Source organism: Engystomops pustulosus, chromosome 5 (assembly GCF_040894005.1).
Source record: "Engystomops pustulosus chromosome 5, aEngPut4.maternal, whole genome shotgun sequence".
NCBI lineage: Eukaryota > Metazoa > Chordata > Amphibia > Anura > Leptodactylidae > Engystomops > Engystomops pustulosus.
In genome coordinates, this window is record NC_092415.1 from 53,619,267 (window position 1) to 53,738,112 (window position 118,846).

A 118,846-nucleotide genomic window follows, 5' to 3' on the forward strand; every position below is an offset into this window, starting at 1 on the left:
AACAGGGAGGAACACAGGTAACACGGCAACACAGAACTCAGGAACGGGAACACACAGGAATACACTGGAACGCAGGAATACGCAGGAACACAGCAATACTCGCTAGGAAGCTTTCTCTAAGGCTAAGAGGCACAAAGATCCGGCAGGGAATGATGGGAAACAAAGGGTTATATACAAAACAGGAAATGACCAATACTAATCACCTGTGCGCTGGCCCTTTAAATCTTGAGGCAGTGCCGCGCGCGCGCCCTAGGGAGCGGGGCCGCGCGCGAGACCCAGTCCGGACGGGAGCGGGAGCCAGGAGAGGTGAGTGCACCGGAGCAGCAGTGGGGCAGCGGAGGGAGGCACGGGTGCACCCGCGATCCGCGGTATGGATCGCGGGGGTGCCCGCAACGGAGGCACGGGTGCACCCGCGATCCGTGGTATGGATCGCGGGGGTGCCCGTGACAGTACCCCCCCCCTTCGGCCTCCCCCTCTTCTTTTTGGTCCCAAGAAACCTCTGGAGGAGAGTCCGATCAAAAATATTCTCTTCAGGCTCCCAGGATCTCTCCTCAGGCCCGAACCCCTTCCAATCTACAAGGAAGAACCGCTTACCCCTTACGAACTTCATGTCCAGAACCTCCTTGACTTCATATACATCTGGAGAATCAGCCTCAGGAGCCGGAGGAGGGGATTGCTGGGAGAAGCGGTTCAAGACGACTGGCTTCAGGAGGGATACATGAAAGGAGTTCGGGATGCGCATAGATGGAGGAAGGCGGAGCTTGTATGCCACTTGATTAATGCGCTTGATTACCTCAAAGGGGCCAAGGAACCGGGGCCCAAGTTTATAGCTGGTGTGGCAGGGTAGCTGCCACTACAGTAGATTTTGGGTATAGAATGAGTATGTTGCTGGATGGATGTGGGAAAGCTGGGTGTTTTTGCCACTAATGAGGATTCATTTGCATCCAGCTGGAAGTCCTGCATAACTACCTGGTGCAGACTTCCCACAATGGCTCCACCCTGGGGAAGAGACAGGCTACGTCAAAGGCCTGTGGAGCTGTGGCAGTGGACTGTTACTGTGAGTTTTTGGGTGCCTGGCAGTAGGCCAGCACCTGGTGAGGTAGGGAACCTCAATGTATAGTTAGTGCCGGAGAGGCATAGGCTTTATTTTTGCTGTTTTGTTTATTTTGTTTTTACTGCCGAATAAAACTGGCTGCGGTCAGTTATACCCAAGTCGCACAGTGTGGACAGTGAAGTTACTTGTGTGCTGGTGAATTGTGCCCGTCTACCCCAGGAGACGACGATCCCGGACCTAATCCCTTACATATGGTGGCGGTATGCTGTGGCATGGAAATCAGCACACACAGCGAGATTTAAAGGGCCAGTAGCCCTCATGTGAGATACTGTTGTTCCTGCTGCTGGAGGCGCTGTGGTCACGGGAAGATTTGTCTTGGTGTGAGAGATATACAGAGACTGCTTGTTTGCTGTGGGAGTAATCACCATGGGTCCGATGGATGAGTTCCAGAGACGCTGCCGGCAGATGATGTGGGAGGACCTTGGAATGCCAGAAGCCATTCGGGTTATGGAGACCCCAACTGCCAAGCCGAGCGGATCCCAGCCAATGGTTCGAGATGTCTGTGATCGGTCTGCAGTTCCTGAGGAGAGGTTGCTATGTGCCGTTGCCGGGGGCAACCGACGGGAGCAGCCTTGCAGATGTCTACGGATGAACCGGTGTGTGGCGGAATGTCCTGCGGCCAAGTGGCCACGTGTTGCAGCGTGTATGCAGCAGCGCAAAGATGTGGTTGCTAGGGGCAACCAACGGCGACAGCATGCGGCTGTGCCATGTGAGGTCAGTGCACCTCATTGTCCTCTAGTCAGGAGACCAGAGAAGTTGCCAGTCAAGACCTGTGAGATGATAGTGGGTGGAATCCCGCTGATGGTGGAACTGGACTGTTCTCAGGATGTCTCCAGAGTTAATCCGGACATCTTATTGTTCCTGAAGTACCAGCCAGGGAAGGGTAAGACTGTCTGGATTGACTTTGAAAGTGATATTGCGATTGTGACACATAAGCTGGAGATTTGTGCAGATCTGGAGGTGGAGTTCATCCTGGGGAAAAACCTCCCTTTTTTCTGGGACTTGTGGGAAAGTATTCCAAGTAGTGGGAATAGCTGCTTTTCCTGGGAGACCCCTCTGACATCGGGTACAGTCCCAATCTCTCCAAAGGACGATCTGGAGACGTCTCAGCGACCTGAGGTGATGGTGGGTGGAGTCTCAACAGGTTGCAGTCTGAACTGTGACCAAGGGGTCTTGATCCCACAGAAGGAGACTCTGCCACTGAGACTGATAAAGTCTGATGGTCTATGTGATGATGATAATATTTGTGATGCCTTAATTTCTGAAGTTAAACCAGAAAAGTGTAATGTTGTGCATAATCTGCCTCTAACCTGTGATTATAGTGTTAACTGTGATTATATGACACTACCTGTAACATGTGACAATTCTGCAATGCCGATAACATCTGATAGCGTTACAATGTCTGTTCAGAATTATGCAGAGTGTGAACTAGGTGCAGCCCTAGATACTGAGAGAGTTGGCTCAGAGGTGCCCCTAGAGGTTGTGAGTTGTAATGACACAGGTAGCGATCCTGAGATGTGTAATGTAGCTAATGGCAGTCCAGATAGGGATACCGCCATAGCAAGGGCAGGTGAAGATAATGAGATCCTGATTGTTAGTGGTTTCCCTTCAGCCCAGAGTTACACAAACAGTGAGTGTGAACAGAGCCCTAGAGAAGCAGCTACTCGCTCAGAACCTGCAGGAGGTGGGGATAGCCTGTGTCAGTCACCTGTGGAGGAGTCTCACATTAGTGTTCAGGAAATGTTAGGGGGAGACCAGACATCTGATACACCTGAGGCTTCTGAGGAGATTGATGTACTGAGTTCGTGTGTGAACAAGGCCAGAAGAAGCATCAATAAACTGAAGCGTCATGTGAATACTGGTTTGCGGAATAACTGGTATAAATGCTACAATTGTCACGTGTCTTATAGAAGAAAAGATGACCTAAAGAGACATATATTACAGAAACATGAGTTGAAGATTGATATCTCGTACTGTCCTTTCTGTGATACAGTGTTTGCAAAGAAAAGTGAATGGGAGGTTCACATGTGTACGTGTTCGGGGAACAAAAGAAAGTGCCAAAATGGTGATGCCGACCTCCAGGTGTGTTCTGTCGTGATGTGGCACCAGAAGTGTCCTAGGAAGGAGACCAGGCGTAAACCAGACCCCTGTACACCTGCTGATGAACCGCAGAATACGCATGATGGCGTGCTGACTGAAATTGTGTGTGAACAGGGTGGAAGCGCCACTCTTAATCATACACCTACGGATGAGGGGACCCCAGATCCCCAGAAGGTGGTGGAACATGTGATGCACCAGCCCTTTGGTAGTTCTGCCTGCAGTGTGGTGAGTGCAGTCTACAACTCTGTGAGGGAAGGTCGCCCATGCATCCGCAGTGATAGTGATGTTGCTGAGAAGGAGGAGAAGCCCTTGACTGACGTTACGGTGACTGGATCAAGGCCTCTCATAGGCATTCTGGAGCCACCGGTTGCCACAAGTAATGACTTTGCTCGCAAAGGTTTGGGGAAACAGGAGTCCAACCTGGCTTTTCTTCAGCAGCCAACTGGAAAAGCCGTATTGAAGACAAATACAGTGACTGGTGCCCGAGACACTGTTACAGGTGCGACGTCCGATATATTGGGCTGGGAAGCTGGTGCAGTACAAGGCGGTGTGGGTGTGACTAAGTCTGTAGTCTCAACCGTGATGGCCACCCAAGTGGGATCGCTTATAACCAGTAGTCTGAATACAGTCTTGGGAAAATCCGAAGAATGGGTTAATGGTTACCCCCCGAAGACAGGTGAAGAGCTGTCTCAGCCTGCTGAACCTGTGGAGAAGGTTGAAGTGGCGCCAAGTCTACAACAAAGGGACCAGCCGAGTTGCTGTGTACGTGTGGAAGCTCTGTCATCTCGTCTCTGTCATAGTGCATGCCAGCATTCTCTGGGCAAGTGGAGGAATACCCAGATGGGCCCTACAGAGACTCCAGCACAGCTGCACCCAACGGTAGATCTGCCTGATCATCTGAAGAGCGAAAGTGAAGATGGTCTGGATGGTGAGAAGTGCCTTGAAGATATACCGGGTGATGACTGCAGTGGATGTGAGGAGACGGTGTCTGATATAATGTCAACAGAGCCCTCGAAATTCCTACACAGGAAAGACTCGGTGATGACTGAGGTGTTGGCCAGCAAGGCGTATGACGGACTGACCGAGGAAGAGGTCAGCCAGGAACCTAGTGCAAGCCATGAAGAGCTTAAGGCTGCCATTGTGGAAAGTCCATGCCAGGACTTGGGTCCGAAGTCCGAAGTGTTAGCTGGAGGTGATGAGGATGATGCTGATGTTGAGATGAGTTTCACCTACACCGAGAACGGAGGTTGTGACCTCAGAGGTAGCAAGCGCACAGCTTTGCAGACATGTGACCAGAAGCTCACCAATGTGAATCGTGCCCTGGTTCTGAACGGTAATGCCCCCTTCAATGACAAAGAAGGTGCCGAAGCTGAAGACTGGAAAACGGGCAAACCCGTGCGTGTCGTGTGCCATGCTAAGGGGAAAAAGCGCAGTGCATATGCCTCAGTGGATGGTAACTGGTGTGACGGCATCCACAAGGTGTATCAGACACTTCAAGACAGAAGTGGTGAGATGGAAACATGGGCTGTCTTGTCCTCTAAAATGACACCAAGGAGAAAGAATCCAGTAGGTGCACCGCCCATGAAGAAAAAGAAAAGTCTTAGGCATAGTCATGCATGGCCAAAATCCCCTAATGTGACATTTGTGGCAGGAGTGACTCCAAATGTAACTGTACCACAATGGAGGAACTTTGACCCTGGAGGGGGGTTGATCTATGTGAAAAAGTCCTACGGCCTTTATCAGGGGGGGAGGATATGTGGCAGGGTAGCTGCCACTACAGTAGATTTTGGGTATAGAATGAGTATGTTGCTGGATGGATGTGGGAAAGCTGGGTGTTTTTGCCACTAATGAGGATTCATTTGCATCCAGCTGGAAGTCCTGCATAACTACCTGGTGCAGACTTCCCACAATGGCTCCACCCTGGGGAAGAGACAGGCTACGTCAAAGGCCTGTGGAGCTGTGGCAGTGGACTGTTACTGTGAGTTTTTGGGTGCCTGGCAGTAGGCCAGCACCTGGTGAGGTAGGGAACCTCAATGTATAGTTAGTGCCGGAGAGGCATAGGCTTTATTTTTGCTGTTTTGTTTATTTTGTTTTTACTGCCGAATAAAACTGGCTGCGGTCAGTTATACCCAAGTCGCACAGTGTGGACAGTGAAGTTACTTGTGTGCTGGTGAATTGTGCCCGTCTACCCCAGGAGACGACGATCCCGGACCTAATCCCTTACACTGGGTATCTTAAGCCGGACGTATCTGGAGGATAGCCATACTTTGTCACCAGGAGAGAAGACAGGAGGAGCTCGACGTCTTTTATCAGCCTGGGTCTTGGTACGGTCTGAAGCTCGTAGAAGGGACTGGCGGGTCTGGTCCCAAACAGCCTTGAGATCCTGCACCAGATCCTCCACCGCAGGGACAACAGAGGGAGTAGACAGCGGGAGAGGTGGGCGAGGAATACGTCCATAGACCACAAAGAACGGAGCCGAACCAGTAGATCCCGAGTCCAGAGAATTGTAAGAGAACTCAGCCCAAGGTAGAAGGTCAGTCCAATTGTCTTGACGGGCTGAGACGAAGTGGCGCAAGTAGCAGCCCAAAGTCTGGTTCACCCTCTCTACTTGACCATTCGACTGAGGGTGGTAAGCAGAAGAAAAGTCAAGGATGACCTGCAGTTGGTTACATAAAGAACGCCAGAATTTAGAGACAAACTGGACTCCTCGATCGGACACAATGTGAAGCGGAAGGCCATGCAGACGGAAGATATGTTTGAAGAACAAACTGGCAAGCTGTGGAGAAGACGGAAGACCTGGAAGGGGAACAAAATGGGACATTTTGGAAAACCGGTCCGTCACCACCCAGATGACAGTATTGCCCGAGGAGACAGGCAAATCAGTAACAAAGTCCATTGCCACGTGAGACCACGGGCGACTGGGTATCGGCAACGGGAGTAACAGTCCAGCCGGTTTGAGACGAGAGGCTTTATTGCGGGCACAGGAGGAGCAGGATCCCACAAACTCCCGAACATCTTTGACCAGGTCTGGCCACCAGTAATAGCGGGAGATGAGGGCCAAGGAGCGCTGCACCCCAGGGTGCCCAGCCAGACGAGAAGAATGTCCCCAAGACAGAATCCTCTTCCTGAGAGCAGGTCTAACATACGTCTTGCCAGGAGGCAGCTGCCGAAGGTCCACCGGAGCTGCAACAACAAGCTGATCAGGAGAAATTATGTGCCGAGGAACTGGTTCATCTCCAACAACATCTGACGAACGGGACAGAGCATCAGCCTTGATATTCTTGTCTGCCGGACGAAAATGAATCAGCAAGTCAAAGCGGGAGAAGAACAAAGACCACCGGGCTTGCCTGGGATTCAGGCGCTGGGCTGTCTGGAGGTACAGAAGATTCTTGTGGTCAGTGTACACACAAACAGGATGGAGAGCTCCCTCCAGAAGATATCGCCATTCTTCAAGAGCAAGTTTGATGGCTAATAGTTCTCTGTCTGCAATGGAATAATTTCTCTCAGCAGGAGAAAAAGTCTTGGAAAAGAAACCGCAAGTCAAAGTTCGGCCCTTGGGCCCTTTCTGAGTGAGCACCGCTCCAGCTCCTATGGAGGACGCGTCCACCTCCAGAAGAAAGGGTTTATCCGTATCTGGCCTAGAGAGTACGGGAGCCGAGGAGAAAGCAGACTTTAACTTGGAGAAGGCCATTTCAGCAGCTGGAGACCAGGCACGTGGATTGGCACCCTTCTTGGTGAGTGCCACGATGGGGGACACCAGAGTGGAGAAATGGGGAATAAACTGACGGTAATAGTTCGCAAACCCCAGGAACCTCTGTATGGCTCGGAGACCCTCTGGACGTGGCCACTGAAGAACTGCAGACAGCTTCGCGGGGTCCATCTGAAGGCCTCTGTTGGAAATTATGTAACCAAGGAAGGGAAGGCAGTGCTGGTGAAACAGGCATTTTTCTAACTTGGCATAGAGGTGATTGGCACGAAGTCGACCTAGAACTTGTCGTACGTGTGCCTGGTGGGACTCAAGGTCTGGAGAGTACACCAAGATGTCATCGAGGTAGACCACGACACAAGTATAAAGAAGGTCCCGAAAAATGTCGTTCACAAACTCCTGAAAAACAGCAGGGGCATTACACAGTCCAAAGGGCATCACTAGGTACTCAAAGTGCCCGTCACGGGTGTTAAACGCCGTCTTCCACTCATCACCTTTGCGGATCCGGATGAGATTGTAAGCACCACGGAGGTCCAGCTTGGAGAACACCTTGGAACCACGTAGGCGATCAAAGAGTTCTGTAATCAACGGCAGAGGGTAACGGTTTTTTACCGTGATCTTATTCAGCCCACGATAGTCTATACAGGGACGTAGGGAGCCGTCCTTCTTGGTAACGAAGAAAAACCCTGCGCCAGCCGGAGAGGAGGACTTGCGTATAAAACCCCTCTGCAGATTCTCCTTGATGTAGTCGGACATGGCTAGAGACTCAGGTACTGAAAGAGGGTAGACACGACCTCTGGGAGGAGTGGCGCCAGGAAGAAGATCCACAGGGCAATCATAGGGACGATGTGGTGGTAGAATCTCCGCCTGCTTCTTGGAGAAAACGTCCGAAAAGTCCCGATAACAAGCTGGCAGACCCTCCAGAGACTTGGGAGCCAGAGTCGAAGTCCTCACAGGTAGCGGACGGGGAACCTGCATACAACGTGAAGCACAGTTCGGACCCCAACGGAGGATATGCCCGGAGGACCAGTCCAGTACAGGGGCATGAAGCTGCAACCAGGGGAGACCCAGCAGTAGAGCAGATGTGCTTTGGGGCAGCACAAAAAACGAAAGTCTCTCTTGATGTAGGGCACCAACTTGCAGAAGCAGGGGCTCCGTGCGAAACCAGATGGGTACGGAGAGAATCTGACCATTGACCGAGGCAATAGACAATGGCTTCTCAAGACGAACCACCGGGAAGTGATGCCGAGAGACCAAGGCTGCATCCACGAAGTTCGCCGTAGAGCCCGAGTCCAGGAAGGCAGTAACCTGGATCTGGGTACCGGTGCCAATGCTGAGGAGCACGGGAAGAGTCAGACGTGGAGAAGCTGTATTTACACCTAGGGACGCTTCTCCCAAGAAGCCTAGGTGCTGGCGTTTCCCGGACGTTGAGGACGGACAGGACAGGAACCGATGAAATGCTCAGGGCTGGCACAGTACAGACATAGGTTCTCCTGTCGGCGTCTTGAACGCTCTCGTAGAGTGAGCCGGGTTCGGTCAACCTGCATGGGTTCCTCAGCAGAAGATTCAGGCGGACCCTGGAGCGGCTTTTGGAAGACTGGCGCCAGGCGAGGAATGCGTCCAACACGGCCTTGGGGATACTCGGAGCGTAGTTCCTCAGCTCGCTCCTTAAACCGAACATCAATTCGAGTGGCCAAGGTGATGAGGTCACTCAGAGTAGATGGAAGATCCCGAGCTGCCAGTGCGTCCTTGACCTGCGCAGAGAGCCCTTTCTTAAATGTAGCGATGAGGGCTGCATCGTTCCACGCAAGTTCAGAAGCCAGGGTGCGGAATTGAACTGCGTACTCTCCCACCGATGAGTTGCCCTGACGCAAGTTCAACAATGCAGACTCCGCAGAGGAGGCTCGTGCTGGTTCCTCAAAGACAGACCGGAACTCTGACAGAAATGCAGTGAGGTTAGACACAACCGGGTCATCTCTGTCCCAAAGCGGAGTAGCCCAGGCCAGGGCTTTCCCGGAAAGAAGGCTGAGGACAAATGCCACCTTGGACCGCTCTGTGGCAAATTGCGACGGCATCAGTTCTATGTGCAAGGAGCACTGGGTTATGAAGCCCCTGCACATCTTGGGATCTCCATCATACTTGCCGGGCAAAGAGAGGCGTAGCCTGGGTTCAGCAGCAGGAAGATAAGCCGGAGCAGCAGGGGTCGCAGCGGCCGCTTCAGGAGACTGTTGCTGATGTTGGGTAGCAAGTAGTTGTTGGAGCATGGCGGTGACTTGCTCTAGCTGATTCCGCTGTGCTGCAATCTGCCGGGACTGGTGGATCACGATGGTGGCGAGATCAGGCTGACTGGGAGAAGGAGCCTCGGCGGGATCCATGGCCGGATCTTACTGTTAGGATCAGTGGATCCTCTGGACCACCGCGGGAGATGTAACTAGCCAACACCCGGAACCGGAGCCTAGCGGCACCTGGTTTTCACCAGAGCCCGCCGCAAAGCGGGTTGGACTTGCTGCGGCAGGATACCACTAGGTCGTTCCCAGGTGTGACTAGCCCACGGTGGCAGCCGAGGTCGAGGTACCTTAACGGATGACAAACTCGTAGTCGGGTCCAGGCACAGGGTCAGGGCAGGCGGCAGAGATGCAACGTCAGGTTCAAGTCCGGGGTCAGCAACAGGAGGTCCAGGCAGGAGGGAACGGGAACACAGGCAGACAGCAACAGGGAGGAACACAGGTAACACGGCAACACAGAACTCAGGAACGGGAACACACAGGAATACACTGGAACGCAGGAATACGCAGGAACACAGCAATACTCGCTAGGAAGCTTTCTCTAAGGCTAAGAGGCACAAAGATCCGGCAGGGAATGATGGGAAACAAAGGGTTATATACAAAACAGGAAATGACCAATACTAATCACCTGTGCGCTGGCCCTTTAAATCTTGAGGCAGTGCCGCGCGCGCGCCCTAGGGAGCGGGGCCGCGCGCGAGACCCAGTCCGGACGGGAGCGGGAGCCAGGAGAGGTGAGTGCACCGGAGCAGCAGTGGGGCAGCGGAGGGAGGCACGGGTGCACCCGCGATCCGCGGTATGGATCGCGGGGGTGCCCGCAACGGAGGCACGGGTGCACCCGCGATCCGTGGTATGGATCGCGGGGGTGCCCGTGACAAGCAGTTTGCTATAAATAAATACAATAGATACTATGTTAGTAATTTTATATGGCATTTCTGTAACAGGTAGATGGACTTTTTATATTATTATTAAAAGGCGGTCATGATGGAGCACTAAGAATTTTGTGTGTGGATACATAGCACAAAAAAATAGAAAAATATCATCAGCTGTCATCAATTTTAGAAAGATACTTGAAAAATTGAATGTCAGTGTATGGAGTCAAGCTTAGGCAGCCCACATACATTGTTGGCTGAATTTTAAAGGAGTTGTACTACTATCCACAAGATAATCCACACAATAATTATTGAATTTCCAACTTTTTGGTCATCCTCGTAACACAAGTCCAGGGCTACTATCTATGCAGAAAATGGGGGTCCCGTTATCATTAATGGTTGTAGCAGAAGGTCAATCATACAGTGTGTCTTGTCACTGCATTCAATATTATGGGAGTTTTGAGATGTCTATATGAGATTGCTGAGCCCTGTTCTTGGCAATTTCTAAAACTCCTATACTGTTTATTAATTGTTAGGTGTCAGCTTGGTCTCAAAATGTGAACAACATGATGAAGTGGACTGTATGAATGCTTTCTCAAGTTTCTTACCATGAAAAGTAAAGTTGTTGCTGTATTCGATTCTAAATTGATGTTATATTTATTTTAATCTTTGCATAAGATTATAGTACAAGTAAATATAAATAATTTATAATCATTCCTCCTTCCTTTCTGATCTGTTTTTCAATCTCTCAATCTATCAAAGATGATGACCTACTGTCTGACCCTAGTCAATAGCCTCTCATATAGCCAAATCAGTTCCCTACACTGTACTGAGGAGACCCAATCAGGTCGAAACAGAGCTGTCTACAGTTAGGAGTCTGTTCCTTATGGAATAGATATACTGGTTTGGCTTAATCCCACATCATATTTTTAGACTTCTTGTAAGTCATACTTGATGTTAAGGGGGCTGCCTTTCAAGGTAGCAAAAGGAGGTATTGTTTTCCATTTAACACCTTGGAAAACTTATTTGCATTCTTCCCAGAATTCCCTAGTGGAGCATCTATGGCTTTAAGTCTCCACACGCCTTTAAGGTGGCCTTAATTGGCATTGTCTCCTTAAGGAGAACACCTACTTTCTGACCCTCTATCAAAGATGGACAGAGGTTCACACAGTCTACATAAAAGGTTTATGGTGGGAATGGGGCGTAACTATAGGGAAAGAAGACATATGGGGCCCACAGTGTCAGGGGGCCATTGTATCAGTGGTATTGGGCATGAATATGCTCTATGTTTGGTGTGTCTATATACTGTATGTCTGTATATGGTATTGTATGTATGTGTATATTTTCGGGATGTTTGTGTATGTGATGTGTGTATGTTGCATGGGTGTATATGGTACTGGATGTATTTGTGTATATGCTGCATGTATGTTTATACTGTGTGTATATGCTGATTGTGTATGTTATATAAATGGTTTGTGTACATATATATGAGTGTGTAAATGTTTGTGATTGTAACTGACATGTGGGAGTATACAAATATGTATTTTTTTTGGGGGGGGGGCTCTATTCAGAAGTCAGCTATGGGGCCTTACCTCTTTTAGTTATGTCACTGGGTTCATCACAGCAGCTCGGTGTTCATCCATCAGCACAGAGAAGACTAGAAATACAAAAAGCATACAGGAAATCTGCTTGAAAATAAAGATTAAATGTAACATAAATAATACAGGAAACCGTATTATTTCACATAGCGCACACTCTCTGCAGAAAAAACGTGCACTTTAACTTTTATTCCTTCTAGTATTTGTGAAGAGTTATTTGACAAAATTTGTGACTTGTGCAGCTTGTACAAAATCTCCATTAGTCCTGAATCTATGAGTATTACATGTTTTTGATTCCGCTGGATTTTCTGAGTCATCTTAGTTTATTTTTATCTCTACATAAAAATTCTGCAAACACGTTTCTACCATTATAGTGACTACACGTTTGCCCATTGTCATTGTAATGATTCCGAGTTGTCACTTCAGTATCTGTGTATTTGTAGGTCATGGAATAATCAGAATTTGCACAATGTGTACAAATTACAAATGTTCCTTTTTTCTGTAAATCAGAACATTGTTATATTTATTGGACTACTCAGTGTTCATTAGTTGGCAAAAGATATTCAGGTGCCCAGAAAATATGGATTGCAGCAAAATTGTGCATGCAGTCATGTCTTAGGCACATGTAAATGAAGACAGGTGGGAATGTGTGTAATTTTGGTCCGAGAAAAACAATCAGCATAACGCTGGCATTTCTGTGATGAGGTGATGGTCTTACATGCAGACAGATGCTCTGTTCCAGGATGTAGCTGTGTTCTGTACTCTCTTCTCCTTGGCATTACATCAGGAGGAATGGGGCAATGCACATGTGTATCTCCTTTCATGGTGGGGGTTTCTGTGAATTGGAAATAAGTTTAGAAATAATTTTGCCTATGGCTAAACATTTATTGCTTTTGCCATTTGTTGGAATTCATTAATCTCTATTTGTTTGTTAGTCTTAATAAAAACAAAAAAAATGAATCACTGAATACTTTTTATTTTAGTTGCTTGACGGATTACAATCGGAAACCTTTGAAAATGTAAGACAAAAGACACCCCACAATTTGTATTGGTAGGGGTTTTATGGTGAAAATTTTTAAAGGGGTTTTCCCACAAAGACAAGTTAGGCCCTATCCACAATCTCCGTCAGCTCCATACAGATTAATGGAGTAGAACAGTCATGCGCGGCCGTCTGCTCCATTAGTCTGAGGAGCGGCAAGGGGTCGGTCGGATCCCTCATTTTTGCGATCTGTGGGAGTCTCAGCACTGAGACCTCACTGATCAGCAAGTTAGGCCCTATCCCGTGGTTAGGGCCTAACTTGTCTTAGTGGGAAAACCCCTTTAAGCTTTTGCAGTGGGCAACGTTCTCTTATGGTAAGAACCTAAGTTAGGTGAAAATCTGAGATGCATGCAGACTCCATGTTATGGGGCCACATCAACATGTTTTGGGTTTTAATTTACAAACACTTTGGTGCTTGTCACAGAGAAAATGTGATTCTAAGGTCATATTCACAATGGCAGCTGTTCCTTAGTCCAGCATAGATACTCTGTGGCCCATGCAAGATGATGAATCCTGGTGTGTCCAGGCACCATTGAAGGTTGTCTAGCACACAGCTCACACTGATGTAAATGGTTTTGAAAGTTCTGACATGACACTTGGGTGCCTCTCACCTCCCTTACATGTGCCTGGAGTTGTATGGTATTCAGCAATCAGTTCCATAGGGCATTGTTCACAATGAAGCAGCGTGGGATGCGGCTAAAGGAAATCCACTTCTATTCCTTTTTGTGAATCTTAGGTGCCTTGCACATGACTGTGTGGTCACCCTGGCCGGATCCCAGGAGGAGCACACGGCTAGGTGGAGAAGGTTGACTGTGGAGCTATAATTAGAAAATGAAACACATACAAGACCACTGATAATCTCGATCAGGGCTCCACATAAGATCTCACCTTCTGGGGTCAAAATGATCACAGAGCAGAGGGCAAAAATCCCACAACCACATGGAGGGACCTAGTGAATGACCTGCAGAAAAACAGTGACCAACATAATGAAGGCTACCGTCAGTAACACACAACGCTGCAAGGGACTCAGATCCTGTAGTGCCAGACGTGTCCCCCTGCTTAGGTGGTTTACATATCTTGGCCCGACTGAAGTTTGCTAGAGAGCATATGGATGTTCCAGAAGAGAATTGGGAGAATGTCATACGGTCAGATGAAACCAAAGTAGAATTGTTTGGTAGAAACAGAAATTGTGTTTAGAGAAGAATGAACACCGAGTTGCATCCAAGGAACACCAGACCTACTGTGAAGCATGGGGGGGTAACATCATGACGAGGGGCTTTTTCTCTGCAATGGGACAAGGACGACTGACCCGTGTACATGAAAGAATGAATGGGGCCATATATGGTGATATTTTGAGGGCAAACCTCCTTCCATCAGCAAGGGCATTGAAACATGGCTGGGTCTTTCAGAATGACCGTGATCCCAAGCACACTGTCAGGGCAATAAAGAAGTGGCTTCATAAGCAATTCAAGGTCCTGGAGTGGCCTAGCGAGTCTCCAGATCTCTACCCAATAAAAAAAAACCTTTGGAGGGTGTTGAAAGTCTGTGCTGCCCAGCGACATGTCTCAAAACATCACTTCTGTAGAGAAGATCTACATGGAGGAATAGGCCAAGACAACAGCAACAGTGTGTGCCGACCTTGTGAAGACTTACAGAAAACATTTGTCCTCTGTAAAAGCCAACAAAAGGTATATGACAAAGTGTTAAGCTCAACATTTGATATTGACCAAATACTTCTTTTCCACCATAATTTGCAAATAAATTCTTTAAAAATCAGACAATGTGATTTTCTAGGTTTGTTTTGACATTTTGTCTCTAGTAATTGTGCTCTACCTATGATGTCAATTACAAGCCTCTCTTTTTAAGTGGGAGAACTTGCACAATTGGTGGCTGACTACATACTTTTTTCCCCACTGTATCTTAAAGCAGTTGCCTTCTATTATAAGACCATGCAGGAATTCAGTAAACTAGACTGTAAGTCAGACTGCTTGGCTAGTGACTGGATTGTATATACTGCTGCATTCAGTTGAAACCAGAACTTTCACACTACTTATTTGTATAAAGAAATCACCTAAGATGTCAGGAAAAAAATTGTGGACTTGAACAAGTCTGGTTCATCCTTGGATGCAATTTCCAGAAGGTGCCTTGGTGCCTTGTTCATCAGTACAAAAAAATTATACACAAGTTTAAACAAGACAGGAGGTGCAAAGTGCAACTAGTCAGTCTTATATTACACCAGATTCATCATCCGGCATCAGACTCAGTGATTAATCTAGTGCAGCAGAAAACCGTCTAGTCCAACTCTGCTCTCTCTTATTTTGAGACAATTTTAATACAATCATACATTTATCCATTTACAGGACTAGATGTATGTATGTGTGGAAATTAGATGTATGGATCAAAATTTTCCACCAGATGGCAGTGTCTATAGAAAATATATACTGCATAAGTAGCGGCAAAAATTCCTCTGAAAGTACAAGCAGTGATATGGATAGTGATAAGGTCTTATGGTTAGAGAAATAAGTATCATCTGTTAAGATGATCAATGGCAAAAAGGCAATGTTTGCATTTCTATAAAATATTAATAACGGATTCATGTGTCTAATATATATTTATGCACATGTTTATACATCTATGCTATTCTATTCAAGTGGAAAGAACTGAGCTACAATGTCAAACTCAACCACTATACTAGGTATGACACTGTGCCTAGTAGACTGAGAATAAGCAGCAGCACTCATCTGTTCTGCCGATCACCAGACTCCTCATGACTTCTCCTTAGCAAAGGCGATCAATTAAAAGACATCTACCATCAGGATGAAGGATTGTAAACCAAGCACACTGACATACTGGTGTGTGTCCCGTCTGTCAGGATATACAAATACATACAAAATATCCATACAAATGAATATTTTTAAAGCCTTGTTTTTGTGAACCAAGAACATCATAAGAAGCTAAAAGGAGATCCTGCCAGACAGGACACACACCAGTATGTCAGTGGTCTTGGTTTACAATCCTTCATCCTGATGGTAGATGTCTTTTAAAGTGTTACTGGAATACTACTTCAAATCTACCATAAAAATCATAGATCCAGCATAGTCACTGTGATAATTTTCTTATATTTGTTATCCATGGCCTCCTTCTATTCTTAAATCAAAGCCTGCAGTGTTTGCAGAGCCCCTCAGTGCTGCAGCTTCACTGGCTGTTACAATGAGCAGATCAGGGGTGTGGGTTAGACAGGTTCTGCTCATTTGCCCTGCCCTTAACCCCATGTCTTAATATGCCCACAAAGTGTAATAAGCCCCTTACTTGTTCCCACACTATATAATGCCCCCTAATAATATAATACCATGTCCACTTTTGTGGCGCACACACTACTGCTGTCTTCCTGTGGTCCTCACACTGTATACAGCCCCTTTTTTTTGGCCCCTTTTTGCACGACCCTCATCACTTATTGCCTCCTTTTCTATTGCCCCCACCTAAAATACTATCTGTTAAATTTCTGTATCCCCAGACTGTGAGTTACTGGTTCTGTCTGTATAATCAGGAGATTTACACTGCATTCTGATAACTAAGAACCTGGTTCTATAACGTGTGTGTCTGTAGGGGGCGCCCTGTGTTCGTGCCCCTCTCTGTGCACACAGCACAGCAGTCAGGCTGCAGTACATGCATGTGGCGGCCGCCAGGGGGCAGGCTCGGGCCGTCGCTCCGCTCCTCGGCAGTGGCTGTCAGGAAGTGTTCCCCTCGCAGAGGGATTTGGGCAGGAGTAGGCGTCTCCCGGAGCCGCACACCCTGTAGATTAGTCAGAGCGGGGATGGTGTATTCCAGTGCCCGCAGGAGCACCGCAGCAACTGCAGCCAGGACGGCCGGGAACCGGAGGAGACATGAGCCGGAGCAGCTGAGGACAGGGCGCTGCTAGACCCCTGCACGGGGAAGAACATGGAGCCGGCCGCCCCCTCGCTCAAGGATGTGAAGTGGAGCTCGGCCTCGTTTCCCCTGGACCTGCTGGTGAGCTCGTACCGGCTGCCGCAGCTCGTCCGGCTGGAGAGCGGTGAGTGCAGGGCCGCTGTGTGTGCACGGAGCCGGGCAGACATGTGCCGCACAGCCGGCTATTTATAGTACTATCCGGAGGGCACGGCAGGGGGCGCTGCGGGACACCTGGGCACACACTATGTCATCCAGTGCCCCACCATACAGCTGTGCCATGGGCTCTGACAACGGGCTGTGCCCCACCATACAGCTGTGCCCCCACCATACAGCTGTGCCATGGGCTCTGACACTGGGCTGTGCCCCCACCATATAGCTGTGCCCCACCATATAGCTGTGCCCCACCATACAGCTGTGCCATGGGCTCTGACAACGGGCTGTGCCCCACCATACAGCTGTGCCCCCAACCATACAGCTGTGCCCCACCATACAGCTGTGCCATGGGCTCTGACAACGGGCTGTGCACCACCATACAGCTGTGCCCCCACCATACAGCTGTGCCATGGGCTCTGACACCGGGCTGTGCCCCCACCATACAGCTGTGCCATGGGCTCTGACACCGGGCTGTGCCCCCACCATACAGCTGTGCCATGGGCTCTGACACTGGGCTATGTAGGTTTACATAAAAGGCTCTCGTTGAGGCTGGCATATAATGTGGCATATAACGTTGAGGCTGGCATATAACGTTGAGGCTGGCATATAATGTGGCATATAACGTATGGTACTGGTTGATTTTAAAGGTATAATCTAGACTTTCATATGAGGGCATGATATTTTGTGTGTATAAGATCTTAATACAGTATGACATGGAATAGTCGAGTGTTTGCTTTGTACAATCCGGTGGCCGTTAAAGGTAGAGTTGGGTGATTAATATTATTATAAAAGCTGGTACCTGATGGGCTCCCCCTGTATGTGCAGTACTGGGGCTGCTCAGTAGTATAGTAGCCCCGTCTCATTACTACACCTTCATTTTATTTTTTGGTTTCTTAGTGACACGCTGTTTCATGTGAATCGAATCTGCTTGGCAATGTGGGTGCATGTTCTGTACCCATGACATTCATGAGCGGGTCCTGAAACTTTGAGGCAAGTCCTAATGACAATCCTAACTCTGTGACCTTATCCTTTATTTGGCACAATAGATGCCGTTCTCCCATGTAGTCCTCTTGCTGTGGCGGTGGCAAAAGGACTACAAGGAAGTAATAAGGTGCCAGCCAGGTGGTGCCGGTCTTAACCCGTCGCCCACAAGCTACGATTTACCTGACCTAACCTAGAACCACTAAACCGAATGGACATTCAGGTTCCTACTGCTGAAAATCTACAGCGTTCATTGACTGCAGAATTATGCAAAAACGGACTGAATTCCTAAAATAATTGCCTATAATATACTGCTTCATAGTTTGGCTGGTATGCTAAAGGTAGAAAATCCACATGGCAGGTCAATTTTTGGCACTGTTTTTTGGTACCACCCACAATTCTATGTCATTTAATCCAACATGAACATAACCTTTTAAAGGAACCTGTCACCACATGTGATCAGATATATGCATGGGGTATAGTTTCCTAATGTTACGAGGCTAAAGGACCTCAGATGATGTCACCCTGGTCACATGACATTACTTGCTCCCTTTAAAGTGTTCTCTGGCTTCTTAGTGATTTTTACCATGTTGTAATATGTGATTCCCCCTTTCAAAACAAACAGAACAATGTCCAAATTGTGGCTCTCACCTTTTTCATTCCAGAGTTACATAATTTTTGTGTTTTGAAGCTACTTGTCAGAAATAGTGCAATGGGCGGAGACTAAGCTTCTCCTATCTTTGCCCTAAGGCCTTTTACACACACACATATGGTGGCATGATCCCACGGGCTGCACACAGTAGAGTGGACAGGAGTCTCTGCATTATCTATCTATCTACACAAATGAAGAAAATAGGCTGCACACCAACATATAAAAAAGTGGGTACTTTATTCACCCAAGTGCTACGTTTCGAATCCTCTTCAGAATCCTTTCACAAGCCTTGCAAAAGTATTCTGAAACGTAGCACTTGGGTGAACTTGGAATGGTCCCTCTGCCAGTTGAACGTCCGCATTGCAACTGTTAATGCATAAATATGTTAGGAATTGCCGCGTCCCAAAACAGTGGTGAATGAAAAATGAATGAAGTCGCCACTTTTTTTTGATATTTTGCCTCATATATAATGTTGAATAAAAAGTTATCTAAAGGTCATATAGCAATGAAAACGTCATCTCGTCCCGCAAAAAATGACACCTTACACAGCTCCGTACACCAAAGTATAAAAAAGTTATTAGTGTCAGAATTTGGCAAAAATTAAGATTTTTGTTTTGTACAATAGGTTTTAACTTTTAAAATCTTAAAACATAATAAAACCTACCGTATATACTCAAGCATAAGCCGACCCAAGTATAAGCGGAGACCCCTAATTTTACCACCAAAAACTGGGAAAACCTATTGACTCGAATATAAGCCGAGGGCTTAGTAAACAGCCAGCCAGCCCCATGTGGTAAGCAGCCAGCCAGCCCCCCTGTAGCATGCAGCCAGCCAGCCCCCCTGTAGCATGCAGCCAGCCAGCCCCCCTGTAGCATGCAGCCAGCCAGCCCCCCTGTAGCATGCAGCCAGCCAGCCCCCCTGTAGCATGCAGCCAGCCAGCCCCCCTGTAGCATGCAGCCAGCCAGCCCCCCTGTAGCATGCAGCCAGCCAGCCAGCCCCCCTGCAGCATGCAGCCAGCCAGCCAGCCCCCCTGTAGCATGCAGCCAGCCAGCCAGCCCCCCTGTAGCATGCAGCCAGCCAGCCAGCCCCCCTGTAGCATGCAGCCAGCCAGCCAGCCCCCCTGTAGCATGCAGCCAGCCAGCCAGCCCCCCTGTAGCATGCAGCCAGCCAGCCAGCCCCCCTGTAGCATGCAGCCAGCCAGCCCCCCTGTAGCATGCAGCCAGCCAGCCAGCCCCCCTGCAGCATGCAGCAAGCCAGCCAGCCCCCCTGTAGCATGCAGCCAGCCAGCCAGCCCCCCTGTAGCATGCAGCCAGCCAGCCAGCCCCCCTGTAGCATGCAGCCAGCCAGCCAGCCCCCCTGTAGCATGCAGCCAGCCAGCCAGCCCCCCTGTAGCATGCAGCCAGCCAGCCAGCCCCCCTGTAGCATGCAGCCAGCCAGCCAGCCCCCCTGTAGCATGCAGCCAGCCAGCCAGCCCCCCTGTAGCATGCAGCCAGCCAGCCAGCCCCCCTGTAGCATGCAGCCAGCCAGCCAGCCCCCCTGTAGCATGCAGCCAGCCAGCCAGCCCCCCTGTAGCATGCAGCCAGCCAGCCAGCCCCCCTGCAGCATGCAGCCAGCCAGCCAGCCCCCCTGTAGCATGCAGCCAGCCAGCCAGCCCCCCTGTAGCATGCAGCCAGCCAGCCAGCCCCCCTGTAGCATGCAGCCAGCCAGCCAGCCCCCCTGTAGCATGCAGCCAGCCAGCCAGCCCCCCTGTAGCATGCAGCCAGCCAGCCAGCCCCCCTGTAGCATGCAGCCAGCCAGCCAGCCCCCCTGTAGCATGCAGCCAGCCAGCCAGCCCCCCTGTAGCATGCAGCCAGCCAGCCAGCCCCCCTGTAGCATGCAGCCAGCCAGCCAGCCCCCCTGTAGCATGCAGCCAGCCAGCCCCCCTGTAGCATGCAGCCAGCCAGCCAGCCCCCCTGTAGCATGCAGCCAGCCAGCCAGCCCCCCTGTAGCATGCAGCCAGCCAGCCAGCCCCCCTGTAGCATGCAGCCAGCCAGCCAGCCCCCCTGTAGCATGCAGCCAGCCAGCCAGCCCCCCTGTAGCATGCAGCCAGCCAGCCAGCCCCCCTGTAGCATGCAGCCAGCCAGCCAGCCCCCCTGTAGCATGCAGCCAGCCAGCCAGCCCCCCTGTAGCATACAGCCAGCCAGCCAGCCCCCCTGTAGCATGCAGCCAGCCAGCCAGCCCCCCTGTAGCATGCAGCCAGCCAGCCAGCCCCCCTGTAGCATGCAGCCAGCCAGCCAGCCCCCCTGTATTATGCACACATAAGTATATACGGTATATAAATTTGGTATCGCTATGATTGTACAGAACCAAAGAATACATTTGAGGTATAATTTGCAGTGCACTGTTTGCCCGCCTTCACATGAACGTGTGCCCACCTGGCTACATACGTTCGCTGTGATGTAGAAGGAGCGACCCTTTCCTATACCAATGCACTGTGCAGTAACACATGGAAAAATAGGACCTGCCCTATGCTTTTCCCGTGTACAGAGTGGTAAGGTGCCGCACATGTGCTGCACTGTACCGCTCCGGGATCTCATTGCCGGCCTGTGACGACTGTATATACGTCCCCTTACGGTCGTGTGAATGCAGCCATAAAGCTATAAACGCAAAGCCCGCATGAAAATGGCACAAATGTGTTTTTTCTCCAATTTCACAACTTTTTTGGAATTTTTTTTTCCAGCTTTCCAGTGCATGGCATGGAATATTAAATACTTTCACCAGGAAAGACAATTTGTTGCATAGAAAACAAGCCCTTGCACAGCTCTGTACATGGGAAAATAAAAAGGTTATGGATATTTGAGGGTGGAGAACAAAAAATGGAAGCCAAATAACGAAAAAGTCAAGCGGCCTTATGTGGTAAAGGTTCTATGGGGATCCTGTGGTGTGGCCCCTTCATTGTGAAGATCTTTATACTTAAAGCTGCATTTGCCCAAAAATAAAAACGTAATCCAAAAATACAAAGGTAGTCGTCTCAGTAAGCCAAAAATGGTCTTGTCATTATTACTCAGATCCTGACATTTTATTGTCTTCCAGTTTAGTTGGAGAACGGCTTATATTCCATTACTACTGTACCAAAATATTAGACCACAACATAAAAATATCCGCTATAAATAATGCAGCGTGCTCTAGTAGAGAGGATATAAAAAGTCCAGCAATAATAAATAGAAATGACCCAATGACTCTACATCACCTGAGGATCTGTAACTATGATCGCCACACACCATATGACGCACCCTTCAGAAACTGGTGCACCTGGTTACGCCTCTTGTCCGATGGGAGTATTCTTTATGGCGTTTATTAACCAACGTGTCTATGCCAAATAAATAAAGTAATCCCCATGGAAAATTGGTGCATGTACAGGGACCTGATGTACTCTTGGTCAGGTTCACACAGTGCAGATTTTTGTGTGATAAAAGCATTTCCTTAATCTAGGAAGCTAAAACTGCTACAGTTAAAGCACAATTTTTTTTAGACAAATCCTGTGAGTCTTATCTCTTCTCTCTGTGCCGACTTTCTATGTGAATCCGTAGAGTGTTTACTCAAGATACAGGATGGTTTCACAGATACAGTACAGTTACTGCTCACTCTGGAGAGATGGGAGGCTCGTGTGATGCTCTCTGTGTGTAGCTAGCAGAAGAGTTTCACTTAAACACCCGGCTGTCTTGGCAACCGATCGTCGAGCCCCGATGATGTAACGGGGAGCAACAGTCGAATCCAAGATGGTGGCGCCCATGAGCTGACATTTAAATGCTCCCTCCTCCTTTGCAGATGGTGCCAACACTGATCGCGGGTGACAGATGTTTGCTTCATTATGCAGCAAACACATGGTGAGTATGAAAGGGCTCAGCCAGTGAGCCCACTTCGTACTCCCTTTCCCACAACAGGACTTTAAGGGGTTAAGTTGCAGGTCAGTAGAAGTAGCAGGAGCTACAACCTCACAAAATTCTGTGGTGTGTAGAACATAAAGCCTTATTAATGTAACAGTGTAAAAGATGGCAAATACCAAAATTTAACGTGTATATATATCTATCTTTCAACAATCGATCTATCTTTCTGTCCTGTATCCACTGACAGCTGAGAGATAAAGGTACCTGATAAAGTGTCTAATGACTTAACTGTTTAGACTATCCGGTGACTGTCTGTAATCCCCTATCTCTGTCATCTCAATGTATGGAAAGAGTTAATCTTTAACCTGCTTATCTGTCTGAAGTGGACAGACCTCAGAAGGCTTTCCAATACACAGCTCACTATAGGAGAAAGAGCAGAAAAAAAGACACAGATAAGCTGCTCTACATAATGAAGTATATTACAAAGTTTACTATTATGAACTGTTGTTTTCTGAAATAAGAAAATATATTGCTATAAATATTTAGTTATTCTTTATAGGGGTTTTCCAGGACAACATAATTCCAGCCCATTCATTTTGGATAGATTATCAGTATTAGAACAGTGGTGGTCAGACACCAAGTGATCCTTCAGCGATCAGTAGCCCTCATGCAAGCCCCGCTTCCTCTCCACCGGCCAGTCAGTCACATGTTCTGGCTGCAGCTCAGTCCCATTAACCGAATTGGACTGTTCAGCAGTACCAAGCACAGCCATTACACAATGCACTGTGCTGAGGGTGGTGAGCAGTGTATCTGGAGTGGACCTTTCCTAATGATATATCACCAGTATTTCCGTCCTGTAATCCAACGTGCACTTCCTTATCCTCAGACGGGGTCAGCATTATGCCGCATTTTCTGGCAATATGTGAAGCGCTATTTGATCAGACTTCATGTGAAGCAGAAATTGGTCATGAGACAAAGCTAATTTAATTGTGACGGACAAAGGCCGGTATTTTCTCTGCCTCGAGTTGAGGAATACTTGTATTTACCCTTCATCATGAGCCGCGTTTCTCCTTGTCCTTACTATAGGCTGTAGTACTGTACAATGGAGTGACCTACAAGAATCTGTGCAAAGCAGGCAAAGCAGTTCAAGAACTTCCCATAGTCACCGATGTCACTTACAATTCAATGACATATTCAATGTTCATACTATTATCACTGATTCTCAGTAACTTGGCGCTTCCCATGTATAAATCCACATGCTCTGCAGTGTAGTTTCCAATCGGAGCTTCCCTTACAGATGTGAGCACAAGTTTTGGTACAAACTTGGGTATTTGGTGTGTTTATGCCAACCCGACGCCAAATGTTTTATGGACAAACTGGAACGCCAAGATTGTTTATAGTTTCAGAATAATGATCTGTACAAGTTTGCAGCATTTACTGTTCCTTGTAAACATAGGTGACTATAACTTAAAGGGGTTGTCCACTTTTAGCAAATGGTTGATATTGTTTGTTTGTGTAATGTTATTAAAAGTTCTACAATTTTCCAATATACTTTCTGTATCAGTTCCCTTTTAAGGATCTCTGCTTGCTGTCATTCTGGTATGTTAAACAATTGCAATATCTTCTTTATGCAGAATAATTGTAAAGGGGATCAGTTGTGTAGTTTGCAGGAAAATGGATACGGTGTGTAACTCTGACTATTGATTCCTGTGCATGCGGAAAAAGCCGTGCCAGGAAATCTGTATTATTGTATGTGGGTTTCCTGTGCTCAGTTCTGATCCCTTTTAAGGAATCGATGTAGGGTCCTAATCTCCTCTCATGTGGGATGTGTTACATGATCACTGTGAGCAGCGCTTCATATGAGTAGAATTAATATAATACATGAATTGTAAATGATGATCATTGATCCCGGCGATTGTAAAGGGCCTTTCTTCCATTTGTTATCTACTTATTTTACATTCTGGTCACGGGGATGGTGAGGAGGAGCTCTCAGCTCTCCGGTCAGGTCTATTTTAGGTATTTCTTTAATTCTTTATGTAACAGTTCTGGAGTATAATATACTATGTCTATTAGTTCCTGTTATACACGCTAGAGACTTACAACTGGCTGTCACCCTCCAGCGGTATAATCCTCTAACCTCTGACATTGTCCAATCAGCATTGAGAGCAAAGTAGGTAAAAACAAAGCGACCAAAAATCCTACTTTCAATATATTTCTAGTAACAGTTATTTGTGAACTTGAACTTTTTTCTGTAAACATTGTTACTTCATAACACAAATAGTTTCTTTAATGATAAATAATACTAAACTGAGCAAAGGTACGTTCACACAAACGTAATGGTGACCGATATCTGGGCGCACCATCTGCACCTGGTCACTGTGGGGTTAGTACATGTTGCCTCACCGTGACCGTCCACGGCAAAATATAGGACATGTCTTATGTTTTGCCTTGTTATAGCACCTGCCCTGTGCTGAGCCATGGAGAGGGGCGACCAGCTCTCATCCATCCTCCTTTCCTTGTTTTTTTCACTGATCCGTTATCTGTGGAAAAAATTATGAAACGTGGCATATTTTCACTGATGCAGATCAAGGAAGGCAATAGAAGTCTATGGATGCACATAGACCTGATAACAGGCCCATTTTTCCAATGATGAGGCTGAGAAACCAGGTTTTTTTTTGTTTTTTTTTTTGTTTTGTGGACGCGCAGGCAAAATGGAGGCAAAGTGGATGTACAATGGAAGCGCAGCACCAATGCCAATGTGAAACTACCCCAATAGATGAAACAAGAGCAAATAAAGGTTGGTAAGCTCAAGTCAAACGCTTTCAAGTCATTTTATGCTCCCAGGCAGGACAACCTTTTGTTGTTGTCGTCCTGTATTATTGAAAGGAATGGCACATGGGCTATTAACAGTTTCATTCAATTTGTGTCAATAGGACCCTTGTTGGCATGTTCAGTGGGGTATGTTCTTGTGATTGCCTGGGGGTCCCAGTAGTTTGGCTCCCACTGATCAGACTATCACCTATCCTCTGTATAGGAGATGACAATCAATTTGTACTAATTTAACTAAACTGTTCCATGTAGTGGTATAGATGAGGTTCATGAGTAAAGCTGAGAATGCTTTCTAGTCTTAGTGCCTGGCTGCCAATGAGTGTCTTCTGCTTCCACTTTAAATAAAGTTTAATCTGTGATCTGAATCCCATTATAGAGTTCCAGTACTTAAAGGGAACCAGCCAGGCACATCTTGCCACCCAAACTGAATACCCTACCTCATTTGATATTGAAATGTATCAATGGATCTTGTGAATTATATAATGAACCCCCCACTTATTGCAATCCTGTGAAATGAGGCAGGCGGGTATTACTGATCTGAGTCAGGCTGTAACCCCGTCCTCTGGTAAACTTGCCCCCTGTAGCCTCCTGCTAAGCTACAGCACAGAAATAGTTGTGAATGATATGTGCAGGGGGCATGTTTACCAGAGGAAGGGGGTGGTACAGCCTGACTCTGATCAGTAACACCCGGCTGACTCAAGTCACAGGATAACAATGCAGAGTGGGTGTGTGGGGGGGTCATTTTATAATTCATAGAATCCACCAACTCATTTCAAAATCACGCAGAACAACTCGCTACAGTAGAGGAGGTAGGACCTTCCATTTGGGGGCATAGATGTGCCTGACAGGTTAAAATTACCTGAGGAGCGTAAGTTTCCGGGTCGGTCATTGGCCTCCCAGACTCCATTCTGTAGTCATGTAGGATGATTTCTCTGTAGTCTACAGATACCTGCGAGCTGTTTAATAAATACATCTTTTCATTGTGAACATGACGCATTCCCCCATAGTAACATTTCCACATTTTAATGACATTGTTCAAGAGCTAATATTATAATCTTCTTTTACTGCTTATTTATTTCCTAGTTCTCGTCCCCCACAGTCTCGTTCATGGCAGTATAATTGGGTGAAAGGGTGATCCGAGTAAGAAACATTGAAAATGACTCGCCTCCTGTTAGATGTGGCAAATGTGACCCTGGCAATTGTTACAAGTTATTGGCATACCATTGTTTCATTGTCTTAAAGTCAGAACATGCAGGTCAAGATGCCATCAGATGGATACATGGCCTGATACACGCTCTACTGCAGCTAGTGACATGTATCCAGCTCTAAATGTCTGTCTCTCACTTTTGATTTTTGCTCTGCTTGGACATGGTCTGACAATAAACAACGTGAATAAAGTAAACTTTAACTCGATCCTTGACAGCGGGCAGTGCAGGTCCCAAGTCTACACCAAAGTCTTTTCACATAGAATTTATTGATGAGCCTTTATTAACCTTCAATTGTTCAAAATATTTTAATGCTTTTTTTTTTGTTTTTTAATTCATTATCGCCCTTCCCGTGCTCTTCGATCTGCCAGTGACAATAGATTAATCTCTACCTTAATTCGAACCTCCCATGCACGTCTCCAGGACTTCTCCCGAGTTGCACCAATTCTCTGGAATGCCCTTCCCCAGACTCTGAGACTAATACCCACCCTCCAAAGCTTCAAACGTGCTCTTAAAACCCATCTCTTTAGGCAAGCCTATCACACTCGCTAACTGCTTTAAATGTCAACTCTCCCTTTACTAATCCATCCTATGTCCTATCTCCCATCTGTTATCTGGCAAACAACTGATATATACCAAGCTCCAGGCTGCTCTGCAGTCTTTTTCACCTAGGACCCTGTAAATAAGATGGCGGCTGATGGCTGGTTCAAGCAGCAACATCGTTGTTTAGTAAATTATTTATTAAATTATTTTATATTGTTCCCTTATAAAGAATGGCTGGACCATTATACAACCTCTTGTGTCACCCCCTCATCCTCATAGACTGCAAGCTCTTGTGAGCAGGGCCCTCACTCCTATTGTTCCATATGACTGTTTGTTCTTTGTAATGTAATATAGTTGTATATGTCCTATATGATTTGTAAAGCGCTACGGAATTTGATGGCGCTATATAAATAAAGATTATTATTATTATATTATTATTATTCATGCTGTTCACCATGTAGTATAAATAATGAATTGTTGTTCGTAAATGGTTAGGGCGCATTTACACAAATGTATGTCCGCCGGGCCATAGCCAGGTGGAAATATTTCCAGCGCCACGGAGAGGAAGAAGGTGGACCCCTCCTCACAGAGATGCATGGCGCCTTAACTCGGGTAAAGTTCGGACATGTCTTATCTATTCCCCGTGTATGGAGCAGTGCGGTGCCGCTCCGTGCGCCCATTGCCGGCCTATAGGTGACATATATACGTCCCCCAGCGGTCATGTGAATGTACTCTTAATGCTTGAAGAAAAGTTTTCATGTCACCATATTTCAAGAATAAAAGTAATAATTGAATGTTCCTGCCTACGCTGCTGTTTTGTTTCATAGTTTATACAAAAAAAAATACACTTGTTTCGCATGGGATGAGTTGTAGTATTTATTGGTTTCATTTTGTTTGAGATTTTTTCACAAAAACCTGTGAATTATTTTTTTTTGGACACTGTGACCAAACATTGTGATATACATATATCAGCCAGGTTTTGATGTCTTGATTCCCAATATGGTTCTTTCCTATAAGAACAAATATAATGTAAAAATGCATTATAATGGAGCAAGGCACCACACTGTGTAACTTCATACAGGCCCAGCGGGCACCTCAGCCAATTCTCCTCTCCCAATTTGAGGCTAAGTGTTTACTGTCTGCCCCACTTACGGTAAAAATGTGCTAGTATATGTTTTATTGGTCTCGCTTTAAGAATGTGGGCACTGAGCCTCTTTGCGGTGGTGGTGCGTGGTGTTCTGCATACTCCTGTGTTGTTCCCTTGGCAACTCACAATTTAACGTTAAAAATTACCTGGGGAGGGGCAGACATACAATGTAAAGGACATAATCACTTTTCCAGCAATGTAGTTAGAATAATTTAAAGTACAAAAGAACAGTAACCTCAAAATGCGTTTAAAAGGTAGTTTTCTTTCTAATCACGCTCTTCGTCCAAAAATTGCACATTGCAAATGCTTTCCTCTTGTTGCTCCTACGTTTTTGTTTTTTTTGTGGGCAATTACATTTCATTGAGTAACTTTTTTTCTACAGTAACTTTTTATGAGCGTCCTGGCTTGATATCACTTAGCTGTAATTGTGCGGTCATATTCACCAGGCTCTATGTCACATGGCATACAGTGCAGCCGGTAGCAGTTTAACAATGCCAGACACGGTTAGCACAAATTGAATTGATATAATACAATACAATGGGATCACATGAAACTGGTGAAAAAAAATCCATTACCATTGTCGTCCATGTAAAATGTTCTGCTGACGCATTTCAAGCACATACGTGCATACACATGTATTCCAGGGGTGAAATTACTACACAGACGGAATCTGGCAACACTACAACTTCTTTAGAAAAGCATAACAGGAGTAAAGAGATTTTTACTTTTAGGGCTCCGTGTTTAGAAGACTACTATGTATAAGTATATGTTATGTGTCTGCCCATAGGCAATACTTCCCATATTAGTTACTATCTAACATTTAACCATATCTCAACCTTGTGTTGGTGTCATTTTAAGGTGTCCTTTTGTTTTATTATTACAAATCGAACGTGATTCTCTCTCATTTTCAAGAAAATTTTAGAATCAATTATTTTAGGGACCATTTCATTTCTATAGGGGTTTTGAAAGTTCTGTTCATAGAAACCCCCACATATCACCCCGTTCTATTAACTTCACCTCTCAAACTATTCCAAACAGCAGGTAGGAAGCTTATTAACTCTTTATGTATATTACAGAACTAATTTCTAATTAATACATTCGTTTCGCTGCAAAATTTACCCACCTTAACTGAATTTAAGAAGAAAATGCATCTACAAATCTATTGTGTGTTTTTTTTTTTTTTTGTTTTTTTGTTTTTTTTTTTCAAATTTAAGGACACCCCATATGTGGATGTAACCCACTGTGGGGGGACACATGGAGAAGCGTGGAAGGGAAGGAGCCATTGAGCTTTTGTAGAGCAGGATAGTTTTCAGATGCCATGACGTATTTGTAAAGCCCCTGGGGCCATGTTCACACGTGGCATTTTGGTTGCATTTTGAAACAGAATCCAAAGGCTCCACGTGCGATCGCACGTTGAGATAAGATCACATTTACTTTGTGTTTAGTTAACGTGTTGGAAACACAATGTTCCCAAAATATGTGATCACGAGTGGAGCCTATGGATTGTGTTTTCAAACGTAACCAAAATTCCACGTGTGAACATACGTCAAACCCCAGAGAATATGTATACTTATCTTGTAGTATAGGGGGCATTTTAACCCAATAATATCATATAAACTAGTGATAACTAGTTCATACTAATGTGCTGCAATAACCATGTGTTGTAGTGCATTAGAAGTATCAGCCTATGCATCTGCATGACAGGCAGCTACTCGGTCCAGCCAGGAGATTTAGGTCCCAGGCTACCAGCAGTGAAGACAGCAGCCCACTATCGCATTGAAGGGTGCCGGGATGATTAGAGGGAGGGAGCCCCCTCCCTCTGCAGATAGGTAGATCCCGCAGTAACATTATTGACCGTGGGATCTAAACTGCTTAACAGCCGGATCGGAAATAATACGATCAAGACTGTTGGAGCAGGGTCTCGGCTGACATAAGACAGCCGGGGCACTGCTCTCCTCCCCCCCCCCCCATCTCAGACATTGGGTTAGGCTGAGGGAGAAACCCATCAGCCTAGCCTAAGGATCCTTTGTGTCCGGAGAAATCTGTATGGGTGGATAATAAGGGGTTAAGAAGTATATGTAAATCAGCTTTGGGTCCTGTATCCACTGACAGTTTACAAATAATTTATTATACACTGACTCATCAGGCCCCTGCATATGATGAAAACCCTTCCCCTCCGCCGCATCATATATGTTAGAAGGTATGCCAGTTGAGTCAGCCTTCGGATATAGTTCAGGTCTGAATGGGTGCTGGCTATAGCTAGGCCCACTCTGCCACTGGGTACGCCCCTTTACATACGCCTCTGGGTGGGCATACCCTGAGAAACCTGAATCTTTATGTAAAATATTCTCTAGGTATGGAAAGAGTTAATAATTGGCCTCCTTATCTCTCTGAAGTGGAGGGACCTCAGAAGGTTTTGAGATAGACAGCTCCCTACAGGAGAAGCAGAATAAAAGGCCCAAAGAAGCAGTTTTAAAGGTTTAGTTATACTTTAATAGATTATGTCCTAGTCTTGATTGTTTTTCACTGAGGACTTTGCTCTTTAAAGAGTTTTAAACAGAAACTCTCATCTGTACAACATATTTAACTTGAATGTTAAAATTAGATATTTGGATTTTTGAGGATAAAACTGTATGTAGACCTTTTTATTTTGTAAAGTTTTGGAACATATTGACATATTGAACAAATCTGCCTTTTGGCTTTTTAAAATATTTAACTGGTGCCCGGATTCCCCCAGGTTTATTGCTTTACATCATTTTTCACGTGAAAAAAATATCTGATACCTTGTGTTGGCCCAAGTCATAATAAAACCTAAAGAATAGATTTGTCCCAAGATTAGAAATGCTCTACACCCACATAAGTATAGGAACAAAAATAAGAGGTCAAGCATGTAACTCTGCAAAACTCTTTCCTTACGATGGACAACTAGGGAATTAAATAGCCTTTCTATTTCTTAATCTCTTTCACTGGTTTCTGAATACAGGAGGTCCCCTACTTAAGAACACTACGACCCCTAGTTACGAACGGACCACTGAATATTGGTAATTTATTGTACCTTAGTCCCAGGCTACAATAAACAGCTATAACACTTATCATAGGTGTCTGTAATGAAGCTTTAGTGTTAATCCTGGTTCTTATGACAACCCAACATTTTTAAAATCCAATTGTCACAGAGACCAAAAAAGTTCTGGCTGGGATTACAATGATAAAATATACAGTTCCAACTTACATACAAATTCAACTTAAGAACAAACCTACAGACCCTATCTTGTATGTAACCCGGGGACTGCCTGTACCTAGACTAGTCTGCATTTGGGGCTTTTGGCCTTCAAATACTGTGTTACAATTTTACCTGCCTGGTTTGCAGATTTTTTTTTTTTTTTTTTTTTTTTTTAGGTTCTACCACATTGAAATATTTTCTTGTTAAAACAATTGCAGAGAAGGTTCACGGTGATTTTAAAAAAAACCTGTTTTATCTGTTGCATTATTAGTAAAAAGTTGCTGCCAAATTCCATTTTATTCCCAAATTACATGGGAGACAAGTGGCAGATGCTAGTATTGTGATGTTTTGTGACGATGCCAGACTAATGGGAAAAACCTATAATTACTATTTTTTTTTTTTTTTTTGCAAAAAGAATCCAGCAAACTGCTGAGAGAGCTTCTGTTTCTTAGGATAGGATCACATTTTCTTCATACACTCACCATATATGCCAGGAAAGCTCCCACCGTATACACTGAACGTATCCATATATTGGCAGAAGGAGGCATTGTTTTTGCCTCCATATGCACAGTATTCAATATACTTCTGGTAAATGAGATTCAACATATACTGTAGGCCAAAATGTATCAAAAGTAGTGCAGTCTGTGCTTTGTACAGTTCCTCTCACTAATGTGCAGAATGCGCCAGATTATTAACTATTGGCACATGATTTTCATTAATCTGACGCGCCCTGCACTGCTCGCAAAGTGTGCACGACCTTTTTTTTGGTGCAGAACTTTTTATTCACATTTTTGTTTAGTTATGTAGTATTTTTTATACATTTTTTTTTCATCCAACTACTTGTCGAAGTTCAACGAACAGATATAAAAAAAAAAAAAAAGTTTTTTTCTAGGGGAAACTTGGAATCTGTTACTAGACGAGTCGTGTTACCACTCTTTTGACATCTTTCTAATATCTACCACATTTCCATGACGAGGTAGTGAACACTTTGTGCCTACAGCTCATTACTGCTTCTCGCTTTGAAGGTTGTGGGCAAAGTCATCGTATTGATTGTAGTTGTAAAGAAGCTCAGAGGAACTGGAGACTTAATTGATGACTTGTCCGTGAAATAGGCTCGTTCTTTTCTGCATAGTTTGCGAAATGTAGGGAAGAGCAATCATTAGTGCGACTAATACTCGGCGTTGATGCCACTCATAGACGTTTCCATATTAACAGGTCTTTGTTTTATTCCTGTGAAACCGTCTTCAAAAGACAACTCTGTATTCGGTTTTGTAAAAGGGGTTCCCCATGTTCTAGAAGACCAGGCAGTAGTCACAGAGAAGGTTATTTATCATTATGCCGGCTCCTTGGGACAGTTCAGGGGTAGCTCATATTTTCACACATCTGAGCTCTGGTTCCCATGGACAACTAGAACAGTTTTACATCAGACACTTCTGATAAATCTCCTCCATGTCTATTTGAAGCTCCGCTACCCATCAGATTCATCAAAGTGGCTTTGGCCTTTCAATAAATCTTCTTATGCTCTACTTGCAGTCTGGAATTTTTTTTTTATTCACTTTTTAAGGCATTTCTAAAAAATTCCCATTATAATGTGTATGCTAATTAGACAGTTGGTGCTCTTAGGTCTTATCCTTCGGAGGGAGCACTGCTATTCCGGTTTGGACCACTGCTATTCCTGTTTGGACCACTACCCTTTCAAGAATCTCCTTCTTAAGAGAATCATGTGGAAACATTGAGCAAAGTGATTTAGGCAGGATTAGGATTAGTGCTCCGGGTGCTGAGCACACACCACAAGTACACGGTCCCCTACTTAAGAACACCTGACTTACATACGACCCCTAGTTACAAACGGACCTCTGGATGTTAGTAATTTACTGTTCTTTAGTCCTAGGCTACAATACACAGCTGTAACAGGTATCACAGGTGCCTGTAATGAAGCTTTATTGTTAATCCTGGTTCTTATGACAACCCAACATTTTTAAAATCTAATTGTCACAGAGACCAGAAAAATTTGGCTACGGGTTATAATGATAAAGTATACAGTTCCGACTTACATACAAATTCATCTTAAGAACAAACCTACAGACCCTATCTTGTATGTAACCCGGGAACTGCCTGTATAGTAACTGCCTACCGATTAAGCCGGAAATATCTTGGAAACGGAATAATGATAAAAATAATAAACGTGTTGCAAATCACAATGTTTTTCTTTACAGTATAGTGACAGCAGATTTGGGCTCTTTTGGAAATGGTAGAAGCCCTTTAGATTGCATATATGGGAAGCTGTGTCTGGTACCCTGAGAAGATGTCTATAGAATTACTGCTATGTGCTTGTGTGCCCTCAGCCATTGGGTCCATAAGGATTGTTCCCACTTCTGTTTATCGTGGACGTGTTTTCATCATCCATTTACTTTGAGTGTAAGGACCTTGGGTCTGTGAAAACCCATGGAGACATTCTCTAAAATAGTCTGTTTGTGGATTAGTGACTTCATTATTTCTGTAGAAATATTTTTTCGTAAAAAATCTTCCTTGTTTGTGACCCTTCCACATTCCAGTAAATTAGATGTATTAATTCAGTAGTATAAAACTAATTGTATCCTGTTATTTATGTGTGTGATTATTTTTTTTCTTTAATGCACACAAACTGGTATAGAAAAAATGCATCAGTAAACTTAGGCGAGTATGCCTGCCATCCTAAATAAATGTAGTACTAAGGGAATGTTAATACATGAGCAGGATTATCCTTCTAACCCTATTGTTGGGTTCATATATGATTCATTAAGTGCTGCGTCTGTTAATATAAAATCTCTTCCTGTAATGTCATGTGTTGTATTTAATGATAAAGCTTTTATTGGTTGGCAATGGATTTGTCCTTGTGTATATGCTGCTGTATAACTCTAGCCGTGTCCGTACAACCATCCTGGATGTCATTGTATTGTGCCCTAGGAGATGCAGATGCACAATCGCGATGGCCATAGATACTGTTGTTTCTATCATAGTGATCACCTACACATGCTTACTATACCTCTTTTCTTTCTGTTTAAGGATTTTATAATTGGATATCCTTTACTGTCTTGAGATCTGCACAGTCCCTCAAGCTGTGAGGTCTGTCTACAAACCAATGTCTCATGTTATAATATATGTCTTTACTATCCTGGTATAGTTACACTGGACAGTGCCAGGACACCAGCGTAGAGACAAGGTTATGTACTGTGGTTTTTCAAGGACATGTTCAATGGATATTGTTATTGTTTTTCTGTCTACAGAAGCACTAGGAGTAGTATGTCTCAGTTTCAAGATTGTAACAATAGCCATGTGTTTTTGGTTAATACTTGATTTACCATAGATTTCACTAATGGATTTACTATTGATGTCTAACGTTAGTTCCAGGCGCAGTGATCTTATGGCCGTTAGAAGGTGGATTCTCACGCGTGTGTAATTTGTAAATAATTTCTCTATTTTATTCATATTTTTAGGGGAAAACATTGAAGGCCTGCGGGAGAACGACTATCTCCTGATTCACTCATGTCGGCAGTGGACAACCATCACGGCCCACAGTTTGGAAGAGGGACATTATGTCATCGGTCCAAAGATTGAAATACCCGTGCACTATGGAGGTATGTTACAAAAATATTACTACTTCTGTTATAACTATAGCTCACAGACAAACCCCCCCCCCCCCCGGTCATCCCGGTGCAGCGGTGTTGTCCACATGGGTAAACCATCTTTACTTGATCATTTCCTTCTTTGATAGTTACTTCTTCTGGTATTCTTATGTAATTTATACTCATACACACTATTGTGCTTTTCCCATTTATACCCTTGCATTTCTTATAGCCATAGTAGCCAATTATACTATGATATTTTCATGATATAAGTGATTTCACCACCTGCTGCCTGGTATACAACCCTCTTTGTGTCCCATCTAAGACAAATTTTAAAAAACCAATGTATTATTTTTTATTAATAAAGTATTTTTCTGACTACATTAATTTTTGTTTGTATTAATAAACAATGTTTATTGGTGTTTTTTCAACCCTTCCACGAAGGGATGTACAATTAGTTTGAATGGTGGAATAATGGAATAGTGCAGAAAGTGGTTGACATCTTTATTATCACAGATATATTGGTAAGTTTTATATATTTACAGATGTTGCACGGGTTGGATCCAGGCCGGACACACCGGGGCCTCCATGTGGTAACATGTCAGGGACATCCATAGTTGCAGATCATTTCCTTTTTTCCATCTATTTGTCTCCTTGCAGACGCCGTCCATATGTGCCATTTTAGGAATCTCTAATAAAGCATAACTTTTAACCCCTGCAGTTCTGTTGCCAAATATTTATCCAGCTAAACCAGACATATTTGTTTTATTGTGTCATGAAATACACAACAATCGTAACACATATTCATCTGTGTTTCTATTAGGAATATGCATTAGATATTAGGAACAGTGAAACTATGCATCATTTATAGTCAACCTGGGCATCTTGTCTATAGCCGGAGAGTACACATGACTGCCAAAATGTGTCTGTACAGATGTCATGAGGTCTAGAGTTCCATTTATCATGTTTACTTACAAAATCTTAGTGAAAGCAGAATCTTCTAGTGAGAAAAGGGAACACTACTAATATTTTTATGTTCTATATGCAGTGATGGAATCACTGCGCTCATAGTGTTTGGTAAATTTGTACAAATGCTATTATTTTCAGTGCGGCCGAAATTTAATACATGCTACTCTTCTTCCCATTGTGGTACGATCACATTTCACTATGACTTTGTCTGCACAGTCGATGATGACCTTTGTTTTTGGTGCGTTCTCATTGCAGCTTTTTATGTAATGTACAGTAATGACATGTGAAATGCTTGGACATTTGGTGCCTCCAGCAGTAGGACAATAATATTGAGGTTTCTCTGCTTCATTATTATCCGTATACGAGTTCTCTGTTTTTAAACTAAAGCAAATGTTACTATTCTGACGACAAGACTTGTTATAACATAGATGTGTAAGACCCTTTATGTGCTGGAAAAATGGGACGCTACAGTTTTGTGAATAGCCAATTGTACATTTTTGTAATGATGTGTAAGTCATATCTTTAATAGATCGAAATGGGACAATCCCATTGCACGGAGTGGAGGGGCAAGAGACATGTTCCACAACGTTTATAGTATCTACAGCTCCCACAATTTGTTATATATGCCACAGCCCCTGGACTAATGCACCCTGCTAATTTATATACACACCCATATACATAAAATAAATAAAATCCAGCCTCTATATACAGATTCTCCCATAGATAGTATATAGAGCTATGCCAACCCCAGTACCATTCAGCCCCCAGTATACTTAGCCTCTCAACAGTACACACAGCCTGCCCCCTACCCTAGGTACATATGGCCTGTAGAGCTGTTTTTAAGCTTCCACACATCATATTGAGAATTGTCCTTGTGATCATTAGGTCTTGAACTTCAGATGCGGGTGTTTGAGGGCAAAATATTATGTCGTCGTCTTTCACTTGGATATCAATAGTCAGGGTTGGATTGAATTATTGGCATCTATTGTACCGTCAAAAGCTTCCTAGCTCCCAGATAATGGCTGTATTGTTAGTGTCCGGCAGTAACTTCCAGATTTCCTTACTCACTTGGTCATGGTTGGTTATTAATACTGTAGTTAATGATCATTGTTGTTTTAACCCCTTAGCCTTTATAGTGTTTCTCAAACTTTTGTATCTTCCATCTCCCTCTAATATTGTTTAGTGATTTCCTTTAATATTCACGATTATCTACCTTGAAACGCAGCATTACATATTTGACTGAGATGCTCATAGCCTTATGGACCTTGGGATAAGTGATCCATACACTTCGTTACCTCTTCTTTGCCGTCAGATTGTGTTTCCTTATGTGTCATGAGTAAAAAGTTTCTTTTAGAAATGTTTGCTGTGGTGTATAGCGTAGCATTTTATTATACGCTATAAGCCTTATCAGATTGGATTAGATTTTGTTTTCAGATCGTGTATTAAAGCTTTGAGTATTTGCCATAGTGTTCACTAGGACCAGGAAATTACAACTAAGCAATGTGAAAAACCACGAACGGACCTTATTTGCCATCCAGCGCCATATATACTGCATAGCAACTGTGTTTGGTTTTGCAGACTCCAGTCAACCAGGCAGTTGACTTATGGATGTGACATGACCGGTCTGTGAAGTGGTGCTTTATAGAAGTTCCTCAAAAAATATAATAATAATTCCTTTATTTATATAGCACACACAGATTACGTAGCACTACACAGAGATTGCCAAATTGGTCCCTGTCCCCATGGGGCTCACAATCTAATCCACCTACCAGTATGTTTTTAGAGTTTGGGAGGAAACTGGAGGACCCGGAGGAAAACCACGCAAACACAGAGAGAACATACAAACTCTGTGGAGATGTTGACCCTGGGACTTGAACCCAGGTCCCCTGCGCTGCAAGGCAGAAGTGCTACCCACTAAGCCACCGTGCCAAGAAACCCAACTCTAGGAGCCCTTTCATATTGATCACCTATCCAAAAGTCTGAAAACTCACTTCTAGTTTATCAAAAGAATGAATACATGGACCTTGAGGGTATGAACATACAAAGTGATTTTGATGGTAATATCTCAATTTTAACCACAACCCTGTGTGGCTATTGGAAAAGTTTTGGCGACATGCAGCCGCCATTCAGCGTATTTCTATGTGCAAATGAATAATCTCTCAAACCAATTGTATTTCCTTATGTGTACGGAGGAATATCCTCTAGCTGCTCATGAGCCCTTACGTTCTGGTCACATTATGTGTGACTGTCCCCCGCCAGGCAGCGCCGCACCACTATACTCCATAAATTCTCTGTACATTCTGTGACATGCCGCTTGCTTTGTGTAAGAGCTGGAACAGCTGGGACATGATCTGTGGGTTGATCTGAGTGGGTTGTTAAAAACTTGTTAAGACCAGTTTGATTAGTTAATGCCTTTTATAATAGGTGTTCATTACTTGACTGCATCCTGTTATTAGAGGGGACGGCGTTGGGAACGTTTGAGCAATCGTTTATTTTTCCGCTTGTTCTGTGATTTGTTCTGAAACTTGTATAGAATTCAGAGCAAGTGCTGAGATTAAAGAATTATGTTGTATATGTCCCTTTATAAACTCTATTTAAAGATAATAGAAATATGAATTATCTTGAAGTAGTGAAATGATTGATGGAATGTACAGAGAGGATATCTGGGCAAAGCTATGATTTGGGGAAATTTACATTAAGCGGGTATTATTAGTTTTCTCTGTCTCTTTTCAGACAGTTAATGTATTTTTCATGCAATAACCATTCTAGAGCATTCTTCCTTAACCCTTTCATGACTGCCATATGGCTAAGTAGGCCCTGATGTTAATAGACAGCATGGCAGGATACTCTTCAGGGATTTCACTTCCTTTACACTGTGAGTGCTTAGGCCACTGATTGGCTGAATACCTTGGTCTAACATATGCAAAAATGGTGTAACGTCCGGTTCTGAAGAGTATATTGGAAAGTGTGGGTATTTAGCCTGTTAAGCCGTCATCTGACGGATCTGCTCCAGATCCGAAACGCGTCTCCTTATTTTTTACTGTTTTTAAGAGCCAACAGCCATGATGTCGTAAATAGCTCAGACTTATACCTATGAAATAAATACCCATTTTATTTTTAAACCAATGAGCCCCCAAGTGGATTTTATTTCCTATGGTCTTCTGACCAGACTCCCAAGCATCTTCTAGCCCGAGCTGACTTGGTCAATAGCTGGAATTCCACAAGGATGCATCCATATCCGGATCTCATCCTAACGCACATTGTTTGGTTGTCACATTTGACAACCATAAAAAGCTGAGCCTACACCTTAAATATGAAATGTATCCAGTGATTCTATAAAGGATACTGCACTATATTGTTGCGCTTTTGTTTTTTTTGTCTCCCCCTCTCCCCATGTCATAAGTGACATTTTTTACATATGGTGTGTATAATTATTTTTAGTAAAATTTCTGGAACACCTGCTATATACACATTTTTTTTCCCCCCTAATGCTATTGTAATTTCTAAATTATGTATAAAGCGGGACACTATTGGAAATTGCTGCAATTCGACTAACATGTATCCCAAAAAGCACGGCTGTTTCTTAACAAAGGGACCAATGTTTTATTCTATATCAAGCACCTTGAATAGGACCTTTCGTCACCTCCTCCCACTTTAATTCTTTACATATTTTAATAGGTTTTGCTCTGTCTCCACAGTTGGAATTTTTTTCTTCACCTCCACTGTTTTTAGCAATTAGTTTGTTTTAGTTTAGCTTAATCAGGCACACCACTGTCAGATGGGCGGTGCCAGGCAGTCCTCTCTATTCTGAGATCACCCAACTGATAGTAGGGAGCCTAATTTACATTCGGTATTGCTACTATTTGCTCAGGAATTGTGGGGGCTTGAGAAAAAATTCCAAGAGCCCCATAATTGCGGGAGACACAAAATCCGAATTTGGTGCATGTAATGAAAGGTTCTCTTTAAAGGGGTTGTGCCCAGTTTACAAGTTAGCCGTCACGTATTGTTGAATTGTGCGACAGCACTCCCGCTCTACCTTACACTCCGCCCACTACTGAGAACGGGAGCTGCTCTCTGGATTGCTGACTGTCCTGTTTGTAAACTTGGTACAGCCATGCAGTATTAATCTGTGCTATTCACATTGGCTTTTTTGCAGCAAAGCATACATTTGTAAAGGGAGGTTTTCGAGAACTCCAATCGCATACTGAAGAAAGCTTTTCTGTTCTCTCATCTGTTGTGTAATCACTGGACATCCAGAACGAGAGAAGGGAAAACTGCTCAGATTTGAAGATATATTTTACCTCATTGGCACTTATTTTTCTCATCAATAAATTGATAAAAGTAAAACAGACAGAAGACATGCTAAGGTTTTGTAAAGATCTGGGCTGTTCTATCTGCATTGAATATAGACAAAAAGCCAGTATATCCACAAAATCAATTTATAAAGCAAAATTGATGCAGTGTGATAAGTGATGTATTAATAGATTCATATTCTACATTAGAAACAAACTACAACTATATATGAATAGGACATGTACATGTTGGGAGTAATGTACCAGTGACGCAGATGTCCCGTGCAGCCCTGCCTCCTCTTCTGGTGTCTTGTAATTACAAGCCGCTTCTCCCATTTCCTGCTCTTAGATCCCACTGAACAGCAATAAAGGAACCACTAGCATGGGGTAAGAATGACCCCATTGTGTGTCTCGTGGACTGAAGAGCGAGAAAGCAGAGCAGGACATGGACACAATAACCTACACCAGACACACGGCCTGCAATTATGTTATTCTCATCTCTCTAGTTCTTAGCTAACACTTCCAGACACTCAAGTTATAACAAGTCTACAAAACATGGGCGTACGGTGTGTGTGTGTGTGTGTGTGTTTTTATTGTTATATTACTATAGATATAGTAAAATTATGAAACCATAATTTCATGCCTTGAAAACATATGCAAAAATATGTAGCACAAACATACCTTACTCTAGATATTGGAGTCTGAAATTGACATTTTAGTTCCCCGTCTTCCTCTAGCTTGTTGACAGAGATACTAGTATGAATACACACTGATATTGTCAAGGTTTCGTCCTAATGAATTAATTATAAAATTTTCTGCCTGACTAGAACGTTTAAAATAGGATTAATCTTTATTAGAATTAATTTAAAATGATATAAGACTAGTCTTGTTCAATATATACTTTGTTCAGGCGTTGGCCAGCAAGTTGGACTAGTATTATGGTCCTACAGAGGTACAGTGTTTGATAGTGTTTTATTGTTTTACACTGTCCCTGTATGCGAGCCACAGATAGTCTAACATGCAACAAAATTTGTTTGTTGCTTTAGACCAGGCATAACATAGGCGGCACTGATGATCGGCGATAACCTATATGCGGTATTGATTTGCGTCGCACCTAACGCGTTTCTGCATCCCTATTTCGTCTTAGGATGCGTCCTCAGAGGTGCTAACTTGGTGCTATTAAAGGTGCAACCTGATTTTTGTTTACACCCGCAGCATTTCCCCCCACGGCATTGTAGCAGGCCGTCTTGACAGAGATACTAGCACTTAGAGAGGGTTCTAGTTGCCACCCAACATAAATGTATGCAAATGCTCCCCAGGCATATTCTATGCTAATATAAATTTGCATGTGTTCCCAGCTCACTTTCTCGGATATTGTGCTGAAGTTCCTCTTTGCAGAGATGTAAACGAAGCCTAAAACATAGGGCAGGTTTACTAAGCTAGATGCACCCAGCCTGTTACCCTGTTGCTGCTGTTTGGAGTTCTCTATAAAAAAACTGAACTGTGAATTATTTTACAAACATTTTCTTTGCTTCATCCTACTGGCCCATGACGGGGGCTGATGAGGTCTTTCCTAGGACATGGTACTACTGTGGCACAAGCTTTAGGCCACAGCCAAGACAGCCACTCCAATCCTAGCCTGCAAGCTGCCCACCAGCAATACCTACCCAAATCTACATACATGTTCCTGTCGGCACTCAACTAGACGAGGAGTACATTGTTGCAGATTAGAAGAAACCGAGTGGCACTCTCCAGATAATTTTGGAGACTTTATTAGGAGCAGACAGGTAAATAGCAGTGTACTGCAGGCAACAGGCTGTTTTATGCACAAAGTGCTTTCTCTACCATGAGAAATTAAGTGCGAGAAATGTCTTGCTGCCTGCTGCTTCTATGAAATGAACCTTTAACAAAAGAGGAAACCACCATGAAATTAAAGAGGAAAAATATGTAATTTTGTTAACAATTTATTTAAACACAACAGCATAAAAACAAGATGAAAACCACACAAATGGGACAACAGGGCAATAAAGAGAACCTATCAGCAGGGACACCCCCACAAACTACCTACAGTACCTTAAATTTTCCACTGCTGCCTCTATCCATGGGATTGGACCCACCATTCTTCTAAAAAAGACATTTATTGATGTCCTCCTTTCCACTCGTGGAGGTAGAGAGCTGCAGTATACAGTCTATATACCTGAATTACTCACTGATACTACCCCAAACCTGTCATGAATGAGAGAGTCATGTGTCTCTCTGAAGACAGTTCCTAAGCATGAGGCAGCATGAGGTTGATTTCTCTTCATATACTCAGGTCTCTCTTAGCCCCACCTTTCGGAGGGGTTAATGATGTAGAAGAGCTGAGTCACACACAATAACTGTCTGTCTTCCTTTCAAAGTACCAACAAGGGGTTGTGCAGAATCACCTACCTTTCCTACAGGCCCTGCAAAGGAAAGTAGATGTGTATAGTCTGTAGTTGAATATTGGTAGACGGTCCCTAAATAAATATTTTGAGATCTGTTAATCAGAAACAGAAATCCATGGCAGTGCAGTGATCACTGCATGTGCAGAACCCCATTAATATTATTGGACTCACGTCAGGCGAGTCGCATATCAGTATGACACCAGGGATTTATTATTCATTATTGAATTTAAATGAACTACTCATTTTAACTCTGTATTGGAGTCTTCCTCAGGATCCGTAAAATCAATCAATAAATAAAAACTATTTGAATTTTTATTTATTGATTCATTGTTATTTTACAGAACCTGATGAAGACTCAAGTACAGAGTTGAAACGCGTAGTTCATATTCAATAAATATTACTTTAAAGCTTGAAGATGCACAGTCCTGATGTAGTAAAATGCAGGCAGTGCCTTATAAAGTATAACCTACTGGCTCAAAAGCAAGTGCAAAGATTAAAGAAATATGGGCAATACCTACCAGTTGCATTGCCAAGAGTTACATGTGCACACCATTCTCCAGCAGTGCCATATTGGATGGCCCGACTAGTGCAGAAATGTTTTGTTTTTGTCTTTTTTTTTTTTTCTCAATGAAATTAAGTCTAATAAATTGTCTGGTTCGTGCCAACAGCTTCATGGTGCATTATCCTGCCCTCAAGTCTGTTTCCTGAAAAAGAGAGAGGATTAGGAAATATCCCTCACAGAGTTTTGGTTCCCTGTAGCTACTATTATAGAGAGCTTGGGCGCTTACAGCAAATTATTATTATTATTGATATCAGTGGATTAGGATATCCCTTGTTCCTTCAAAGGCTTATTATCCTTTACCTATGAATCGAGTATTTGTGTGGATGCTGCTCGTCTTGTTTCTACCCTGCCCCTCCTCAGGGTGGGCCACAATCTCTTTTTGATGGTTGCATTGTGTAGGCTGGTAAGCTACATGTGTCTGTTATTACTCATCCTGTATCTAGAGATGTTTTCATGCTGACACCAACCTAGATCCGGAGTCTTCACTGTTGGTGCAGACTTCTATAGGTTGGATGAAACCATGTCTACGCATGTGGACTGCTTTGTTTTTTTTTTTTTTTTTTTTTTTTCCCTCCCTCAAAAATATGCGTCCATGCCTCAAACAGTATTCATATCTAGCTTTCACTCATGGGTCGTAATAGTATATGTATCTTGACCAAAGAAATCCGCTACCGCTTGGATTAAATATTCCATCTTCCATTTCTCCGCGCTGATTTTCACTTCTACCTTTTAAACCTGTGTTTCGTGAGTGCACAATGATTATTTGTGACAATATTTTGCTAAAGATAACTGTATGATACTTACTGTATAATTGTATGATCCCTTGAAGGGCCAGGGGTTCGTAAAATGCGTTGGGCCATTATGTGACTGTTTTTATCTTTTTAACATTTGTGAGGATTGCATTATTGGTTATCTTTGAAATTCTGTAAAGACATGTGTAACTATTTTGAATAACCTTGGAATAATCCTAATGCGTGATGTTCACTACTGCACCAAGTCTTTCTATTTGATCTGTGTACAGTAAATTGAGTTGTAAAAAGCACACGGACATACTGGTATGTTCCCCCCTCTGGCAGGATCTTCTCTTCTTTTAGCTTCCTTTTCTTATTTGTAGCAAAAGAAAAGGTTTTAAAAGTATGCAAATGAGCCTGAGGGGCTTCTGATTCCATAGGTTTTTTTATTTTTAAAAACAATAGCATAAGAAGCTTAAAGTAAAGTGGATCTGCCAGAGGGGGCACACGCCAGTATGTCAGTGTGCTTGGTTTACAATCCTTCATCCTGGTGGTAGATTTCTTTAAGGAGTTCTGTATTCATTTGAATTGATGGAATAAAAGTTATTTCAGCCAGATTCGGTTCTATATGTAATTCACCATTATATCTGCATTGCTTTTTTACACATTCTAAAATCAAGTTCATTCTTTGCAGACTGCAAAGACAACAGACTCTAATAACCCAGATCTTTGACTTTTTGGGGGGGGTTGATCTATGAATGGATGATTGTGGCAGAAAACCAGTCAATATGCATTGACAGCAGGACACAATAAGCACAGTATCCTAATGTAGTTGATACGAAACTGAATAAAGTGACGACTTTGAACCCGTGATGTTCAACAATTTAATGTTGTTTTCCAATTGACTCTGAGTCAAAACAAGATTTTTTTTTGTAGGTTTCATCCATGTTCATGAAATTATGTTTTTTTTTTCTTTTAAGAAAAAAGGATACTTATAAGGTGCTTCTGCAGTTCCATAAAAAGCCTTGTGAAGTGCGTCTGGCAAAGTGAAGACGTGCGCTCTGTATATGGGAGTGCTGTGTGGGCTGCGTTTTGTCCCAGTCGTACTGAAAGCTTTTACATGAATGTACTGAATCTTGGTGATTTTCCTGGAATAGTACGATGATGCTTGAAAGAAAAATGCTGTTCCTGGCTGAAGAATTAGTGATGGTTGTGACTACAACTGGTCTGAGTCACTGACAGCCTGCGGCCTATGCTGAGCAGCACAGCTGACAGGTTCATGCCCCCACAACTACCACATTATTCATTATGCTGGAAGTTATAATACAAATCCTTAACTTTTTTATATTATTTGTACCATGATTTCCACCTCCCTATGCTCTAAATTGTACCTAGAAAAAAAAAATGTGTGCTGTATAATTGCATAAGAAAATCCTGTTTCCTAAAGTGTAACTATGCAAGTATACTAAGTATGCATAGTGTGTACATATGTGATCTGACAGCTTCAATCACATGTAGGAGAGAGCACCACAGAGTGAGTAGGGAGAAGCAGCTCCTCCCTTCTGGCAGTCTGTCCAGTTTCTTGTGTAAACTCTATGGTCTCATAGACATACCCCCTATTGCTAACCTGCCTACTGCAGGACATGATAAACTGAGGAGGATAGCAAAGAAGCAGCTGGACATAATTACTGTATTAAAAGGCAAAATTGTACTGCATTCCAAGAGCTATTGATTTGTGAAAGAAAACGATTGAAGTTGCACTTAAACTGAAATATTAGTTTTGTATATTACCCAGTTAGGTGGAGGCTGGAAAAGACCTATGTGACTACAGTTGTACATTTTGTGTAGCCCAAAGATTTCTTAGCAAAGGGATGAGGATACTGCCAAATGATAAACTATGTCACTCTATGCATGCTGTCAGTACCTGGGGACCCTAATGGACTCATTAGCTAAGTAAGCAGTAGAAACTTCAATATGATTTCGGATAATTTTGTAGCATCTAATAGCTTTATACTTTTATACTTGACCAGTATGAACAGTATGTGTAGAGTATGTGTTTATAGCACATCTATTGACAGGTCATTGCATGCAGTTCCAGATTAAAGTTACATGGAATTGGTAGGAGACCCAACATATAGATGGCAAAAAAAAGAACCTACGTGGCCAAAATGCAAAACAAGGTTTTATAAAATGGGAACCATAGCCAAAATGAATGATTATGCAAAGTGTCCATCATCATAGTACATGTGCCCCATGCTATAACCGTACAACTTTTGTGTATCTGCTTTATTATTTTACTGCTATGTTTTGTTGCATTATTGCCAAAATCAAGTAGTTGGGCAGAAATGCTTGTTAACGGGGGATTGATAGTGAAAGGGTTAAAGGGATCCCAAAGGGATTTGTCACTGAGAAAACCCTGGACACCAGCTGGCCCCCTTGTTGTGTAATATTGTGTGTGACATGCTTCTGTCCACACTGCCTGGAAACCCGGAGAAGAGCACGCCGGGGATGAGCACCGCAGGTAAGTACTACGTTTTTTTTTTATTTTTTTTTAGGGGGGGCTCTGCTGCTGGACATTTCTGTAAAGAGTAGTAGTAGATTTTTGTGGTAAAATACAGAGTAAACCTCAGCTTTTACTGGGGTCGGATTATATTGGAGTATATGCGGTAATTCCATGCCCTTCAGTGCTCTCCACATGTCTTACTGAATGTGACTATGATCTTCATTTTGTTCCCTTTGTCTATACCTATTTAAATGATTGGAAAACATTACCAACATTCACCAACCACATAAAAACTATTTGTTTCCGATTCTTCTGCCATCTGGTAATTGTTTTGTCTGAGAGATGTGATTATATGTCGGATGAAAAGACAGACTGTAATTGTATCTTATTAGCGAACAATGTTACAACTTCCATATTTCCCATTACCTAGCGGCTACTTTAATATCTTTTGGCTCCAGGGGCATAACTACATGGGGAACCGTTGCTATGGGGCCTGTATTATCAATGGCCCCGGCAACTGGGGTATTCGGCGTGTGTATATATATGTCTCGTGTGTGTGTGTGTATATATATTGTATGCATGTGTATATGCTGTATGTCTGTATATACTATTGTATCTATGTGCGTATTTGCTATATGTGATGTGTATATGCTGCATGTGTCTATATGGTACTGTATGTATGTGTGTATATTCTGTATGTATATGTGCTGTGTATATACTGTATGTATGTTTATGCTGTATGTATATGGTATGTATATTTTGTATGTGTGAGTATACAAATATGTATATCTATTTTTAAGGGGCACATTCAGAAGTCTCCTGTAGGGTCCTGCCTCTCCTAGTTACGTAGTTGATTTGGCTCCTCTCTAACAACAAAAAAGGGCATCAACTGGAAGCGGTTAAATGTAGTGGTTGCATTGCCTGCCCGTATCTGCAAGTAGGAAAACAATTCCACAGCAGTGTCGCAGTAAAGACTTACCAGAATTGTGAACATGTGGATGGAGTATGTATGTAAGACAAAGTGAAAACTCTTAGGGGCATTGGCAAATATCAGGAAGACATGGAGAATGTAAGGAACACACCAGGAGCTGGACATCAGGGAGACCTGTCATGCCTTAGCTTCATGGGGATAGGACTGAAACTCCTGATATGTGGAGGAGAAGGAGAATCAAATGTATCTTTTGGTTCGACAAAAGACTAAGTTGGACTTGGTTGAACGAAGGGGCTAAATGACGAGTCCAACTTCCGTAACTTTTTTTTTAATGTTTTAGCATCACTAAATGTCAAACATCACTGTCCACTTGTTGGCAAAGGAAAGCAATTCTGTATCATGCCAGCTATTTCCATAGCAATGCTGCGTTGTAGGTAGTGACGTCCTTGATGACAACACTATCCATAAATAATTTAATAAGTATCCCTAATAGGATACCGCTGTATGTATTCTGTACCTTCACTGAGAAGCTGTCGTGTATGAGGTTAAATGGCATGATGGTAGGGTAAGTAATGGCGGGAGTCAAGTGGGCGGTCCAGGGCCAGAACTAGGGCTTACTCGGGGCAGGTTCCTATAGAGCCCTACTATCTGACACAATTCTTTTAGCTAAAAATTGTTTCCCTCAGATCCCAATAAAATCAGAGTTGTAAACTTGCCTCGTATCAAGGGATCTATAGAGCGAGGTGTGGCTTGATGTTATGTGACCAGGGTGACATCACAGGCTCTTTAGCCTCTTCACTTAGCAAACTGTACCCCATGTCCTGTCCTCTCCATGCAGACTGCTGTGATATGATATGCTGTGATTTCATGAGATATATGCTTGGTGTACAGTTTGCTAATGTTAGGAGGCTAAAAGACCTGCGATGATGTCACCCTGGTCACATGACATTTCTGCTACATTCAAAGAATGTAGAATATGGGAATTTGAGGGGAACAATTTTTAGCTTAAAGATGGGTGTCAGTTACTATGGTTCTATGGGAACCTGCCACTAGCTGTATTTGTGAAAAATGGGGATGACAGGTTCCCTTTATTTCCTGGTGTCTAACTCCCGGTATATAGAACATTGAACCACTCGGCAACCATCTTGACCAGCCACTAAGTATACTTCTCAGCAGATGGGCAAGACGGTACATTACCATCGCAAGGAGGTGGGAATTGGTCAACAGTATTGTGGTCTGATACAGTGTGGCTAGATTCCATGTTGCTGCAGGCCATTGGTATTTTAATACATTCCTATTGTCTCAGTCTCTTGTTAAGTTTTATTAGTATCATTAAGGCTTTGGATATCTTAGTTATGAAACTTTGCAAAGCAGTGGTTGAACTCCACCAGTATGTTACAGATCAACCAGGGCTTAAAACCAGCCTGAATTATGTCCTTGGTGTCCCTGGCCAACCATGTCTATTATTTTGACAGTCCTAAACAAAAAAATCTCCTTTTTGTATAAGTTCGGTCCCTGTATATTTCATTGTACATAGACTTTGTGGTGGGACCTTATTTGGGACCGGCATCTGTGTCTTTTAGTCCTTATTTGCTAGCAATGTGGTGGAAAAGGTTCGAACATAACTAAAATGTAAATCTTAACCTGAATGTTCCCCTGCATGGCACATTGTGTGTCTATAATGCTTTGTGATTCACAATTCATTTGTATGAGATATTAGGTTTATTACTTTGCCCTTTCCATACTCCTACAAGTCTAGCTCCTGCACTGCAATAAGAAATCCACAGATTACTCAGCACAGTTATTTACAGCACGGTACCCTGCCGGTTGTGCTGGTGTGGTGTTATTTCCATTGCCTGTCTACTATCTTATCTCTGAAAACATAGGTTCTGTTATGTCTATATCAGTGGCTTGTCTGGAGAGATGGATGCAGCCCGAGGAGTAATGGCATTCACAGCAACCTGAATCTAGATCAAATGAGTCACAAGAGGGAATAGGCCTTGTTTATCCATTCATTCTAATCATGTGGAAGATATTTACAGGGCGGCCTATCAACCTTCAGCCAGTTGGGAAATCTTTTATGCTCCCGTTATTCTTTTATGTAAGCTTGCCTCAAATGAGCCTAAATTAAACTAACGCCATAAATTGCTGATCTACGTAGCTTAAATGAGTTTCTGTAACGTGGTCAATCATGAGATTCTCTCAGCTTTTTATAGCCCTTTCTTCTGTAATTGATTTTGTCTATTGAACTGGTATCGGAAGATTTATCTATCAATGGTTGGCCTTCAGATTGCTATATTAGGGTACAGTTTCTTTCGTAGGGAGAGTTGCACGATGCATCGAAATCTATGTATGCATCGCAATCTCTACACTTATACGATACTTTCAAAGCCAGAACGATCCAATACCGGGTTTCTGTTACTTACTGAATGACTTCCACAGACTCCACAGACACCTTGTATCCTGTGCAGAGCAGACATCGGGCAGGAAATCCTGTGGGACCATATCATCAGGCTCATATCACCATCTGTCCATATATGGTGTACACATCTCCCAGGGCTTCAGACACAATGAGGCTCATTTACTAAGGGCCACGCAGACCGCACTTTCTTCGGACATCCCGACGATTTCCATTTTGCACGACTGGGACAGAGATTTAAACTGATTTTTCTTGCGCAGGCGATCGGATTTTGGCGCAATTGCGTTGGCTTTCATGCAACACAAATGGGGGGGGGGGGGCGGCCAGTCGGATGATCCGACAGATTCGGACAAGCCGCCGAATTTAACTTTCAAAATTGTGTCGCAAGCCAAGCATTTACATACAATTTTATATTATCATTACTAGGACAATGGAAATGCAAATGCAATCAGGCTGCGCCCTGCCCCCAGATGTTTGCATTGCATTTCTAAACATAATGTAAACGCCCCATGTGACCGCACCCTAAACATTCAGATGATACTTTCAGGAAAAGGAAAAAGTATTGTATCGGTATCAAGTACGAAGTCTTGGAAACCCTGCTTTATCCTTTTAGACATTCCTTTTACCATCACTTGAGAAAGTTAAGATTGGACTCCAGAAAATTTGCTCCTCTGCATTAGTAATAGGCAAAGTGATGCTGGAGTCTTATCAAGTGTCTTCTAAGAGCCTGACTAGTAGAAAGGTGTTCTGGCCTATTCTATCAAAATTGTAATACTGGTGGAAATACAGATGTATCTCGCTGGTTCTAGGAGAGTCTACCAGTCTCATTCATACATTAATTGAGATCAATCACTCAGGTTTTAGAAAACCTTCAGTAACGCAATTCGATCTTGCCATTCTGCATTATCTCGGTTGCTTGTGCAGCACAAAATCATGTTGTGTGCGTAACAATTGCCTTCAAAATGTTCTATATGGAAGGAATATATTATTGGGGCTTTCTATGAATCCAACACTATGTCAGATACACATGGACTTCCCAAACACCAGTGCCATGTTGATACATAAAGCTTTTTTGTTCTTCATTTCCTATGCCAATTGTTCATTGTATACATAAATATTCTTATACTCCTACACCCACTCCGACTGAAGAAAAATGCTCCGATTGAATGTATAAAATTCTCTTAAGTCATTAGTATCCTACAGAATAGTGCTTATTGTACCACAGAGGCACCTAGATATCTTGTGTGAAGCTGAAGGTTTAGATAAGTTAAAAAATTTCATGTTTGTGATGACTTCCAGTTGTTTTAGACTTAAACACTGAACAACCACCTTCCATATCTCGATAAACTTGTGGAGGGACCCATAGTCACAGCATTGGCCCCATGTGATCATAACCTTTTTAAAGGACATCTACCACCAGGATTGAGTATTGTAAACCAAGCACACTGATGAACTAGTGTATGCGCCCTCTGACAGGATCTGCTCTTATTTTAGCTTCTTTTGCCCTTGTTTTACATAAAAAGGCTTTAAAAATTTTGCAGATTTGCCGGTGGACCTCTGGTTAATGGAGCCAGGAGCCTCTTAGACTAATTTGCATAATTTTGTAAGCCTTTTTATGTAAAAACAAAGATTAGATCTTACCAGAGGGGACACACCTGCATGTAAGTGTGCTTGGTTTACAATACTTCATCCTGGTGGTTCATGTGTCTGTGTTCTTGTAAGAAAAGTCAATTTATTTTATCTTAAGGATGTTTAGTCTATTCAAGCACTTTTGTCTTCCATAGAAATGTAAATGTACCGCATCTGCCCAGAGCTCTCAGCTGTTTCTTATTTTACAAGTGCTTCTTCCTCTTTTCTGTGGTAGAAGATGAGTGCTAATATGTTTAGGGATCACAAGCCCATTGTACGTGGTCCCTGTGCGGAGTGCACACAGTGAAGTATATTCTTTTCCTTTTTTAGAACATAAATGAATTGATGCCTGGATACTTGAAAGTTTTTGCAATTGTATGAGTCATTAGTGTTTGTGTATTACAAATAGGCAATGGTGACGTTGCCAGGGAAAGTTGGGAAAGAGCTGCTATTATGATCCGTGTGTGCGCAATATGTCAGGTTGTGTATTTCTATCTGCTTCTCTGTATAAAAAAAGCCATAATCATGTTATACCTATGTCATACTGTATCCAATTTTTAATGGAAAACCTATTGATAAGCATACTTGCTTGTCTGTCTATATGGCAAACAGGACTTGACCCAGGACCGAGTCACTGGTGTACATAAAATGTGTACAGTTCTAAACTTGAGGTCACTTGAACCCAAACGTTTGCTTCTCCAAGTCTGCAAAAAGTGATTTGCACTCCGTTTTTTTGGGGTCTGTGTAATGTAATCCACATCTGTGCCGGATTGCTGGCAGGTCGTGTCGCTAGCTTGTCTCAATTTCATGAAGCATCACATGATTGCATTACCAAGACTTCAATAGGAAAAACACAGGCAGGTAAAGGTCCTGGTCCGGGTTTGGTGGCTCGGACCTACGGCTTGCACATGACTATATATGGACATCAGGTCCATATTCCTGAGTCCATGTGCTGTAGAAGGTGAACTAAAATGACATTAGTGTACATGAGAGTTGACCCGTTTATTTGAGAAAGTTCCCGGGTAGGTAAGCCGCTGCTGCTTCAGCCTGACCTCTTACTAACTGGCCTATAGTATGTATGGTTGCCTGTGTACTTTCCCAAATATTCACATTGATACTTCTTAGTTGGGGTGCCCACAGTTCAAAACCTAGGTGTTTTGCCATCGGATGTTATCATACGTTAACACTAAACATGGCATGATTCAGTGGGAAAAAAATGGGCCAGAAGAATCCAGGGCATCAATGAGATCAACTAGTGCAGATGATGCTATTCAATCTTGGGAAAAAAAAAAGAGTTTGGAAGAATTTTGGGAGAGGTTCTAACAACTGAATTGTCTTTTTGATGTTAAAGGGAACCTGTCATCAGGGACCTCATTTTCACTAAAGACAGTTTGTAAAAGCCCATGACACCTGCAGTGAAAAAATGCCTCTCTGCCTTTTCTAAGCATTTGCATTACAATATAATTGTGTGTTATAACTTACTCTTGCATCCTGACAAAATCCTGGGGTAGTCACAGTGGCTGGACTTTGATTTGCATGCATTTTAAAAAAAACAACATGTGACCTGTTTGAGCTCCATGTTTGTGCTCCTGTACAGCTTGTCCATCCCTAATGATTTCAGGTTGACCAGGCTGTGATCTCTGAGAAGAAGCAGGAAGTGGAGCTATACAGGATCACAAAGGTGGGGGCCAAGCTCTGAGGAGTGAGTAACAGACAAGTCACATGTTGTTTTTTGAAATGCATCCAAACCAAAGTCCAGCCCCTGTGACTACCCCAGGATTTTGAAATGCATACACCCCATACATACCACCCCAAATGTGGCATCATCAGTGGTTCCAGTTGTTGTAGATGTTCCACTTAGTTGTATCGTGGACATATTTAGCAATTTGGAATTTGGATCTTTTTTTTTTTACCTTATTCTTTTTTTTTTTTTTTTTTTGAGCTGCTAATTCCAAAAACACCTTCCATTTCTTTGTAGTAGCTCTAGTTCATGTGAAATTGAGCTTTTCCTTCATGTTCCTTCTATAAGTATAGAAGAACAGATATGTGGACGATGAGCTACACATATGAGGGCTGATTACTGAGGGAGCTTCTAGCGTGAGTGTCGAATAACGCCTCATCACAGATAATCACAGAAACGAGGTTGGTGGAAAATCTATAGTCTACAGCCACAAAGAATTAATTACATTAATTTCCCAACTATCCCAAAATTTCCTTGCATATGGGGTATAGAATGTGTAAATTGTGTGTGTATATAAAATACATATATACTGTTTGTGTGTGTACAGACGGAATGCATTTATAAGGTACTGTATGTAAGTATGTTTGTGATGTGCATTTGCTGCATGGCTTTATATGGTACTTAATGAACATTTAAAGAACACAATATAACTCCAAATAAATTAAACTTCTGTGAAGTTAAACTGCCCACTTAGGAAGCAACACTCATTGACAATAGTTTTCACATGCTGTTGTGCAAATTTAACAGACAACAGTAGGAAATTATTGGCAATTAGCAAGACAAACTCAATAAAGGAGAAGTTCTGCAGGTGGGGACCACAGACCACTTCTCAGTACCAATGCTTTCTGGCTGATGTTTTGGTCAATTTTGAATGTTGGCGGTGCTTTCACACTCATGGTAGCATCAGACGGACTCCACAAGTGGCTCAGGTAGTGCAGCTCATCCAGGATGGCACATCAATGCGAGCTGTGGTAAGAAAGTCTGCTGTGTCTGTCAGTGTAGTGTCCAGAGGATGAAGGTGCTAAAAGGAGACAGGCCAGTATACCAGGAGTCGTTAAGGGGGCTGTAGGAGGGCAACAACCCAGCAGCAGGACGCTACCTCCGCCTTTGTGAAAGGAGGAACAGTAGGAGCACTGCTAAGTGCTGCCAATGACTTCCAGACGGCCATAAATGTGCAGGTGTCTGCACAAACGGCTAGAAACCGACTCCATGAGGATAGTATGGAGCCCACAGATGGGGGTTGTGCTCACAGCCCAACACTTTGCAGGACGCTTGGCATCTGCCAAAGAACACCAGGATGGCATTGGCGCCCTGTGCTTTTGATAAATTGCATGTGTGTATATATGAGTGTATAAATGCGAGTGATAGTAACTCACAAGTGTGAGTTTACAAATATTTAGATATTTTTTTTAAGTGGGCCTCGCTCACAAGTTTGCTATGGGGCCCTTACCCTCCTGGTTACCCCACTGGTGGCTATCAAATGTATGACTTTAAATATATCACATTCTCTATTTTATTGTTTAAAAATGAATGGAAGTAACATTGTAGCATACTACATGTCCCCAGCTTTACAGTTTGAGGAGATTACACAAGGCCTAACAAATATTTGTTACTCTTGTTAGGCCTCTTGTGTATAAATGTGTGCACAACGTGAGCGCAGACAACAAACTCGTGGTCCGTGTGATCTTGTGTGAGCACCACTCACTTGCCGATGACGGTAGATAAGACTGCCTGAGCCACGAGCTCGGACTTGTCAGATAGCTTGTGTATAGGAGCCAATAAAAATACAATCCCCCAAACATTGTATGTATGAGGCATTAGTAAGTGAATATAGAGTGATGTTCTTTTGCTCAAGAAGTGATTCACTCTCCATCTGCCATGCTTTTTTATATGTTAATTTCAAATACAGTAAGTGTCTATTATTTTTGTAAATTTTTGCTTAGAATGAATAAACTATTTTATTCCAGGTTGTAAAAAGGTTGTATATTCATTTTGGCATTATTCAGTGATCAGAACCCAGCTAAATCGCTTGTGGATTGTTAGAACAACCCTATTAAAAATCTGGTCTGGTCAGGCGCACTCACTGATCTCTGTCAGCTCCATAGAGATTAATAGAGCAGAACGGTCATGTGTGGCCGCCAGATCCATTACTGTGATGGAGCAACAAGGGTCCAACTCCGGTATGTGGGACCCCATCAGACCCCTCGTTTCTGGGGGGGTCTCATCACTGATCCTGTGGATAGGGCCAAACTTATGTTCGTGGGAAAACCTCTTTAATTAAATGCATTGAATTGCATAAATGGTCTTTGAGTTTAGGTTCTGTACATGAGATGAAGTCACCAGGAACAGCTTTGCTCCCAAAGCAGAAAGCGGCCAACACCTTGTTTCCATCTGGACCTGCCTGCTTTTGTTGAGTAGACTTTGAGGCTGCGTTCACACCTGGCGTTTACATTGCATTTGAAAACGCAATACATCAGCTGAGGAGAGAAGATTTGCCTAATTACATTGTTGTTACCATTTGCAAAATACAATGTTAACACAATGGCCCATATTTATCAAAAAAATGTGCAAACAGCACTAGGTTAAGGTCAGCACGGTGGCATTACAGCCTCGTAGTTCTGGGGACCTGGGTTCAAGGCCCAGGGTCAACATCTGCAAAGAGCTTGTATGTTTTCTCCGTGTTTGCGTGGGTTTCCTCTGGGTCCTCCGGTTTTCTCCCACAATCCAAAACATACTGTTAGGTTGATTAGATTGTGAGCCCCAGGGGGACAGGGACGATTTGGCAAGCTCCGTGCAGCGCTATATAAATAAAGGGGTTATTATTATTATAGGTATAATTTGCCAATACATTGTGCAGAGGGCGCCAGATTCTGGGGCATGTTCTTCGTGAATCTGGTGCCCTCTGCACTGCTCCAACAGAGCGCACCAACTTTCTTTTAGTTCACCTTTAACATGGGGCGTGCAACAAAATTCTGTGAGACTCTGCATGATAAATCTGGCGCACGGTCAGACTATGCACCCGTACACCCATTTCCGTGCAAGGAAGAACTAGATTTATGTAAATAAGTGTTCAAGTCTCAATTTCCTACAAGATCCTGCATATATTTTCAATGTTTTCTTCCTCCGTGAAGCTAAGAGAGAGATGTCAGTAAGGGTTTATTGGGAGACGTACGTATTGATTTAGGCGCCTTGTGTTGACCTGAAATAATTTCCGCTCTGTTCTTGCTCTAGTTTATCCCTCATCCATAGCAGCACTGACTCGGAGCTGCTCTTCTTTTGGCCAGGTTCCAGTAGGCCTGTTGAGAATCTCTCTCTAAACTAATCCTTTACATGTAACCAGTCTAAAGGGTGAGCTCATCACACCATTTAGATAGCTATTAGCCTAGGCTACATCATTAAAGGGTTTTTATGGCCAATTTTTTTTTAATAGCTCTTGAATATCTTATCTATGAGGGGTTTATATCCGGCCCCCACACCAAAATGCTGCCAGTTCATCACTCCATAGCAGACAGAACTGGGAGCCTGTATACCCCTGTAATGAGGTCTAGGCTGATGAGTGCATGATGCATACTCCACTAAGGAGTCTAGTGGCCCGTCTTCCCTTTATGACTTTAATGGGAGATATGACTGCCACTCGTTACCTAGAACCACTAAACAGACTGCAATTAGCAGACGCTTAGATTAATTATGTTCTGTTGAACCCTTTCTGCTCTATAACTTCCTGCCTGCACATAGGATACAGTATAATCTGCTCAGTTCTGCCGGCTCTATTATATGATGCTTGCCAATGACGTGCTCAGCTCTTCCTGCTCTATAGCATTCCACCTTCAGATAGGACATAATGTACAATGTTCTCAGCTCTTCCTGCTCTATTACATGCTACTTGCTGCCAGGGCACTATGACACTATAATTCTAATTCTACTGTTGTATGCAAATTTACTAACAGTGATAAAGTATATGTGTATATATGTCCCAGTATGTACTGAATACATATACAGTGGTCACTAGGTCTGTGTATACATTGGCACATAGAGGAAACCACCCCTTACTTTTCGTTCTTATGCTACATATATAATTAAAACCTTGTAGTGAGTAAAAAGCACCACTAGCAGCAAAATGCGTGGGCAGTAGCCTGGTCCGCTCCTTTCCTGGTATACATTCTGTGACCTTGACTCCGCTCCATGATAAACAGGCAGAGGTACATGTGTAGGATGCTGGAATCTCGTTTTCCACTTGAATAAATCCAGTTACACAAACAGGAATTCCTCTGGAATGTGCGATTTACAGCATTTACATCAATGAGCTGCTTGCATTAGTTATGTGTCCTGTTACATAGTGCGCTTTTTGTAATACACTTCATGTGTTTCGGTTCGGGTGTCTGGTGGATTGTAGCGGGTGTTGGCTATTGCTCTTGCCTCATGTCTTGCACTGCTCCATGCCAGTGATTTCTCTAGTCAGGGTGGGTCGCTTTTAGACCTTCAACCATTGAAATGAACCCCTACGGTGCATTTTGTAGAGGTCAAAATCTTTATAGCAGGCTTCCCTTTGCTATAGATATTAGCCCGCTCATTCTTTAAATAAAAAACTTTTATTTTTATGTAAATTAGGCTGAAAGGCTCTGGCATCATGCCCCCCGAAGCACCTGGTGCCTTCTCTCCCCCTCCTCCTGCTCAGTAAGTAGCAGATGGCAGAAGGAGGGGACGTTAGGCCAGATGCTTCCCGGAGCCCTTCAGCCTAATTTACATAAAAATAAGTGTTTTTGTTTTGTTTTTTGTTTTTTTAAATAATGAGCAGTGTAATATCCATTACAAAGGAAATCCTGCTATAATGATTAACTGGTTAACTATTGGTGGTACTTGTTAGTGGTTCATTTCGGTGGTAGATTTTCTTCAAGGAAGGAAAGCTTTTTGTGAACCAAAAGTATTCACCATAAATTATCAAAATTTGATGATCCAATGAATAAGAGCTGATCTGTAGTAACCTATTTTGACCACTATACAAAGAAAAGAGCTGTCTGCTTCCTGTTCCATGCACTGTTTATCAGAAGCTGATAACAGCTGATACATTTGGATATTGGACTCCTAACTGATATTGATGACTTTCCCTGGTTTGTTTTGATATTTTTTTTGTGTGTTCTTGTGACCCACAGCAACCAGTGATTTAAATTCAGATTTTTTTAAAATGTACACTTAAAAAAAATTAAAAACAATTGTAATATTGTAAAATGCAAATGAAAAAGACAATTCTCTTGTTTGACTCTAAAACTAACGGAAGCACGGCTTTTTTTTTTCTTTAAAGGGAAGCTGTTGTGGGTGATTTGGGACACTAAACAAACCCACAGATGCTTAGGTACTGCTGGACACAAATCATCCTGTTTTTTTTAGCCCTCCAGGCCCACAATTAAAACCAACTCAAAATTATATACTTACAGTAACTCAGTCCGAAGCTCTCGGTGCCTGTGCAGTGATTTAATGAAGCCAGTGTAGCGCACGTTCCATAGATACTGCACCAGCATAATGTAGCCGTCCTATACATTCTTTAGCGTTCATTGAATCTCGCACAGCACCAAAAGCACTCGGAATGAGTCTGATGCGCTCTACACTGTATATAAGTACCTGTAGAATCTCCCTGAAAGATTCTCTCTAAATGATGGTCAACAACTGAGATCAAAAGATCTCATTATAATAATAGGATCTGCCGTTCCAGTGTCTCTTTGCTGTATAGAAATCCAAGCGTACAAGACGTTTTTCTGTGACTTTTTTTTTTAATGCAAATATCACTTGGAACAGAGCTCCTGACCAATGTGCAGTTGGCTTAATACATCGCGGTCCTGCACTGGGGGCCGGCGGGCATGTGCCACCTGTGCCTGTTAATTTACAAGGGAAGAATGTAAATAAGATTTCGAAGGTGTTAAATGGAAAACAATACCTCCTTTTGCTACCTTGAAAGGCAGCCCCCTTAACATCAAGTATGACCTTATTAATTTACCAGGCAGACTCCTAAGGGCACAGAATAGTCAACTCTCTGAATGCTGAGGCAATTCACTAGAGAGACAATCAAATTAATAACTACAAAAGATTACAAATTTTTCCTCCCCATTTTCTCATTAAAGTAAGAATTATAATAAGACTTGTGTTCGATATGTGTTCATATTTATGAATAAACCAAGTTCTCCTTTTTTGGCAAACCAGAGAATCTGGTGGAGGAATGCATTGCAGCCTAAGCCTACACACATGAATGAATGAAATATATGGTATTTAATCCCACACACTGAGACATGGAACCGCTAAGAAGCTCGGAATTGAAAGCTTACTCTGAATGACCTAGAATTTTGGATTAGTAAATCAATGTTTGGGTTTACAGCATGGGGTTTAATGAAATCAATGGGAATTATGGATTTTTTTTTTCATTTTCTCTTGTGCCAGTTGTAAAACAACTGTGCAGAGCAGAATATCATGAGATTCCACATCTAAACATTTAATATATTTTTTCGGATTATAGGACGCAGATTTGGTTATTATCCAAAACAAAACTTATTCTCTGCTTACTTTCTCTTACTTCCTACATAATTTTTTCACATACGCGTGCTGCAGTATGACTAGTAGTTTGGCTCATTGTTTGCAGTTAACCTTTACTTTTTACTGCTCCTTTAACTTCTATTTGTTATTTTAGTAAAATGGATTTAATGTCTGCTTTTCAGATACAGTTGTGTGCTTGGTTACTCACTAGTAACATCCAATTAAAGGAGGTGATAAAAGCTTTTACCCCACAAAACTACCAGTCATCTCTAGTAGGGTAGAAAGTATTCTTTCTAGAATTCCCTTTTTTTTTTTTTTTTTTTTGTGAAATCTCAACCGTTTACCTATTTTAGCGGGCGAGCTAGAAATGCTAAAGGGGGGTGCATTAGGCAGTGAAGCCCAATCCCAGAGGTTAATGCCCCTCCCAAAGCACTTCTGCCTAATTTCAATGAATATAAAATATTAGTTTTATAATGAAATAATGGTCAAATCAGCATTATTTAGGTATATCTGCAATATAGATACAAAGCAGTGGTGGAGCTTTGTAGAGGTCAAATTACATGATGATTTTTATTTTAAGACCTGGATATGAATTGGGTTGTGCAGAACAAACACCAGAGTAGGTACCATATGGATTGGAGCCGACTATGTTCACATCTGTGTTGACCCATTTTATTGTTCTTCTCCGTTACAGAAAGTCTTGAATTCTTTACATGATGCGCACCAACCGAGTTCTAAAGATTCTATTGACTATATAAGTGAATCCATTGGACTTCTGTTGGGGTGGCCTTTAGTTCACCTGAGCAAAAAAAATTTCTGGGATTTGCTAACGGAACCCATGACACAGATGTGAACATTGTCTTATTGTGATATTTTGTTGAGATGATTTGAAATTTTTTAATTTGTCTCAAATGTTTACTGAAAATTCAGCGGTTAATTCAGAAGTGATTATCTGACAACACACTATGGATCTAAGTTACAACAATAGTGCAAAAATATGTACACAAGCAGACCTCAAAAATTCCAATCTTACTAAACCCCCTGCCTCTAGTGTCTATTGTGCTGTAGTATAGTCGTCTATGCTAATCAATGCAATGTATAGTGAAGGGAAAAAGTGTAATGATCTTATAGTGTCCTTAATAGGACAATAAACCCTTCAATTTACAAAATTTTACACATACAAGTCATAAAAAGCAACTGGGAGCCTTGGAATCAGTTTGATTGTACAGAACAGGTAAGTACTACTCGAGCTACTAGACGGCCAGTCAGTGACTGGGTCTGTGATGGAGGTTGTCAGCAGAGATGGGAACATGACCTTAACAGTAACTCTGGGTCTAAAAACTTTGTCTTTCGAGGTTGGAGTATATGGCGTTTACACATTGTAGCAGGCAGCATGCCATGTACTTGTAAGTTTGTCAGAATGATACTTCTGAAGGCGAGGAGAGAGTTTGGAGACAGAGCTGACAGATGTGCAAGTGAATGGCACATTAATTCCTTTATTTATATACAGCACACAGATTACGCAGCGCTGCACAGAGTTTGCCAGATGGGTCCCTGTCCCCATGGGGCTCACAATCTAATCAACCTTTCAGTATGTTTTGGAGTGCTGGAGGAAACCGGAGGAAACCCACGAAAACAGGGAGAGAACCTACAAACTCTTTGCAGATGTTGACCCTGGGACTTGATCCAAGGTCCCCAGTGCTGCAAGGCTGTAGTGCTAATCACTAAGCCCCCTGTGCTGCCTTTGTTATATACATAATTGATGCAGAAACCAAAAAGTTTTCATAAATACAAATTCTAAAAATGCTAGATCATGTGCATATAATGTGCAATATATAAAATAATTGTGATAGCATTATTCACAGCCCCCTCTCAGTTGTACCAAAAGTCTCTTTTCTAGGACTCCCCCTCTTCTCGATCCATACCTTTTGCTTAAGACTCAGCACCTCTGACCTAGCTCATAAGTCCCACGACTTTCAATACCATTTCTACGCTCATGACACCCAGATTTATAGCTCATGTATTTTCAGAAAAATTTTATTTTTGACTATATTTTTATTTTAATGGCCCCCTTAAGGGTGAAATTTCCCAGCATGGCCTCCTTTAAAAATAACAACCTTACATACTTGTCCTCTTTTTTCCTCACCGCTCTGTGCGTGCACATACTATGACAGCGGGTGGTGATGCTGCTGCGTCATAATGTGTGTGCTGGCAGAAGGCATTGATGTGCCTCTGAATGCTCTGCAGGGAGGAGCCATGAGATGCGCCGGAGGATAGGTAAGAAGATATGTAATTTTTTTAATTTTTATATATTCGAGTATAAGCCGAGTGGGACTATTTCAGCACAAAAATTGGTACATATGGTATTTGCTGCCCTTAGTTAAAAATCTTTAGCGTGCTGCAGTTAACTGATGGTCTGTATTGAAATGTGTTTGATTAAAGGGAACCTGTCACCAATAAAATGCAGCGTGATCTGAAGGCATTGGAGGCAATCACATCGGTGATCGGCTGCCTTCTCTATATCAGTGCGCATAGCTGATCAGACCACTTCCCTGACCCTGAGGTATAAATGCAGAAATGACAGGTTATACTGAATCCTCCCCTACAAGCCTATGTATCAGTCATAAGTAGTGAAAAGAATTTAATCAGTAGGATACATGGAACACAAAATTGTGCTATTAAAAAACTTCATATCATGTTGCAAAAAACAAGATTGACAGAAAAAAATTATAGCTTGTAGAAGGCATTAACATAAAAAAAAACCTGAAATTGACTTGTTATTAAGGTGGAAAAGAGTTGCAGACGTAAGGGGTTAATTCTTTTGAACACTAAATTTTTATTACTGATCTGATGCTCCATGTATGAAGAATTTTGTACTAATAGTTTGGCCGATTTGCCTCTTTTGACTATTCTAATAGACGCCTGCTCTCTTGTGTGTGGCTGCTGATACCATTCCTTCTGTTCTGGAGCAGGCTGCCAATGGCACACACAGCCGCTCTGTCTTTGGCATTACATTCCCCTACCCTCCCACTGAACTTTACAGCTGAACACCTGGGATTGAATAACATAAGCTGTAAAAGATCTCTTAAAGCAATTGTTGTGTTCCTTCTCTGTATAACCTATTGGCAGGGCTCAAAGGTGAGTGGGTGTAGAAGTGTAGGCGTTCACAAACAGATCACTTGTCAGACTCGAATATGAGCTGTGGAGAAACTATGTATATATGTATATATTAGGCAGACACAGTTTTTACTCGCAGTCCCGCTCAGCTAGGTTTTGTTTCAACATCAAAGATCGAAGTTTTGAAAACGATCCACATTATAAGATGTCTAGTAAATGGTACCTTATATACAATTCTGTCTCTCACATACTTTATGGCTATGAAACCAATAATTGCAGCGTGAAGGGGGCTTGCATACAATCTTCCCTATACGGCTACCTATAAACTTATAATTTCCTAAAGAAACATTAATCCATTATTTATATGAGGTTAAAAGATCCCTAATTTAATCCCATACGCATCTACTACTCCAGGTCCCTTTCCTTAAAGGGAACCTGTCAACAGAAGTGGAACTAATTAACCAATTCGTTGATAAGCAGATTAACACCTTCCAGGTTGTGTTACTTTCTTGTTTTAATGTGGTAACATCCTCCCGAAAATCGGCTTTAGTGTGAGATGTGAATTGGTTGTATAAAGTCACAGAGGTCAAGAGTGCCGTGCTGAAGTCAAGCTCTCTCCGCTTTGCTGTGATTAATCCCACCTCTCTCTCTCCCACCTTTGCTGTGATTAATGGTCCGGCATCAAAGGACATCACTAACCAGGGTTGTCGAAGTCTTTTGCATGGTGTCAATCACAGCAGTGGATGGATTCTTGGAAGCGGAGAGCTTCAGTTTGGTGATCTCCTTCTACATGACTTTATACAACCAATTTACATCTCACTTCAAAGTTGATGTTCTGGATGATACTAACACGATGGATCGTGAAAGATGTGTGCTCTGGAAGGTGTAAAGCTGTCTTGATAAGGTACTGGCTGTGGTGTATTAGGTTGATTTCTGCTAACTGGTCCCATTTAAGGTGCAGTTTGTGTGTCTCTTGGTTTTTAAGGTCACTATCCTTGCCAGTGAAATCTGGCACATAGGCTGGGGAGTAAGGACCCATGGGCAATATTCGGCTTCATATAGGCGGTCAGTGGCCTCCAGATGCCCGTACCCCTGTGCGTAGTTCTTAAAGCACATTCTTATCTCTAGCTGTGCATCTCATGGAGTAGATGTGTGTTCTAGTATGTAGGAGGTGATGTACAGCTGTAATTCTGGGAGGATACAGAACTATGTGGTGCTCTTGATGACTTGCACAGATGTTTGATTGTTTTGTAATGTGCCGTGCTCAGTATAATTCTGCGGTGTTAACGTGAGAGCGCTGACAGACACACCCGGGCCAAGATCACCGGCCAGGTCACTGCTGCTATGTAGGAAATGTCTGGCTAGCAATCATTTGCCATATTACTTAATGATATGAAATCCTGGCCAGCCACTTCTCAGAGCCAAGAATATGTCATCTCCTGAGTATCCATCTCCCACGCATGGAGAGAAAACGGAACAGAGAAGCAGATTTTTAGGATACACCTCCATAGTGGGCCCTTTATGTTCAGGGCTGTATGTTGGTTTTATCTAATAACTATAAAGGCTAATAATGTGTCCATTAGAGGGGATAAAGCCTATAGCCCATGGACCCTTCTATACGCTGGGCACAGAACGTCAGGTGGTCTCTGTACTGAGGTTGTAATGAATGGGCTACACATGTCAGGTCATGGCTGTAGAGGTCATATTCTCCCATTACATTTTGATGTCTGCCAGGAGAGCGTTGCCTGTATTTTCCTCTTTGTGGTGGCACTGGAGGTTCTGGCATCAACTCTACAGGAGACTTCAGATTTTCCTGGCTGCTAAAGCAAAGAACACATTTTTAAACATGACTTCAATGTGTATGGAATATTTTTAAAGTAAGGATGTTTCTTTTACACCCCCTTTTATATTAGGAACTCTTTCATCAATGTGTGTTGATTCAGTGTCATGTACCTGTCATTCAGTGTTTTCATTTTCTTTACTAAGTTCATTTCCCAAAATTGTTCACTTGGCCGCAGAGCAGGGGAGTCGGTAAGCCAAATGTCAGAGTCTGACGATTTTTCCAAGCTCTAAGGCCTCATGCACACAAAGGTTGTATGTTTTCAGGCCGCTAAAAGACCTGTGGTATGTTGTTTGGTGCCCGTGTGTCATCAGCATGTGGGGTCCAGGCACACTAGATCACAATATAAAGACTGCCCAAGCCGCAAACCCTGACAAGAATAGGACCTGCACTCTGATTTGCGGCTATGATCAATCCCATTAGCCCATTCACTGCACTGTGGAAAAGATGGCTATGGGTGCCCTCAAAAATGGCAGAGAGCATGAAGGTCTCATAAAATGTGTTGCATCTTTACTGTATTAAAATATTTTTAGTCCAAAGGTGCAGTCAGTAGATCTCTACTGGACTTCTACTCAAAATTGATACAAACTCCACTGGAAGCACCACTTTTTGGTTATTAGTATGTTGAGACAAAAACTAGACAATTCTGGATCTTTCTTGAATTGCATCTTAAAAGTGTAAGTGTAATTATCTGTAAAGTTATGATTTTACCAAAATAATATATGTGATTACCCCTTAACAGGATTATGGCCTCTTTGTGCTGTTCGTCATTTTCTTTCCAGAGTTACAGCATTTTCTGTTCTGAAAGTGTTTGACAAAAAAATCATTCTCTCCAGAGAGGGGGGCGGAGACTAATGTCTGTCTGTCTATGCCCTCCAGCTGAGGCCAATTAGCTTACCCACAGATCCCATGATGCCTTGTGTTCTCTCTCAAAGTTTTCCACAAGTAATTCCACTGAACACTGCACAATGCACATACAGAATGCATATGGTGACAGCCTGGCAGCTTTCATCAAATGGAGGGAACATGTAATAAGTGGTAGAAATCATAAGTAAAAATGAAGTTACATGAAGTCTATAGACTGCTGTGTGAGCACTAGGGGTTAATAGCTTATCTGCACAGAGCTGATACTGCCAGTGTGTGTGGGGGGGGGGGGGGCAGCATGAGGTGCAGAGAGAGACAGAGAAAGTGCTGTAGAATCACAGACTGGGATGGAGGGACTCCTCGGGAACAGGGGAGGACTTGTACCTCACTATTCTGTGCAGGAAATATCTTTATCCACAGTTCTGAACAAATCCAGCTCTACTACATACACATACACATTATTACCTGTTGATGATACTGTTCACAGGGCTTGTCCGCACACGGACCATTGAGGTAATCTGAGGGGTATAGCAAGGAAACTGCTGGATAACTGCTAGGTAACAAAGATAATAGGCAAAGTTGTTTTACATTTCCAAGAGCTATATATTTAAGGAAAAAAACACCTTTACAGTTACCTCTTAATAGTTGGAGCACTACTGGTGGTTCTTATATAGCAGCAGCTCCCCCCACTAAGTAATAAATGTAAAGTAGAAAACTGTAACTGCCAGAACAAGAAGGAAACCTTCCTAGAATATTCTGTAGGAATCGCAGCATTATCAGTATTGGACATGTTAGACTTTAGGCCGCGGTCCAATGTTTGAAGATGTGATGGTGAAATAGCATAGCGGCCCTGTGCACTATAATGGATGGTTTATAGGACTAGTCTCGTCATATGGGAAAGTCTCCCCTTTTGGGCCCCCTAAGGCTCTTGGGCCCAGTTGTTCCGCCCCTGACTACATGTACTTTGTAGCACTGCTCTTGTTTGTGTCTACCCAGAGCTCTTACTACTAGCTTCCTAAGAAATTAGTTTGATGTTTCTGCCCCATCACAATATAAGTTAGTCCCCCTTTCAGTCTGTTTCCAAAGTAAAGCAAGTGAATGGGTAAAGTCTATTTTGATCAAAGGAATCTGAGTGATTGTCTTTGGATCTTGCCTGGGGATAATGGGGTGTCATTCTTTATGTACCTTTTTTATATTTAGAGTTTTTATCCTCTAATATGTAATTGTATCTTTGGTTTCTATCATGTGTGTGTTAGGAATTGCAAGAGATTCTGATGAACTGATGTTTGATATGTCAGAACAATATATACAGTATATTAACCCCTTTGTATAAGCTTTGAGTATATAAACATTGGTAGATTTTTGGTGTATATTGCTTTGCCGTCTGATGTCATATCATATCATGACAAACCTGCTGACATGATAGAAAGTTGAAATGGTCAAAAAGTGTTAAATATAGCACTCAATGTGAGCCCTTTACACCAACTAATGGCAGAAGACATTCAAATAACTTTATTCTAAAACTAAAGATACTGCTCCTGTTTGGTAACAAATGAAAGCCGATATACAGGCATTCCCATTCTGGTCCAATGATCTCTATGGAGCTGACGGAGCCCTGTAATCGGCACCTCGATCAGCTCCATAGAAATGAATGCAACAGAACGGACATGCGTGACTGTCTGCCCTGCTCATCTCAGGGAGCGACAAGGGGTCCGACGGTGGAGACCCTCACCGATCAGCAAATTAGGCCCTATCCTACAGATAGGGTCTAATTTGTTTTGTGGGAAAACCCCTTTCATTTCAATGGACCCCCATGCACATGAATGTGGTTTTCACAGATCTTCTGCCAAATCGGTCCCTGTCTCGAATGGGGCACAATCTAATCAAACTACTAGTATGTTTTGGAGTGTGGGAGGAAACCCACCCAAACACGGAGAGAACATACAAACTCTTTATAGATGTTGACCCTGTGACCTGAACCCAGGTCCCCAGCACTGCAAGGCTGTAATGCTAACCATTGAGCTACTGACCTCATTGACCAGCCTTCTGTTTTCTGTGGGGATCTTCAGAAATGTATGGCACACATGACACGCGGACTGTTTTTGTGACCATACGGCTCGGAAACTGATCACATATTGGGATTTATGGAGAGCAAAAACAGACCCCAGATTCATTCTTTATGGCCTGAGAGCAGCAGATGTGACTGTGGCGGGAGCCAGAATGTGTACATTGGACAAGCTGTAAAGGATGTATTACAATGCACTCAGCAATGTTTACCTTGCACCGTTCACTTTCCATTGTGTACGTCCATGTCCTCCATGTGTAGGCGAGATGCTGATGGCCATTATCTGTCACTCAGCTGATCTCCATCTAGTTGTGCAGTGATACATTCCCTACTCCTGCATCAGGAGACCTGTCTGTTCTATGAGAACATCTACCTTGTTGACATGTTGGTTAGAAGTAATTTAGAGGCAGGAGATATAACCAGACATTTATACCATTGGGAATAAGTATCAGCAGTCAGGTCTAAATATCTTCCCAGCTGCAGTGTATTGTACGGCTTCTTCCCACGAGTATAATGCTCCAGCACAGATGCCGCAGCCTGAAGCCAGTCTTCATAGTGACCAATAAGTTCAGCGCTGGTCTCTTGCTTCAGCTTAGTGTTCTTGAGAGAGGAGTATACTACCGTTTAGAAAAAGTACAATGGTAAGATGTGTAGGTATGCATGTATTTTATCAAAGTAAAGTTTACTCATAGATCCAGACACCGTGACTGTGCTAACATTGTTATATTTATTATTTATGGCCACTTTACTTCTAAAATCAACTTTTAAATTATGTTAAAGAGTGGGTGTTTCTAGTGCCCCCCCTGTGCTGAAGCTTTAGATGCAGTTACATGGTCTCACCCCCCCCCCCCTTGCCTGGAGAAGTGTTCCTTTCACAGTGTAACAGCATGTGAAGCTGCAGCAGGGAACCATGCTGGTTTATTAGCATAATCTGAAAAGTTGATTATAGAAGGCAGAATGCCATGGATACCAAATATAAGAAGATTAACACAGTCACAACCTGGATCTTTGTGTAAGTGCCCCTGGTTTATCATGATGGATTATGATGGTAATCAAAAAGGTATTAGGACCAGAAATATCCCTTTATGGACACAAAATGATAATGCATGGAGCAGAGTGTTTATTGATAATCAAATTGGCTGGCAAATACAATGGGGGCAGTAAAATGAGAATTTAGCAGGAATCCATTCTATGTGTTTACCAGTCTGTATATTCTGTGTGTGTTCCCCAGTCTGTATATTCTGTATGTGTTCACCAGTCTGTATATTCTGGATGTGTTCCCCAGTCTGTATATTCTGTATGTGTTCACCAGTCTGTATATTCTGCGTGTGCTCACCAGTCTGTATATTCTGGATGTGTTCCCCAGTCTGTATATTCTGGATGTGTTCCCCAGTCTGTATATTCTGTGTGTGTTCCCCAGTCTGTATATTCTGTATGTGTTCCCCAGTCTGTATATTCTGTATGTGTTCCCCAGTCTGTATATTCTGTATGTGCTCACCAGTCTGTATATTCTGGATGTGTTCACCAGTCTGTATATTCTGTATGTGCTCACCAGTCTGTATATTCTATATGTGTTCACCAGTCTGTATATTCTGTATGTGTTCCCCAGTCTGTATATTCTGGATGTGCTCACCAGTCTGTATATTCTGTATGTGTTCCCCAGTCTGTATATTCTGGATGTGTTCCCCAGTCTGTATATTCTAGATGTGTTCACCAGTCTGTATATTCTGGATGTGTTCACTAGTCTGTATATTCTGGATGTGCTCACCAGTCTGTATATTCTGGATGTGCTCACCAGTCTGTATATTCTGGATGTGTTCCCCAGTCTGTATATTCTGGATGTGCTCACCAGTCTGTATATTCTGGATGTGTTCCCCAGTCTGTATATTCTGGATGCGTTCACTAGTCTGTATATTCTGTGTGTGTTCCCCAGTCTGTATATTCTGGATGTGTTCACCAGTCTGTATATTCTGGATGTGTTCACCAGTCTGTATATTCTGGATGTGTTCACCAGTCTGTATATTCTGGATGTGTTCACCAGTCTGTATATTCTGGATGAGTTCACAATTCTGTATATTCTGGATGTGTTCACCAGTCTGTATATTCTAGATGTGTTCCCCAGTCTGTATATTCAGGATGTGTTCCCCAGTCTGTATATTCAGGATGTGTTCACCAGTCTGTATATTCTGTATGTGCTCACCAGTCTGTATATTCTGGATGTGCTCACCAGCCTGTATACTCTGGATGTGCTCACCAGTCTGTATATTCTGGATGTGTTCACTAGTCTGTATATTCTGTGTGTGCTCACCAGCCTGTATACTCTGGATGTGTTCACCAGTCTGTATATTCTGGATGTGTTCACTAGTCTGTATACTCTGGATGTGTTCACTAGTCTGTATACTCTGGATGTGTTCACTAGTCTGTATATTCTGGATGTGCTCACCAGTCTGTATATTCTGTGTGTGTTCCCCAGTCTGTATATTCTGGATGTGCTCACCAGTCTGTATATTCTGTGTGTGTTCACTAGTCTGTATATTCTGGATGTGCTCACCAGTCTGTATATTCTGTGTGTGTTCCCCAGTCTGTATATTCTGGATGTGCTCACCAGTCTGTATATTCTGTGTGTGTTCCCCAGTCTGTATATTCTGTATGTGCTCACCAGTCTGTATATTCTGTATGTGTTCACCAGTCTGTATATTCTGTGTGTGTTCACTAGTCTGTATATTCTGGATGTGCTCACCAGTCTGTATACTCTGGATGTGCTCACCAGTCTGTATACTCTGGATGTGCTCACCAGTCTGTATACTCTGGATGTGCTCACCAGTCTGTATACTCTGGATGTGCTCACTAGTCTGTATATTCTGGATGTGTTCACCAGTCTGTATATTCTGGATGTGTTCACCAGTCTGTATATTCTGGATGTGTTCACTAGTCTGTATACTCTGGATGTGTTCACTAGTCTGTATACTCTGGATGTGTTCACCAGTCTGTATATTCTGGATGTGCTCACTAGTCTGTATATTCTGTGTGTGTTCCCCAGTCTGTATATTCTGGATGTGCTCACCAGCCTGTATACTCTGGATGTGTTCACCAGTCTGTATATTCTGTGTGTGTTCCCCAGTCTGTATATTCTGGATGTGCTCACCAGTCTGTATATTCTGGATGTGTTCACTAGTCTGTATATTCTGTATGTGTTCCCCAGTCTGTATATTCTGGATGTGCTCACCAGTCTGTATATTCTGGATGTGTTCACTAGTCTGTATATTCTGGATGTGTTCCCCAGTCTGTATATTCTGGATGTGTTCCCCAGTCTGTATATTCTGGATGTGTTCCCCAGTCTGTATATTCTGGATGTGCTCACCAGTCTGTATATTCTGGATGTGCTCACCAGTCTGTATATCGTGGATGTGTTCCCCAGTCTGTATATTCTGGATGTGCTCACCAGTCTGTATATTCTGAATGTGCTCACCAGTCTGTATATTCTGGATGTGCTCACCAGTCTGTATATTCTGGATGTGCTCACCAGTCTGTATATTCTGTATGTGTTCACCAGTCTGTATATTCTGTATGTGCTCACCAGTCTGTATATTCTGTATGTGTTCACCAGTCTGTATATTCTGTGTGTGCTCACCAGTCTGTATATTCTGAGTGTGCTCACCAGTCTGTATATTCTGTATGTGTTCACCAGTCTGTATATTCTGTGTGTGCTCACCAGTCTGTATATTCTGTGTGTGCTCACCAGTCTGTATATTCTGAATGTGCTCACCAGTCTGTATATTCTGAATGTGCTCACCAGTCTGTATATTCTGAATGTGCTCACCAGTCTGTATATTCTGTGTGTGCTCACCAGTCTGTATATTCTGAATGTGCTCACCAGTCTGTATATTCTGAATGTGCTCACCAGTCTGTATATTCTGAATGTGCTCACCAGTCTGTATATTCTGTATGTGCTCACCAGTCTGTATATTCTGTATGTGCTCACCAGTCTGTATATTCTGTATGTGTTCACCAGTCTGTATATTCTGTGTGTGTTCACTAGTCTGTATATTCTGGATGTGCTCACCAGTCTGTATACTCTGGATGTGCTCACCAGTCTGTATACTCTGGATGTGTTCACTAGTCTGTATATTCTGGATGTGTTCACTAGTCTGTATATTCTGGATGTGTTCACTAGTCTGTATATTCTGGATGTGTTCACTAGTCTGTATATTCTGGATGTGCTCACCAGTCTGTATATTCTGTGTGTGCTCACCAGTCTGTATATTCTGTGTGTGCTCACTAGTCTGTATATTCTGGATGTGTTCTCTGTACTGGTGTTTCTGCAGTGGACCATTAAAAGTGCATCTGAAGTCATTGCAACAACATCTTTTTATCTGTCAATCCATTGATGTGTATGTAAAAAAAAAAAATTCTATAGATCTAGTCTTTGGCCAAGGTGAATTTTTATGTATCTAGTAATCATAGTAAAATCTTTACATTATTTCTCCTTCTTGCTCTTTGAGTTTTGGCCGTGTAGCAGTCAGCAGAAGCCTGTCCTGGGATTTCCTGTTGTGGGCCATAGATATGAAATGTAATCTCCTTCTGTTGGTTGGATATTTCTGGGCTTTCACTGTCAGGATATGATGGAACTAGCGGAGTGAAATATTGGCAGTGCCACTGGACTGCTCTGCGCCTACTAATAAAATGCCTCCTCCCACGGGAATTGTTTTGAACTCATTTTACTTCCAAATAGCAACAATTCTCCACACTGTGTTACACTAATTATTGCAACACATTCCGGATGTAGAGGAAATCTCATTTTGGGCCCAAGGTCAATTTTTCTTAACTCCTTCTGTGTCTACCTGGACTTGTTCTCCTGGTAGAATAGACAATGGCATCAGCTCGTATTATTAGCACCTTCTAAGTACCCTGTGGATGATATAGTGATAACTTACTCCTGCTAAAAACCTATTTATCTTTTACCTATTACCTTTTAAGAGTGCCTGTCCTATAATGGGGTGCTCAGTCTACAATTTTTACTGAGATACACATCCACAAAAGGCAACTTCATAGAAAGGCAATCCGTTTGTGTTCTAAATGCTGCTTCCAAAATGTGTCAATAATTTAAATAATTATCCATACACATATGATGTTACAAAATTTTCATTGGATCATTGGATGGAAACGCTACTTTAACTGGATAAGTATATTGTGGGTGACCCTATATTACAGTCATACTCACCCTATTTAAAGTTAAAGAGAACCCGCCACTTAAATTAACCCACCCAAAATAAATACTTTATTAAATAATATGATTAAAAAGTATTCCCCTTATCCCTAAATGGTTCCTTTCCATGGCTGCTATGTTAGAAAATCTGATGGTAAACATATTTGCTACTCACTTGATCAGACCAATGACTTGCACTGTCCTGCCTCCTTGTTCCTGATTGTTCATCCTGGACACAAATTCTAACTATGCCACTTGTAAAATGGATTTGAACTATTATTATGTAAATGTAGTATTTTAATATGACGAACCAATTGATCCCTGACAGTTGCTTCTATAGTGGTTGATAAAGGCATACTTCCCTTATGCCTACTGTGTTCATACCAGATTATTCATGCATTTCTGCATTCAACATTGTGCTCTTTTACTATGAACCTTTTTACATAAAATCTGGGATGCTTGGCATAGCTAACGTCAGGTGGTGCAGCAGGCTGTGCCTTGGATTATCATGTTTTCGGTAGTTTCTAAATGTATATATCTGGGGCATGTTTCCCCTAGGAAATTGCATCATTCATCCATCTGTTTAACCTCCTCTGGAGCTGTCATAGGTCACTAATCTGTTATTTCCTATAAACAGCTATTCGGATTATGAAACCTTTTATTTATATGATAACCGTGCTGCTGTTTTGTATACACTGGATGTATTTATGGTCTTTGTGTGATGAAAACTGTTCCATTGCATAATCCTGTAGTCATTTCACACAACACAGTGGAAATTGTGGTCCAACATCAATCTCTTACAACACTTGTCTTTCTCATTTGTCTCCAGGACAGTTCAAATTGCTGGAGCAAGATCGGGATATTAAGGAGCCAGTGCAGTATTTCAACAGTGTGGAGGAGGTGGCCAAAGCCTTTCCTGAGCGGGTCTACGTCATGGAGGAAATAACATTCAACGTCAAGGTAGCAAAGGACAAATATTTAGCACTACTGTAATGATGAAACTGAGACTTTGTTATGTCTTTTAAGAGGATCTTGTGTACTGCACAGTATTTACTAAGGTTATATTATATCTAGTGACTCATCAGCAAGAAAGGCAAAGATTGTTTCTTGAATTGGAAAAAGAAAACAACATTAAAGGGAACCTGTCATCAGAAGCCCTTATTGGCTCCCTCTTGACCCCATAGAGAATAGTGTGCACATTGCCATAGTGTTTTTATAATAAAACTGTGTCTTTTTCCGATAAAAAGAAACGTTAGAGGAAAGTTTACCTTTCACTCCGCAGAGCAGTGTCCCGTGTGAGTGGCAAATTAGATGCGGTCTCCTACCCTCATGTTCACTTTAAGATTTACGGCACAGTACTACTAGATTGTATGCCAGATTGTACTTCCTCAGGAAACTTAAGTCATTCAACATCTGTAACAAAATCCTAAAGATGTTTTACAAATCTACCATCACAAGCATTATATGCTACGCCATTGTCTGCTGGGGAGGGTCAATCAAAAAGGAGTATAATAGGCAGGACAAAATCGCCAGAAGGTGACAAAGCATTGCAGGTGATAGCCTGAGCCCAATCGACAGCATTTGGCAGGTTAGGAGTCGCAGCAAGTTTTATTTCCATTGCAGGAAACACAATACACCCATTGCACCAAGTACTACTCCCAACAACGGAGCGCAAGAAGTGACCGGTATAGGCAGATCATCTCCCGAACAACGAGGTTTCAGATGTCCTTTATACCAAGAGCCATCGATTTTCTCTGATTTTTCTTTTGTGTAATGTTAATGCTTAAGCCATGTACATCACAATTTCCTCAGTGATCAATAAAGCTTTATTGTATTGTACTGTACTATTTTGAGTCTACTAGCTAGGTCATGGAAATTTGAACAAAATAATCATTTTCTATAGTAACCTCTCCTGCATCTTATATACCAAGAAAAAGGGACGTGTTAAAGGTACTGATACTGTACACAATAAATGTGACAATGAAGCATCTTTAATAATATTCACATAGATATAAACCAATTGTGTATGCCAATATCAATTAAAAACAATTAAAAAGCACTATCCAGTGCTATGTCTCAATATAGCAGCAAAGTCATGTAATGTGCAAGGAAAATAAGCACTTGTTGCTATAAGCAACCATATGATCAAATGCGAGAAAAATAACCACAAAGGTTGCTGTCCCCACTACCCTATGTAGTCAAAATGACCAGTGCACGACTAAGAATATATGGTTCGAACAAAATATAATATAGCAATATGAGTAATGCACATGGTAAATATACCATACACATGTAGAGCAAAGACAATGAAAAGATATCACCGAATGTAGGGTAGATGGGGCTGGCTCTCCCACGCGTTCCACCACCGAGCCTGGTGGCTTCCTAAGGGGTAAGTGGCTCTAGACCCAATATGGTCCCATTAAATACAAAAAGGTGCTGCTCGCTGACCTGTGTGGTGCTTGATCGTAATGGTGTTGGCGTCTGAGCGTGGGATCTGCGCATGCGCCCGCCGCGCGGTCACATGACCGGCCCAATCCTCCAGCCTCCAACTTGGGCCAGCCATGCGACGTCACGGCTAAGCACACGCCCAGCCTCCTCACTCGCTGTGTGCGTCAAAGATGAGGCCAGGGAACTGTGACAGGTACGTTTGGTACAGTCAGCAAGCTGGAATTTGGGCCGAATATTGGAAAAATTTGCAAAAGAACATGATAATTATTGATGGGTTAGTTACTTCTAAGGATATGGAAAGTGCCTATAGTGGTCCCAAATATTTCAATCACTGCATGCATGCATGCAACTTAAAAATAAGTTCTTTTAAAGAGGAAGCTCCATAAGTCCAATTTCTCGACAAGTGATGAATAGGTGCTACACATCCTGTGATCTGTTCTGCCGTTTTGCTTAAAGCAGTACATACTGCATACTGTCGTGTCCAATTATTGTGGCGTGAAATTCTGTGAAGAAACATGAGAAAAGCATACGAAATTAGTGACAAGAGTTTGTGACAAAAAATGGTGATAGAAAATGTATTGAAGAAAAAGACAGGTAGGTACATAATCCCTAAAAATTAGAAATTATACAAATAAAATATACCGGGGGTATATTGAATATGAATAGGAAAAAAAAGTGGTCATCGGGAAAAGAAAGGGAAATAATACAACAATAAAGATGAAAAGAAACCAAACTAGAATGTCATAGAAAACTTGCCTATAAAAACCGGTAAACAGTAATTCTTCATTAATGGAGGGAAGCTAAGTCGTGATTCTTTTTGTAGTAATTTGGGTACTATGTCACCCCCTCTCATATTCAGCCCCATCTACCCTACACTCGGTGATATCTTTTCATTGTCTTTGCTCTACATGTGTATGGTATATTTACCATGTGCATTACTCATATTGCTATATTATATTTTGTTCGAACCATATATTCTTAGTCGTGCACTGGTCATTTTGACTACATAGGGTAGTGGGGACAGCAACCTTTGTGCTTATTTTTCTCGCATTTGATCATATGGTTGCTTATAGCAACAAGTGCTTTTTTTCCTTGCACATTACATGACTTTGCTGCTATATTGAGACATAGCACTGGATAGTGCTTTTTAATTGTTTTTAATTGATTTTGGCATACACAATTGGTTTATAACTATGTGAATATTAATAAAGATACTTCATTGTCACCTCTATTGTGTACAGTATCAGTACCTATAACACGTCCCTGTTTCTTGGTATATATGTTATGTTCTTTGACGCGTGGTACCCAATTTGGCCTCTATCTATTCTCTCCTGCATCTTGTTAACTCAGCCCCCTTTAAATTTTTCCCTCTTTTATTGCAGCCAATTGGTAACATCAAAAAAGTTTTTTGGGGTCATTAATGTACACTCTGCTCCCATCTTAACAGAAAAAAAACTGAAATATTGATATTTTTGCTAATTTATCAAGCAAGACAATATCACATGGTCATAAGTATTCAGACCCATCGCTCAGTATTAAGTAGAAGCACTTTTAAGCTAGTACAACCATGAGATTTTTTTGGGAATGATGCAACAAGCTTTTCACACCTCGATTTGGGGATCCTCTGCCATTCATCCTTGCAGATCCTCTCCAGATCCCTCAGGTTGGATTGTGACAATTGGTGGAAGCCATTTTCACCTCTCTCCAGAGATGCTTAATTGGGTTTAGGTCATTGCTCTGGCTGTACCAGTCAAGAATGGTCACAAAGTCACTGCTTTGTTATTTTAGCTGTGTGCTTATGGTCTTTGTCTTGTTGGAAGGTGAAACTTTGGCCCACTCTGAGGACCAGAGCCCTCTGGGAGAGGTTTTCATCCAGGATATCTCTGTACTTGGCCGTATTCATCTTTCCTTCAATTGCAACCAGTCGTCCTGTCCCTGCAGTGTGTTTTCTCCACACACATTACTTAGAATTAACACCTAAAAGGTTAAATGTTATCATAGTCTGGTAGTCCTCCATGTGTTGTTGTTTTTTTTTTTTGCAAACTGTATGTGGGCTTTCATATGTCCTGCTCTGAGGAGAGGCTTCTGTCTGCAGACTCTACTGTAAGGATCTGACTGGTGGAGGCCTACAATGATAGTTGACTTCTGCATCTCTGGAGTATATGGCCTTTATCCTATGTAGTTGCTGTGCTGATCCCACCTCTTCACTTCACCAACCCAATTATAGATTTGTCAAAGCCTGGAGAGAAGTTGGTGGTGTGCATGGAAGGCTTATGGAGGATAAAAGATTCTTTATTAAACTTGCCAGCTGCAGGGGGAGGAGATGGAACATAATAGCAGAGTGTAGACAGAGCAGACATGATGGAGCTGCTTCCTGTAATCACTAAGCAATGCCAGAACTCGCACAGTGCATAGCAACACCCTCCACCCTTCTATGAGCCTTGTAGTCTGCCTGCATGCCCTGTTCCTTCCTCTTACACAGTATGCATTAGTGATGGGAAGTCTGGCTCTTCTTAGTGCACTGCATCTTTGGGCTCTGCTCACTAAGATAAGCCGACTCCTAAACGGCTCCCTATTACATGTATAATAGGAAGCCGCAGTCCACCATTTCACACCACTTTTAACCCGATTCTATCGGAACATGGTGAACTGGTTAGGGGTGGGTTTAAGTGAGCCATTGGCTCACTGCAGGGAGCCGTAGAGCCGGCTCGTTTGCAAACCACACATCACTATGGATCCTTCTTAACTTGATTAGGAGAGGGCTGAGACAGCAGCGAAACAGCTGCAATAGGGTATTGAATGTATAATAGAGAAATGTTGCAGCTATAGAAAAAACTTTACAGTTGTGCTTTAAGCAGTATCTGTATATCAGCTCCCTCCTTATCCTGTATCCAATGACAATCCAATGAGAGATAAAGGAGCCTGATAGAGTCTAATGACAACCCATTATCTAAGAGAGCGTAATCAGCAAGTGAAATATTCTCTAGTTCTGGAAATAGTTAATATTTAGCCTCCTTCCTTTATCTCCATGTTGTGTAGACATATGTGTACATAAACATTGTTCACTACAAGATAGAGAAGCTGCAAAAAAACCATAAGAAGCGGTTTTATTCAAGCAAGTAAATTAAAGGGTTTTTTTTATAATCACTTGCACTATTAACGGATGCAATAAAAAAATATTGCTTCAAAAATGTAGTTTTGCTTTATAGGTTGGTAGTGTTTCGACAAACTTTTGTTAAAGTTAGTTAGAAGACATTTAGTGAGATTTGATGCCTTTGATGATTTCCATCTTGGTCTCCCAAGTTGGACAACAGCTCATAGAGGCATCAGATTACAGCCACCAATAGAAGTCTATGGAGAAAGCGGAAAGGATGCGTGAGAGAGAATAAAAGAAACACGGACAGAAAGTGACACAGGCTGATTCAGAAACTTAGTTACTGTAGTTTGTATCTCATCACAACATTGCTATTTAGCCCTCCTTAGCAATGTGCTGTATTCTGCTACAAGAGTGACGGAGGATAAAGGAACAGAGCGTCCTGTCTCCTGTCACCATCGTACTCTCTATTCACTAGCCTAAACTTTGCTTATAGAAATCACATACGCGCTGGTGTTACTTCTCATGTCCACAGATATGACAGCTTATCAGGGAAGTCATACAAAAATATTTGTACACTTTGGAGCGATTGTCACATAAAGGATTGGAGGTTTTCTTTTGTTCTGAGTTAGAATATCCCAATGCTGATATGTGAGAACGAAGACATCCACATCCTGGACAAACACAACTCCTATCCATGAAGTGTAGCCGTGGTCCAATGTAAAAACATATAAAAATACTAAAGATGTCCTAGGCATCTTAGAGACTCATTTTAATACTTGCAGTTGAGGTTTCTGTTTTCCATTTTTAGAGAGGAAATCTACCATTATAATCCATCATAATTTACTATTACTCATACATCCAGTCACTATGACTGTGGTAATCTTCTTATATTTGTTATCCATATTACTATTTTTTAATTTTTTTTTAATGGTGATTGATGGTATTAAACTACACAGCCTCGGGTCTTACAAAGACCCGACGCTGGCATGATGACAGGTCGTCACTCCCCTGCCAAGATGGCTAGCACTGATCGTGGGTGTTACTGGTGGGTATTTGCTGCAACATGTAGCAAACGCCCACCTTGTATGGAGAGGGCTCAGCCCATGAGCCCTCTCCATACACCCGCAGCCCACTTGTTACGAACAGATATTGTATCTCACACGTCGGTAAGGGGTTAAATGAAGCTTTCAGGAATATTTTAAAGAACTAATATAAAGTTTATTTCTAGTGATTTACATTTGTTGACAGATGAGTGAATAACACAGAGGTATGAGCGTCTATTGTCATGACTTGCTGAATGAATATTTAGAAGCATCATGTTAGCACATAGTGGAGTGTTGCTGGAGATCTGAAAGATTTGGCATTGTTCCTCAGACACATTCATTTACTTTGTTGTTTCTGTGACTTGCCTGCAACGTGGGCACAAATTTGACTGTCAGCTCTAATATAGCAATGCAAATAATGTATACACTCCTAGGTGTGAAATCGTAATTATACTTTGTGTCATGTATGTATGTGTATATGTATGTGTATATATATATTATGGGAAAAAGCTGTTGGGCCAGGCACTGATATATTATATATTACACACACACATCTATCTATCTATTGGCACTGTATAAAATAGTATCACATCCTGGTGGTGCTGCCACTTTACAAATGTAGAATGTCACAAAAATATCCATGTCTCCTGAACTTGGCATGAGGCCTTCACTTCCAACACTTAGAGGTTCACAACAATGTCTCACGCTCTCAAGTTGACTAATTCTCTGTTGAGTTGGGATTCTGGGGTACAGAGTTATTAGCATCTAAACAGAGATTTTAAAAAAAGGTATTAAATGTGATTCGAATCTAGAGTAAGAGCAGGACACGCCATTTGAGGTGCACTAGTCTCCATTACCTGTTCCCCAATGATGTGACCTCAATGAGTCGGCGCAATGACATCCATGAAGATGACATTAGACCTGTGTTGTTCATGTAGAGGCACAATGCCTGGATTATTAATGTTATTCCGTCAGTATGGGCTTCTCACTGTACTGTACATAAAGCATAGGTCAATTTGGTATTGACTAGACACACCTGCCCACTCTGTTCAGGGTGGATCAGTGAACAGCACTAAGGCCCACTGGTCCCTTGTCCAGCGCCGCCTGGTCCTGATGGTGTGGTCAGGTACTCTTGCAGACAGTCATGTAAATGGTTTTGAAATGGTCAGACATGTGCCTGGAGTTGTGTGGTTAACATTTTCACAGCTGCTTACACTTCCACAAATAAAGAAAACCGGATTCAAACCAGCCGAACACACGCGTTTCGGTGCGTTTAAAATCGCACCAAGACCACACCGTGTGACCACATCCTTATAGCTGAGATTCCTGTAGTGCTCCTCCATCCAGTTCTGTAAGCAGAAGAAAACCCAAAGTCCTACTGAAAGAATAACAAAGCACAATACAATGCAAATGAGTTTTGTAAATAATAGAGGTCGGATGCCACCAGTATTGCATCTGACGTCAAGGAGTCTGGTTCCTATGACAACTAAGCATTTTGGTAAACTTTCTTCTTCACAACAAGGTAATCAGAGACCAAAAAAAAAATCCTTAGTAATTCTTCATGAACAGCCGGCACATTAAATAAGTTGCCACAGATACAGCAAACATTTCGTAAGAATAAAAACTATATACAATCACATAGTCCATAGTCGTGACTGTTACATGGAGTCAACATAGAAAAATCAGCAAGTTGTCTATTATGTGCCCAAAGTATGTCACGGCCCTATCGTGACCGTAATCCCACAGATTTAGGTTTATGTTTAGGAATGTAGTTTAATTAATCTAATTAAAAAGTCCAATTACCTTGTGATTACATGAATATACACGTACACTATTTGTAGTACAGAACAGCTTTTATTAGGGCTCCCTACTTTCCAGAGCCATTATTATTCTGCCAGGCCCCAATTTCACATATCCCAGCATCCCCTGCTTGAGGCATGGGTCACAGTCACTGCTTATTCCAGGGGTACCACCGCTAATGCAGTCTAGACCGCTCTATAAAAAACGCCTGATTATCCTTGCACAGTCTTGTATCAGTCATGTAATACAATTTTTTTTTCCCAACAAACCTAGTGCCATCCCTGTCACATGACATACTTTTAATGATTATGATGGCGATTTAGAATTTAGAGGTTTTGATCAAGAATCTGTTTCCGTACGTGCAGCGAATAACCTCGAAATAGTCTTCTCCTGCAGCCCCGGCCACAAAATCAATCATTTCATGCATAATTTGTGCTGAGAAATCTGCCAGTATAGCCATGAAATGTGCCATATTGTATTATATTGCATTGCTGAAGCGTTGAATTGTGGGATTGGAGAGGCAGATAACATGGACTATTTGGACAAAAGGATTGGAACACCTGTCAATAGGCCATGGATCTGGTTGCCCTTTACAGCAAAACAGCTTTTTGGAATTTTGTATTGAAAGTTTAAAAGTTTTAAAAGTATTGAAGTTTGGGAATTTCGTATTAAAGTTTTTGCAGTGTTTCTATGGGAACTTTTATTTAATGGGAATTATGGGAAAAAGCTGTTGGGCCAGGCACTGATATTGGACAAGAGGGCTTGTTTATCCCAAAGCTGTTATAAGAGCATAAAGCAAAAAAAAAGGAAACGTACAGAGAGGACATTGCCTTGTGTAATAATGTGAAGGAACTGGTCCCATTGTAAAATTCTAAATTGGGTGCTCGCCTAAGTAAAACTTGATGCAATGGATATACGGTAACCCCACTGGGGGTGAAAAGATGTCAGATCCCAGTTAAACTCATGCCACGGTATCCCAAAACCGCAAGAATTTTTTGCCGTCAATAGCTCTGAACCATAAAAAAGTGGTTTAAGACCCAAAATGCATTATACTGATTTTGTTGCTTATTGCTATATACATTTTTTAAAGAATACATTTTATTGGAACTTTTTTTTTACTAAACTTGCTATAGTGAGAGTGTATTAGCGCCGTTGTTGCTGTTTTTTTTTTTTTTTTTATGTGGATGGAGTTAAGGTCAGGACCCTGTGTGTGTACATACAGTTGCCCAAACCATCTTTGTATGATAAAGTAATGACCTTAACAATGCATGACAGAATAGTACACCATGGCAGCGTCAGGGGGGGTATAGAGAGGGCTCGGATCACGAGTGTAACCACATAAATCCCATGGGGAAAGCCTCCCACAGCATTTAATTACCATCAGTATAGTTTGGGTTCAATCATAAACATGTTAGTTGTTGCCGCATCCCAAAATGCTTAATCTATCAAAATAAAAGCGATTATTCCCACTGCTGAACCCTGTTATGGAAAATGGTATCCAAATTGCTCTTTTTTGCCATTTTGAAGCACAAAAAATTAAATAAAAAGTGGTCAAAATGTCCTATGTCCTAAAGTCCCCAAGATCGCGGCAATGCAAATCTCACGTCATCCCAGAAAAAAAAAGACACCTTACACAGGTTGTACACCAAAACATTTTTCCAATTTAAAGGTTGCACTTAAAAAAGGAAAGTAAAAATCCATCTCTAGTTTTGTTTCACCTTTGGTGAACTGCTGCCGCTTTTTGCGTTTTTCTACATACTTTACCCACCAGTCAGGGAAATCTTCTTTTGTTGCTGAACGCTGCAGGATTTGCTCCCGATTACTTATGTAGTGAATGAAAGTGTTTCCTCCTCAGTTGGCCAGGAAATTATCAGTGGTGTTGAGATAACACAAATTGTGAATAGTTTCCTCTCAGGAAGTAGTAGCGCAGTATCCAGACCAGTAGATTGTATGGACTGGAGTCATTTACTATTACCCAACCTTTTACTGGGTCTCATATTTGCTGCCCTGTGATGTCACCGTCTCATTGCTGACTTGTCACTCCCCCGTACCCCAGGCCAATCTGTATAATGACATCATCTGGATGGTTGTGATGTCATAGCTTTTATAATAACACAGCATGTGTAGCAGCTCATGAACTGACTGTATATGCTATTATGTTACTATTTGTTCTGTAAAATACACTTGGGTAGCACAAAAAGCTCATACTGAACAGTTTTCGCTGTAGGGTTTGTTTACCGACACATTCTCAGCTTTTATTCTATAAAAATATGTTGAAATATTTTCATAATGAAATTTAGTTGAATCCATGGCTTTGTTTGTTCTGCGTATTTATTTAGCTTAATATTGTAGTTGAGAAGCAGCCTGACATTTTCAGTGCGGAGCCACATTTTCTCTTTTTATTCCATTCTCAGATTATAATAATCCACAGCTTTGCCTTCTTCTTACATGACCAACGGTCCTTACATGATTCACCAGTGAGACTTACCTACCTGTACAGTCTGCTGGTAGATTAAAGTGTTTTGTATGGTCAGTACTGTAAGTTTTTGTGTACAGTAATAATACAGTGATGTTCCTTTTTCTTTTTTTCAGTTTTATAGCAGTCACTATACAAAGCTTTGTTCACGCTAATATCACAATTTCCATAAAGAATGTGCCTCTTTTAAAAGGTCAATTACTTCTATGGCTTTGGGTACATTCAGACGCGCACAGGACCGTGAGGAGAAGGTGTGAGTGCTCTTCACCTCTCCGCCCTCCATAGGCCACCTTGGTGCCATAGAATCCAGCCTTCCTCATGAATGAGGGAGTGGTTAATAATGTAGTAGTGCCGAGTCACACACAACCACTGTCTGTCAGTCTCTCTCTCTCTCTGTCATCGTTTCAGCAAAGGATTGTGTATAACTTTCTCCTGCCCCTGAAGGTGAAAGTAAAGGGAGCTGTATTTGTCTGCAGTTGAATATTGGCAGATGGTCCCCAAGTACTAGTTCCACACCATTATATCAGTGCGCTTGGTTTACAATCCTTCATTCTGATGGTAGATGTCCTTTTAAATGTTTTAATGGTGAGCCATGGTAAAACAATTAAGACCGTATCCTGTTTTCTTCCACTGCTGACACTAGAAGTCTGAATATGCAAAAAAAAATGTTGACATTTGTGTGCAGTCAATTTTTTTTTCCCTGGGGAACCAGGTGTTCTGCCTTATCAATGCAAGCCATCAGTTTTTGTTTTTTTGCAGATGTGATGGTTTACATTGATTAAAAAGTCAAAACTAGAGATTGTTTGTTTGTTTGTTTGTTTGTTTGTTTGTTTGTTTATGATGTCAAAGAAAAATAAAAACGTGCACTCATTGACTAAAATCCAAACTTCTTTTATTTCGGTCAGGCAAGACAATAGAGCATGCCAGGCACACAGTGAAGAGAGCGCCAGGGCATTTGGCGCTAACAGCGCTTCCTCTCATATGTGAACCAGAGAAAGCGCTGTTGGTGCAAAATGACCGGTCACTTGTTCACTGTGTGTCTGGCATGCTCTATTGTCTTGCATGGCCTGATTTAAAGGACTTTGGATTTTAGTTGGTGAGTGCATGTCTCTATTTTTCTTTGCATAAACATTTTGGGACTGTTTTTTGTAACTTTCATAGCTCCGTGTTCACACCTAGCCAACTGACTGGACTGGCTCGCTGGGAGGCAGATCAGAATAGCATCGGCATTACAATTCTTGTACTTTGCTGGAATTTGTAAGTGTGGGTTTCACAGAGACCTTTCCCAATAAATAAATGCACACACAGCCCGGTTACTGACGAGAAAGATTGGTTGACGTGATCCATGCCTCAAGTTAAAAAGAAACCCATTGCAAAAAAGCTGCGGATAAATTCCCAGTCATTTTGCCATATTGTTAATGGACATCTACCACGATTTGTTAGTACGGTAAAATGTAACTACACATATTTGCTTGTAGCTGTCTTCTCCTCGATCCCGGCACGGGTGTTCTTTAATGTTGACACACGGGATCACTGGTAATTATTTGTGCCTCTCAATAATGTTCTGCCAGAAGGAAAAATTAGCTGGAAGTGATAAATCGGGTCTAAATGTTATGATTAGATGAAAATGTTATATAGTTTTATAGGAAACTTCTCAACATGATAAGAGCAGAGATAAAAATGGTAAATTATAAAATATCTTTTTCTATAAAATTAGAAAAATCCTCCTGCTCTATAACATACTGCCCACAGACGCAGACGGTAGCTTCCCACAAAACGCAACAAGTGAGCCCTATGAGGATCTGGCCTCAACAAGATACTTGACAATAAACAAGACTTATTAAAATGTTGTTCTACTTTAAATAACACTTGACAGTCATAATGACTATTAGGTAATCATCTGTTCCTGCAAATATGTTCTTCCGTCTGTTAATTTCTCATCCACCTCCCACAGCCACAAAGATAGATGAAGACTAAAAAACACAGGCAAATAATGACTTTAAGACTCTGCACATTGTAGCTAATTTATTTCATACGTTTCTTCTACCATCTCTAGTCTATCTCTGTGCGGACACTGAATAGAAGAGCCAAGTGTAATATTACTTCACACCGGTCTATAGCCCTGGTAGCGTTGTAGAAAAACCTTAGGTATTTATTGAAGATATAGTTTTTTCCTCCAACGTTGATTCCCTTATAGCAGTGGTGGCGAACCTATGGCACGGGTGCCAGAGGTGGCACTTGGAGCCCACTATGTGGGCACCCAAGCCATTACCCAGCCATTCAGTTCTCATGACTTCCTCCTGCAGTCACAGGCATCCCAAGACGTGCCACGTTCAGTGCTATTCTAAAGTGACTTGAAGTGCAAGAGGAGCAAGGAGGTGTGGAAAGAACCGGATTATCATTGGGGACCCTTCTCCGGGCCTTTGATTCATGCTGTTAAGTGGACCTTAAAGGAAAGCTACAATGATAATCTGAATATCTCCTTCTCTCTACTGTATTGGTGTCCTCAGGACGCCAATACGTTTGAAACCTGTGACAAAGCAGGGAGCAATAAGCCATTTATTTTAAATTGGCATTTTGTGAAAAATTATGTGGCTTTTGGTTGTAATTTGAGCACTCGATCTCTAAAAGGTTCGCCATCACTGCCATATTGTATGGACTAATATAAGAAAAGAGAAATTTTTATTCTCCATGTATCCAGACGTTTTCCTCCTTTCCCACCTTGATTTATAAAACAATTTTATCACACAGATTTCTGCTGGATACACACTGGTCTGCCGAGATTGACTGACTGCATCTCGCCAAAGCATTATCCTTACAGATATTGCATCTCACCCTTGCATCTCATAGAAGGAAATACCGTATATACTCGTGTATAAGCCAAGTTTTTCAGCAAAAAAATGTGCTGAAAAACGTCCCCTTGGCTTATACACGAGTCAATACATGAAAAAATAGGACTTAAAAAATAATAAACGTATATACTCACCCTCTGGTGGCCCCGATGTGCAGCGCTGCTCCCCCGATGTCCGCGCGGGTCCTCTTCTGGCTTCCGCGCATGTCTTCTGTCTTCTCTAAAATCGTGCCTGGCGCCGCCATTGTTCTCTCCCGGGCGGCAGGCGCATAGTATGACGCGCCGCTGCTGACATTATACTAGGCGAGGGAGAGAACAATGGCGGCGCCCAGCACGATGTTAGAGAAGACAGAAGACAGGCGCGCTCACATCGGGGGAGCAGCGCTGCGCATCGGGGCCACTGGGAGGGTGAGTACATAAGCTGTATACTACTGGGGACAGGCTGGGCTGGCTGTATACTGCTGGGGGCAGGCTGGGCTGGCTGTATACTACTGGGGGCAGGCTGTATACTACAGGGGCAGGCTGTATACTATAGGGGGCTGGCTGGCTATATACTGGGGGGGGTCTGTGACCAATGCATTTCCCACCCTAGGCTTATACTCGAGTCAATAGGTTTTCCCAGTTTTTGGTGTTAAAATTAGGGGTCTCGGCTTATACTCGAGTATATACGCGATATATAATAGTACAACAGCTAATAGCGATTCATAGACAGCTGACATTTGGGTAAAAATACTCAATAATGTGGTACACAGGCAATATAATGGCAAGAAATACTGGTTCCCGTCTTGTACACACAACCGTTTATCCTTACAATGTATCTGAATGATTCTCTAGCAATGACTCCTATACATGTTTCGTCCCTTTTTAGTCTATAAAACCTCCTTCTCTTAAACGGACTAAATGCCTCTGTTGACGTGGGTATGAAATAAAAATACATGGACATCTGTATGGACCGGTCATGCATTTGTACACAGTAATTGGGTCATTCCTAAGCCGTCTTTTCTCCATAGTCAATAACTATAGTTTTTGAGATAAAATAATCCCTCTGCTGTTTATCCTGGGCGCGTCAGTCATCTTGTTCTTGTAATTACAACAATCATTACAGGTTTTCTAAGATTAGCAGGGGCAGCTCTTCCCCTGCCTCTACCCCAGATTATAAGAGAAAGACGTATAAAAACAAATAGGGACTCCTGGTATGTGGATTATAGATTGCTATAAGATCCCTCCTGCTTATAAACTGGACAGGGGGCACTGAACACGTCTGCAGCAGAGAAGCTCCCGCCATAGTTGGCATTTACCAATTTGGTATTGGTCAGCATGTTTTTTTAATTTTAGGTAAAATAGTGAAGTAGGTTATCCAATGCAAAGGTAAGCAGTGATAAAGTCCAAAACATACTGGTATGTTGATTAGATCGTGAGCCCCCCTGTGCAATATTTCTTTTTTATTTTTTAATGAGAGACTTTAGGTTCTTCCTATACAGTGGACTATGTGCTGGGAGATCCTTTCATAGAATGACAGTAACTTCTTACATGCCTTGGTGGCCCAGGTCCTCTTAATCCAGTGATGACTAACCTTTGACACGCCGAGACACTTTTTATGGACACGCAGCGAGCTGACACCATCAGGAGGCGGGGAAGTCTCCTCCTGAAAGTGCGGCACAGTAGCCATCTTCAAGGGAGAGAAGATGATGTTGCTGTTGGCACCATGTTCTCAGCAGGAGAGTTGCTTCAACTCCAGATGCTGATGTTTTCTCTTGCTGCTCTGGCTATACTACATGACGGCGTCAGCATCCAAAGGCAGGGAAACACTTCTGCTGAGCGAACAATGCACACGGCATCCATCTTATTTCTGTTAAAGTAGGAAGTTTGTTAGGCAGTGAAGCCAGAACTCCCACTCAAACTAATTTTATTGTAGACCTGAATCCAAACAGCCGGGAACCTACAGAATTTGTCTTCCAGTACAGACATAAGAGTCATGCTCATAGGCCAGGGTATTTATGTATTTGTGATGTAACCTTCTGACACACAGAATATATGGGGGAGATTCATCATAAGTCCCTTAGAGTAGAACTATTCTAGTCGCCCATTACAACCAATCAGAGCTCAGCTTTCTTTTCCCCTCAGCTGTTTATGAAATTAAAGCTGAGCTCTGATTGGTTTCCATGGGCAACTAGAACAGTTTTACCTCAGAAACTTGATGATAAATGTTATGTCTTTATAGAATCATAGTTCTCGTTTCTGTGTGAGTTCTTCTACCGTCACTTTGCGCAGAGCGTTATCTGATTTATGTTTAGCAGTTTATTCCCTGTGGATAGTACAAATTGTCTAACAAATATCATTTGCTTTACTTACAGGTTGCATCAGGAGAGTGCAATGAAGATACCGAAGTGTATAACATCACGCTATGTACTGGAGATGAACTTACGCTAATGGGCCAGGCTGAGATTCTTTATGCAAAAACATCCAAGGAGAAGTCACGTCTGAATACCATATTTAAGAAAATTGGAAAATTGAACTCAATCAGCAAATTGGGGAAAGGCAAAATGCCGTGCTTGATATGCATGAACCATAGAACTAATGAAAGCATCAGCCTTCCGTTTCAGTGTAAAGGGAGGTTTAGCACCCGCAGTCCTCTAGAGCTTCAGATGCAAGACGGGGAACACACGATCCGTAACATTGTAGAGAAGACACGACTGCCTGTAAATGTGACTGTGCCTAGCCCCCCTCCCCGTAACCCCTACGACCTTCACTTTATACGCGAGGGACATCGGTACAAGTTTGTCAATATACAAACCAAGACTGTTGTCGTCTGTTGTGTTCTGCGTGCTGGTAAAATCATTCCCATGCATTTTCCATTACATTTATCTGTCCCAACGTTCAGCATACCTGAAAATATAGCAAAAGGAGAAATGTGGCAGGAGTCGGTCGTCCAACATTGGTATAATATATGCCAAGAGCAGTTTGATATAGAGGAATACTCCCGTGCGGTGAGGGATGTCAAAGTAGACTGGAATGAAGAATGCAAGAGCCCGAAGAAGACTTATTGCTCCGGTCATAGTCACATACCAAACTCCCTCAGTTATGCCCGGGACGAGCTGACCCAATCCTTCCATAGGCTTTCCGTCTGTGTTTATGGAAACAATCTTCATGGAAACAGCGAGGTGAACCTACATGGTTGTCGGGACCTATGTGGGGACTGGGCTGTGTTCCCTCCAGATTCTTCTCAGTACCAAGATTCTGGTGACAGTGGTAGTGACTACCTTTTCCCTGAAACTGGTGAGGAATCAGGAGTTTTACCAGCAAAACCAGAGCTTCCCTATGAGGAGCTGTGGCTGGAACTGGGAAATGAGAAACGCGCAGGACAACCCCTAACCCGTTCACAAAGCGAGAAGAACAAATGTGATCCTTTCCGAGGTTCATTGCATTCCAAGTGTGGCACGTCCTCTCTGTCATCTCCTGGATCTCTGCTGACAAGCAAATGTGCAGATTTATCTTTACCTCCACCTCCAGTGCCTCCCAAATCAGAAGCTGTGAGTATTGGTCTATTTATCAGGTTAAAATTAGGAATCATAATGATTGAATTGCAATTTACCGCAATTTGTTAATTTCGGTCTGCAGTTAAACTTTCTTATCGGTGGCTTTCTTCTTGACATAACGGTTCTAGTACCTCATCGGTACCATGTGACCTCTGGTTCTGTGAATTCTGTATTGTTTGCTGTCTGGACTAGAATTGGGTTTCTCCATACAATTAGATGCTCAATTTGGAGAGACTGACATGTGGTGCACTCAGCAAACATAATGTTGAATTTGAAGGGGCTCCCCAGGATCGATTCTTTTTTCATTGTATTTCAGCTGTTGTAACAAAATACAAAATAAGTGCCTCACATCAGCCTCGGCCTCTTTTTGACATACAGAGGCTGAGTGGTGATGTCCCTTCGACAGCGCATGACCACTACTGGCCGCAGAGGCATGCTGTAGTGGGTGGGTGCTGTCGGCACAATGTCATCATTGACCCTCTGTATACCAACAGAGCGATGGGAGGTGCCACACTGGATCCTTAAAGCATTACTTTTAGGGGAACGTTCTTCAATGCATTTGATCGTCATATGCTTGTTTTTTTGGGTGAATTCGTATAAGGTAATTAAACAGGCTCAAAATATTCATCCTCCATAATATTACACTGTGGAGGTCCAACACTCTGCTTGCCCGCAGATCAGCTATTCTCACCTGACACACAGAATAGGATGAGTAAGCAGAGAGCTCCATTTTCAGTGTGTGGCCGGACCAGGTTACTGCAGATCATCTCCCATTCATTTAAAGCTGTCTGCGTCCGCTACTGAGAATCTCTTATCCGTGAGGGGGCTTGTTCCCCATTTATGAGAAAGATTACATATAGATGAATACTTTTTAGCTTGTGAAATTCCTTTAATAGGATAATCCTAGTTAACAAACATGTGGAAAACTACGGTAAATACAGGGTTCCCCCTACGTAAGGACACACGACTTAGAGACGGGCTGGCTGCTGCTTTACATAAAATAAACACACTTGTCCATAGATTGTAATACCTGACACAGCCTATAAACATGGCTCTATTGTTTTGTAATCTTTTCTTATCTTGGAAATTGTCATACTAAACAGTGCTTCCAACACTGTAATATAACTACAATAAGCTAAAACTAACCATGCCGGCTGTAATGTGCCGTATGTGCAAATAAGACACATTCATAAATGAGACAACATTTGGGAAGGGCTCCCTGGGTGTGTTTTGAGAATATCAATGAGATGTAAATTGGATAATTCTAAATACAAGAAGCCATTCCCATTGTTCTCCCAATCCATGTGTTCCACCATCGCCGCCTTGAGAGTGCCAGTGCCAGGCTCGGAAGAGGCGCCAGAATTACACAAGCCATCTGTGAACTTATACTATACCTCAAAATAAAATGTTAAAATAAAGAAATGAGATTTCTGAATATTAAAATATTCCTGTAATCCTCATCATCAGAGATCGGCAGAAGTATCAGCAAGACTGCTTTTATTTAGAGGAGTAGAGATGGAGACCCACAATACAGAACAATCCAGACAGTACATGATGTGTCATATCCAGAGCTTGTATTGTACTGGATGATGGTTCTCATGTCTCCGGAGATGAGTCTGGGTGGAAACATGAGCTTCAAATTACAGGTAGCACATAGGGATTTATAATAATGTGTTCTCAAGAAACTTCCCACACACGTCAGGAATCCGAGAAGAATAATTGTTAACAGCTACAACCAAAACACTTCCGCCCACAGCGCTATGCATATTCCTCTATATGTCTGGGAATATGCTGGATATGATGCAATTTCTCATCACTTAATTCATTTAGCAGGAACTGTAATACAAAAGCTGCTCAATATAGCAAAAGTCAAAGTGTCAGAGCTGCTGCTTCAGGCACCCTGGAGGTCCCTGGATCCTTGAAGGGCTTTGCCCATAAAAGAAAATTCTCAAGTTTCAATCCCCTAGTGATGTTTACACAATAAAGATAAATTTTAATCCCTTACTTTACAATTTTACTCAGTTTTATCTCCTTTCATTCAGTGATGGTCAGTGTAAAATTTTGGAATGGTGGCAGGGACTCACTAAGCAGACACATTGGGGCAAATTTACTTACCCGGTCCATTCGCGTTCCAGCGGCGGCTTCTCCGCTCTGGATTCGGGTCCGGCCGGGATTTAATAAGGTAGTTCTTCCGCCGTCCACCAGGTGGCGCTGCTGCGCTGAAAGTAAACTCATCGCGCCGGAATGCACCGAGCTGGACCAGGTGAAGGTAAGCGGTCCTTATGCGACACATTTTCGGGTTTTAAATGCGGCGGTTTTTCCGAATACGTCGGGTTTTCGTTCGGCCACGCCCCCCGATTTCCGTCGCGCGCATGCCAGCGCCGATGCGCCACAATCCGATCGCGTGCGCCAAAATCCCGGGGCAATTTAAGTACAAGCGGCGCAAAACGGAAATATTCGGGTAACACGTCGGGAAAACGCGAATCGGGCCCTTAATAAATGATCCCCATTATGATCCCTCTAGTTCAGGGAGCTAAAATGTGGTTAGATTATCAGGGCGCAAGTTTATACACTTTCATTTAGCTTCCCCATTGGGAAGGTTGGTTGGTTTTAAATCTGTGAAATGCTGTATTTTTGTTAATAACAGTGAATTAGAGAATGAGTTATTTTGTTATCCTCTGTACATTTAAGAAACTTGTCTGTGTGGGAATGCCCCTTTTAAATGTCACTGGGAGTATATGTTCTAGAGAAGAAGAACTTGGACACCTTTAGAAAAGTTTAACAGGGCAAGTAGGAGAAGCTTGTAGGATCATCTATATTTACTTACCCATTTGAACCTTCCTTGGAGGCTCCCAGAGGTCCCTTCCTCTTAGGTCTTGTCTCTTCTGGCTTTTTGTAAATGGAGGGGGTGTGCGGTCATTGTTGTCTTCATGTCCTCTCTGTCATAACCACAAATGGTTGGAGGGACATGCCAAGGACAACTGCACTCCCTCCAACCACTGATAAGACTATGGATATGATGGTAATGACTGTACAACCCCCTCTATCTGACAGCAGCCAAAAATTCTCAAGTCTCAGTTCACCCGGTGGCTTCCAGGAAGGTTTAACATGGTAAGTTTATATGGGGGTCACCCACTTGCCTTGTAAACATTTCCTAAAGGTGGCCAACACATTTAAAGGGAAGGATTATAAGAATATGGTATGGTTGTCCTTAATTAATTCTTCTCCACATGGTCTGTCAATGTTGTATGCCTACCACACAATAGTAAAGCAGTATATACTGCTATAACATGTCGGGGCACTATTTCCATTGTCTAAAGGCCTGGTGCAGACGCCCATGCCTAATTTCATAAGGGCAACAGGGTACTGTCAATCATGAGAGAGTGGGGGAACACTGGGTGGTGAAGTTGGCATAGGCTATGGTGCACCTAGATGCTGGTTTGCATTTTAATAAGGCTTCAATACTTTCAGTGTTGCTTACAATGCAGGGCACATCGCCTAAAAGGTCATGTGTGAACTTTATGTGGGATCCCTTTAAAATGAAGGAAATTTTTGAAAAGACTACACAGTATTAACATTGCCATAAAGCCTGTGTGGAGCAGCGGAGGTGACTGGTAGAGCTTCTCTGTGGTTTCCCTTCATCTTTAGTAACACATTTCCATTTCATTACCAAAACATCTCGTACCTGCCAATAGGTCCCCGGTCGTATTAGTGATTATTGGAGTTCTGCCATATAGCACATTATATTTGGTAACATTTCCATAAGAGGATTGTCACACAGTCTGGTTCTAGTATAACTACATGTAATTTAAGAGTCAAAAAGGAAATGGGAGATGAATACTTCACGGTTATCATTTCCATTCACTGTACAGCGCTGTAGACCTGTTGGTGATATATGCAATGAATAAAAGAATAAGATTATAGTATAAAAATATCATATTTGGGTCTTTGTACCTTTCAGATTATTGGCCATTATAGAATATGCAGGTTTGCATGGGAAAGTATTGTGCGGGCCAGGGGGGCCAGATACCCGCACCTCTTACATTCCAGCAGAAGTAGGACAAGTAAATCCGCCTGACAGTTCCCCCACGCAGTCTCTTGTAATGTGGAGAAACCTGTCTGCGCAGAGTGACTACTTGAGGTTTCTGGATCCGCTCCAGACTGTCCTTTATTTCTCAAGCTGCTAAGTGAGACTTGAGTGAAGTGACCTGCGCTGGGATCCTCTGTAATTGGGGTCACACCCTGTGATTAGGAGGCGAATGCTGAAGAGGAACATCAAAGCAGCAAAGTCATTGACAACTTTATGTGTGATGAAACGTGCAGTGTGAATCATCTTGCTGGGGTCAGTTGTCAGATGTAAGGATGGAAGCAGAGGCGTCCTATCTAAGATCCGGGTGTACAGTAGTCATTGTACTCGCAGATGCCATACTGCCTGGGAGCTGTAGGGGGTTTCCGCAGTATAGAGGGATCTGCTCATAGGTTTACAGAGCCGCATCAACACAACACTGCTGAAGCTCAACTGGGAGATTTTCCTAAAGTTGCTGCAATAATCGCAGATATGGCAAATGTATAACTTTACCTTTTTTATGCTCACCCTGCGACCTAATACACAGGAACACAATATGGGGTTGCATGATAGTAATTTTTTTCAGTGGGTATTTCATATCCCCCTGCGTGAGCCGACTGCCCTTCTTTTTTAATTGTCATAGGCAATTTAGCAACATTCACGATTACAAACGGGCTGCAAACAAGGGTTAACGTTTGTGTGCATGTGGCCTAAAACTTAGATTTTGGGATGGCAGCAGGGATCTTCAAAAACGCAGCAGAAGTCATTTAGTCCTTTATAAAATCTGGTTCACCATACAGCATTTTGGGACATAGTGTAAGGTCATGCATGTTACGTGGAATACATATCTCATGTACCGTATATACTCGAGTATAAGCCGACCCGAGTATAAGCCGAGACCCCTAATTTTACCACAAAAAACTGGGAAAGCCTATTGACTCGAGTATAAGCCGAGGGCGGGAAATGCATTGGTCACAAACCCCCCAGTATATAGCCAGCCCCCAGTAGTATACAGCCCAGCCAGCCCCCTGTAGTATACAGCCCAGCCAGCCCCCTGTAGTATACAGCCCAGCCAGCCCCCAGTAGTATACAGCACAGCCTGCCCCCAGTAGTATACAGCACAGCCTGCCCCCAGTAGTATACAGCACAGCCTGCCCCCAGTAGTATAGAGCACAGCCTGCCCCCAGTAGTATACAGCACAGCCTGCCCCCAGTAGTATACAGCACAGCCTGCCCCCAGTAGTATACAGCACAGCCTGCCCCCAGTAGTATAGAGCCCTGCCCCCAGTAGTATACAGCACAGCCGTGCCCCCAGTAGTATACAGCACAGCCGTGCCCCCAGTAGTATACAGCCGTGCCCACAGCAGAATAAAAAAATAAAGTTATATACTCACCGTGCGTCCCGATGTCATCGCGGCTCCTATTCTTGCTTCAGCGTGCTGGGCGCCGTCTTGTTCTTCTCGCGGGCGGCGCCTAGTATGACGCATTGCTGCTGATGTCATACTAGGCGCCGCCCGCGAGAAGAGCATGGCGGCGCCCAGCACGCTGAAGGAAGAAGAACAGCCGGGAAGCCAGAAGAGGAGCCGCGATGACATCGGGGGAGCAGCGCTGCACATCGGGGCCACCGGAGGGTGAGTATATAAGTTTATTATTTTTTTAGTCAATTTTAGTCAGTATTGACTCGTGTATAAGCCGATGGGACGTTTTTCAGCACATTAGTATATACGGTATATATCTTGATGTTGTAATTTGACTACTTTGAAGGAAATCTGCCAACAAAATCAAGCCTGATAAAACAGGGGCACTTACTCATAAATCCAGGCACCATGACTGTAGTAATCTTCTTATATATGTTATCCATGGCCTCCTTCTTCCTAAAATAAACTTTTAAAATCAGGAACCTCCACACACTTTGTTGGATTATGTATGGGAGGGAAGAAGTAAAGCGAGAACAGGTGGCAGGTTGAGACAGTGTAACAGCCTGTGAAGCTGCAACACAGAGGGCCTCTGGCTCATTAGCATAGTTTAAAAAGTTGATTTTAAAAGGAAGGAGGCCATGGATAACAAATATAAGATTGCCACAGCCAGGGTGCCTGGATCTATGAGTAAGTGTCCCTGGTTTTCATGGTAGATTTTCTTTTAAAGTAAGTAAGTTGTCACCTAAGGTGTGTGGCAGTGTTGTGTTGTGCTCTCCTCCCATGTACACACATGTACACGACAACTTTAGACTGAGTTTACACAAAGCAGAGCTGAGAAATCTGCTGTGGATCCAGCCTCTGACTACACACACAACATATCAAATGCAGTGTTTAAAATTATTAGTGCAAACTTCCATTAGCTCCAAAAAAAAAGTGAAATTTGATTGTTTTGCATAATCCTGGACTCGTATGATAAGTTGAGTTTATTTGTACATGATTTGGATTCCATTCCTGTGTAAATGATCAGTCTTGTAGTGTAGCCAAGGATCTAGGGACGATGCAGGAGATTTTATTGCCTATTCTTTGTTACAGATAAAATTTAGTTGGTGTACAGCATGTTGTATTTTCATCCACATAAATAACAGCTCATGGATTTTATGTTTTACCAATTTTACCTCTTTTATAAAAGAATTTCACCATACACCTTCTCCTTATTTTAGGTTAAAGAAGAATGCAGACTCCTGAATGCTCCACCTGTGCCTCCTCGCAGTTCCAAACCATCGTCCCCCACCCCATCTGTTCCTCCGCCAACAGGAAAACTAGCGCGGCAGCAAACCCGCTCTCCCAGTCCTACGCTTTCCTACTATTCCTCAGGGCTGCACAGCATGTAAGTCCTGCCTGTCTCTGTAAACACTGAACTGCTGAGAGCTGCAATATAGAGCAAAACTCAGCAAAACCCAAAGACTGGAGGTGACTTCAGCCGCTCTCTCGTGTCACTAGGCTCGCATTAGATGTAACGTTAGTCACGAAACGTGATAAAGGCTAACAGGGCTATTTGGCGGAAGGCAAATATTGAATTCACTTTATTAGGTCACCAGAATCGAGAAAAAAAAATCCTATAGCATCTGCAAAATGAAATGTATGGAATTGATGTGAGAAGGATGTATAGTCTAATAGAATTACAGGATCCATCGTCCTACGGTATTCAGCTACTGCCTCTGTGTCCCTTATGCTGCAAAACGCTGTATGGAAAGTATCTAAAAGCCTAAATAAGTGGAAAGTCAAAGGGGTTCCACAAATACATGTTCATTCATATATATATATTTATTATGTACATTTTATAATACAGTTTCAATACACAGTAGGTTTTAAAGGGAATCTGTCAACAGTTTTGACCATGGAAAGCTGCAGACAATGCAAGTTAGTAGTCCTGGACATCAAGAAAACAAAGAGGGGAGGGTAAGCGAGTAGGTGTCACATCCAAAATATACTAATCAGATCCAGAGAAGAAAAACAGCGGATGTGTAGAAAATATCAATTTATTAATTGGACATCAGTATAACCATTCCTGTGTGTGTTAGGTGAAGCAGGACTGTGATCAGATATATACATGGGGTAGATGGTGCAAATGTAACAGGACCTTAGATGATGTCACGCAGGTCACATGACACGCTGTGAAGAGGCATGGGACATGAGGAGGAGTAGATGGGAGGGGCCGGCTGAGCAGGACATGCCCCTTCCAATGCCAGGGAGTATAAGATAAAGTTGATTTAGGGGAATTTAAGGGAAACTACTTTTAGCTAAAAGAAGGACGTCAGTTACTAGGGCTCTATGGGAACCTGTCACAAGCTGTATTTGTGAAAATATGGTGACAGGTTCCCTTTAAGTACAACCAAGATTCTTTTGTTTCTCATTTCATTACAGATTATTTAGAACAATTTATGTTGTTTTTAAATCTTAGTAAATTATTCACTATTCTGTGTTGGAGTAAATAAAATATACACTGGCCGCTAATCTTTTATCCATCAGACAGATGAGTGTGGTCAGCAGATGATGGGGATGTGGATCTGTCTTCCAGGTATTCAGAGTAAAAGACATTAAGAGCTCTGTGTTCCCTTCTCATAAGTTATTGCTGCTTTTTTATATGAATGCCACAGTGGAATACACCAGAGAAAACTAAATGATATAGGATTATATATCCAAGTATAGCTGTTCTGTGCTTCATAGTACATTTTATTAGGGGCGAGGGGGGCACAGGCTGCACACATATGCACAAAACACGACTCTGTTAAGAATTTGCAAAACAATGTATCATTTGCATTACAAATATTAGATACTTTACGTTGCTCCATCACATAAAATGTCAATACAAGACATTTTTAAGTTGGAGACTGTAATCTTTAAACATGAGGAGAATGCTCAGGGGGTATAAATACTTTTGCAACACATTATATGTATAACATATTTATCAGGGCACCCACTTATTCCACAGTATTTTAGAGACTATCATGACTGAAGTACTTGTCCATAAAGTGTCTCAATCCACACTGTCTCAGACACAGTTCCTATTGGGCCACCAGCTGTAAAGTTTAACATGATGATATCTGGTAGAACCTACTAGTATTTATGGGCAATACTAAATATTAATAGTATTTGTATTTTTTCATAGTAGTGTTCCAGAAAATGAAGTTGCAAGTTCTTCGGACAATGCCCCGGTTTCATGCTACCCCTGTAACTGGATCAAGAATGAGTCGAGTGATCTTGAGAGCAAATTGCCTTGTGCACTAGCAGCTTCTGAGATCCTTCCTTCTCGGTTATCATGGCCAAACCGTTACTGTGGTGGGGCTGAAGGAATGAACACAAATGACCTGCTAGTGGACCAGTGCCGCAGTTATTACAGCTATCCACGACAAAAGACACCAGCCACACCAAAGAGAAACTTTCCAGCTCCCTTTGACTTTAGTGCGGTTGATCCTTTAACTGGTTGCACACAGGACACACTAAATGAATTTAGTGACCTTGCCACAGGCTGTCCAAAATCTGCCAGCTACTCCATGGAAACCTCAAAAGAGAAAATGGTCCCAGACAACAGCACAAAGCAAAGTATGTCATGTCCTGCATTACCCCCGCGAGCACCCAAAACAAGTGAGGTAAATCCAGCCCTCGAACCCCTCTCTCTTTCAATGAAAATTGATGGAGCAGAAGAAGGCTCGCAGACATGCTCCCCAGATATCACAGAAGATCATTACTTGGCTAAAAAGGGCATGCAGGACATTTTCTCCATTTCATACCCATTCTCATCCCCATTGCATATGCAGCTAGCACCAAGGTCATGTGGAGACGGCTCTCCATGGCAGCCGCCATCTGACCTCTCAGGACTGTCCATTGAAGAAGTATCGAAATCTCTTCGATTCATCGGGTTATCAGAAGACGTTGTCTCCTTCTTTGTCTCGGAAAAGATTGACGGCAACTTACTTGTCCAGCTAACAGAGGAGATACTTTCCGAGGACTTTAAACTGAGCAAACTCCAGGTTAAAAAATTGATGCAATTTATTAATGGTTGGAGACCTAAAATGTAAAACTCAAGGTGTTCCGAAAGGGACCGAACAAACATATGGGAGCCCTCGGCATATGTGCCGATACTTGTACAGTCTGAAATTGTTATTTTGCACTAAGAGAGTAATTGTGGCTGTATATAGTCCTACAAAGAAGACATTCTTACTATGCAGTGAAAGGTACGAGTTGTAGTTGTATCACTTAGTACTGTATGTTAATGCAAACCTTTACGAGAACACTCACAGTGTGCCTTGTGCATCACTGACCACTGAGCAGCTGCTACAAAGTGTTTGGAAACTTTAAAGGGAATTTTACTTTATAAGCTTCATGTTAAAAAAATATATAATATATTACTTACTAGCCAAAGCTTACAAACAGTGTAGTTATGTTATCTCTTCATCAAATAGAATTCACTCAAACCATTCGGAGACACTTGTTCCCCTCCAATTAATCTTATTCAGTTTCCTAGACATAAAAATACAAACCCTATTCTCGGTTAAGGAACCTCCCTCAAGTCTTGTCCGCTGTATGGAAGGTCACATTTTCACTTATGTGCTATGTGATGAGCTATTTCCTGAATGGAGACAAGATCAATAAAACACATGGAACTTGTGTTGCATCTCCACCGTGGATACAGAAGGAACTGATCTCAGTGGAACATATGATGTACTGGAGAATTTTATTATTTCCCTTTTTACCAATGTTTTATTTTTCCTTCTAGATAAAGACAACCATGTTACCCCGGTGTTGGTGATTATGCATATAACATGACCCCCGGTCTGATAGATATAGACGTGGGCTCTAACTGACCAATGTCCATAGGTGTCCTCCCATCCCATTCCTACAGTGATGACCTGTGCGGTTATTTGCAATCTGATGTTTTGCACTTATGTTGCCTAAGAGTGGGCGAGCTTAAGGTTGGCCATATTCTTAAGAGACTGTTTTATTCCAACCTCCAAAGGATGAGCCTCAAATGGTCAAGTAGTTTTTATGATGAAGCTTCTTTTAAATCCTATTATTTTTTAATACGGTGTAAGTCCCTGAACAAAACCACTCCTTGAGATGTAGAAAGCTCATATTGTGGTAGAGCTATGGACATAGATTTATGTATGTTTTGTGTATATAAATATGTATAATATATAAAGTTATTTTCACTCTCTATGTGTGAGACGTCACTTTCTTGGGATTGCCTGGGAAGCCACATAAAATACACTTCAAGGCTTGGAACGCACTGGGTGGCTGCGGCAAAAACCACCATTGTTAGCAAAGACTTCTTTGCATTTGGGGGGCATATCTTTGTATCTTTTGTATTGAAAAATGTAAAACCGAGGCCTAAATCTGCAATAGTAATAGACGTGATCAGCATAATTGCCATCCACCATGTTGAGTTGGGTTAATGGGTTAGTTGCAGTGGATGTCCTGTAACGTCTATGGTCCCTGACACATTATTACACATCCCATCTTTAAAAGTGGGGGTCCAATCAGCTGTAGCTAAAATTGAAAGCTACAATTATCTTACGTTACCATACTGTATATAATTAACCCCTTCATGTTCGAGGATTTTGTTCTGCTCTTCTTTACATGATGATATCTTTAGAACAGCTGCACATATCATAACAATTTCTAATATGTTTGGGGTTTTTTGCGTCACCATTTCCAAGGTTCAGAGCCAGAGGGTGCATATATTTTTGCAAATAGTCTTCTGCAGCTTGGAAATTGAAAGCTGTATCTAAAAATTTTGTACAACAACTCCGCTTCTGCAGCAGATTTGTGTTTCTAGGTGCCACGGTTGAAGAGATATAAGCATTTGAAGTCTGCCACGGTCTTGATGTCTGTTAACATGCTGTGTGCACAGGTTATGCGCAAATATGTCAGTCGTGAAGGGGTTAATATATGGAGTACATGATGGATACATGGAAAGTATCATTCCCAACATAGCTAACACATAAAATAATCCAAGGTAAGGCCTAGGAGTTGTATCTAGTATTATCCACAAGATGGGGGATAACTGATCAGTGGAGGTCACACTGCTGGGAACCCCACAGATCACAAGAATAAGGTCTGCTTCTCACTTATGAATGGAGTGGCAGGTTGTGCACGTGTCCTACTACTTCAATCACTGTCAATGTGAGTATTGGAAATTGTCAAGCTCATGGCACAGCTATCTTTAGCGCTTTAGTAGTGAATGGAGCAGCAGGACGCATGATCCGCCTGTTGCTTCATCAGTTAGGGAGAACAGTACGGTGTTCTCCTATTTACATAAACATATGCCATATGCCCGGCGCGATGGAGAGGAGGAAGGGTTTCCCCATTTCATAGAAATGCATGGTGTACAGGCGGTACACACGGAGAAAGATGGTACATGTCTATAGGGGACGTATGTACAGCCCATACAGTAGTGTGAATGCGGCCTAAAGGACACACGACTTACAGACGACCCCTAGTTACATACCGACCTCTCTGCCCACTGTGACCTCTGGTGAAGCTCTCTGGAAGCTTTACTATAGTCCCAGACTGAACTAACCAGCTATAAGGTGTCTGTAATGACACTTTATTTATAATCCTTGTTCCCATGATGGCACAAAAGTAAAAAAAATCGAATTGTCACAGGGACAAATTTTTTTTTCCGGAGTTAAAATGATAAAATATACCATTTCCAACATGCATCTTGTAAGCATTAGGAAATAAATACTAAATCAGTGGGCTAAACACCTACCAAAACACAAGTACTACACACATGAATACATACACAGCTCTACTATACACATATAAGGAACACACTGGGAACTGCTCTACACACACAGAATCCCTTCTCCTCTTATTCTTATTCTGTCCCAGGGCCGCATGCCCCCATTCTCGGCAGTATGTGGAGATGTAAGAAGCATGTGATCAGTCACATGATGCTGACATCACCACAGGTCCTGTAGGCAAAGGGAGAGAGCAGTGCGGAGCCTCTCCTCTCTGGGAGATCGGGTGCAGCACTATATCAGGGCATCACTCGATCTCCGTTACAGCAGGTCTACTAGATGCAGGCACTTTTTGGCCAAAAAATACGGTATAATTTTATACTTGGATATCTAGATAACATTAGTTATAGAATCAGTGACCCATAAACGAGATTAAGGTTGCTGTCACACAGTGCGTTCTTGGACCATCTTTAAACGGACTGAAAATGTGTGTTTTTTGTATGTTTACCATGCGTTTGGCCGGTTTGAATCTGTTTTTCTTCATGTCTAGAAGTGTAGGCAGCCATGAAACGGATTAAAAGCAGCCAAACACATGGTAAGCTTACAAAACCACATGCGTTTTCAGTCTGTTTAAAAAGGGTCCAAGAACTATCCATGAACGCACCATGTGACAGCACCCTCGTGCACAAAGATATAGTATTGGTCTTGCTTCTCTTAGTTTTCTTGAGTAGTGAGGCTTATTACAGTAATTATAGTAGTGAAATATAAAAGGTATATATTCTTGGAGGAAGTGGTGGGTGGTGATCATGACTACATATTAGAGATGAGGGCTGTCAGAAGTCCCCGGTTGCTTCGTGCCTCATGGGGCATTTCATGTCTTCTTATGAACAATCACTTCCCTGTTCATGGAATAAACGTTTTGATGATTCTTGTTTTATATGTGACTGGAAATAGCATGTGTTGACTCTGGCCACGACTACCTTCCTCTGAAGAAACGTCAGCTCCCGGACAAACTCCCTATTAACTAGCATCTAAGAGGTAACAGCAGGACATCTGCAACGTCTGAGTCCAGCACTTTCCATAGTAAGGCATTCTGGAGTACGGGCACATCCCTGCACATGTATAATGTCCCCGTTACCAGTTCTATTCCAATCCAAAAGCTCCCTCTGCTACATATGAGGCAAGGACTACAAATAGTTGAGTACAATTTAAAAGATTTCACTAGGAACTTCAAAAAAACCCTCTAGACTTTAATTTTCTTTATTCAGTCTGGATTAGAGATCAAGCCACAACTATCCAGAAAAACTACTTTGCAATTTGCAACCAGATCATGCCCCTCATAGAGGTCTATGACACCCGGTCATGGTGTGGTGAGCACACTGGGGCACATTTATATACCCGGCCGCTGGAGTTCACGAAAATGCATTGTCCAACAATAATGCACTGTGTTAAGATTCACTAAGATTGTGTGACAGATATCATGAGTGTGTTGCTTTCCCGCTCAGGTCTGACACCATCTTTTTAGTGGTCATGTGCTTGGGCTTGCGACATAATTTGAATGTTAAATCCCGCGCTCAGTCGAATCAGTTCGTCCTCAAGAGCCATAAGACAGAATAGTATAAGCCGATCTGAATATAAGCCCCTAATTTTACAACAAAAACTGGAAAAACCTATTAACCCAAGTATAAGCCTAGGGGAAAAAATGCATTGGTCACAGCCTCCAGCCAATATTAAGATATTCCCCAGTAAACAACCAGCCCTTCTGCCTCCTACCCCACTATGCTTTTTAAAAAGAAAGAAAGTTAATAACTCACCTACAGCGCTGACCTCAGCCGTCACTGACATCAGAGTGTGTACTGACTGCCGGCACACACAATACTATTGCAGTGGCTGACGTCAGAGCCTGTGACATCGCACGGACCTGCTGCTGACAGGCGGATGGAAGAGAAGACCTGCGAGGGCCGTCGGAAAGGTGAGTTATTAATTTTTTATTATTTTTTTTTTGTGACTCAAGTATAAGCTGTGCTGATAAACTTTGCTTATACTTGAGTATATACGGTAAGCAGTGTGACTGAAGATCCTGCAGTGCAGTCATATTGTTTACAGACATCTTCAGCCTTCTCCGTTACTTAATGTATTATTTACTGCTATAAAGAAGCTCTAAGCACCTTTTATTTCATGGTTGAAATGGTAAAAAAGCACTAAACAGAAGTGGCTAAACCAACATGAGATAAATAGCTTTTGTTTGCTCACCCAGCATTTTGTAGTCATATGCTTTTGTGCCTCCTTAGGTCTCTTGACCAGGCGCGCTGCCAACTATGCCGGCAGATCAGCAAGTAAGAAGCACCTGTAGCAGCACCAATATGTAATATAGTCACATCTCACCGCTTCTCCTGAAACATTCTCTTCAAGTTTCAGCAAATTATAATAATAATTCCTTTATTTATATAGCAGACACAGATTACGCAGCGCTGCACAAAACTTATTGATAAAGTTTGTGTAACGTTTTCCAATATACTTTCTGCCTCAATTCCTCACAGTTTCCCTATATGTAATTATATAGGTGTGTGATAGTGATGTGTCGTTCACGAACAATCCAGCTCACTTAACCCCACCCCTAAATGCTCACCACGCCCCCTTTAACCTGATACAATTGTGTTAAAAGGGGAGTGGCTTGGGGTGATTGACTGGCCTGCGGCTCCCTTTTATATATGTAATAGGGAGCCGTTCCGGAGCCAGAAGAGCCGTAATTCATATCACTACGGTATGATACGAGCCTTAATCTGTGTGACATCACATGACCATGGACAGATTTCTACCCACTGGAAGTAAACAATGAAGCTTCCTTAACCCCTTAATGACCACGCCCTTTTTTTGTTTTTGCATTGCCATTTTTCACTCCCCAACTGCAAAAATCTATAACTTTTTTATTTTTCCATGTCCAGAGCTGTGTGAGATCTTCTTTTCTGCACAACAAATTGCACTAGTGACGGTAGTTAATATTCTGTGCCGTGTACTGGGAAGCGGGGAAAAACTTCCAAATGCAGTAAAATTGGTGAAAAAAATTTTAGCATATAAGCGAGTATAAGCCAACCTGAGTATAAGACAAGGCCCCTAATTTAATCGCCAAAAACTGGGAAAACCTATTGACTCCAGTATAAGCCTCCCAGTATACAGAAAGACCCCAGTAGTAAACAGTCAGCCAGCCCCCTGTAGTATAGAGCAAGCCAGCCCCCTGTTTGCCCAGCACATAAAAAAAAAAAATAAACTTACATACTCACCATCTGGCTCCCGATGCTCGGTGCGGCTCCTATGTTTTCTCTGCGATGGCCCCGTCACCTCGGCTCCAATTGTTTCTTCTGTCTACTGTAACAGCCAGCAGAGCCGCGGCCATGCGCTCTGCCAGCCGGCGCATACTATGACGTCATCACCGGCGACACTGCCGCATCATAGTGTACGCTGGCTGGCAGAACGCATGGCTGTGGCTCTGCGGACTGTTAGAGCAGATGGCAGAAAGAGGAGCCATGGTGACAGAAGCATCGTGGAAAAGACAGAAGAGGAGCCGCGCCGGAAGGCGAGTATGTATTTTTTTCTTGACTCGTGTATAAACCAAGGCAAATTCTTTTGTGCTAAAAAACTCGGCTTATACACGAGTACATACAGTACAAATAAAATTGCTTTTGCCATCTTCTGGCGCTTCATACTTCGGTGTACGGAGCTGTGGGTGGTGTCATTTTATGCAAATTTTTATGGCATTTTCAATGCTTCTATTTTTAGGTCTTTATGGCCTTTTAACCACTTTTTATAGAATTTTCTATATTTTCAAAATGGCAATTTTCGACTATCAGTGCTATTTTCAATTATGGAGTTAAATGCTGTGAAAAAAACATCATATTTTGGGATGCGGTGATACCTAAATTTTACAGTTTTTTTTTTTATATTTACCGTACATACTTGAGTATAAGCCGAACCCTTTCCAGCCAGCCCCCTGTATGCCAAGCATATTTAAAAAAAAAAAAATACTCACCTTCCGGCGATACTCACCCCTGATGCTCGGCGCGGCTCCTCCTCTTTCTCGTAATAGCCGTCAGAGTCGCAACCATGCAATCTGCCGGCCTGCGCACAATATGATGACGGGGTGTCGCCGTTGATGACGTCATTAGCGGCGACACCGCCGCATTGTAGTGTGCGCTGCCTGGCAGATCGCATGGACACTACTCTGCCGACTAGAGAAGAAACAGATAGAGAAGAGAGAAGAGTACCCGCCGGGAGCTGCGCCAAGGATTGGGAGCCGCGCCAAGGATCCAGGCGCCGGAGGGTGAGTATTAAGTTTCTTTTTATTAATTGACTTGAGTTTAAGCCGAGGTGAGGTTTTTCAACACATTTTTTGTGCTGAAAAACTTGGCTTATACACAAGTATATGCGGAATATGACTTCTAGGGAAAGGGGAATTTTTAGGGTTTTTTTTAATATCAAACTTTTTTTTTTACTTTTTTTTTTTTTACTATTTTTTCAGACCCCTAGCCTTGGGTACTTAAACCCTGGGTTGTCTGATTGATTCTACCATTTAATGCCATCCTACAGTATGGCAGTAAATGGGGATTTTCCTCCTCATTCATTACAATGTGTGATTCATTTTGCACCGCCCGCTTACTTTAGACGTCTACTGTTCTCCCTCTAGTCGTGGGAGCAGGACCTGGGTCTCCAGAGATACCTGGAAACTTTAGGGAGATGTTGTTGATTACAGCTTATCCCTTCTCCGTTCCTCACAGCATTGCGCTTAAGAAGCGCAATGCATAGAGGATCAGAGAAGGCACTGTCACCAGCTCTATAGACTTGGCAGTCACCTGATCGCCGGGTCTAAAGGGGTTAATCAAAGCTGCTAGATCAGTTTAGATTTAGTACAGCTCTGATCAGCATCAGCCCTCACAGGGTTTGTTTCCCCCTGTAACTGGGGCTCTTATAGATGCCCCAGTTGCAGGGGAAAACTTGTAAAATTAAAAAAATAAGTGAAAATGGCCACCCAGGGGCCTGTTATGACCTCATGGGGGACATATAAAGTAAAAACATACATACACAAAAAATATGAATAAATATTCTTAAAAATACATTTTCCAATATACCGTAATCACAATTTTTTTTTTTAATCCCCCGCTACACTACATAAACTATCACCATAGCTGCCTTGTTTGCCCGAGACAATAATTATTATATATCAGAACAACCAAAACAAAATAGATAATTCATTAACAATGTTCGGTTTGAGTTATTTAGAAAAATAAAAAATATGTACTATAAATTACAAATGAAAAGATGAAAAAAATCTTTAAACTTTTATTACGTTTTAACTAGCTCTATGTGTCCCAAAAAAATATGCCGCAACAAAGTTATGGCCCTTTAACCGCCACATAAAAAAATTTGCTAAAATTGCCCCGGTCATTAGAACCTTTTCAGGCAGCGTCACTAAGGGGTTAAGTATAACAGCAAGCAGAGATCTAGAAATGAAATGATCTGGGATGAAAAATTTGATATAGCATGGATTTTACAAAAATGTCAAAATTTTCATTACACAAACAATATGAACTGAAGGCGGACAACACCTTTAAGGAAATATAAAAGGGTATAAATACATCAAGGGCCACTTTTATCACGTCTTGTATGCCTGAAAATAATGAAGCACCTCTGCTCCACAGGTACCTGACGATCCGTCTTGTGTGCTCTTTGGTTCCTACACCCAGCACTATTTCTTGCTCCCAGTCTGTATTATTGGACCTCAGGAAGAGGACGGTACATCCTCGAAACACATAGTCCACAACTCTAAGAATAAATAAAAAATAACTCGGCTTGGATGCACCCTTTCTTCTTTGGGGCAGTGCGTCTGCTAAACCTGTATTTTCCTACAGTCATTTCCTCTCATAAGAAATAATAATGACAGGGGCTCCAGTGGAGTTTAAAGGGGTTTTCCCACGAAAGAAAATTTTAACACCTCAATAGTCTTACTTTACAATTTTACAAATGTTTTGCTGCTTTAGCTTCAATGACTTCCTAGGCTGCTCAGTGCAGAATTCCAGGGTGTGGGCTGGGCTGCAGGTGATTGGAGAGGACACATAGGCTGAGCCCTCTCCTTACATGGTGTGTACTGGTTGCATTTGGCAGTGGGTGTTAACCCTTTGATTGTCAGGCAGTCAAAAGACGGCGCTGCACGTGTTTAGATCGTCGGTCCCCATGATGTCATCAAGGACCGATGATCTGTCACTATTGTATCAGAGGCTGTTTGATTTCTAAAGATCTGTTACAATGTGGAAGTATATGGTAAGATCAATCAGACAACCTAGGATTAAACTACCCTAGTGGGTTTTTTTTAAATGGTAAAAAAAAAAAAAAAAGACACTTTACATCTCCTTTCACCGAAGTATGAAAAAGTTATTAGCACCAGAACATGACAAAACAAAGAAAAATATTTTGTACTCAAGGTTTTTAATTGTACTGTATTTTAATTGTATTAAACATATTAAAAAACAATGAATCCTATATAGATTCAGTACAAATAGTACAAAGATGTGCCTTAGCAGCATACACAGTAAGGCTACATGCACACACATGTATGGGGGATGTATATACGGCCGTCGTATATACGGCTGATATACGTCCCCCATACACTTCTATAGGCTCACGGCCCTGTACGGGAGCGGTACGGTGCAGCACACGTGCGGCACCGTACCGCTCCGTAGCCCGGGAAAAGATAGGACATGTCCTATCTTCTCCCGTGATACGGCGCCGTGCGCTGTATCTCCCTATGGAGAGGGGCGGGGGTGAGCAGCGCTCATCCCCTCCTCCTCTCCGCAGCGCCGATGTATGCCCGCCGTACTGCGGTACGGCGGGCATACATCGTGTGAATGTAGCCTAAAAGTCGTAAAAACCAAGCCCACAATAAAATGGTGTAAATGCACCAATTTTGCTGCATTTGTAATATTTTTCCCACTTCCCAGTAAACGGCATGGAACATTGAATACCATCACTACAAAGTGCTATTTCTTACACGGAAAACCCATATACAACTCTTTACATGGAAAAATAAAAGAGTTTTTATCCAAAAGGTGGAGAGTGAAAAATAGAATCGCAAAAACAAAAAAGGGCCTGGTGGTTAAGGGGTTATAAACTAAAATGTGCCTCTTTAAAATGACACATAAACATAATAACCAGGTTTAAAGTGATGCTCCCCTCCAGCTTCTCAGCGTTACTTAAGTCATGCAAAAAGACACTCTTTTCTGCTGATTTTTAAAGGCAATTTTTTATATAAAAGAGCAATGTTGGTTGGTCCCTTTAATAATGTCATATTTAAGAGGTTGTTCTCCTAACCTTTACTACTTTCCTTTATTCCAATCGGTCAACATGAAAATCATGTTCTTCCAAAATGTGTTTTTCTACTTTGAGTGAAATTTTATAATGAAAAGTGTATTTGCTCTGACAATTGTTATTCTTCATCTACTGCAAGATGCTGGGCTATAAATGGCAAGTGTTCCAGAAGCGAATACTGTGTGTTCTAGGAGTATCCGCCACCTACACTGCCAACTGTCTCTGCCTGGAAATGTATGCACAGTATCTTCAAATGTTTGATTTTAAACCTGCATTAGTGCAAAGAAAGCATTAGACTAAAAGAACAAAGGCTCCCGAAGAGAAATCCGCTTACAGGCATCGGGACATAACAAAAGACTATTGTCCTAAGGTAAAAAGAACGAAAATTCCCTGCAGTCCATTCCATTATATCATCTAGATTTCTACAACAATCACAATTTACAGGCGGTTTACTACATTGCATACACCATGTGTTACAAGTTTTAAAGGTGCTGAGCTGCGTCCTTACATTTGCACACTTGGGCTCATTTACTAAGGGTCGCGAATCTCACTTTCGTCGGACCGTACGCCATTTTCGGGGATTGCACGGCACGCACAGGGATTTAATAATGTCTGCGCTGGGATTGTGTGGCACGCGATTTTTGGCGTTTTTTGGCGCTGCTGTTGGAGTGTTGGACTGATTTGGACTAAATCCGGGATTTAACTTTCAAATTGTGTCGCAAGACAACGGGGCAGATTTACTTACCCGGACCATTCGCGATCCAGCGGCACGTTTTCTGCGGTGGATTTGGTTCTTCCGGCGATTCACTAAGGCAGTTCCTCCGACGTCCACCAGGTGGCGCTGCTGCACTGAAGTTCCCTGAGGCCCGCTGGAATGCCCTGAAGTTCACCGGCCTATTCCTGGTGAAGGTAAGGTGAGTCCTGCGACTGTTTTTTTTTTTTTTTTTTAATGCGGCGGTTTTTCCGAATCCGTCAGGTTTTCCCGGGGCAATACAGGGAAAATCGGCGCAAATCGGAAATATTCGGGTAGCACGTCAGGGAAACGCGAATTGGGCCCTTGGTAAATGACCCCCAATGCACCCACATGCACCAGGAAGAAGGTGAACTCCGGCAGACCTGAGGACACATGCAGGATATCAGGCGCACAATCTTAGTGAATCACGGCATAGTGCATGATCGTCAGACAATGCGCTTTTGGTTAACTCCAGCGGCCGTGTAAGTAAATGAGCCCCACTGTATCCAGCTTTTCCACCATCTACGTTCCCATTCACATGTGTCTGGTCTGTCCATTTCTTTCCTCTCTGACATAATACAAAACCACTGAGGAAAACCAATGACAAAACTGTTTCCATAGTTAGAACTTGTAAAATGCTGTTGCACTCAGTTGGTGATAGTGTATTTCAAGAACACGCTTCTTATTATTACCCAGTTATGATCATAAGGCGCGGAAAGAATCTGGTAATATTCAGTCTGAAGTTAGGAAGGAGTGAAGAGCATTTTCTACCTTGAAACATAAGAAAACAACATCAAGAAAAATATGGCACAGAGGACGTCCTGTAGCCTGAAGAATCTCAGACACGTTCTCCAAACATGACCTAGTTAGATTAGAGCAGTTACAGACACTTCTACCACGGCACTCATGTGACTGCTCATCTAAGTGTCTGCTCACCAGGCCCACTGCCCCATAATGAGACCGTGTATATATATATAATAAATGCAGTTCTATCAAAATATATAAAGTTTTTGTTTCTAGCCATGAACACCATAAGAGAAATGATCACTTTTTCGGCCTTTTTCCATCCATAAATATTTAAATAAAAATGATCAAACTGCCACAAAGGTCCCGAATTAATATAAAGTAAAATGCCAGCATGTACCACAAAAAAAATTAAACTTTATATAGGTCTGTACGCCAAAGTATGAATAAGTTTGTGGCCTCAGAATTTGGCAAAATGGTAAATTTTTTTACATCTACATAAATTTGGTATCCCTGTGATAGTACCGGCCCAAAGAATAAAGGGAAGGGGGGTGGGGTGTCAGTTGTTGTGCACAAAAAGAGCAGTAAATGTATTTTTTTGGCAATTTCACAGCACTCACAGCAAATTTTCCAGTTTTCCAGTACATTGCAGGAAATATTTATTGGGGCCACTAAAAAGTACAATGTGTCTTGCAAATAACAGGCCGTCACAGATCTGTAAATGAAAAAATAAAAAAGTTATAGGTTTTTGATTGAGGGGAGTAAAAAAACAGAAATGGAAAAACAAAAAAGGGCTGAGTCCTGAAAGAGTTAATGCGTAATTCCAGTTCAGTATCACTAAATGTTGCTAGAAGTGCACAATTCAGACATGCACCATTCAATACATTTAGCACACATCAGTTCACCTATGTCCCATCACTTTTGGTAAATGTAGGACAATGTATATAAGAACCGTGAAGAACTAGATCCTGCCACCTGGCGGTATTATATGTGATAGAAAATAATATGTTTTCTCCTATGAAAAAGTGTGTAAACTGCTGTTAGATAGCGCCACCATGTGGTTAAAATGTACAGCTCACTCTTCTATGCATCATACAGAAAAAACTAAAGTTTAGTATAAATGCTATATACAAAATAATAATTCTACAAATAAATGTAAGAGCAAGTTCACATCGGAGTAGAATATTTTCAATACTGAACAGAAGCAGCCTTCACTGTATTGAACATAACAAGGGGACACTGTATGTCATTGATGGGGAAGGTTGTATCTGATTTGGGCAGCCCTGTCTACAGCGGTTCTATACATCAGAATTCATTTTAGGAGACACACGATAATACATTAGAATGAATTACTAGGAGGAGTTTTCTCATTTCAACAAAAATTATTGTTTGTGTAATGAAAAGTTATATAATTTACCAATATTCTTTTTGTATCAATTCCTCTTGGATTTCTACATCTCTGCTTGCTGTCCTTCTATAGAAAGCTTCTATGTTTACTTCCAGTGAATAAAGATGGGTCTACGGTTGTGTGATGTCACACAGGTGCAAATGGTTTTTATTCACTGGAAGGAACTGTAAGGGTGCGTTCACACGTCGCAGTTAAAACTGCATGGCAATCAGCTTTGTGGGGGTTTTAGGTGCAGTTCTGTCAATTGAACAGGTGAAAGACATGAACTGAACGAGTGAATGACATTTGTGGAACAGGTTTCCCCTTCAAAATAAAATTCACTCGTTCAGTTCATGTCTTTCATCTGTTAAATTGACAAAACTGCACCTAAAACCACCTCAAAGCTGATTGCGATGCAGTTTTAACTGCGACGTGTGACCGCACCCTCAGGAATTGATACAGAAAGTTTATTGGAAAATTGTATAACTTTTTATTAGACAAACAATATCATTAATTAGCCATAATGGGGCAACCCCTTTAACCCCTTCACGCTCCATGATGTGTATGTACGCCATGGAGCGCTAAAAATATGTCTACACTTCGGAGTCTCTTCATGTACCATGAAGGGAGGCTTAAGTGGGCCAGCACGGAGCGGATGGTATCCTTGTTGCGTACTAAGACTGCCCTTGAAGAGGCAATGACACGGCAACAGATCTTACAAATATTGGATCAGAAATCCCAGTGCGCCAGGGATCACCTGCGGAAGGGATATTTTAAGTACAGCAATAAGTGTGGCAGCTGGCTAGCAAGAGCCTTGCACCCTAAACTGCCCGCAGTATACGTTCTTTCCCTGAATTATCCTTGATGGGGAGTCGTCAACGCCCCATCTGATTGCTCCTGAATTTCTCTTTTTCTACGAGAAGATCTATGACCAGGGTGTACAGGGGAATTGTGAGGACCCGGCTGTACAGGCTTATCTGTGGGAGTATGTTCTCCCTCGAATCTAAGGGGACGAAGCAGGAATTTACATAAGAGGAATTTCTCTGGGTGGTCAAATGGTTGAAGATAGGCAAGAGCCCTGGACCGGATGGATTAACGGCAAGGTTTTTCTAGACGTTTGGGAAGGAATTGAGGGTACCCAGGTCCACTTTGTTCAACCCCATCTCCAGTCTTTGCTGGCCCACATAGTAGTTCTTCGCAAGCCGGTCAGGGACACTACACAGTGCACTAACATCAGGCCCATCTCCCTAATACAATATTGACATTAAAATCTACTCAAAGATGTTGGTAGAGCGCCTATAACCCCTTGTCCCAAATCTGATACACAGGGAGAAGGTTGGTTTTGTCGCTGGAAGAAAGGCCAGGGACAACACCATCAAAACATTCTCACTGATGCATAGAGCCAGGTCGAAACGGATCCCATTTGCCTTCTGCGAGTCGACACGGAGAAGGCGTTCGATAGGGTGTGATGGGGCTTCCTGGAAGCTACGCTACGTAGTATGGGATTAGGTCCTCTTATGATGTCTTAAATCTTGCCATTATACCACAATCATAGGGCCCAGATCAGGGTTAATAGAATCTTATCAAAATTCTTTCCTGTTCAGAATGGAACTCGGCAAGTCAGCCCCTGTCTCCACTGTTGTATATCTTAGTCATGGAGTCCCTGGCTAACTCCATTAGAGCCAACAGCGAAATTATCGGGATTGGCGTGATTGGCATTGGGGGTTCTGTGGACAAGATGTCGGTCTTTACAGATGACTTATTGTTGTATCACCCTGAATCCAGTCTCCTGAAGATACTAAAAGAGCTTGGCAGTCTCAAACTTTAAGGCCAATGTAGCTAAATCAGAGCTGCCTCACCTGAATCTCACGGATCAGGTGGTGGCCTCACTGTCGAGTTCCATGCCGTTCAAGTGGTGCAAGGGTGTACATGGGGGTTCTCATCCCATATGTCCCTTTTGAGGCATTTATTCTTTATTACACTCCGCTGCTGGGCGCTGTGGAAAAGGACATGTCAGGGTTGGCTAACTTGCCTCTTTCATGGATGGGCAGGATGAACGGATATCCTCCCAAAAATTTTGTATGTTTTCCAAACAGTCCCGTGGACAATTCCCGGTTCCTACTTGCGTAAATTGTGTTTTTTGGCAATTCAGTTTGTATGGGGGACATGGAGACCACAGTTATGTTTCTCTACCCTTTCCAGGCCTAAGTCTGAGGGGGGAGTGGTCTTCTGGATTATGCCCTGTACCACTCTGCTATGGCGCTTTCATGGGTTCTTAACTTGCTGCATGGTAAATGGCATAGGCTTTGGCTGGAAATTGAGATATGGAGCAACTCCTCTCCTATTCTAGCAGCCTTGTGTATTCCACCCGGTCCACTCTCAGGGCGACTGCATCTATCTCCCTTATACGCAATCTTGCAAGTGTTTGATCGGGTGATCCGTAGAGGATTGATCTCTTCTCGTACAGGGCCGCTCTCGCATTTGTCCTATAACCCGGACTTCCCACTAGGTATGACAGACCCTCTGTTCCTTACAGTTCTGGATAGTCCAGTAATCTAGGTCCTCCGTGTGGTGTCCTCAGGGAATCTTTAATCTGTCGGGGACATATTGCCGCAAAATATGCCTAGGGAAGGTAGGTTGCTCATTCTGCATCAGATTAATAGTTTTTGCAAGTCCTTGGCACCACAGGGGGATCTTACTAGGGTTGCTGCTGGGGAAATGTGATGGGGTCATTAGACCAGGTTTCAGGAAGCCTGGGAGAGAGAGTGCCAGCAGGTATTTTCGGTGGAGGAGTGGTCAAGATCCTTGGCGTTCACCCATAAAGCTTCAATATCCTGTTTGTTACAGGAGACAATGGTACATAATGCTGACTGTTTTACACAGGTTTTGCCCCTCAGTGCCTGATAGGAGATGTGGGGCTGAGGAGGGGTCAATGCTCCACATTTCGTGTGAGTGTCCAGGAGTTAAGGATTTGTGAAAGGCAGTTCTTGCCCTTCCTGATAGATTGACATCTTCCTCCACCCCACGCAGTCCGGCTATCGCTCTCAGTGTATTCTGGCTCATATAAGAAAGTCAGATTTGGGCTTTTGAGGCCTTTTGTTATGGCAAAGAGGCTTGTCATTCCCAGAGTATGGAAGTCGACTACACCCCCCCCCCCTCTAGGTCAATGTGGTCTGTAGAAATGGCAGGAGGATGGAGGAGATTTGGTGCTGGATGATTATCGGCCTGATGCCGGGTACCAATTCCACCTGTGATGGCTACCATGGGTCTCCTTTAGGGATTCCTCACAGTTTGCTTATTGGATAAGTGGACTGTAATCTGTTGGCATTTGATGAGATGCTCTACCGCCCCTACCCACCTACAGTCATCGTTTTGTCCTATTTTGTTTGAGTGTCCTGTGAGTCAGTATGTGTGTGTTGGATGTATGATGTCTCTATGTGGATTCTAAACTTAGTTTGGTTACGTGTTAGTTTTTCTTTTATGGGTTTGTACAAACTTTAGTGGAGAGCGGGATGCATGCTTACATTTTGCTTTATACGGCGGGTACCGCCCTATTGTGTTTTCCTAATATATTCTATGTGCTCTGAAGTTATGTGTAATCCTTGATTGTTGATGCTTCTGTGTGCATTTATCACTCAATTCGTGTGATTTCAATGTACTATAAGTAAGTACACCTGATGTTAATATTTTGTTACAATAAAGCTTTTTTATTGAACCTAAAAATATGTCTCCATGAGCCCTCTTCATAGAGAGATGAGGTTTGCTGCATATTGCAATAAACACCCACCACTAACACCCACGATCAGTGCTAGAGTGCTAACCCTTTGATTGCCGCCGGTGGCATTTAAAAGACAGCGGCGCATGGGAACCCCTAATTTTGTTTTGATTGTCCATCCCAGTGATGTCATCGGAAAGCGGCAATCTGTTGCCATGACAGCCTAGGGTATTAAAAAGACTTTGCACATTGTAATAGATGACGTGAAAACTCTCCATAGACTACCAAATACTTTTTTTAAAAAAATGTAAAGTTAAAAATTTTTAAAAAGTGAATAAAATCTAAAAGTTCAAATCACCCCCTTTCCCTAGAACCTATATGTAAGTAAACAAGTTAAGTCATAAACATGTGTAAGGGATTAGGTCCGGGATCGTCGTCTCCTGGGGTAGACGGGCACAATTCACCAGCACACAAGTAAATTCACTGTCCACACTGTGCGATTTGGGTATAACTGACCGCAGGCAGTTTTATTCGGCAGTAAAACAAAATAAACAAAACAGCAAAAATAAAGCCTAAGCCTCTCCGGCACTAATTACACATAGAGGTTCCCTACCTCACCAAGTGCTGGCCTACTGCCAGGAACCCCAAAAACTCACAGTATCAGCTCACTGCCACAGCTCCACAGGCCGTTGACGTAACCTGTCTCTTCCCCAGGGTGGAGCCATTGTGGGAAGTCTGTACCAGGTAGTTATGCAGGACTTCCAGCTGGCTGCTAATTAAACTTAATCAGACAGACCCAACTATCCCAGGTTTGCCATCTGCCCAGCTTTTCCTTAGGCAAAATACACCTTTCATGCCCAAAATCTGCTTTAGTGGCAGTTACCCTGCCACAAATGTTAAGTATTGCGGAGTCCCAAAATGTCCAGTCTATCAAAATATAATAACGGTTATTTGCTCATGCATCATGTGATAAGGTCTCTTGTAGGTCTGCTTGATGTCAGGGGAGCTAAAAGAGGCGTGGCTTTCCTTATCCCCTCCAGGAAAACTTAGCATATTTTCCCAGAATTCCCTAGTGGAGCATCCATGGCTATAAGACTCCATACACCTTCATGGTGGCCTTAATTGGCAGTCTCTGTAAGGAGAATTCTTACTTCCTGACCAGAGTTATACTAGACGGTCTTATTATGCACCACATTTATATAAGTGCAAGAGATAAATCTGTTGTTGTATAAGAATATCTAGTGATACTCTGCACCTCCCATTGGTTGGCTTTCTTTACGCCAAAAAATTAGGACACAATTCTGTCCGGTCAGCAGTATCTCTGGTGCACGGACCTTTTTAGCGCAAGCCTGCACCCTTTTTCACAGGTCATGCCCTTTTTGTCGAGCTAGTGGTAGGAGAGCCAGAAAACTGTCTTAAACCCTTTATAAATCTGGTGCAGACAGTTTCTTAGTGAAAACTATGACATAATTCTGCCATAGACAGATTAATAAATCTCCCCCATAGTGTCAGTGAGACCAGTACACTGCCGCCTCAGGGGTGGGTGGCTTGTGTTGGTGGAGCAGGCTCTGAGTCTGAAATGCTGGCTCCCAACCTGTATTTGAGGCAGCGGAGCACAGGAGCTCTGAGTGTGTTTTTTTTCAATCAGCATGGGAGCATCACTGTAACTACAGGGGGAAAGCATTGGCTACTGGGGGGGCAGCACTGACTACTGGGGGGCAGCACTGACTACTGGGGGAAGCAATGTCTACTGGGGCAGCACTGTGACTACTGGGGGCAACACTTGCACTATTGGGGGTAGCTTTGTGACTATGATGATTGGCTATTGGTGAAGACACGGTGGCTAATGACTACATGGAGAAGGCCACATAGACAAACAGGACAGTGAGCCCTAAGCTAAGCCCCCAAAGCTTCACAATTTGACAAAGGTTTTTTCTAGGAATACTCTATTAATATTAACTATGTATTAAATTTAACACCTATAATGCTACAAAACCAGAACATTATGAGTCGGAAGCTCATTTGAGCCATGAGAGAGAGCGAAGCTCAAGATCTACCTGGTAATAGCAGGGAAGTCAAGCTGTCACCTTGGAATGTCCCAGGTTCACCCTCCAGGTACTTCACCAACGATCTTCCAGGTTGGAAGCAAGCCCAACAAGACCGAAAAAATGAGAATGACTCTATTAGGTTCTTACACTTACTCTGTTACAGTTTTGTATAAGTGTCCAACACCTTTAAAGGACATCTATCAGAAGATTTACTGATAGTAGACTGTCCAAACTTATATGCTTGTCCTTTACTAAAGGCACTAGCCCCACGTGTCTCATGTAATGGAACGCCACTTTCTAAAAATATGAAAATGAGTAGAAGGCGCTCCGACTACACCACCATGGCACCTCTTGGCTCCGCTACTCTCTTTATTTTAGCCTGGTCCTGCCTGCCGATCTACAGACACCCGTGATCTACAGACACCCGTGATCTACAGACACCCGTGATCTACAGACACCTGGTGAACTACAGACACCCGGTGATCCACAGACACGCGTTGATGTCATGATGGATAGGCGGGATAAGGCTATAATTAGGAGAGTGGGGGTGACATAGATCGACTCCGGCTCATTTCCATATTTTTATAAACAAGTCCTCCATTACAAAAGAATATGGGGCCAGTGCCTTTGATAAAGGAGAAGATAAGTTCACAGTTTACCATCAGTAAGAGCTGATTAAGTCTTCTAAAAATGGAATTGTCCGCTCAGGCCATAGCAGTCTCAGGAGATTCAG

At 42.5% G+C, this 118,846-nt stretch overlaps 1 protein-coding gene across 2 annotated transcripts; it reads left to right on the forward strand.

The window, feature by feature from the left end:
- The first annotated feature begins 16,403 nt into the window (after positions 1–16,403).
- On the forward strand, positions 16,404–100,602 carry GAREM1 (GRB2 associated regulator of MAPK1 subtype 1). 2 transcript variants are annotated; one of them, XM_072152008.1, is made up of 6 exons: positions 16,404–16,762; positions 34,711–34,851; positions 73,483–73,613; positions 88,723–89,898; positions 96,608–96,774; positions 98,560–100,602. In XM_072152008.1, exons 1-6 carry the CDS (start codon positions 16,651–16,653, stop codon positions 99,464–99,466), a joined length of 2,634 nt encoding a protein of 877 aa, XP_072008109.1. In that variant the 5' UTR covers positions 16,404–16,650; the 3' UTR covers positions 99,467–100,602. The 2 variants fall into 2 exon arrangements, with proteins under 2 accessions (XP_072008109.1, XP_072008108.1); XM_072152007.1 differs by having other exon boundaries at positions 16,406–16,762; positions 98,557–100,602.
- The last annotated feature ends 18,244 nt before the right edge of the window (positions 100,603–118,846 follow it).

What these genes read in the sequence shown, in the direction of transcription:
- GAREM1 (XM_072152007.1), top strand. Translation starts at nt 16,651, where the DNA reads ATGGAGCCGGCCGCCCCCTCGCTCAAGGATGTGAAGTGGAGCTCGGCC. An exon ending in AAATAACATTCAACGTCAAG is followed by an intron (nt 73,614 to 88,722) that starts GTAGCAAAGGAC and finishes CTTTACTTACAG; the next exon opens with GTTGCATCAGGAGAGTGCAA. An exon ending in TCCTCAGGGCTGCACAGCAT is followed by an intron (nt 96,775 to 98,556) that starts GTAAGTCCTGCC and finishes ATTTTTTCATAG; the next exon opens with TAGTGTTCCAGAAAATGAAG.